The following is a 144,179-nucleotide window of genomic DNA, read 5'->3' as shown; positions in this document are numbered from 1 at the left end:
TCATCTGCAGAGAGGGAGGAGGGAGGGGGGAGGATTCAGGAGGGAGGAGAAGGTGGCAAAGAGCTTCCTAGGGTTAGAGGCAGATGCTTGGAATTTAGAATGGTAGAAAGTGGCTTTAGCAGCAGAGACAGAGGAGGAAAATGTAGAGAGGAGGGAGTGAAAGGATGCCAGGTCCGCAGGGAGGCGAGTTTTCCTCCATTTCCGCTCGGCTGCCCGGAGCCCTTATATGTCTGAGCTTGGGGAAAACAGGACGTTGATGTCCTTCATTCCACTGCAAAGAGAGATAAAACATAGTTTATCTGTATATACTACCCAATACTTGTTTTTTTTCTTCATTGTTGATAAAGTATGCACATTTCTTCTCAGTACTACAGTCAGTTAACTGGAGGTTCTATTTGTGAACACACAAAGTCTCTACCCACTGGGCATACACTTGTTGAATCAATGTTGTTTCCACGTCAATGATATCACGTTTAACCAATGTGGAATGAACATTGAATTGACGTCTGTGCCCAGTGGGTATTGTCAAGTCTAAAAACATACTCAGTATAGACTTCCTGGATGGAGGGGCAGGAAGTCATCTAGAAGGGTGTAGATAATCTCCAGAGAGCAGCCATTCTTCCCCAGCCTGGAAACATACAACACACACAGGCTTCTTAACAGAAATGCAAGCTTGCTCAAATATAGAAATAAGCTACACTTAATAAACATGAAGGGCTGGTGGTGCGTGCTTATGTATCCCCCCCTTGCTATGAAGCCCCTAAATAAGATCTGGTGCAACCAATTAGCTTCAGAAGTCACATAATTAGTTCAATAAAGTCCACCTGTGTGCAATCTGTGTCACATGATCTGTCACATGATCTCAGTATATATACACCTGTTCTGAAAGGCTCCAGAGTCTGCAACACCACGAAGCAAGCGGCACCACCAAGCGGCACCATGAAGACCAAGGAGCTCTCCAAACAAGTCAGGGACAAAGTTGTGGAGAAGTACAGATCAGGTTTGGGTTACAAAAAATATCTGAAACTTTGAACATCCCACGGAGCACCATTATATAAAATGGAAAGAATATGGCACCACAACAAACCTGCCAAGAGAGGGCCGCCCACCAAAAGCAAGGAGGGAATTAATAAGAGAGTATCTGTCCATAGGACCACTTTAAGCCCGTACACTCCCCAGAGCTGGGCTTTATGGAAGAGTGGCTAGACAAAAGCCATTGCTTAAAGAAAAAAATAAGCAAACACGTTTGGTGTTTGCCAAAAGGCATGTGGGAGACTCCCCAAACATATGGAAGAAGGTACTCTGGTCAGATGAGACTAAAATGTAGCTTTTTGACCATCAAGGAAAACGCTATGTCTGGCGCAAACCCAACACCTCTCATCACCCCGAAAACTTCATCCCGCATCATGCTGTGGGGATGTTTTTCATCGGCAGGGACTGGGAAACTGGTCCGAATTAAAGGAATGATGGATGGTGCTAAATACGGGGAAATTCTTGAGGGAAACCTGTTTCAGTCTTCCAGAGATTTGAGACTGGGATGGAGGTTCACCTACCAGCAGGACAACGACCCTAACAATACTGCTAAAGCAACACTCGAGTGGTTTAAGGGGAAACATTGAAATTTATTGGAATGCCCTAGTCAAAGCCCAGACCTCAATCCAATTGAGAATCTGTGGTATGACTTAAAGATTGCTGTACACCAGCGGAACCCATCCAACTTTAAGGAGCTGTAGCAGATTTGCCTTGAAGAATGAATGGGCAAAAATCCCAGTGGCTAAATGTGCCAAATTTATAGAGACATAACCCAAGAGATTTGCAGCTGTAATTGCTGCAAAAGGTGGCTCTACAAAGTATTAACTTTGGGGGAGTGAATAGTTATGCACGCTCAAGTTTGTCTTATTTCTTGTTTGTCTCACAATTAAAAACTATTTTGCATCTTCAAATTGGTAGGCATGTTGTGTAAATCAAATGATATAAAATATATATATTTTATTTCCAGGTTGTAAGGCAACAAAATAGGAAAAATGCCAAGGGGGGTGAATACTTTCGCAAGCCACTGTAACTATTCCCCAGGTCGTTGCTGTGAATGAGAATGTGTTCTCAGTCAACTTACCTGGTTAAATAAAATTAAAAAATCTATTATGAACAGGAATTACAACAATAACTATCTGAAAGCTGCGCCTCCAATCTGATCGGCTGCCAGCTCTTCATTATTAAAAAGGTTCAAAATTGAACCCCTCCCATCACAGAAAGGTCCCGGTTCAAACCTTTACACATAGGTGGTGGGTGTTACGAATCCCTTTTGGCCCGACGGTCTAGGGGGATGGTAATGAGACCCGTAACATAACTCATGCAAATTATTATTGTGACAAAGTAAAAGTGTGAACGAAATAACCACGACAACAGAAATCTACCGTCAAACTCTAGGTTTATTTATAAACACACGGTAATGGTGGGGAGCAGGAAAAGGGGCTGAGCTGGACCCAAGGAAAGAAACAACAAGTATACAAAAACACACCCCTAAGCTAGACTAGCCTACTTTAACAACAGCTAACTAACTAACCAAAAATACAGTGGGTGGTCCGCCCAGTTCTAACTAGTGTATTTAACAAAGTTCACCTACGGGTAGTGTATGCCCATGGGCGACTTGTCTTGGTTTCCCCCTTTTCCCACCAGCAACAAACAAATACCATTACCAAAAATAATACTCACAGGTGATGACAAAGTGCTATGAAGTGCTTTAAACAAAGGAGAGGTTAAGACACAAAGCGAGAGTGAAACACAGAGACCTACAGACATGGCATTACAGAGAGATTGAGCTGAGCTGAGCTCTAGAACAAACAAATGATGGGGTTTTTAAACCATGGGGAAGGAACTGTGATAGGTCAGGAAATAGGAGGAGGTGTGTCTTCTGATTGATGATTTATTGTTGACTGATTGGGGAGTGATGGTTTTCACCTGTGAGGGGAGAAGGAGAGAAAAGAAACACACACACAGGATACACACAGACACAGGATAACTGTATCCGTAACAGTGGGCCATAGCAAGCTATCTGCTTTAGTTTTTGAGCTGATCGATCTCTGTTGAGGGAGGAGCTGGTTTTTACATTTTACGTATATTTATTTATTCTGAACAAATTTCTGTTTGTTATCAATGTCAATTCTTGCAATTTATTTTGCTGGCTGGTCAGGCAAACGCCACTGAGCACTAAACTGTAAACCGATCAAAACTTGAGTACCATGGATAGTACTATCTTTGCTGATCACGTCTGCCAAACGCATTATCCGTATCTAAGGTAATAGACAGCTGGTGACATCTTGAGAGAGATATCCTTCTGACAAACTGCTAACAGGGAGTCTTTATTATTTATTTGTAATCTAACTATTTAGTTGTAAAAACATGATACCCTCAATGCAATCTGTAATATGACTCCTAACATTGAACACAACAAACATTAGTAATGTAGCTAGCTTGCTCGTTAGCTAGCTAGTTACAACAAGTAGATATGTTGCAAGCTAGCAGGAGCAGATAGCTTTATCACAATCTAACATGACATTCCGGGACCAGGAGCGTTATAACTATATCATTTAATTTCATGTAATAATTTAAGACTACAAAAAAATCTATAGGACTAGTAGTGTATATCTAATACAGTCATCAAAGCAGGACCAAATCATTTCATTCATACTGACAAATAAGATATGCCACATTATCCCTGTCAATAGTTGGAGTAGGATGATTGGAGAGCACCTTGCCTCAGACTGTCAGGATGTTAATTTTCTAGCTCACAAACGACATTCCTTTGCTGTGATGATTTATTGAATTATTGTCTCTCACTTTTGTCTCACATGATCTATTCATCTCTCCTGTGTCCTGCTTCCAGAGATCAACCTAATGCTATTCACCAAGCATGGTCTGATTTACTCACCTGTGAGGAGAAACATCCTACTGCAGTTTGAACTAGCCCTGCCATCACTATTTAGACATTGAGAACACATATGGATATGCCTGTTGTATTTTCTTTGTGGGTTTTGTCTTACACAAACACATGCGAGTTTGAGCATCTCGAAGACTAAATTCAATGTTGAATCAGTTTAACAGGTGACAAACCGATGATTTTACTATTGTAACATGCAGTGGGGAGAATTATATTGTCCCCTTCGGGAGCCCAGGCTTTTGCCATAGTTGGTAGAGTTCTCCTCTCTGGACCACAGCTACATTGGTTGGTGACCAGGGTGGGATCCTTTCGATATTATGCCTATGGGGCCTGGGCACACAAATGCTCCCAGAGAGAAGGGGGAATACTGAAGTATGCGTTGATGACAGTTCTACAATCTCCATCATAGACCCAGGCTTTTGCCATAGATGGTAAAGCTCTCATTTCTGGACTGATAAAGCCCTGGGAAGTTGTTTAATTCAAATAAAACCAGAGAGGAAGAGGTTAACTTTAGGCTACTTGGTGAATTTGCAAAGCATGCAAGACAAGACATTGTGAGATGCCGATTACCAAAACATATGAGCACGCTTCTGCCTTCTATTGCCCCTCTCTTCCTGGAGCTGGCCTGCCTGCTCTGTCTCTTTGCTAAGTGTGTGTTCAGTCTTCGGTCTGTTGCATGTAGAATAATCTAGCCCAGGGTTCCCCAACCGGTGGCCTGCTGGCAAAATTTGGTTCATTTCCCCATCGCAATTTTCTGAGTCCCCCCGAAAAATCTAAATATGTATATATACACACGTATTTTTGGGGGGTACATAATAGACTAAAAACAACAGAAAATCAGGTCCACATGATTTTTATTTAAGAAATATGTTTGCAAGTATTCCCTCGCATAATAAAGCGAAACACATAAATATTGTAGCGACCCGCACAGACAGCTGTGTGTTATGTGTTAGGCTAGGAGGTGGTTGTGTTGTACGGACCAGTACCCGGTGTTCGCGGGGTCCGACCTGTCAATCAACCTGCTATCTGCCAATCACGGGAATGCCTGGAATGTTCTGATGCCGGGCATCCTGGTGGTTGGCGGAGTGGCGTGGAGGGGGGTTGGGCAGGGGGGTGGAGCATTGGAAGTTAAGACCAGGTTCAGCCTTTGTTCTCTCTCTCTTACGTCTGGGTTTCACAAGAGAAGGTCACGATTGGCTTGTGGGTTATCTGTCATCTATTTGGCGTGTGCTACGGCCCAAACAGTAGCCTGTGTAAAGTTGGTGTAATAAACCGTCAATTCGTAAACTCAAGCCTCTGTCTGGACAATTGTTCATTTATGATCTAGTCAGGTCATTACATTGGTGTCAGAAGTAAAAACGTTGATACAAGTTAGCCAGCTAGCTAGCTGACTTATGTGGCTAGCTACCATAGGTGAGAACGGGGATTGAAAATGCTTAGAGGGAATCCGAAAGTGAAGGTGGAGGTAGGGGACGATTATGGCCAAGGAGGTGCGTGTGAATGGACGTCGGGGGCTCTGTCTGAGGAGATCACCAGGGCGTCGGAGCGCAGAGGCCGCTTGAGGGAGGACGTTAGAGCGATGGCGGCTGAAGCGGGCATGAGTGCTTCGTCGAATGTATTTCGCGCGGATTCTGGTGGGCGGACCGAAGTGGTGACGTCGGCGTGACGAGGAATCTGGGGCTCAGGATGTAAACAAACATGGCGGTGCCCAGTTCCCGGCTGCGTCCGTATCTGTTAAAACCCCGAAGTATTCCGGTAAGGCGGATTGGGAAGCTTTTCATGCTCAGTTTGAACTGTTAGCTCATTTTAGGGGGTGGTCGGATGAAGAAAGGGCACTGCAGTTGGATTTATGCCTCACGGATGAAGCTCTGGCCTGTTTGATATTGATTAGCCCCGAGGACAGGCATGATTATGGGGCTTTAGTGGGAGCACTGAGGAGGCGCTATGGACAGTGTGTACAGCCCGGGCTACTGCGCTCCGAACTGAGTAATAGACGCAGGCAGCCTGGAGAGCCTCTACGGGTGCTAGCTAATGACATTGAGAGCCTCTCTCGGCGGGCATATGCTCACATGCCCCCCTCCGTGCAGAGCAAGCTAGCACGGGACCAGTTCATACAGGCGCTCTCTCCTACGGAGCTGCGCATACAGCTGGCTCATCCTGAGTCATTGCAGACAGCCTTGGAGATGGCTTTGGAGAGGGAGCTGGTGTGGGCTGGGGCTTCAGCTGGGGCTTTGGTGGGGGTGCAGGGAGACACACCCTCTGTGCGAGCTGGGGGGCAGAGCAGCCCGGAGCCGGAAAAGCCTGCTTGGGTGGCCGAAATGACAAAACTCATTCGTGCTGTGTCGCTACAGGCGGAACGAAACACACGCCCTGGTCCCAGGGTCTGCTGGGGTTGTGGCCAGCCAGGCCATCTGCGCCGAGATTGCCCCATGTCCCCCAGAGCTCAGGGAAACGGCTCGGGGTCCGCATAGACCGGGTAGTGCGGACCCCTGGCTTTCTATCCCAACCACCATCATCTTCAGGAGGAGCCCACCGGCACAGACGGGGAAGCAAGGCTCCACTTCCCCCAGAAGCAGACGAGGGCAAGCCGATGGAGCCTGTTGTTGTGGTGGGCCGGACCTGTGTTGGGGACTTTTGTCATGTCCCTGTCACTGTGGAGGGGGTGCCCTGCTCCGCCCTGGTGGACACTGGGTCCACAGTAACCCTGGTGAGGCCAGATATTGTGCCAGGTTGGACTCAGTGTGAGCCTACAACTGTGCAGCTCCGCACAGTCACAGGTGAGCTGGCACCCATGAAAGGGAAGGGAATAATGACTCTGACAGTAGGGGGCAGGACTGTGCGTCATCCTGTGTGGGTGGCGGCTGTGCAGGACCCTTGTATCCTGGGGTTGGACTTTCTTAGGAGCACAGGCTGCCAGTTAGACCTAAATAGGGGCACACTGAGCTTCCAGGGAGGGACGGAAGTCACCATGGCCCCCCCTAATGTCACATTCACTCAACCCAACAAACCCTTTACTCCAACAGTTAAAGCAGCAGAGACTCATGGCTGCGCCCCTCCCCCACAGCTGTGTGTGACTTTTCCCCAGTCCCCCTGTCACCTACGGCGGTGTGTTACATTCCCCCAGCTACCTCCATGACACAGCCCTCTGTGAGCCCGGGCCGCACCCCCAGCCCAGCTACCCCAGATGGGAGAGGAGAGGACACTGTCTGCAGTGAGGGAGATATGGGGGAGGAACTGTGTTGGTCTTGACCCTGAGCAGCAGGAACGGTTGTGGCAGTTGCTGTTTGAATTCAGAGACAGCTTTGCGTTGAGTGAGGAAGAGGTGGGTCAGACTCATCTGGTGCAGCATGAGATCGACACAGGTGATGCTCGACCCATCAAGATGCGTCCCCGCCGTATCCCGCTGGCACGTCAGGAGGCGGCAGACAAGGCTGTGTTGGAGATGCAGCGGGCAGACTTCATTGAGCCCTCAGACAGCCCCTGGGCGGCGCCAGTCGTCATGGTTCCAAAGAAGGGGGGCAAGCTGAGGTTCTGTGCGGACTACAGGCGGCTGAATGAGGTAACCAGGAAGGACTCATACCCCATACCACGTATCGATGAGTCGCTGGACCTGGTTCGGGGGTCCTCCTGGTTCTCCTCACTAGACCTCCGCAGTGGCTACTGGCAGGTGCCCCTCTCCCCAGAGGCCAGAGCCAAAACTGCGTTCTCCACTAACAGAGGACACTGGCAGTTCAAGGTCCTGTGCTTTGGCCTGTGCAACGCTCCAGCTACTTTTGAGCGTTTGATGGACAGGGTGCTGGATGGCATCCCCCGACAGCAGTGTCTGGTATACCTCGATGACATCCTGGCCCATGGCAGCTCCTTCCAGTCAGCCCTGGGGGCGCTACGGCGTGTGCTGGAGAGGGTGGCTGCCGCAGGTCTGAAGCTCCACCCCGAGAAGTGCCACTTCATGAGGAGAGAGGTGTCCTTCTTGGGCCACCGAGTGGGGAAGGAGGGGATCAGCACCATGGAGGACAAGGTAGGGGCTGTCAGAGACTGGCCCACCCCCACCGACCAGCGTCAGCTGAAGAGCATCCTGGGCCTCGTACTACAGGAGGTTTGTACGGGGCTTCTCAAGCGTTGCTGCTCCACTGAACCGCCTGCTGCCGAAGGACAAGGCTTTCACTTGGACAGTGGAGTGTGAGGAGGCGTTCAACACCCTCAAACGTGCACTGATCGAGGCCCCCGTGCTCGCCCCCCCTGACCTCACCTTGCCCTTTATCCTGGACACAGACGCGAGCAATGTGGGCATGGGTGGGGTGCTGGCCCAGGTGGGGCCAGAGGGGGAGAGAGTGGTGGCGTACTTCAGCAAAACATTTGACAAACATGAGCGCCGCTACTGTGTCACCCGGCGGGAGCTCTTGGCTGTTGTGGCTTCCGTCAAACACTTCAAGTACTACCTGGGTGGTCTGCCCTTTACTGTAAGGACTGACCACTCTGCTCTCCAGTGGCTCATGTCTTTCAGAGAGCCAGAGGGGCAGGTGGTACGCTGGTTGGAGGAGCTTCAGCCGTATGACTTCACGGTGGTGCACAGGGCAGGGGCACGCCACTCCAACGCCGACGCCATGTCCCGTCGGCCCTGTACTGCAGACGGCTGCCGCCACTGTGAACGGAGAGAGGGACGGGAGATAGAGCTGCGGGCAGAGGAGGGTTTCTGTGCCACAGTGTGTCGGGCGAGCGGGCCTGTCTGCTGTGAGCTGCAGACTGTCGACGTGGCTGAATGGCGGCAGCAGCAGGGACGGGACACAGACCTACAGCCAGTGCTACAGTGGGTAGAGGCGCAGGTGAGGCCACCATGGGAAGAGGTGACAGCGCTCTCACTCGCGACCAAAGGGTTGTGGTCGAAGTTTGAGAGACTGCGGCTGGCTGATGGCGTGCTACAGCGGGCATGGAAGGAGTCAGCTACGGGAGAGGAGAGGTGGCAGGTGGTGGTCCCAAAAGCATTGCGGGAGGCTGTGCTCCAGAGTACTCATGGGGGTGGGGACTGGACACTTTGGGGTCACAAAAACACTGCGCCGTCTCCGTCAGGGCTTCTACTGGGGTCAGCACAAGAGGGATGTGGAGGACTTTTGTCGCCGCTGTGACAACTGCACAGCGAGAAAGGGCCCCCCAGGCCGCTCTCATGCTCAGCTCCAACAGTTCCCAGTGGGGGCTCCCATGGAGAGGGTGGGAGTGGATGTAGTTGGGCCGTTCCCCACCACAGACAGTGGAAACCGCTGGGTGCTCACGGCCATGGACTATTTCACAAAATGGCCCGAGGCCTATGCTCTGCCTGACCAGGAGGCAGAGACCATCGTCGACGCCCTGACAGCGGGGATGTTCAGCAGGTTTGGAGCTGCAGAGTCCATCCACAGCGACCAAGGCAGAAACTTTGAGTCCCGTGTGTTCGCCACCATGTGTGAGAGGCTGGGTATGCACAAGACCCGCACTACTCCTCTCCATCCTCAAAGTGATGGCCTTGTGGAGCGCTTCAACAAAACGCTTGGACAGCAGCTGGCCATCGTCTCTTCCAAACACCAGCGTGACTGGGACAAGCACCTGCCTATGGTCCTCATGGCATGCCGCTCCGCTGTCCAAGACTCCACTTCCTGCACGCCTGCCCTCCTCATGCTGGGGAGAGAGATCCGCACCCCTGCGGAGATGGCGTTTGGTCGGCCCCTGGATAGCCCTCATGTTCCTCCGGGGCCGGAGTATGCCCGGAGACTCCAGGACCGCCTGGAGACAGCCCACACCTTCGCCAGAGAGCAGCTGGTGAATGCAGGTGTGAGGCAGAAAAGGAATTATGACGTGCACACCCGGGGAAGGCACTTTGTGGCTGGGGAGCTGGTCTGGGTCTACAGCCCCTAAGGAAAAAAAAGGCAGATGCCCCAAGTTGGACAGTCACTGGGTGGGTCCCTGCAGTGTCCTGGAGAGGGTAGGGGAGGTTGTGTACCGGGTGCAGCTTCCTCCCAGGGGAGAAAGGTGGCACTGCACCGGGACAGGTTAGCCCCATACAGAGGGGCCTCTTCTCCCCAAACCCCAGGAACCCCCACAATTCCCCTCTCTGGCAATGACATTCTCCAGGCACCCACCCTCAGGTGCCGCAGACAAGGCTCCAGACAGCCCACTCCCCCTGTCTCCCCCCCTGTGTCACCGCGTGGTTCCCCAGAGCCACGGACTGTATTACCCGTTCCCGCTTCCTTGTCACCCATATCCCTGCCTTCATCCCCTGGGTCCCAGAGGGGCACTCTGCGACAATCACGGCCACGCAGGCAAAGGAGACCTCCGGGTCGCTTCAGAGACTTTGTTTGTTCCCTCGGGGACGAGGGACTTTGTGGTGGGGGGGCTGTGTAGCGACCCGCACAGACAGCTGTGTGTTATGTGTTAGGCTAGGAGGTGGTTGTGTTGTACGGACCAGTACCCGGTGTTCGCGGGGTCCAACCTGTCAATCAACCTGCTATCTGCCAATCACGGGAATGCCTGGAATGTTCTGATGCCGGGCATCCTGGTGGTTGGCGGAGTGGCGTGGAGGGGGTTGGGCAGGGGGTGGAGCATTGGAAGTTAAGACCAGGTTCAGCCTTTGTTCTCTCTCTCTCTTACGTCTGGGTTTCACAAGAGAAGGTCACGATTGGCTTGTGGGTTATCTGTCATCTATTTGGCGTGTGCTACGGCCCAAACAGTAGCCTGTGTAAAGTTGGTGTAATAAACCGTCAATTCGTAAACTCAAGCCTCTGTCTGGACAATTGTTCATTTATGATCTAGTCAGGTCATTACAATATGTAAGCAAGACTTGAAATGATTATGTTTTAGTGGACATCTTGCAGTCAATTTGCCGTCTACAAATTATTTGAAATTATGTTCTGCCCCCCGACCATCTGCTCAAAAAAAGAATAATGTAAATGACTTATTTCAGTTTTTTAATAACTTTGCAAGCATTTCTATAACCCAGATTGTTTTTTTTTTGGGGGGGGTTAAGGCTGTAACGTAACAAAATGTGGAAAAAGTCAAGGGGTCTGACTACTTTCTGAATGCACTGTGTGTCTATATGTGTGTGTGTATTAATATATATATGTATATAGAACCAGTCAAAAGTTTGGACACACCTACTCAAAGGGTTTTTTCTTTATTTTGACAATTTTCCACATTGTACATAAAATAATAGTGAATACATTAAAACTATGAAATAACACATATGGAATCATGTAGTAACCAAAAAAGTGTTCAACAAATCAAAATATATTTTAGTTTTGAGATTCTTCAAAGTAGCCACCCTTTGCCTTGATGACAGCTTTGCACACTCTTGGCATTCTCTCAACCAGCTTCATGAGGTTGTTATGTGGAATGCATTTCAATTAACAGGTGTACCTTGTTAGAAGTTAATTTGTGGAATTTCTTTCCTTCTTAATGTGTTTGAGCCAATCAGTTGTGTTGTGACAAGGTATGGGGTATACAGAAGACAGCCCTATTTGGTAAAATACCAATTCAATATAATGGCAAGAACAGCTCAAATAAGCAAAGAGAAACGACAGTCCATCATTACCTCAAGACATGAAGGTCAGTCAATCCGGAAAAATAAAGAAAAACCCTTGAATGACTAGGTGTGTCCAAACTTTTGACTGGTACTGTATATATACACATACAGCGCATCCTGAACATATTCAGACCCCTTGACTTTTTCCACATTTGTTACAGCCTTATTCTATTTTTTTATCCTCATCATCTACACACAATACCCCATAATGACAAAGCAAAAACAGTTTTTTAAAAACATTTTTGCAAACCTATTAAAAATAAAAACATAAATATCTATTTACATAAGTATTGAGACCCTTTGCTATGAGACTCGAAATTTAGCTCAGGTGCATCCTGTTTCCTTTGATCATCCTTGAGATGTTAACTACAACTTTATTTGAGTCCACCTGTGGTACATTTAATTGACTGTGCATGATTTGGAAAGGCACATCCCTGTCTATATAAGGTCCCACAGTTGACAATGCATGTCATTGAAAAAACTAAGCCATGAGGTTGAAAGAATGGTCCGTGGAGCTCCAAGACAGGATTGTGTCGAGGCACAGATCTGGGGAAGGGTGCCAAAGAATGTCTGCAGCATTGAAGGTTTCCAAAGAACACAGCGGCCTCCATCATTCTTAAACAGAAGAAGTTTGGAACCACCAAGACTCTTTCTAGAGCTGGGGGGGTGACCTTGGTCAAGGAGGTGACCAAGAACCTAATGGACTCTCAGACCATGAGAAACAGGATTCCCTGGTTTGATGAAACCAAGACTGAACTCTTTGGCCTGAATGCCAAGCGTCATGTTTGGAGAAAACCTGGCACCATCCCTATGGTGACGCATGGTGGTGGCAGCATCATGCTGTGGGGATGTTTTTCAGCGGCAGGGACTGGGAGATTAGTCAGGATCGAGGCAAAGATCAACGGAGCAAAGCACAGAGAGATCCTTGATGAAAACCTGGTCCGTAACGCGCTGGACCTCAGACTGGGTTGAAGGTTCACCTTCCAACATGACAGCGACCCTAAGCACACAGCCAAGATAATGCAGGACTGGCTTCGGGACATGTCTCTGAATGTCCTTGAGTGGCTCAGCCAGATCCCGGACTTGAACCCGATTGAACATCTCTGGGGAGACCTGAAAATAGATGTGCAGCGACATTCCCCGTCCAACCTGACAGAGCTTGAGATTATCTGCATAGAAGAATGGAATAAAATACAGATGTGCCAAGCTTGTAGCGTCATACCTAAGACGACTGTAATCGCTGCCAAAGGTGCTACAACAAAGTACTGAGTAAAGGGTCTGAATACTTATGTGAATGTGATATCAGTTTTTATTTGTTTATTTTATTTGCCAACATTTCTAAAAAAATGTTTTTGCTTTGTCATTATTGTCACACCCTGACCGTAGAGATCTTTTTATTCTCCATGTTTGCTTGGTCAGGGTGTGACTCAGGTGGGAAACTCTATGTTCTTAATTTCTTGGCCGGGTATGGTTCTCAATCAGGGACAGCTGTCTATCGTTGTTTCTGATTGGGAATCATACTTAGGCAGCCTGTTTTGCCACCTTAGTTTTGTGGGATGTTTTTTGTTAGCTCTGTGAAGCCTACAGAACGGGACTTTCGTTATTCTTTTGTTGTTTTGTTTGGTGTTCTGAGAAATAAAGAATCATGAACACGTACCACGCTGCACCTTGGTCCACTTCTTCTGACGGGCGTTACAGAACATCCCACCACCAAAGGACCAAGCAGCGTGGAGAAAGGGACTCATGGACATGGGAGGAGATCCTGGACGGTAAGGGACCCTGGAGGAAGGCAGGGGAATATCGCCGTCCAAAGGAGGAGATAAAGGCAGCGAAGGAGGAGTGGCGACGATATCAGGAGGCAAGTCATTGACGGAAGCCCAAGAAGCCACCCCAAAAAATTGAAGCCACCCCCAAATTTCTTGGGGGTCACACGAGGAGGTTGGCGGAGCTAACTGATGGACATCCACTTACGAAGCGTAACACATCATACTAAATGGAGTGTCTTTATGTACGAAATCAAACTAAATGCTCTCCCTTACGAAAAAAAAGACAGCAGTTAGAGTGCAGCATAACGGCAGTGAATTTATTAGGGGTTATAACTGCAGTTTGAGTGAGGTATAACTGCAGTGAATTTATTAGGGGTTATAACTGCAGTTTGAGTGAGGTATAACTGCAGTGAATTTATTAGGGGTTATAACTGCAGTTTGAGTGAGGTATAACTGCAGTGAATTTATTAGGGGTTATAACTGCAGTTTGAGTGAGGTATAACTGCAGTGAATTTATTAGGGGTTATAACTGCAGTTTGAGTGAGGTATAACTGCAGTATGCAGCAAATACTCCGTCCCCAAAATATAAATAATTGCAGCAGTAATTTTGCAGTGTAACTGCAGTTAGAGTGCAGTATATCTATTCTGCAATTACTGCGTCCATACCACAGTCGACTACAGTTACGGGACTTTAACTGCAGTTTTAAACCTGCAATATTTTTTGTAAGGGCTGAGACTACTTTGTAATAAGTGATCCAGTACTGAAATGCATCCCAAAAGGTTTCTTCCAGGCAGCTTTACATAAAGAGTGTAGAATTAGATTACAATACTATCTAAAACTATTTCACATGGCCCGGCAAAGCTAAAAAGTTATAAAAAACATTTGAAACTGCCCAGTTACTGCAAGTTCCCAAATGTATAGGCTTGCTTCACACGGAAAGCTCATGCAAGATAAGGTGGGGAGGACCTGTGGTCTTGTGTCGCGCGTTAGTCTGCTGCGTCAAGTATAGCCTAGACTTATTTTAAAATGACGAATGTAAGTGTTAGAAAATGCATAGCAAAATAATAACTTGCCAAATTTCGCTGCTTGTCGCATCCCTGCAGAGCAGCCTACAATAAAGTGAAACTCAAATCATGTGAATGGGGCATAGGGTAGATGCTTTTACTTTTGTTTAGTTTTTGAAGAGTGTTAATTAGGCTATGGTATTATGACCCTTATACGAATAAACTATACATTTTTAAAACAGACGTTATAAAGAGTTAAGAAGAAACACAGTGTACAAAACAGTGTGACATCAGCCAACTTGACACAACTGTGGAAAGCACTGGAGTCAACATTGGCCAGCATCCCTGTGGAACGCTTTCGACACCTTGTAGAGTCGATGGCCGACGAATTAAGACTGTTTTGGGGGCAAATGGGGTGCCACTCAATATTAGGAAGGTGTTCCTAATGTTTTGTAAACTCAGTGTACCTTATGTAGACTGAATATAGCCCAAAGTTGTGAGCGTATTGCACGAAAAGGGGTTGGGCCCGTGGGAGGGGCAGGTGAAAACACAATACATTATTTTTTCTTCTTTCCTGTTGTACAAACAGTGGGCTATTCATAAAATTCCATTTGGGGCCGATATGGTAGGCTACACCTCAGTACGCACGGAACAACGTATTTTGGGGGTTCTGTCCTGAACACAGTCTTTTTGGGGGTGTTTTACAAACGGTAGGCTGGCCACATAGAAGGGCATTCCTCAAATAACATTTCAGGTAACACTGTAGGCCAGGTGTGTCAAACTCATTTCATGAAGGGCCTAGTGTCTGCAGGTTTTTCTTTTCAATTAAGCCCTAGACAACCAGGTGTTGGGAGTTCCTTACTAATTAGTGACCTTCATTCATCAATCCAGTACAAGGGAGAAGCGAAAACCTGCAGACATCCTGCCCTCTTTGGAATGAGTTTGACAACCTGTGCTATAGGCTATTCTGCACAGACCGACGCTGACACCTTTTTGTGGTCCTGTCTGAAGGTCTTTTTTTGGTGCAGACTGGCCTTGATTTCCACGGACATTGATTTTTAGTCCGGACCAGTCTTCGCGGTTAGTCTTCGGGCTCAGGGACCGAGTCTAACTCCTCAAGATCGGAAATCTGTGTATGTTTTGCTCAGGCGGGCTATCGGTTCTCCCTGGAGAGTGAGTCACATGTCGCTAGGCACACCACACTTATCTCTTGCAGGGTGCAGCCATCTTGCCTAGACTCTTGTGTGTTCCACGGTGAGTGAGCTATGCAGTAGCTATCTTAACGAGAGCACACCACTGAAAGACTAAGCACACTCCTTACATCCTGCCAACACCCCCACGTATGGTAGAATAAACTATAACGTGGCGTGAGTTACAGCCAACCCACACGTATAAACTAAGATTATAATAATATATAATAATATATGCCATTTAGCAGACGCTTTTATCCAAAGCACATTGTGTGCATACATTCTACGTATGGGTGGTACTCGAACCCACTACCCTGGCGTTACAAGCGCCATGCTCTACCAACTGTGCCACAGAAGGACAGATTGAGCTAACATATGTGAGTTTGTGTGCTCTGCCCCTTCCCCCACGATCAGGCAGTTCACACCCAGTTCACGCCTGCTCTCCGTCAGATAGTGTATAAGACTAATGCGGTTACTGTAGGTCTGTAGTAGCTGAATATAGACACATATTAATATCACAGTGTTGGCTTCACTTTCACAGAGAAACAACATTATTATGGTGTTTCATTGTGAGAGATGTGGCATACTCCTGATTACGGGGGATGCACACTCTGCCTGCATGACCTGTCTTGAGATAGATCACGGACGGAGAGTGGTTAGAGAACCCAATAGTTGTTTGGCCTGCGCTGTCTTTAGAGAACGCATGCGCTTAGCACGCCTGGAGGGGATGAGGGCCACCATACAGTCCTCCTTATCTGATGGCCATATTCCCACTACTGGGGGGATGCGTCGTCGCGGCAGCACCCATTCGTCCGCTTTGGGCATCCCCCCAAACTCAGTATGGCTGAGGAGTTGATCCACCTCGAACGTCAGGCAGAAAGCCTGTGGGAGGAAGTGGATGCTTTACGGGGGGATGATGACGGCGACGACGCCTTATCTCTCTATGCTGGAGACGAAACTCCAGTTCTGATACCGACCGCAGTTCTACAGGGGTATCTGGGTCACCTCGGGGGCAGATGTGATGAAGGAGGTGCTCCGGTTGGAGATAGCCTTGCTCCTGAGCAAGGACGCAATCAGGAAGGTAGAGCCGCTAGACCGGCTAAGTGGGTTCTACTCCACGTATTTCATAGTTTCAAAAAAGGACGGAGCTCAAATTCAAGATGCTCTCGCCCGCGGGGGTGTTTCAGGCAGTCTCGAGTGACCAATGGTTCACCACGCTCGACTTGAAGGATGCATACTTCCACGTTCCTCTTCATTGAGATCACTGGAAGTACCTCCGATTTGCCTTCGAAGGAGTGGCTGAATGTTTCCGAATGGGTGCTGACAAGGGAAGTGTTATCCTCTGGCCTAATCCCTCTTTCTTTCCGAAGGTCCTGTCTGACAAACATGGGAACCAGCCCTTACATTTGTCCGCTTACGCACCTCCCATGGCTGAGAGTGGGATGGGTTTTTCCCCAAGTTACATTTGACAGATTAAGAGAATATGATAATTGGATCAGCTGTTCGTGTGTTATGGTCAGAGAGTTCTGGAAAAGAGCCTCTCGAAACAGAGACTCTTACATTGGATTGTGGACACTATTACTTCAGCATATCAGCTGGTCGGCCGGCCTTTGCCATGTGCTGTGGTGGCACATTCTACTAGAGGAGAAGCTACATCGTGGGCCCTGCTCCGAGGAGTTCCCCTTGATGAAATTTGCACCTCTGGGAGTTGGGCATCGTTGAGTACTTTTGCACTTTTGACACTATCGAGTCAATGTTGCTGCCGCCAACCAGGTCGGGATGGCCGTGTTGGGTGTTGTCTCCACTTCCCTGGAAGGGGATGGAAGGACAAGCATGACTGCCCTTTGCTCATCTGGCCATTCCTAGATCACCGATTAATCTGGTATTGTGATACCATATTGGAGTGATCCAATATAGTGCTACATAACAAAGGTTATGTACGTAACCACGGTTATGTGAGCTATTGGATCACTCCAATCCTCTTGTCTGATCTACAGCTCCTCAAAAAGGACATGAGGTGGGAGTAGTGCGGTATATGGGACTAATCTGAAATTCTTACTCGGAATGTATCCTGCAGACAAAAACAACTTTTATATTGAAGGAGAGCCTTTGATTTGACGGCCTGCGCTAGGTGACTGTTAGACCCAAGGACGTGTTGCTACATACGAACTCAGCTAGCTAACCTCGCCATGACATCGCCTACAAGTGTGATTGGGGATCTCTATTGTAAAATCAGTTTATCTTCATACTGAGCCTTCTTTAAGAGGCTCCTCTGTCCTCCACTTGTTACCTGTATTAATGGCGCCTGTTTGAACTTGTTATCAGTATAAAAGACACCTGTCCACAACCTCAAACAGTCACACTCCAAACTCCACTATGGCCAAGACCAAAGAGCTGTCAAAGGACACCAGAAACAAAATTGTAGGCCTGCACCAGGCTGGGAAGACTGAATCTGCAATAGGTAAGCAGCTTGGTTTGAAGAAATCAACTGTGGGAGCAATTATTAGGAAATGGAAGACATACAAGACCACTGATAATCTCCCTCGATCTGGGGCTCCACGCAAGATCTCACCCCGTGGGGTCAAAATGATCACAAGAACGGTGAGCAAAAATCCCAGAACCACACGAGGGGACCTAGTGAATGACCTGCAGAGAGCTGGGACCAAAGTAACAAAGCTTACCATCAGTAACACACTACGCCGCCAGGGACTCAAATCATGCAGTGCCAGACATGCATTTGGATGATCCAGAAGAAGATTGGGAGAATGTCATATGGTCAGATGAAACCAAAATAGACATTTTTGGTAAAAACGCAACTTAGCATTCTTTGTCCTCCAAACATGACGAGTTGCATCCAAAGAACACCATACCTACTGTGAAGCATGGGGGTGGAAACATCATGCTTTGGGGCTGTTTTTCTGCAAAGGGACCAGGACGACTGATCCGTGTAAAGGAAAGAATGAATGGGGCCATATATTGTGAGATTTTGAGTGAAAACCTCCTTCCATCAGCAAGGGCATTGCAGATGAAACGTGGCTGGGTCTTTCAGCATAACAATGATCCCAAACACACACCCCGGGCAACGAAGGAGTGGCTTCGTAAGAAGCATTTCAAGGTCCTGGAGTGTCCTAGCCAGTCTCCAGATCTCAACCCCATAGAAAATCTTTGGAGGGAGTTGAAAGTCCGTGTTGCCCAGCAACAGCCCCAAACATCATGCTCTAGAGGAGATCTGCATGGAGCAATGGGCCAAAATACCAGCAACAGTGTGTGAAAACCTTGTGAAGACTTACAGAAAACGTTGGACCTCTGTCATTGCCAACAAAGGGTATATAACAAAGTATTGATATAAACTTTTGTTATTGGCCAAATACTTATTTTCAACCATAATTTGCCAATAAATTAATTAAAAATCCTACAATGTGATTTACTGGATTTTTTTTTCTAATTTTGTCTGTCATAGTTGAAGTGTACCTATGATGAAAATTACAGGCCTCTCTCATCTTTTTAAGTTGGAGAACTTGCACAATTGGTGGCTGACTAAATACTTTTTTGCCCCACTGTATATAACAAGGTAATTCAAAAAAGTACATTTTGTTTGTATCTCCTGAATCTCCTCCTCGCTCCTATCCCCACCATCTTCTTCAAAACGGTTTTTAATTGCAAATCTGAAGAAGTGAAAGTTATTGTTAATCACTCCCAGGCACTTTCCCCACCGAACTAAAAACTGCTATGGTGAAACCCCTTCTGAAGAAAAGTCTAGATTCTTCAGCTTTAAGAAATTTTCGGTCAATATCCAACCTTCCATTCTTAGGCAAAAAATCTGGAGAAATTGATTTTCAAACAGCTAATTTATTTTTTAAGTGCCATCTGTGAAGTTCCACTTCATGATTGTGTCCCACTTGTTGTTGATTCTTCAACAAAAAATACAGTTTTATATCTTTATGTTTGAAGCCTGAAATGTGGTAAAAGGTCGCAAAGTTCAAGGGGGCCGAATACTTTCACAAGGCAATGTATATAGCCTGATTATACCAGTGATGGTGTAGATCTGCATCTGCATTTTTTGTGCAACAATACAGTATCTTCTAAATCAAAGAGGAATACGTGAAGCAAGAACATGTTAACTATGAAGTAGCTAAGATAAAATATTAAATGTAGCTAAAGATTGTAGGGTCCCCTAGTCAACATTTTGGTTCCTACCCTGTCACAATAAATCCTCCCTGGCATTTTTATTTGATGTCATGTCAAACACTGGATGTCATGGCAGCGTTATCAGAAAGCAAAACATTGATTTTCACTGCTACACAGACGACACACAACTTTACATTTCTGGATAAATTATTAGACTGTATAACACACCTTTTTAGCTTTGCTTTTCCTTAGGGTGCTTTTTAGTCCTTCAGTTTTTTATTGTTTTTTTATACACTTATGTTTGTTGTGTAGTACATATGTTATTTTCATTGTTTGTTTTATCCTGTGAAGCACATTGTGTTGCATTCCATGTCTGAAATGTGCTGTATAAATAAAGCTTGATTTGATAACTAAAGTATCTTATTAGGAAGTTTGCTACGAATGGTTTGTACTGAATGACACGTTTCTCCAAAACATTCTTGTAAGTTCTTGCACAGACTGAGTTATGTTTGCTCCCATTTGGTGGGTGCGGCTTGAGGCAAAGAGTGACGTGACCATGCTGATAGCGTTCCCCAACCCACAACCTCCTCATTTTACAACTGGTCATTCAGTACAGCACCGTTTCTGTTCAATTGAATGTTCCAGAACATAAAAACATACTAAATATAGCCCAGAACACTGGCCCCTTGCATTCAGCCCTATTCAGCAATATGGCATACTTCAAATTCAAAAATATATCTTGCTTCATGTGCCATTGGGAATTTTCCATAGGAATACGTGGATGACGTCAATGCTATCACTGGTTTTAATGTCTTTGGAGCCAAACAACAACTAAAAAAAATATATACAAGAAAAAATATTTTGGGGGAAATTATACCACCACGCAAAAGGGCACTTTGGGGACTGGAAGGGCAAAGGGGCATGTGCTCTGCAAAGGTAGAGTCCTATCTGTGCACGTGCCTGGTTAGGAGGATATCAACATCCTCCTCTCATTACGTAAATCCTCACCACCTACACATAACTAGGAGACTAACCATCAACCATTTATTACTTTATTTCCAAAAATGCTAAATTCACTGGGACATTACAGAGACAAAACAAGTTGGTAATGTTTCCATTCTGAAGCCATCTTCTATCGCCAAATGGCTGTCTTCCCAGAGGGCAGAGGGACACCTGGTAGACCAGGAAAGTTGGCAGAGGAACCAGTTCTACTTGCTCTGCGCCAATCAGTTGTGTAAAGTAACCAAGAGTAAATACGTTGAAGTACTAGTATCGGTACTTTACTATTTAGATTTTTTACAACTTTTACATTCCTAAAGAAAGAAAATGTACTTTTTACTCCATACAATTTCCCTGACACCCAGAAGCACTTGTTATATTTTGAATGCTTAGCAGGACAGGAAAAGGGTCCACGATTGAGAACATCCCTGGTCATCCCTACTGCTTCTGACCTGGCGGACTCACTAAACACATGCTTTGTTGTAAATTATGTGTTGGAGTGTGCTCCTGGCTATCCCCAAAAAATTATTTACAAAAAAGCTAATTGTGCCATCTGGTTTGCTTAATAAGGAATTCCTATTTATACTTTTACTTTTGACACTTGAGTACATTTTAGAAATTACATTTACTTTTAATACTTATCTATTTAAAAACAGGTATTTTACTGGGTGACTTTTACTTGAGTATTTTTTTATTGAGTTGAGTTCTTTACTTTTACTCAAATATGACAAATGGATACTTTTGCCACCACTGGTGCCAGATTAACCAATCCAATCATAAGACATAAGCGGAAATACCCTACTGCCATGGTCCCTTTGGTTACAGTATGCAAAGTCATCATGTTATAATTGAACCAAGTCTAATGTCTATTTCAGCTTTAGCGACTAGTTTAAGAGACAGAATCAACCATGTCAATGTAAAAGTTCATAATGAGTGTACAAAGACAATGCCATTTCAAATTAGGTGAAAAATAAGTTACATTTTTACAAACACACATACCTTATACACGGTGCCTGATTTGCTATGTGCACCTGGTCCAGGTGCAATTACAATTAGTAATTGTACTCCCAAGTCTAAAGTTTATCAACATTTCTGCTAATAGAGTCATTCAAAACATTGCACATCAGAGCACATTATAACTGTATGTGTCTCAAAAGAGGGAGGAGCTTTGACCCTACAGACAGAAAATAATGCATTTATTTAGTCCTATAGTTTGTGTATACATTATATTTGGAGTTTATGATAAGTAAGAGTGAAGTACAGGTGTATGAGTACTCACATCCTGCGAAACAACCTGGGGCTTGATGATATCAAAGATTTGCTCCCTGTTTGTCCATGAGTGCAGTTAAACCTGGTTCTAGTTCTAAGATAACAAGACGAGAAGAAAAACATATTGTTCAAAGCAACACACACACATCCCCCAGGTCACAAACTGGTTAACTGAACATTGTTTCAATGTAATTTGTCAATGTATTGTGACGTGGAAAATTCATTTGATTTTTTTTTTTTTAAGTAATCAACTGTTGTTGAGGGTAACATTTCAACCACAGGATTACGTCATGGTAATCCATTTTCAACAACACAAACCTTGATATAAAATGGGTTGAATTTGTACCTTTGAAAAAAATGTCGGGTCTTCAATGTAATATCCACTACAAGAAAAAAAAACATCTGGGCAGCACCTCCTACTGGAGATTTGATATATCTACAGGTATCCATTTGTCTCCCATCCAGGGTTTTAACCAAGCCCAGCGTTGCTTAGCTTTGATGTTTGTCACTGACTACTACCAATGTGCTATTGTGAGAATGATTGTTATGAAATCTCCACTTACAGTAATAGATTCACTGTTGCTATTGAAGTCATTCCAACAGATACATTCAACATAGCTAATTAAATGTAACCATATCTGTTCAGTCATATCATCAATGATTATTTAGGCCTATACACACAATATGGCCAAACGTATGTGGCCACCCCTTCATATTAGTAGATGTGGCTATTTCAGCCACAACTGTTGCTGACAGTTGTATAAAATCGAGCACGCAGTCATGCAATCTCCATAGACAAACATTGGCAATACAATGGCCCATACTGAAGAGCTCAGTGACTTTCAACATGGCACCGTCAAAGGATGCCACCTTTTCATAAAGTCAGTTCGTAAAATTTCTGCCCTGCTAGAGTTGCCCCGGTCAAATGTAAGCGCTGTTATTATGAAGTGGAAACGTCTAGGAGCAACAACGGCTCAGCTGCGAAGTGGATGCAACACTGACTACAGAGTTCCAAATTGCCGCTGGAAGCACCGTCAGCATAAAAACTGTTAGTCGGGAACTTCATGAAATGGGTTTTCGTGGCCGAGCAGCCACACACAAGCCTGAGATCACCATCCGCAATGCCGAGCGTCGGCTGGGGTGGTGTAAAGCTCACCACCATTGGACTCTGGAGCAGTGGACACGCTTTCACTGGAGTGATGAATCACGCTTCACCATCTGGCAGTCTGAAGGCTAAATCTGGGTTTGGCAGATGCCAGGAGAACGCTACCTGCCTGAATGCATAGTGCCATCTGTAAAGTTTGGTAGAGGAGGAATAATGGTCTGGGGCTGTTATCTATGGTTTGGGGCAAAGCCCCTTAGTTCGAGTGAAGGGAAATCTTGACGCTACAGCACACAATTACATTCTAGATAATTCTGTGCATCCAATTTTGTGGCAACAGTTTGGCGAAGGCCCTTTCCTGTTTCAGCATGACAATGCCCCCTGCACAAAGAGAGGTCCATACAGAAATGGTTTGTTGATATCGGTGTGTAGGAAGAACTTGACTGGCCTGCACAGAGCCCTGACCTCGCCCCAATGAACACCTTTGGGATGAATTGTAACGCCGACTGCGACCCCAGGTCTAATGGCCCAACATCAGTGCCCGACCTCACTAATGCTTGTGGCTGAATGGAAGCAAGTCCCTGCAGCAATGTTCCAACATCTAGTGGATAACCTTCCCAAAAGAGTGGAAGCTGTTATAGCTGCAAATGGGGGAGACCAATTCATGCCCATGATTTTGGAATGAGATGTTTGACAAGCAGGTGTCCACATACTTTTGGCCAGGAAATGTAGCACTTGGGAAGTCATCAACAGCTATTGTTTAAATTCAGCCCAGGATTCAACAATAAACAGACAATACATGTAGGCCTAGGGTTTCAAGCTTCCGTTGATTTCAAATGGAATCTACAAGTTAATAATAAATGTTGGATTCACTTCTCCATCTTAACCCAAAATCAGTTAAAGAATAGGATTTTAAAAAATCTAACTGTATTTAAAGTTAGTGCATTTAAAGTTAGATTTGATTTGATTTAGTCCTAGATTTGATTTGATTTAGTCCTAGATTTGATTTAGTCCTAGATTTGATTTAGTCCTAGATTTGATTTAGTCCTAGGTTTTTTTGTTTTAGTCCTAGAATGTTTTGTTAAAATGAAGATGTGAATACAACATATCAATCATTAATTAGTAGATAAACTGGAATTAAAGCCAGACTCAGTGGCACAGATGGAGCTATCCAAGCAGAAGATGCATCTCCTTCAAAAAGTTGATATTTGGTTGCGTTGACAACTAAACAAGTCAATAGCACTTTTGCAAAATGGCAAATAGCCTATTAAGTTGTTAATAAATTAGATGTTGGATTCACATCTCCATCTCAACCAAAAATAAAAGAATAAGACTAAGCCAGTGGCTCAGATGGAACTATACAAGCAGTAGATACATCTCCTTTAAAATGTTGATATTTGGTTGTGTTGTCAACCAAACAAAATTCAATATTACTTTTGTGTAGATGTAATGTAAAAGTATTTATTCAACCTTAAAATGAGTAACTCATCCATGGACACATTGAGATTACTGTAACAATAAATGTCTTATGTAAATCATAGAAAGTGTGCATGTTCAGGGTCCCAGGTGTGTGGAAATCTTCACAATTACTATAATAATCTGCACATAATCTCAAACGACATTGATCAATTGCACCGTATACTTTCATGTAATCTCAACTGCAAACCAGGTCATTTGGTTGTGGTATTAGATGAAGTAGAGTAATAACATATTAAGTTTGTATTGCCTTTCATTGGTTGAAGGAAGAGTGGTCCAAAGCGCAGTGTGGAAAGTGTTCATGATATTTATTTTCAAGAAACACTCAAACAAAAACAACAACTCAAAAACGAACAGTTCCGTCAGGCAGACACTAAACAGAAAATAACACCCCACACAACATAAATGGAAAATACCAATTTATATATGATCCCCAATCAGAGCCAACGATAGACAGCTGCCTCTGAGAACCACACTCTGCAAAAACAACAAAGAAATAGAAAACATAGATTTTCCCACCCGAGTCACACCCTGACCTAACCAAACATAGACAATAAATAAGGATCTCTAAGGTCAGGGTGTGACAAAGTTGTTGTATAAATAAACCAAATATCTGACATTGCATTCCAATTTGAACTTTGTTGTGTGTTTAAATGTTCTAAAGCACAGTGATAACACATTTACGTGACAACTAAACCACAAACAAGACATTGATTTTCAATTGGAATCTGGTTGTGCTTTTAGATGGTTGAAAGCATAGTGATAACATTGGGAATTCAACAAACTTTTGGCTGTCTTTTTGAGTGGGTTAAAATAGTTTGGAATCTCCTTGATCAATGTATCTGCTCAATATTACCCAATTCTCCCTTGTTGAAAATGCATGGTATGCCCAGTGGGATATCTCAATTCACTAAACGGGACAGGATGAAACAGAACTCACCAGATATTACTTTTGGGACACCTATTTTTTCCACTGCTCCTTTTAAATATTCAATGTGAGCTTCAACCATCTGGAGAGCAAAATAAAATAAGAAGGAAGCAATCTACCAACCAACGTTAAATGTCACTTAGATAGTGATTCAATGAGTCTACTTAATTCTCACCTGCAGTGTGTGTTTGGACAGTGATTCCTTCATTATGGAAATTATTTTGTGGAAAGAAGCAGTCTTCTTTTTTTTACTTGCACAGATGTCGACAGCAGTGGTACTTGTTAGTGAACATGAACTTGTTAGTGAACATGAACTTGTTAGTGAACATGAACTTGTTAGTGAACATGAACTTGTTAGTGAACATTAACTTGTTAGTGAACATTAACTTGTTAGTGAACATTAACTTGTTAGTGAACATTAACTTGTTAGTGAACATTAACTTGTTAGTGAACATTAACTTGTTAGTGAACATTAACTTGTTAGTGAACATGCAACCAGGAAGGTTGCAATCAAGAACTGAACCGTTAGTCACTGTAACCATTGTGGAGTCACAGTGAATTCATCACAATAACAGTTACAGACATGTAGGCCTATGTACATGCTCACAGAATAGGCATGAAAATAGAATAAGACTCACTGTGGCGCTGTAGCGTTTAGGATGAATTACTTCTCAGAGTATGAAGTTCTCACAACAACCTCGACAAACTTAATTTAGCTACTAATCTGGGAGAAAAGGTTGTCTGGTGCTATGTTATTTAAATCATGAAAATTACATATGTTTGGTTGGCTGACCGTCTCAAAGTAAAGTCCTGGGATGTCCTCAGCTCCGCTGGTCAGCTTCACTGCAGCCAAAGCTCTAACAGAGATGCCCAGTGGGGTCGTCCACAGTTGAGGCACTGACACACTCAGAAATGGCTCCTCAGAGGACAGTAGCTGACAGGGGATAACAAACACACATTTACCTGTATACACACATATGTATACACATTGCATTAATCTGCTAGGATTATTTATAACAAAATGTAAGATAAAGACACCACAAAATGTACATTGATCCATAGTCATAGTAGCGCAGATGCCAAGATAGGTCACATGGTCTGTGGAGCTAATAGGGGTCTGAGGATTGTACTGACTGGGTTTGTCACATTACCTGGTTTAGGAACTCTGGCATTTCGGTTGACAAATACACTTTTAAAAGTTCCTGTAATTAAGTTGACCATGTTAATAGCACAAATTAAATACACAAATCAGCTCGAAGTCACCATGTAAGATAGTGTTTACTTGCCACATCATAATTGTAGACATCTGATGGAAACATTGCTTTTGCAGCTTCATCACGCCATTACAGTGAGTTGCCCTGTCTCTAACATATAACATAACCCCCAACAACAACATTTACATTTACATTTAAGAACTCCTGATTACTTAAAGGATGCCTTTCTACATGAAAGTCAGTAGCAGTCGCTCTTATCCAGAACAACTTACAGTTGTGAGTATATACATTTTCATAACGGTCCCCCGTGGGAATCAAACCCACAACCCTGGCGTGGCAAGTGCCATGTTCTACCAACTGCGCCACACAGGATCATGTTAGAGTGACTTCCAGTAGTCAGGTCGACACCTACTGTGAGCTCCAGGCCAGAGATGTTGAGGACAAAACATCCATCTTGATGGGAAGCTGTAATTAAGGGGTTGAAGACCTCATCAGAGATCCAAAAGTAAAGCATACGGTCCTCTGTCAGCTGGCTGGGGTGGAATACAGAGGCATTGATGACAGCTGTCACATTGTTGTATTTGGCCAGACCCAGGACATTGAGAAGTCAGAACAGCAGGTAGAACTCTGCACATAGATACCCTAACATATACAATAACAGTTGATATTGTGCATCATCATCTACCATATAGACAGATGCTAAACAAAAATAATGAAGGGGTATACAATGCACCTTGTGATATGATTCAATGTACTGTGATGTGATGACAGGGGCAGAAGTTACACAAATATTCATGCTGATGTCACCATCACTAAGGAATTGCTCTGTGGGAATCAAAGGGGAAATGTAAACATATGTATATAGATGACAGACATAAATAACATAACGTTTTGTTGTAGGCTTCATAAGTCATCATCTACCCAAACTCCACAAACGTGACCATACCTGCTCGTTCCTGTATGTAGTCAGCCAGTATGTTTGCCACATTATTGATCTCCTTGCAGATGTGCAATTAGGCAAATACGTTCCCTATGAATAACATTGTTTCATTATTTGTTGCAGCTGATGAGATCATGTGTCAGCAGGGTCGCATTAACCAAACAATAGAGGGCAGAGTTGAGCTGTCAGTTAGTCCTCTTTCCAACACATTGGCCTTTTTTGTCGTTTTGGCAAAAGTGTGTTTTCCGTCCTCTCTCTGTCAAAGACAGTACAGTATGAAGATAGGCATTAATTCTCCAATAGAAATCCGCGACCACACTTGTAAGTGATGTCATGGCGATGTTGGCTAGCTAAGCAAATGATAATCTGTCAATAGGCAAATGGAGACGGTCAGATGAGACAGATATTTCACCGAATATGTAAATGTAAAGCATCCGCTTGGCATTTCAACTCACTACCAAATATGGAAGACCACTGGCCGGCAGTGAGAGAAGATAAAGCGATATCGATTTTGGCCGACATTCTGCTAATTTTCTCATCGATTAAACATTTGATCTCAATATACATTTTCTGTTCCCAAAACTAGAATATGTTACGAACATAGTGGACTAAGTTTAGTAGAATTTACCCTTTGCCAAAGTAAAAAATAATGGGGTTGTTTAGAAGGAGTGCAAAAGCGAATTGAGTTATTGCACACTCGCACTTCACAGAGTAGGCCTTCTCTAACAGAAATATGCTTTGCTAGAACGCGGTAATGCTAGCTCGTACTTGGCTCTGCCCACTTCCTTGCTTCTTCTGACAACTGACTCATTTGTTCATGTTTGAAACAACGGGCTGTGGTCTATCTTGGTTTAGTTATAAAAATCTTTGGTTCTCCCCTCCTCGATAGCCTCCTTTTGGTGTATCCTTTTCCTTCTTCTTCTTCGGAGTTTAACAGCGGTTGGCATCCAAAATGTTGCTTTACCGCCCCCAACTGGACTATCATATAAATCCATTATTCTTTGTAATACGAAATACAATTCAAATAATAATAATAATAATAATATATATATATAGATATATACAAAAAACACCCTTAAAACTAACCTTATACCCATTAAAATCATTACACCATTCCACTACTTGATCCTATCTACTCTTGCACCATGCCAATGGCCTGGGACACCACCACTCAACACACCCTGTAACTCTTCTGAAGTCAAATCTCGTATACCCAAATACTTCTCTGTAGCTGCCACCACAACATCTATTTTCTGTGATTTACGTTCCATTTCTGCAGTACAGTTGATAACCATTGCTATGAACGCTAAGAAGTCAACATTACTGAAGCTTAAATCACTTGCTTGCTATTTGGGGTTTTAGGCTGGGTTTCTGTACAGTACGTTGTGCCCCAGCTGATGTAAGAAGGGATTTATAAATACATTTGTTTGATTGATCGATCACTCGTTGGCCTATCCCTCTGTGCTGGCACAGATGTACTACTCACAGGGATCCTGACCCATCCTCTTCTACTTTCTTCACTGCCTCAGCATACAACACCTTCTGCACTACTCTGACTCTAGCCACCTCAACCTGCCTCTCTCGCATCGGACACTTCCGATCCCCAGCAACATGGGCACCCCTACAGTTGTGTGTGTCAACACCCCTACAGTTGACACACACAACTTTTCAAACTACACAATCCTCTATCCCATGCCCTCCTGCACACTTCCCACATCTTTGAATCTCCCTCCTACAAACTGCTGCAACATGATCATAAACATAACACCTGAAACACCACAGTGGGTTCGGCACAAAAGCTCTAACAGCATAACTGATATATCCTAACATGACTTTGTCAGGTAAAGACTCAAAACTCAAAAGGACTGACAGTGACTGCTCTGTTTCACCACGCTCACCACCGGGTCTGCATCTCACCAAACAGCGGGCATCACAAATACCAGGAATCTTTAACTTCAATTGCTCCACCTCCACACTTAATGCTTACCTAGAAATCACTCCTTTCAATTGTGCCCTGTTCCGAAGAGCAAAGCAAGAAACAGATCTCGACCCAAGTTGCGTGACACGAAGCTCCCGCTCCCTTTGATCGGAAGAAACACACACAAATATCACTACAGGTTACCTTCACTAATTCCACTGTACCCAACTCCTTTCTCACCAACCCTGAAACCACAAATGGATCTGCCAAAAGGCAAGGATCCATTTTCTTCAAAAATGTCACCCCTACTGGACCAGATTCCTCTTCATCATGTCCATTGATGCACTACACTTTCCATCTCACTTAACTTGCTCTCCTTCACTTTCATTTCACCTCCAGAACTTGATCTGGAGCACAGGTCACTTTGTTTGCACTTGACTCTTCTTCAACACCCAATCTCCATTTTTATCACCATTTCCTCAAATTCAGTTCCAACCTCAGTTTTCCTCATTTTCTTTAACCTCTTCTTCCTCTTTTTTTCCCCCTACATTCCTCCTCAGAAATCCACCTTCCTGTGTCCCTGTCCCAATATTCCTCTTCTCCGGACTTTGCTTGCGGCCGGGTGAAATCCCTACATAACATCTCATAATGGTCATTCTCTCCTTGGAAACTTGTCTTCTCTGGGCGCTGTCACTTTGAGAGAATGAGCAGTGGCCACACACCTTTTGGTGTATCCTACCGCAGAAGAGTTTTGGTATCTGTAGCTGTTGTATTGTCGGAGGAGAAAATCATACACACATTTTTAAAAAATATGCTACTTATCCTTTATCTATAAAATGTCTTACACAATAAACTTCCCACTCAACCTGAAGGAATAAGCTACTAAAACCTTTTGGAATGCATTTCAGTACTGGATCACATATAACAATGTGGTCTCAGAGTATTTTGTATTTTTCCAAGTCCAAGACACTCTTTTATGGTCACTTAAGTGGGGTGGTTGGTCAGATAACGTGAATGTCTAGCAACCCAAAGGTTGTGATTTCAAATCTCATCATGGACAACTTTAGATTATTGGCAACTTTTCAACTCCTTGCTACTTTTTAGCTACTTTGAAACTACTAAGCATGTTAGCTAACCCTTCCCTAACACTAACCTTAACCCTTTTAGCTAACCTTTCCCTAACCTTAACCCTTTAACCTAACTCCTAAACTTAACCTTAACCCTAACCCCTAACCCTAAAGGCATCAGCATGCTTCAGTTCGGCTGCTCGCATACTCCCTTAAAAGACCTTTACTTGAAAAAAGAGAAAATGTCAGCAATAATACTGTTTGTCCATCTTGAGACGCCGTAGCCAGTATACACTTCCTCAAAATAGTCTGAATTAATCTAAGATACTCAAGAAATCTGTCATTAATTTAGAAGTTTTTGCAGAGGAGATCTTAGTTGCGCAATTTTGCATTTAACTAAGATGTTTGGTGCAGTATTTCTCAATAAAAAAATTACATGAAAACGAGTTTTGAAGAATGCCTACTGTTGAAGAATGCCTACTGTTGAGCAATCACCGACAAAGGGGTTTAGACTTCAGCTCCAAACTTCGGCTTGCCTCCTGAAAAAAAATTGTGCTCCCGAAAAGCCAAAAAAAAAACTCTGTGAAGTCCAAAATGAACCAAAAGGTCACCAAATGTTGTCATAATATATGCACAAACTCTTCTGAACTGTTTCGGCTGGGAAGCATATGGACTCCTTAACCCCTGGCTTAGCTAACATTAGCGAGCTAGCTAACATTAGCCAACTAGCTAAAATTCGTAGCATATCATATACGTTTTGCAAATTCGTAACATATTGTACATTTTGCAAATTCATAACATATTGTACATTTTGCAAATTCTTAATATATAATAGGAACTGTAATTCGTAAAATGTACATACAGAATAACACAAAATGCTCTGATACCAGGTTGTCCCACTGGGTACACCATGTCATTTCAGTTGCAAATAAGAACTTGTTCTCAACTAGCCTACCTAGTTAAAATAAAGGTGATATAAAAAATAAATATAAAACTTTCAACATGGAGAATTGGTTAATATTTGGTAGATCAATGAGATTCCAACTTATTTTCACCCACTCAAAAAGACAGCCAAAAGTTTGTTGAATTCCGAATGTGTTATCACTGCTTCAACCATCTAAAAGCTCAACCAAATTCCAAAGATAAATCAATGTCTGATTTTTCGTTTAGTTGTCCCCTAAATATGTTATCAGTGCACTTTCAACCATTTCAAAGCACACCAAAGTTCAAATGGGAATACAATGTCAGATATTTTGTTTAGTTATACAACAACTTAATGAGCCATCAATTTGCTTGATCTAATATCACAACTAAATTACCTGGGTTGCAATTTGTAGAGATTACATTAAAGCACATGGTGCAAGTGATCAATACTGTTTGAGATTATGTGCAGATTATTATAGTAATTGTGAAGATTTCCACACACCTGGGACCCTGAACATGCTCACTTTCTATGATTACATAAGACATTTATTGTTACAGTAACATTAAATGTGTCCATGGATGAGTTACTAATTTTAATGTTGAATAAATACTGTTACATTAGTTTGTAAGATAACCTTAATATTAGGTTACTTACTGTCTTACAAAATAAATATTGAATTGTGTTTGGTTGACAACTACAACATGAACATTTAAAGGAGATGTATCTACTGCTTGTATAGTTCCATCTGAGCCACTGGCTTAATTCCATTCTTTAACTTTTATTTTGGTTGAGATGGAGATGAGAATCCAACATATCATTTATTAACTTATCGAGAAGTTAATAGGCTATTTATCGTATTGCAAAAGTGATATAGAATTGTGTTTGGTTGTTAAGTCATCCAAATATCAACTTTTTAAGGAGATATATCTTCTGCTTGGATAGCTCCATCTGTGCCACTGAGTCTGGCTTTAATTGCAGTTTGTCTACAAATGAATCATTGATATGTTGTATTCACATCTCAATTTCAACCAAAAGTTAAAGAAAGGGACTTAAATCAAATCAAACTTTAAATTCACTTTAAATACAGTTTGATTTGATTTAATCCTATTCTTTAACTTAACATTTTTGGTTGAGATGGAGATGTGAATCCAACATATTTATTATTAAAATTCCATTTAAAATCAACCTAAGCTTGAATCCCTAAGCCTTTTCATTTCATACAAGCACATCTTTGCCCACATTCACTCTCCTCGATGCCTCTCCTCGATTACCTTTGACCTTTTTCAAAAGGAGGTGAGAGAGGGCGGAGCAGAGAGGATGCAGGAGTTGAGCAAATCTAATTGAGTAAAGGCCAATGAGACATATAGCACAGATAGAACAATGAGACAGATATTTCACTGGATTTATAAATGTGAAGCATCCGCTTGGTGTTTCCACTCACTACCAAATATGGTAGTGAGAGGAAGCCCAGTGGACGGCAGTGGGAGAAGATGGAAGGAGTTGGATTTTTGACAGACATTCTGCAAATGTTCTCATCGATTAAACATTTGATCTCAATACAGTTTTATGTTCCCAAAACTAGTCTGTTGTGAGCAGAGTGGACTATGTTTTGTAGACTTTATCCTTTGCCAAAGTCTTAAAAAATTGTTTTGTTTAGAAGGAGTGCAAAGGTTAATAGAGTTATTGCACACGCGCACTTCCCAAGTAAGTGTTCCCTAACGGAAATATGCAGATGTGTGCTATAGGCCCAATAGGATCTCGCTAGCTCGTGCTTGGCTCTGCCCACCTCCTTGCTTGTTCTTCCCATTATTTGTTCCCATTCCAAACAACACGGTGTGGTCTATCTTGGTTTAGCTATAAAAAATATTTGCATATACTATTATTGCAACTGTAAATTGTTCTTATCCTAAACTTCCCTCTTATGTCACTCACCTGGCTTTTAATAACCAACTTCACTGTGAAGGTGTTAAAGTCTGTAAACGGCCTCTTCAGCCAGCCAGATCTACAGACAGAATGTAAAGCAGAGGTTTTGTATTTTATGCAGCAGTTTTACTTTACTTGTCGAAAAACAGAGAGCAGTTGACAAGTGTAATATATTGCACAATTTTCTCTAGGTTTCATGTTCACGTTCACTCACTCTGTCTCCCAGCAGCAGGAGATTGAGCTTGTGGATGGTAAGGTAACAGACTGAGGTGTCTGCGACAACATTCTCTTTTCCACAATCTGAGACATAGAAAGACTGGTCAGTGCCAAGAAATACATTACAACACATCACAATAAAACTCTTGAGGAGAATGAGAATGAGCGTGAACATTGAAAACTACAAAAACAATGGACAGAAAAATCTACTTACAAAGTTTGGGGTTAATGCCAAGATCAATATGTGACTCAATTTCAAAATCTACTGAATGTCCCACATTGACACTGCAAACAGTGACACATGGCAGTGTCACCAGCACACAGTTATCTAAGGTCAACATACAAGCCTTAGTAGTAGCCTACATACCAGGATATTTGGTTAAAATACAACATAACATTAAAACTCACAGAAATGTATATTAAAAATCTGAACATAAACTGATTTCCTGCTCAGTGTCATCCTCCCCGGTTACAGTGATTGATGGAAGGACTCACAGCCAACCTTTTCATACTGGATGGTTCCTTGGAAACAGCAGACACTTTGGCGATAGCAATCTCAATGCCTTTACCTGGCTTCAGCTCAAACTCACTCCGCCGAATCGACAGGTTATGGATCTCCAGACTGAGAGGGCAAAGATCAGGAGAGGACAATATTATTGGTTGTTCCTTAAAAGAGCCAACCAAGAAAGCACTGGCAACAACGTTCAATCTGTTTGTGATTTAAAAATAAGTGCTTATGCATTCATCCAAACATGTGCCATATACTTCACCTATCTATGATTAGCGAATGTAGGACTAAATGATTGCAAGTGAGGAAATGGAGGAGAATGAAAAGAAATGCACATACATGTGGTGCTGGTGTGCTGACTGTGGAAGGAGAGAGGTCCACTCACTTGGTATTTAACCTTTCCAACAAAGAGAATAGACTTCTCGCTGTTCATGCTTGAACAGCCTGGATCAGCCTGGATCACCTTGGTGGTCTTCTCATTTACTGAAGACAAAATAAGTCATTAAAATCAAATGTTTTTATTCAAACAAAAACAACGCAATAAGGAAGCTATAAAGCACTTTCAGCATCAGCTTAGAGTGATTCTAGAGAACACCATAGAGAGAGAGAGAGAGAGAGAGAGAGAGAGAGAGAGAGAGAGAGAGAGAGAGAGAGAGAAAGAGACGGGAATAGAGTAGTCATACTCACAGACCACTGCTGCAGAGTAGGTCAGCCTACAGACAGCCCCAGTGAATCTGTATGCAGAGACAGGATTCAGACAGGAGCGGGATAACCCAACTAGGCCCAGGAACAGCAGCAGGACTGGGAGTGTCATCAAACACTTATCCATCACACAAGAAGCTAAATTAATACTGACTTCAAACTGGATCCCAGAGCTGTGTAGTGTCTCCTCAGAAACCTGCCACTGATCCAGGCTGTGTTGAGCCGAACAGACAAGCGGAGGAAGAGGGAGGGAACAGAAGACACCTCCAGGGAGAATGGGGATGGATTGAGGCTAACTTTTGATAAATTTAACATCACAAAACTGCCCCAGTAGGCTATAATTGGGCCTCAACCAGGCCAGAGTTGAAGTCCGAGGATTTGGGGGTGTTTTTTGTTGCGTGATCTTTCTGTCCCCAGGCAGCTACTTTTGGACATGTGAGGTAGGGTTATTATAGGACAGTACATAACAGAGATGTACCCCCATAGTGGACTGGGTCAGAGGGAGCAGGATTCTATGGACCAGAAGTACTAGCTGAATTCTTTAGCCTGCCTGGACAACTCAGAGGAAGCAATGGGGAAAAAGAGTGAAATGTACTACAACCCCACACAGTAAACACAGAATGCAGTTTGCAAACCCCACATTTCTCCAACAGGTCAATGAACTTTGTATTGCAAAAGCTGTAGAGTTGGAGTGGAGGAGGGTTACCCCTTTGAACTTAAAACATTTTCATGAGATATGCTATGAAAATTAAAAACATATTCATCTGAAACAAGCTTGTGTTATTGAGTACTGTAGATGTGATATAGTATTTGTTCTGTTAGTTGACTCGTAAATTATTGTTTCTTAAGAGGCAATCCTTTTAAATAAGTACATTAATTGCATCTATTAATGCAAGTCTCCACAAAATATTTATGATACAGTAGCATCCCCTAAACAGCTGTTTTACCAAAATAAAAACAAAAAGACAAATCAAATTGGAAACTTACTAGAGGGAAATTACAATTAGTGTATACAGTGCATTAGGAAATTATTCAGACCCCCTGCCTTTTTCCACATTTTGATATGTTACAGCCTTATTGGGAACTGGGAGACTAGTCAAGATCGAGGGAAAGATGAACGGTGCAAAGTACAGAGATTACCTTGATGAAAATCTGCTCCAGAGCACTCAGGACCTCAGACTGGGGCGAAGGTTCACCTTCCAACAGGACAAAGACCCTAAGCACACAGCCAAGACAATGCAGGAGCAGCTTCGGGACAAGTCTCTGAATGTCTTTAAGTGCCCCAGCAAGAGACCCAACTTGAACCAGATCAAACATCTCTGGAGACTCCTGAAAATAGCTATGCAGCAACGCTCCCCATCCAAGCTGACAGAGCTTGAGAGGATCTGCAGAGCAGAATGTGAGAAAGTCCCCAAATACAGGTGTGCCAAGCTTGTAGCGTCATACCCAAGAAGACTCGAGGCTGTACTGACAAAGGTGCTTCAACAAAGTACTGAGTAAAGGGTCTAAATACTTACGTTAATGTAATCAGTTTTTATTCTTAATAAATTAGCAAACATTTCTAAACCTGTTTTTGCTTTGTCATTATTTGGTATTGTGTGTAGATTGATGCGGGAGGGGGGGGGCGACAATTTAATCCATTTTAGAATAAGGCTGTAACAAAATGTGGAAAAAGTCAAAGGGTCTGAATACATATTTTTGTCATCTGTATAACAAGGGAGCAAGTTCGCTATGCATGATTCAATTTAGTTTTTAGACGAATACAGCAGTCTGGCCTAAGCCCCACACAACTGTATCTTCCTGTGTTTACCATAATTCAGTTTTCAGTTATTTCACCTTTCTAATGAATTAAAACCACACTATGTTGACATTGCTTTCTATTTCACATCTGAGATAACAAGAAAAGCATGCGATACTCAAACACAACCCTGTATAGCACATCCATCTCTGAGCAAGAGCAATACAAACTTGTTAGTCATATAGCACTATGGGCATCCCAGAATTAAACCCAGATGAAAGCAAGCTTGCATAATAAGATATGTTTTGTAAAGTGTGCAGATGTGATCGTACTTGGTAACTCTTGCATTGTTATATTTTTAAAAAGAAAGGAATGGCCAGCCAGCGGTCCCAGTTGATTGGTGTTTATTCTGACAATAGACACAAGGAAGCACATTCGACGTGCAGGACCACTATAGGTTGATGGCTGCAGATTTGTGATTGATCGCTTGCATTTTAATATCAGACTGGGTATTTTTTTTAATCAAACATCTTTACAATGACAAAAATAGTACAAAATACAATAAATGTGACGGTACCTGACGATAGAAACAAGGAAGCACGTTAGATGTGTAAGACTGTCAGTATGTTGATGGCTGTAGATTCGTGACTCGTCTGAAAATAGCAGGGAGCTAAAGCGACCATTAAAATTAGAGCATGCCAGCTAACTCGCTCTTACAGCAATAACATGACCAATATCTAACAGGTAGCGTACACATACAGTACCAGTCAAGTTTGGGTTTTCCTTTATTTTTACTATGTTCTACATTGTAAAATAATAGTGAAGACATCAAAACTATGAAATAACACATATGGAATCATGTAACCAAAAAAGTGTAAAACAATTCTACATTTATTTTATATTTGAAATTATTCGAAGTAGCCACCCTTTGCCTTTGACAGCTTTGCACATTCTTGGCCTTCTATCAACCAGCTTCACCTGAAATGCTTTTCCAACAGTCTTGAAGGAGTTCCCACATATGCTGAGCACTTGTGGCTGCTTTTCCTGCACTCTGCAGTCCAAATCATCCCAAACCATCTCAATTGGGTTGAGGTCTGGTGATTGTGGAGGACAGGTCTTCTGATACAGCACTGCATCACTTTCCTTCTTGGTCAAATAGCCCTTACACAGCCTGGAGGTGTGTTTAGGGTCATTGTCCCACTGATAGTCCCACTAAACGCAAACCAGATGAGAGGGTGTATTCCTGCAGAATGCTGTGGTAGCCATGCTGGTTGAGCGTGCCTTGAATTCTAAATAAATCACTGACAGTGTCACCAGCAAAGCACCACCACAACATCACACATCCCCCTCCATGCTTCATGGTGGGAACCACACATGCGGAGATCATCTGTTCACCTACTCCATGTCTCACAAAGACACTGCAGTTGTAATCAAAAAACTCAAATTTGGACTATTCAGACAGATTTCCACCAGTCTAATGTCCATTGCTCATGTTTCTTGGCCCAAGCAAGTCTCTTATTATTGGTATTCTTTAGTAGTGGTTCTTTGCAGCAATTCGACCGTGAAGGCCTGATTCACGCAGTCTCCTCTCAACAATGTTGAGATGTCTGTTACTTAGACTCTGTGAGGTGCAATCTGAGGGGCCGTTAATTGCCCATTTCTGAGGCTGGTAACTCTATATGAACTTATACTCTGCAGCAGAGGTAACTCTGGGTCTTCTCTTCCTGTGGCGGTCCTCATGAGAGCTAGTTTCATCATAGTGCTTGCTGGTTTTTCAGCTGCACTTGAAAAACTTTCAAAGTTCTTAAATTTCTAGATTGACTGACCTTCATGTCTTAAAGTAATGATGGACTGTCATTTCTCTTTGCTTATTTGAGCTGTTCTTGCCCTAATATGGACTTGTTCTTTTACCAAATAGGGCTATCTTCTGTATACCAACCCTACCTTGTCACAACACAACTGCTTGGCTCAAACACATTAAAATAAGAAATTCCAGAAATTAACAAGGCAAATTAATTGAAATGCATTCCCAGTGACTACCTCATGAAGATGGTTGAAAGAATGCCAAGAGCATGCAAAGCTATCATCAAGGCAAAGGGTGGCTACTTTGAAGTCTCACATGAAATATATTTTGATTTGTTTTACACTTTTTTGGTCACTAAATGTTTCCATGTGTGTTATTTCATCATTTTGATGTCTTCACTATTATTCTACAATGTAGAAAATATAAAAAATAAAAAACCCTTGTATGAGTAGGTGTGCTTCACCTTTTGACAGGTACTGTACATAGTGAACTCCTAAACATTGTAAATATGAATACAGTAATTTCAGAACGTGGCCTAACACCTGAATGTCAATAACAGACTGGAAAGAATTGAAGTTTGCGATCTAATATATGCCATTTCTCCCTATCTGCAAGCATGACCAATGGCATAACAACTTACTGATATGTAAATTTAACCAACTAATAGGAATACACAATCAAAATACAGGTTTCTGCAGTGTCAAGTGGAAACATAACCAACACTGTTACACAGACAATAGAATAATATTTACATTTTTTGTTCCAATACTCATTTACAGTATATACAACCATTTGGCAGCGAGAAGTGTATGTACTATACTGCATATACAACCATTTGGTCACTATCATAAGGCAGGAAGTGCCGAATGAACCACCATATCCCTAAACACACACAACACACTACAGGCAGGGATTTGTATGCATTGAAGCCCTAAATCATTCAGGATTTCTCACAAATAGTCCAGGCATCTACTATCCAGAGGTCCAAAGAAGGAGGACTTCCCGTGACAGAGGCAAGTCTAACACTCTGGGTAAATTCAGCACCAGTGTGCCCCCTGCTGGAAAAGTTGATCATTCAGTTAGCCACTGCTAGGGCCTCTGGGACGAGGGAGGCAAAGAAGGCTTTGAAAAAGATCCAGGCAGTCCAAACGATGGACACCCTGTGTGGAGGCACCAGCACTGCAGTTAGGGGGTGTGGTTCATCAACCTCAGCCTCCGCCCCGGCCCCCTCTTCTCCTGCAGGGTCCTCCATCTGAGAGAAGAGGAGAAACTGTTAGTTGAGATATAAACAGACTGTATTTATTCAACACTGTTACTGAAACGCTACATGCTGTGTGAGGAATGTTACTACATAAGGGCAGTAGCTAAATGCCTTGTTATAAAGCCATCTCTGTTTTCCACCGCCAGAGAGAACGTGTCTTACAGGTGGAACTGGGTTCCTGTCCTGGTGGTTCTGGATGACCTCGGGGACCTGGTTGTTGGGACCTCTGACCAGGGGCCTTCTCCTGAAGGGGAACCAGCCTGCTGTGTGCCTGAGAGGAAGACAACAGAGATTAATAAAGTAGATCTGCATGATTTTTCTTAAACTGTGTTTATTACAGAGTCATAGCATACAGTCAAAGTACACAGGATACATGTTATTTGTGAGTACATCTTATTCACGTGGTGGTGAATTTCATGTTATTAATGGTTAAGAACAGGAAGTGCAAAAAAAGAGGCAGTACCAACTCACTGATATGATAATAATGGAAACTCTGTTTACATTCCCAGGACCAGTACAACTAACAGATAATGAAAATGTTCTTCTCATCCTTTTTTCTATTCTGGTTAGAGCCAGTTTGCACTGATCTGTGAAGGTAGTAGTACACAGCGTTGTACAAGATCTTCAGTTTCTTGGCAATTTGTCGCATGGAATAGCCATATTTTCTCAAAACAAGAATAGACTGACAAGTTTCAGAATAAAGTTCTTTGTTTCTGGCCATTTTGAGCCTGTAATCGAACACACAAATGCTGATGCTCCAGATACTCAACTAGTCTAAAGAAGGACAGTTTTATTGCTTCTTTAAATCAGAACAACAGTTTTCAGCTGTACTAACATTATTGCAAAAGGGTTTTCTAATGATCAATTAGCCTTTTAAAATGATAAACTTGGATTAGCTAACAACTTGCCGCTGGAACACAGGAGAGATGGTTGCTGATAATGGGCCTCTATGCCTATGTAGATTTTCCATAAAAATCTGCCGTTTCCAGCTACAATAGTAATTTACAACATTGACAATGTCTACACTGTATTTCTGATCAATTTGATGTTATTTTAAATGGACAAAAAAATAATATTTTTCTTTCAAAAACAAGGACATTTCTACGTGACCCCAAACTTTTGAACGGTAGTGTAAGAACAAACTGCCACAAAAACAGCGAACTCACAGGTACATAAGGAGGAGGCTGCTCATGACCAGGACGAAGCGGCTCAGACTGGAGTAGAAGTAGACGATGCTGAGGAAGACACCCAGACGTGCAGCCGTGTACACCCAGTCAAGCCAATCCCGATTGATATCCTCCTCATCCTCCATCACAGGTCCGCCCTGGGCGTTCATCCGCAGGTTCTGATTGGCTGCTCCCGGGTTGATGAAGGCGGCATCCTGTGCATTCTGATTGGCTGGCAGGGCTGCTGGGATAGCGGCTTGGTGGGGTGCGACAGGCAGGGATGGGCCGGCTGCTGGGGCAAAGGGGGCAGAGGCTGCTGCTGCTGCGTAGGCTGCATGGCTTTGGGACAAAAGACAGACACAGTCTAAGCAAAACACACTTCAAGTATTTTCCCTGCTTAACCCTTGCCTTGCAATTTCCGTGCCCCCGCAAAAATCTAATTAAAATCCCCAAGAAAATGTGTCTAAGCTAGAGATGTTTTTTTTTTTGCATGGGCTGCTTCTCAATCCACCCCATCTGCCAATATCACCCTAGACTGGTATTTGTCAGACCATGACACATCCCGAAAATCGTTCTTCTCAAGAAAATGTCCGTAGCGTCAGCACAGTTAGGCCTACATACTATTCTATTGAAAGATGATACCCTCACGAAAACGACAGTTCTAAAGACACCCACAAGCTTCACAAGACTCATCTGAAGTTGGTACAGCCTCTTCTGCCAACTTCTGTCTGTAGCCTCCAAACGGTTTGGGCTACACACGAATATGACGTCTCAGTGGAAAGCTGACTCCTACAAACACGATGGTGTTCTGCGTTTTGCTCTAGGACGCCCACAAGTATCACAACACTCGCCTGAAGGTCCCCGGTACCAGTTTTAAAAATGCATAGAAGTATCAGTCAAAAGTTTGGACACCTACTCATTCAAGGGTTTTTCTTGATTTTTAATATGTTCTACATTGTAGAATAATAGTGAAGGTATCAAAACCATGAACACATATGGAATCAGATGTTCAACAAATCTAAATATATGTTATATATTCTTCAAAGCAGCCATCCTTTGCCTTGATGACAGCTTTGCACACTCTTGGCATTCTCTCAGCCAGCTTCATGATGAATGATTTCCCAACAGTCTTGAAGGAGTTCCCACATATACTGAGCACTTGTTGGCTTTTCCTTCACTCTGTGGTCTAACTCATACAAAACCATCTCAATTGGGTTGAGGTTGGGTGATTGTGGAGGCCAGGTCATCTGATGCAGTACTCCATCACTCTCCTTCTTGGTCAAATAGCCCTTACACAGCCTAGAGGTGTGTGGGGTCATTGTTCTGTCGAAAAACAAATGGTAGTCCCACTAAGCGCAAACCAGATGGGAGTGCATATCGCTGCAGAATGCTGTGGTAGCCATGCCGGTTAAGTCTGCCTTGAGTTCTAAATAAATCACAGACAGTGTCACAAAGCACCCCCACACCATCACACATCCTCCTACATGCTTCATGGTGGGAACCACACATGCAGAGATTCCACGTTCACCTACTCTGCATCTCACAAAGACACGGCAGTTGGAACCAAAAATCTAAAATTTGGACTCATCAGACCAAAGGACAGATTTCCACTGGTCTAATGTCCATTGCTCGTGTTTCTTGGCCAAGCAAGGCTCTTCATATTATTGGTGTTCTTTAGAGTGGTTTCATTGCAGCGATTTGACCATTATGGCCTGATTCACACAGTCTCCTCTGAACAGTTGATGTTGAGATGTGTCTGTTATTTGAACTCTGAAGCAGAATGGCTGCAATCTGAGGTGCAGTTAATTCTAATGAACTTATCCTCTGCAGCAGAGGTAACTCTGGGTCATTCTTTCCCGTGGGGTTCCTCATGAGAGCTAGTTTCATCATAGCGCTTGATGGTTTTTGCAACTGCACTTGAAAAAACTTTCAATATTCTGGAATTTTTTCCAGATTACTGACCATCATGTTTTAAAGTAATGATGGACTGTCGTTTCTCTTTGCTTATTTGAGCTGTTCTTGCCATAATATGGACTAATTTGACCAAATAGGGCTATGTTCCAGGTGACTACATCATGAAGCTGGTTGAGATAACGTCAAGAGTGTGCAAAGCTGTAATTTTTTTACATTTTACCTTTATTTTACTAGGCAAGTCAGTTAAGAACAAATTCTTATTTTCAATGACGGCCTAGGAACAGTGGGTTAACTGCCTTGTTCAGGGGCAGAATGACAGATTATTACCTTGTCAGCTCGGGGATTCGATCTTCGATAAGCTCGGGGATTCGATATTTCGGTTACTAGTCCAATGCTCTAACCAGTAGGCTACCTACCTGCCGTAATCAAGGCAAAGGGTAGCTACTTTGAAGAATCTCAAATATATTTAGATTTGTTTAACACTTTAGATTACTACATGATTCCATATATGTTATTTCATAGTTTTGATGTCTTCACTATTATTCTAAAATGTAGAAAATTGTTAATAATAAAGAAAAACCCTGGAATGTGTAGGTGTGTCCAAACTTTTGACTGGTGCTGTACATAGTTTGGTGCCTAAAATATGGGGATAAATCTTTCTTATATCTCTCAGATATAGGACAGACAGTTCAAAACAAACTTCCTTTTACATTTTTTGGGGGACTGTTATTCCATGTAGTGAATCTGTTTTTCAATGCATTTCTATTGGCTAATAGCAGTAATGCCAAATTCAATGTTCTATCGAATCATTTTTGTATATATGTTTTGATAACTTAATGAGTCTTAAAATTCAAAATCAAACAGCTAAATAATCCTTGGTATGACCATCTTAAAACACTTTCATATGTTAGCTTATTATTTATTTATTTTTGTATCAGAAAACTTGTGGGACCAAATAAAACCACCCACAAGTTTGGAGAACCCTGCTCTAGAGGGTTAATAATATGCTATGGCAGAACAGTAGGAAGTCACATAACTAAATGTGATAAAATGCTTATGATTGAATACTTACTACTGCATGTAGTACTGGCGAGCATACATGTGCTGCAGCCAGAGAAGCTGTTGAGGGCTGTAGAGGGAGTAAGTGGGGAAGGTTGGGTTTGTCATCTCTGCTGCCACTAGACTAGAAACACAGGATAATAGCAGTGTGAATTACATGTCATGTCCGACTGAAGGATAGACCAATGTATTACAAATAATCTCTCCAAGCAATATAACTCTTCATAAAGCAACACAAGTAATATATACAGTACTAATACCACCAGCCTTATGCAAAGAATGCACCAGTCTTGTTAACTCACGTTGTAGTGCCAGGCCATGCAGCTGCTGGTGGGGTGTGAGAGGGGGCAGGGGGCCTGCGCTGTCTCAGTTCTAATTCAGTGGGCACAGATGGGGCTCGGGAGGCACCCTCTGTGTTCTGACCGGTAGGCATGGCCGATGTTTGTGCCTCTTGCTGCTCTGATTCCCTGACCTGAATCAAAAGTGAGAAATGGTGTTACACCACAGGTGTGGACATCAGTGGATGCTCCTCAGAGGAGGACCATCCTCTGTGAATTTCTGAAAAATAAAAAGTATTAATTAAAAAAAAAAATTGGCAAGGAAAGATTTTTTCCTCTGTTCACAGACAGCTGATGTGTTGTGCACTTAAGTCCACAAGCGAAGGGAAAAGGTGAGAGGAGGAGAGTGTGTTGATGCGAGAAGGAATATAACGAGCAAAGTCATCATGCTGTTGGTATGTGGCAACTATGAAAGTGAACTGTGTTTGCGTGTGATCAGGGGTGTTTTCTTTCCACCAATTCTGATGAAAACCTTAAACGGAAGCAAACGGAACGGTGATAAACATATCTGAATTTGTCCAAAATAAACTCTCGTTTGCAACTGTTGGACTAATGATTACACCCTAGAAAAGCTAGATGAAGGCAAGTGTGTGCAAGTTGGTATTAAATGTGTCACTGTGTGTCACCTTGACTACTCAAACACCTACATTCTTAACCTTCATTCATAGGATAGGTTGTAGCAACTTCATGATGGGTGTAGGGAAAATTTAAGTATGATGTAGTAGTCTAAAGCTATCGATATTACATTAAGCTTGGTGAATGGAATATGAATGACAGAAAATGAATGACAGTCATCCAATATACTGAAATAAGGCCATGCTCATTAAAAAAAATACCGTCTTCCCTCATCTTAAACGATACGGACAAAGTGACAACAGAAACCATCACAGTAGACTAGAGGATTCAAAATAACATGTTTGGACAGTATCTTGCTTGTCCTTTGTTTTCAATTGTTCTAATGTGAAAGGTACTTGGTCCTGGTTCCTTAAACTGCACTTGAATATGTATTGTATGATTGTTTGCATACCATTCCCAATCTGAAAAAAAAAAGCTAGACATGTCTAGACCCATTTGGCACTAAAATACAGGAATATACTCTCACACATTTTTTGTTTTAAAGTTATGTGAAACCCCCAACCTAGCTATCTTTAGATCTAGCTGCATAGCTATAAGCTGCAGTAAAGTTTCAGAGATGCAAAGTTATGGTCTCCAGAGAATCCTAATGAGAGCATTTGTGCACCTGTCTCCTGCTACCCACTGAGCTGGGACTCCAGAGAACAGAACAGACTCCGCTGACACGTTCTCAACCACTGAATGGGGGTATAATTGAGACGATTTTGGCTGATAAGGAGTCATTTGATAAGCCAAAACGCCCTATCAACTGTGTGAGGTGGCTTTTTCCTAAGCTGCATTTCTGGCTTTGACTGTCCTTTGTCAGCTCCGGGAGCTCCCAATTATTGCTACTAGTTAATATTCATGAGGTGTGCATGGTTTCTAAAGCAGAACATGAGGGAATCACTGGCACAGCAGAACTAAAAAGTTTCATCATGGTTTGGCACAATATCTTGGGGAGCAACAACCGAGACATTGTTGACTGATGCTATTTAATGAGTAGATTTAAAATAGCTTCACCTAGGACGACATCATAACCTTCACATAGAATCCAGTGTCACAGTTTCAGATAGGGTTCCATATGGGGTACTTTACCTTTGGTCTTGCTCCTAGTGGACCTATAGGCTGAGTCCTTACTGCACACACCAGGTGCACAGTGGGTGTTAGGTCTGTCTGTGAAGGCATATACATACATGATAAGATACACCAGACAACATAAACCACAGTAATATACATGACATCCATTCTTGGCACTGGACGTAATGAATCCCTGATCTAGACACATTATGTTGAATCAGTAACATTATATTTTTGACAGATGATGCCTGCAATCTGACCAGATGCTTGAAACATAACTCAGTATATAGATAGAGTTCTGAGAATATGTCTAATTGTTAGATAGGTGAACAAGCACACACACCTACCTTTCTGAAAATATCTCTTACATGCAGGTGGTCTGGGAGCAGCTTGCCAGAGTAAATTAGTCTCTGATCACTTTCAGCCTGTGGGGGAAAGTGGGACAGATGTCAACACAAGACACACACTGACAGCAACCACGATTAATACACACAACTATGCATAGCCTAGCTAGCTAACTTAGCTGTTTGGCTTGAATGATTGTTATTGACAGTAGCTAGCGTCACATTCGCTGACAAGCTTCCTTGACCTATATAACTTGACAAGGACTTGCTAGCTTGCTCTGGTAACGTTAGCTAGCTAAGTTAACTATTACATTCACTCACCGGGTTGTTTGGGTACATTCTCGACAAATGTGTCTTCAACTCTTTCACTGACCAGTCCATGTCAACTCCTTCAATCGTTTGATCCCCGTGGGCTTGATTAGGTGTTTTTATCACAAGCTTGATTGTTTTTTGCCTAGGAAAACCAGTATTGTCCATGTTTATTTTCTTGTTACCTCTTCCAACGCGATTAAGTAGTAGCTACAATGTAGCCTCTTAGCTATCAAGTAATAATATCAACGGAGTGAGTAACTACAGTATCTGATCATTTGAAATGTCAGAGATACAAAGTAGCAATCAATTTCTTCACCCGAAAACTTTTTAGTTGAAATGAGGAATTGGTTGACGCAGCCTGTCGAGTGAAAAGGAGTGTTGTTTGGAAACACATTGTGGCTTGACGTGATTGGCTAACCAGGCTCGTGATCAAACGTGGAGGCTCGTGGAGCATGCTGTACTGCGCATGCTGTGCAAAGATTATGATACCAGCTTCGAAGTTACAGTTCACCAAGTTACATCAGTCATATTTTAAGATTTTTCCTTGGCCTGTCCAAATTATTTTCCACATGCAAAAGACAGAACCATTTCATTATATAATTGTGCTCTATACTAATCAAACAAACATTTTGTGGGTTCTGGTTGAACCAAAAATAACTTTATTTTGAAAGTTAGGCTTCTTAGAATGAACATTGAAACGAGCATTATGGGTACATTCTCGACAAATGTGTGTCTTCAACTCGTTCAAGGGGTTACACAATACAAGAAGGGTTCCATATAAAAGCACAGGATTTATTTTTACTGACAATCACAAATACACACCTGTGTTACACTTCAAAACAGTCTATCGTCAAGCATACCATCAACAAAATGTTATATTCTACTATATAGTGATGATAATGACAATAATGCTTCTGCAACTGATGATGACGTTAAATGTTATCACATATTTCACAGATGGCGAAGGAGTCTGCTGATGATAATGAAATAAGTGAATTGTCATGACCAGAGCACTTCTAGCAGAGAAAATCTGATTTATTATCACCAGGGCTATAACAATACTATTTTCCTTGGTTATTGGGTGATTTCATAAAGCATAGTTAGAACAGGGATCACTGACATTAGAAGGTGAGCATATGCTCTTGGTTTCCCCTCACCATTAAGTGGGGGGCAAGTCACAGGTCTCCAGCCAAGCCATGCACAGATATTGGGATATTGCCCTCTCCTGCCCACGCGCATGGTTCTGTCAATAAGCCCACTCTTGACACCCATTCCAAATGGAAACTACAAATGTGGCTCATGCGCACAGTACAACAGCATTATAAAAACACCCTTCTTCAAACACCTGCATACAGGTTGAAAAATCCCAGTTAGGGGTATCATCTCATGCAAGACCAAGAGAATAATCAATCTCATCACCTGTTCATGTGGGAAAGTATACGTAGGACAAACAAAAAGATAATTAAAACAACGCAGAGCTGAACACCGCGGCTCAATCACATGTAAGAACATTGATTATCCATTAGCAGCTCACTTTGTTGAAGCTAACCATCCTATCTCCTCCCTCAAATATACAGGCATTGAGCATGTTGCTCTATCAAGGAGAGGCAACATGGAGATCCTACTACTACAAAGGGAGGCTTACTGGATATCCTGTCTAAAAACATTGTCCCCTAGTGGACTGAATATTGACTTTTGATCTCAGGTCCTTCTTGTGAAAAATTCTCTCTTTAATGAACCAGTCTTATAAATGTATATATTCTTTCTACAGTTTATCAGCATACACCTAATATGTTCCCCCTGTTGATGACGCTTATTATGCATTATTGTTGAACCAAAAGATGACATGTAACAAAATGTTTTAATGAAATAGGAAACAATTAAATATTATGTCAAATTTAATTAAACAATAATGTATGTTGATGCTAATATTATGTACAATATTTAATTATGTTTCCATATGATAACAATAGCCTAATATATTCAATATGCTATAAACACATTTTTTAAACAGTTTCACTCAATTCATTATTATTAACTTAATCATTATGACACACCACTCATTATTGTCATTGGTTGCACTAATTGCACTGTTTGTCAACATAACCTGGTTCAAGCACTCATGACTTTACCTTGAAGAAGACACCTTGAAGAAGACACACCGAAACGTTGGTGTTTTACCCAATAAATTACTGGGAGTTTATATATGGAGTGTGCGACTCTATTTTTATAACTCTGTCAATAAGAAAACATAGCTCAGTTATCAATTCAATTCAATTCAAGTTATCACTCCATTATCCTATTATCATAAATTGTAAATAGATGTAGATTTACAATTTAAATCGATGAAGATGAAATTCATAGGGTTTAATCACTGTGCAACTCAATCAAATTTATTTATAAAGCCCTTCTTACATCAGATGATATCTCAAAGTGCTGTACAGAAACCCAGCCTAAAACCCCAAACAGCAAGCAATGCAGGTGTAGAAGCACATGGCTAGGAAAAACTCCCTAGAAAGGCCAGAACCTAGGAAGAAACCTATAGAGGAACCAGGTTATGAGGGGTAGCCAGTCCTCTTCTGGATGTGCTGGGTGGAGATGAACAGAACATGGCCAAGATGTTCAAATGTTATCAACTGAACCCTTACATAAGAACGAGACAATACACTGCTGAATAAGACACAATCATAGAGTGAGTGACAGGGAACCATACTGTTCATGTTGTGGTCGTCCATCGATATCAGGCAGCACTTTGACGTCATGGAAACCAAGGCAGAACTTGGCAATGAGGACCATGACTATAAATGGGACACAAAGGACATGCTCAGTTTAACTATTCAAAGGAGGGGAAAGGCAAGGGGCTTTTCTGACAACATTACATAATGTCTCTACCGCCCAGTATGGCCCTAAACATGCTACACTCACTCTTTCCTTTGCTCCTCCCTTCGCTAGGATGTCTCCGCCCACAAAGACGAGTACCTTGCACCTTACCCAGCGCTTCTTACGTGTGAGCAGGTAGGGAATTAGCAACGTCTCAAAAGCCTTCACTTACCTTTCACACATAACATTGACCCTTTGCCTGATATGGCCGTGACATAATTCTCTCCTATGTTATCTCTCTGACTTGTGGTACTTGACATTTAACAACATTGTATGATTTATGACCCCACATTATCAGTCTGATTATGTTGTACATTTTGAGATTTGTGCATGGACATAATCCGATTCACAACAATAAACTCACCTCCATCATCGAACAGCCAGTACACATCAATGGTATTTTGATTGTCATACTGTGCTTGGACTGAAACACAGTATGAGGCATCAGGGTCTACTGTAACCAAGACAACATCCCTCTGTCAATACAATTAAAAAAATAATGAACGTCATAGACCACAAACTGTATACTCTGAATGGTATCATACATACATCATAAAACATTTGCAGGTGTGCACACAGGTGTTGACACCCCTTTATGGGCCTCAAACCCAGGGTTAACTCCCTCATCCGCAGCCCACACACTTCATACTGCAGGTCAAATGAGTCACTGAAAAACAGCCACAAAGACACATTAAACTTCATTCTCACTAACACATCCATAAGGAACTCATCTTTCTGATTTGACAGTGATTCACTCACTGTAGAATGCCAATGTAGTTGTCAATGCAGGATGGTCTGCTCTGTCCTCCAACTCAATCATCAAGTTTGCAGACGACACTACAGTGGTAGGCTTGATTACCAACAACGACGAGACAGCCTACAGGGAGGAGGTGAGGGCCCTTGGAGTGTGGTGTCAGGAAAATAACCTCACACTCAACGTCAACAAAACAAAGGAGATGATCGTGGACTTCAGGAAACAGCAGAGGAAGCACCCCTCTATCCACATGGAAGGGACAGTAGTGGAGAAGGTGTGAAGCTTTAAGTTCCTCGGCGTACACATCACGGACAAACTGAAATGGACAACAACCACCCGAGCCACTGCCTGTTCACCCCGCTATCATCTAGAAGGCGAGGTCAACACAGGTGCATCAAACCTGGGACCGAGAGACTGAAAAACAGCTTCTATCTCAAGGTCATCAGACTGTTAAACAGCCATCACTAACATTGAGTGGCTGCTGTCAACATACTGACTCAAATCTCTAGCCACTTTAATAATTAAAATGTTTATGTAATAAATGTATCACTAGTCACTTTATATAATGTTTACATACCCTACATTACGCATCTCATATGTATATACTGTACCATCTACTGCATCTTGCCTCTGCCGTTCGGCCATCGCTCATCCATTTATTTATATGTACATATTCTTATTCATTCCTTTACGCTTGTGTATATAAGGTCGTTGTTGTGAAATTGTTAGATTACTTGTTAGATATTACTGCATGGTCGGAACTAGAAGTACAATCATTTCACTACACTCGCATTAACATCTGCTAACCACGTGTATGTGATTGATCAATAAGATTTGATTTTTGATTTGATTTTATGCCAGTTCCTTTTGAACCCCATCAGGAGGACATCTGACCAAACCTGCACCCTGGGGGAATAAATTATAACACATTAATTCAATCCTGCAGTATGGAACCACATGATTAATTGGATCTAGACCATTGTTCTACTAGATCTCACTACTAAACCCAGGCCCTGCATGTCCCCAGGCACCCTCATTTGTTGACTTCTGTGATCGAAAAAGCCTTGGTTTCATGCATGTCAACATCAGAAGCCTCCTCCCTAAGTTTGTTTTACTCACTGCTTTAGCACACTCTGCTAACCCTGATGTCCTTGCCGTGTCTGAATCCTGGCTCAGGAAGGCCACCAAAAATTCAGAGATTTCCATACCCAACTATAACATCTTCCGTCAAGATAGAACTGCCAAAGGGGGAGGAGTTGCAGTCTACTGCAGAGATAGCCTGCAAAGTAATGTCATACTTTCCAGGTCCATACCCAAACAGTTCGAACTACTAATTCTGAAAATTACTCTCTCCAGAAATACGTCTCTCACTGTTGCCGCCTGCTACCGACCCCCCTCAGCTCCCAGATGTGCCCTGGACACCATTTGTGAATTGATTGCCCCCCATCTAGCTTCAGAGTTTGTTCTGTTAGGTGACCTTAAACTGGGATATGCTTAACACCCCGGCAGTCCTACAATCTAAGCTAGATGCCCTCAATCTCACACAAATCATCAAGGAACCCACCAGGTACAACCCTAACTCTGTAAGCAAGGGCACCCTCATAGACGTCATCCTGACCACCTGGCCCTACAAATACACCTCCGCTGTCTTCAACCAGGATCTCAGCGACCACTGCCTCATTGCCTGTATCCGCTACGGTGCCGCAGTCAAACGACCACCCCTCATCACTGTCAAACACTCCCTAAAACACTTCTGTGAGCAGGCCTTTCTAATCGACCTGGCCCGGGTATCCTGGAAGGACATTGACCTCATCCCGTCAGTTGAGGATGCCTGGTCATTCTTTAAGAGTAACTTCCTCACCATTTTAGATAAGCATGCTCCGTTCAAAAAATGCAGAACTAAGAACAGATACAGCCCTTGGTTCACTCCAGACCTGACTGCCCTCGACCAGCACAAAAACATCCTGTGGCGGACTGCAATAGCATCGAACAGTCCCCGCAATATGCAACTATTCAGGGAAGTCAGGAACCAATACACGCAGTCAGTCAGGAAAGCTAAGGCCAGCTTCTTCAGGCAGAAGTTTGCATCCTGTAGCTCCAACTCCAAAAAGTTCATGGGGAACAAGAGCACCTCCTCCCAGCTGCCCACTGCACTGAGGCTAGGGAACACGGTCACCACCGACAAATCCATGATTATCGAAAACTTCAACAAGCATTTCTCAACGGCTGGCCATGCCTTCCGCCTGGCTACTCCTACCTCGGCCAACAGCTCCGACCCCCCCGCAGCTCCTCGCCCAAGCCTCTCCAGGTTCTCCTTTACCCAAATCCAGATAGCAGATGTTCTGAAAGAGCTGCAAAACCTGTACCCGTATAAATCAGCTGGGCTTGACAATCTGGACCCTCTATTTCTGAAACTATCCGCCGCCATTGTCGCAACCCCTATTACCAGCCTGTTCAACCTCTCTTTCAAATAGTCTGAGATCCCCAAGGATTGGAAAGCTGCCGCAGTCATCCCCCTCTTCAAAGGGGGAGACACCCTGGACCCAAACTGTTACAGACCTATATCCATTCTGCCCTGCCTATCTAAGGTCTTCGAAAGCCAAGTCAACAAACAGGTCACTGACCATCTCGAGTCCCACCGTACCTTCTCCGCTATGCAATCTGGTTTCCGAGCCGGTCACGGGTGCACCTCAGCCACACTCAAGGTACTAAACGACATCATAACGCCATTGATAAAAGACAGTACTGTGCAGCCGTCTTCATCGACCTTGCCAAGGCTTTCGACTCTGTCAATCACCATATTCTTATCGGCAGACTCAGTAGCCTCGGTTTTTCGGATGACTGCCTTGCCTGGTTCACCAATTACTTTGCAGACAGAGTTCAGTGTGTCAAATCGGAGGGCATGCTGTCCGGTCCTCTGGCAGTCTCTATGGGGGTGCCACAGGGTTCAATTCTCGGGCCGACTCTTTTCTCTGTATATATCAATGATGTTGGTCTTGCTGCGGGCGATTCCCTGATCCACCTCTACGCAGACGACACCATTCTATATACTTTCGGCCCGTCATTGGACACTGTGCTATCTAACCTCCAAACGAGCTTCAATGCCATACAACACTCCTTCCGTGGCCTCCAACTGCTCTTAAGCGCTAGTAAAACCAAATGCATGCTTTTCAACCGATCGCTGCCTGCACCCTCATGCCCGACTAGCATCACCACACTGGATGGTTCCGACCTTGAATATGTGGACACCTATAAGTATCTAGGTGTCTGGCTCGACTGCAAACTCTCCTTCCAGACCCATATCAAACATCTCCAATCGAAAATCAAATCAAGAGTCGGCTTTCTATTCCGCAACAAAGCCTCCTTCACTCACGCTGCCAAGCTTACCCTAGTAAAACTGACTATCCTACCGATCCTCGACTTCGACGATGTCATCTACAAAATCGCTTCCAACACTCTACTCAGCAAACTGGATGCAGTTTATCACAGTGCCAGCCGTTTTGTCACTAAAGCACCTTATACTACCCACCACTGTGACTTGTATGCTCTAGTCGGCTGGCCCTCGCTACATATTCGTCGCCAGACCCACTGGCTCCAGGTCATCTACAAGGCCATGCTTATCTCAGTTCACTGGTCACGATGGCAACACCCATCCGTAGCACGCGCTCCAGCAGGTGTATCTCACTGATCATCCCTAAAGCCAACACCTCATTCGGCCGCCTTTCGTTCCAGTACTCTGCTGCCTGTGACTGGAACGAATTGCAAAAATCGCTGAAGTTGGAGACTTTTATCTCCCTCACCAACTTCAAACATCAGCTATCTGAGCAGCTAACCGATCGCTGCTGCTGTACATAATCTATTGGTAAATAGCCCACCCATTTTCACCTACCTCATCCCCACAGTTTTTATTTATTTACTTTTCTTCTCTTTTGCACACCAATATCTCTACCTGTACATGATCATCTGATCATTTATCACTCCAGCGTTAATCTGCAATATTGTAATTATTCGCCTACCTCCTCATGCCTTTTGCACACATTGTATATAGACTCCCCTTTTTTTCTACTGTGTTATTGACTTGTTAATTGTTTACTCCATGTGTAACTCTGTGTTGTCTGTTCACACTGCTATGCTTTATCTTGGCCAGGTCGCAGTTGCAAATGAGAACTTGTTCTCAACTAGCCTACCTGGTTAAATAAAGGTGAAATAAAAAATGAAATAAAATAAAAACTGCAGCGATGGAGATGAGGCACATACATGACTGTTGCTACTGGCAGCGTCCACAGCTGAGGGAGAAGGCCCTCCCTTTTGGCACAGCAGGGTAACAGAGAGAGTGAGAGGTTAACGGCATAGAATACAAAAAATACAGCTAATGCACAATCAGGGATTGACATGTGTGGCTCAGCTACTTCGCTACTATGGCCTATTTATTGCCTTACCTCCTCACGCCATTTGCACACACTGTATATTGACTTTCTTTTTTTCCCTATTGTGTTATTGACTGTACACTTGTTTATTCCATGTGTTGTTGTTGTTTGTGTCGCACTGCTTTGCGTTATCTTGGCCAGCTCGCAGTTGTAAATGAGAACTTTTTCTCAACTAGCTTACCTGGTTAAATAAAGGTTAAATAAAAAAATAAAAAAAGATTTCATGGGTTTTGAGGAGACAAGGTAGAGAGGACGCAATTGAAATCTTCCCGCAGACTACGAGAAGTCAGGAAATAGGTTCCACATGTAAGAGAGCCAGAAGGCCTTTTAGATCTTTTGAATAAAGATTCTATAATAGTCTCGCCCGTTACCTCTCATCCTGAACTCTCAGCATTTACGTTTTTTTAAATCAACGCTGTCCAGGATCCTGAACCTGTCAGAATACAGGTAAAACAGCTGTGTCAATCAGAGGCCAGTGCCTGAGATGATAAACAAATTGGTTATTAAGCAAGCCTATTGTGCACACTTTTGTTCAGGCAACGTCTCCACATATAAGCAGCAGCTGTCATCACGTGCGGACATATAGGAGCTTAGTATATGCCTAAATATATGAGCCGAGGCTGTTCCGATTTAACAAGGGATATCAGTGGGGAATTTTTTTTTTGTCACATAGCACAATGCCACAAATATCTCAAATTTTGAGGGAGCGTGCAATTGGCATGCTAACTGCAGGAGTGTTCACCAGAGCTGTTGCCAGAGAACTGAATGTTAATTTCCCTACCAAAAGCCACCTCCAACATAATTTTAGAAAATTTGGCAGTATGTCCAACCGGCATCACAACCGCAGACCACGTGTATGACATTGTGTGGGCAAGCTGTTTGCTGATGTCAACGTTGTGAACAGAGTGCCTCATGGTGGTGGTGGGGTTATGGTATGGACAGGCATAAGCTACGGACAACAAACACAATTGCATTTGCTCAATGACAATTTGAATGTATAGAGATACCGTGACGAGATCCTGAGCTCCATTGTCATGCCATTCATCCGCAGCCATCGCCTCATATTTCAGCCTGATAATGCACTGCCCATGTTGCAAGTATCTGTACACAATTCCTGGAAGCTGAAAATGTCTCAGTTCTTCCATGGCCTGTATTCTCACCAGACATGTCACCCATTGAGCATGTTTGGGAAGCTCTGGATTGACGTGTACGACAGTGTGTTCTAGTTCCGCCAATATTCAGCAACTTCTCACAGCCATTGAAGTGGGACAACATTCCACAGGCCACAATCAACAGCCTCATCAACTCTATGGGAAGGGCATGCAAATGGTGGTCACACCAGATACTGACCTTTTCTGATCCATGCCCCTACCTTTTTTTAATGTATCTGTGACCAAAAGATGCATATCTGCATTCCCAGTTATATTAACTGTATTAAAGAATGTTGCGTTTATATTTTTGTTCAGTATATATACAGTAACTAAACCTCTATTGCACACAGCTTGTTTATTTTATTTTTTTAAACGTTATGATGACGTGTCCATCACAAAGGACCTGGAGAAAACTCTACCTGTTTGATGGAGAAACAAGGTCGAGCAGTCTAAGTATCTCGTCTCGTGGGACCCTGTATTTCTGCCCCATCATTGAGGCGGCAATGGGCTCAGTTTGTTGAGAATACGCGCATTTAAATACACCAACAATCTGATGAATAGCAGCCATATGCTGTATTATTGTTGTTCGTCTGACAATGGCTTGGCGTTTATAGTGTTCCAGGTGTTTCCAATTTGTACCGACAAGATAAAGCCTAACCGTGCACTTTGGCTGCTCTATAAGTGGTCGTAGAGGTGTGCAAGGGTTTTAAGAGCCACGTTACTAACGAAGGCTCAGGGAAACACCTCGACTGCAAAATATACATCGTAAAATGGTTCTAACGAAGATTTTTAACGCTATACGATGGCTCTGGAAAACGGGGCACGGGGCTTGGTTAATCGTTAGAACCAACCATTCTAACGATGAACCAAGATTATTTTGTGAAACCGGGCCCTGGTCGTTCCGCACGGTTGCCCATCGGAGTTTCAAAGCACTATAGGTCCGTGGTCAGAGTTGATATCATACCGTATTATTGATGTCGTTAATAGGCTCATCACAAATGGCCAGATCCTGACATAGGCAAAACTAAAAACTGTTCTCCATGGGTCATGACCACTGTATAGATCATTGGTCAAGACGCCCGAATTTCACAGCATGGTGGCTGACTGCGCTTGCGGTCATGTTGTCTAAATTCGTAGGCACCGAAGCTTGTGGTGATCGGTGGCTTGTTATAGCGCCTATCCACAATTATGTAGGTTACATGTTAGTCGTTTGGGTTGTAAAAGTTGTGGAAGTAACTGTCTCACTGACCTAGGCCAATTTTGGACTCAGGACTGGTCACATGACCCACTTCAGTGACAGTCAATAATCAAATTATTGGAATGAGAAACATGTATATATATATATATATTATAACCATTATAGCTGCAAAAAACAAAGACCCATTTATAATGTTCTGTGTTGTCAGGAAGACACCAATTTGCCAAAACATACAGTGCATGGGTTGAACCAGAACCGACCATTAAAAACACATTTGAATAATCAAACCATTATTCCGGTTATCTTTATTTAACATTTCCGTTAGACAATAAAAAACACAAAATAAACCGTTTATGTGTTGTTTGAATTCGGATTCAAATAAAATAAATGAGGAACAACCCTTTACTCGTTTTTTATCTTGTCATCTAATAGAAAATATTAATTGGCCAAAAACTACTCGGACTGTTCACCCAATACACATGTACTTTTTTCAAATCCAATGTATTTTCCACGTTGTTTTCACGTCAAATGTAACAACGTCGATTCAACAAAGGTGTGCACAGTGGGATGTTGTGCCAGCAGTCCTTTCATCGAGTCTCTCATTAACTTGCACAGTTGAGCATACTACAATACAGCTGACACTGCAGACAAGCCCTGGTACAGAAACCTCGCTATTCTAAACTCTTGATCCCCCTGACTGCATTTGCTCCAAAATATAACTTTTTAAACATGAATTATATCCTGAAAACATATATTTTTAACAAATGATCAAATACCTCCTGGAATCTCCCAAAGTATAGTGTTTCTGCCTCATTGGGGAATAATTGTATTAAATCTGACACAAAATTAAGTAAAAACACATGTAATCAAATGCTTGTACATGTAATTGAAATCAAAATCACAGCAGACATTTCATCAAATGAACTGTAGGTACTCTAGTAGGTCATTTAATCTTCGGCTCCTCGAAGCTGCTTGTTGCTTGCCCTTGGCGTCTCGTTGGCAGTGGTGCAGTGCCACCCTGGTGTTGTGAAATAGCCGGGTTATAGCAGGTGTGTGGCATCGGCCTGATTCACAACACCAGCTGCAGCACACACACCTTAGAATGGATCCACCTTGGCAGAGGGAGCTCCCAGCCCACTAGAGCAGGTTGTGATGTGGTGCAAAGTAAAAACACCGTCTCAATAACAAAGGAAAGAGGATCATAGTCCTAGGAGGTAACAAACTCCAGCACAGATCCAATGATGACGGGAAGGGCTGTGAGTGAAAAGTTAAAGCACTACAGTAAAAGAGCAGTAAAAGAGCACAGTCAAGTTTGATTCTCTCCATAATGAACACAAGTCCCCTGTGGTGACAATGGGTTAAGTTTGAGAGGGAACAGCTTCAACAATCTAGTGCAGCCAAGTGAAGCAAAGACTCCCTTCTGTGTTCTCTCAGGGCATTTCCTTCCCTTCTAACCATCTGTCAATAAGTGCAGCAGTGTCACACATGACAAGACCCATCACAATGTTCTTTCAATTCAGTTATTACCTACTCGGTGTCATTTCTTCAGCTCCTGTGATATTATCATAGTTATAAAAAATAATGTTATCCAAAGAAACATATTGGCCTTTCTAAGGCAATCAATCCAGTATGACTAGTAGCAAAGAGACATATCATTATCATTTAATTCCTAATAGAAAGCCACCAGCCGGGATACATTTTGTGTCTGTGTGCCGTTCCATCAACGAAGAGTATACAGTGGATGTTGAATTTTCGTTCTAGCACCCACAAAATCTCATTATCAATGATTTCTCAAAATATATATTTTTAAATCGCCAGTTGAGGTGGATTTTAATGTAGAACACACATCTTGTGAATACTTTAAAATGTTTTGCAAGCTTTTGTTCTTCGTGGACCACTGGATTATAGCTTGTGCAATGAATCCCAATTCCCTGTTGCTTCTTGACTATAGGCTATAGACTGTGTCTCAAGGATAGTTTGAGATTTTGGCAACCAAGCCCTTTTTTCTACTTACCCAGTCAGATTTGACATTTTAGTCATTCAGCAGATACTCTTATCCAGAACCATTTACAGTGAGTGCATACATTTCCTATACTGATGGATATGATTTTTATGTCTCTGCCTGCAGTTTGAGCACCATGAGTTCATCTGACTCTGGGGGGGAGGCTTCATTGCCAAAAATGTTAACTATCCCTTTTTACCATAAAATAATATCAAAAGCCACAATTAATTTTTTAAATTAAGAATCCCAAATTCATCTAAGAGTAAAAATATTTCTTTCAGTGTTTTCTTTAAGTCCAGGAGGTACTCATACCACTAATCATTTAATAATGACCATCCATGATGCATAACAATGGAAAAAAACAATAAGCAAACTGCCAAACTAAATTCAAATTAATCAAATAGTGGGGTTTATAATGAAATGAATGCATAAGAAATTAAATTGAACTGACATTTTATTTCGACTTGTGAAAAAATACAAATATGGAACAACATAAGGACAAAGAAATGGGAAAAATGCTGAAAAGAATCAAATAAATCAGACAGTTGATGAGAAGGGTGGGTATGGCTGGGGCTTTGGGGTATTCTGGAGTCAGTTCATTAGGACCTCCATCTGCACCAGCCGGGCATTGGTGTCGCCTGCCATGCGGTATGGGATAATCCCAGCAAACGTGATCAGTGCTCGAGCCTGGCTGCGCAGTTGCTGTTAACAAACACAGAAAATGCCAAAAGGGCATGTTAACATCTTAGAGTTGACAGTGAAATCAACCCTGTGTCAAAACAAGACGGTGCGGTACTCATTATTCAATGAAATAACACATAATAGAGCAGAGGCATGTCTCTACTGCCCAGTCCATCACAACACACAGCCCCCAAAAGTCCCTCAAAGACTTAACAAAGTCCCTCCATTTTTATCCCATGGAAAGTATTGCCCTGAGAGGTCACCATCTCCTCACCGAGTCTCTGTCCTCCATGGATCTCTGTGGTCGACCAGGGGCTCCTGCTGTGGCGCCCTTCAGACGTTTGTACTGCATGAACAGGATGTTCATGGTGGCCAGGAGAACCTCCGACAAATTATGCCTGACCTGGAACAACATGCAAAGGACAATGCAGGTAAGACAGGGACCTTTGCCACCCAGAGCCCTGCTCACCTTGGCCAGCTCATTTAGTTTCACTGCTTCCTCAAACAGGCCGTTGTCCTCAAAAGATTCTACATCTGCACCATTGAGTGCATCTTGACTGGCTGCATTACCGCTTGGTATGGCAACTGCTTGGCATCCAAGGCGCTACAGAGGGCAGTGCTTACAGCCCAGTACATCACATAGTTAAATAGCTACCTGGACTATCTGCATTGACGCTTTTGTACTAACTTTGACTTATCACATACGCTGATACTACCATTTACTATCTGTCAATTTTATTCCTTATTATATGTACATATCTATGCCAGTTACCTCATACCCCTGCACAATGACTCGGTACTGTATATAGCATTTGTATCTATTATTTGTTTTACTTTTGTTGGGAAGGGTCAATAAATAACCATTTCATTGCTACTCCACACCTGTTGTTTACTCAGCATGTAATCAATCAAATTAAAATAAAAGGATAAAAGATTACATGTACACTTTGGATGTGTGGTGCTGCATACCGAGTGTAATTAGAGTGCAGTATCTCACCTCATCACTGAAATTACGGAATGCAGCGACCCTCTCCTCCACACTGTCCTGACTCAGAGGGACCAGCTTCAGTCTCTCCATAACCTGACACAAATAGAGAGAGAGATACAGGGGAGAAGTTAGGGACAGTTAAAGAAGAGGTCATCATAACTACTATCAGTTCCATCTGAATAAACAGCATTGTAAGCCATCAGGCAGGAAGAACTGGGTGTCAGACTTACATCGTAGGCTTGGTCTATGTGACCAACATGGTACTCATCAAAGAAGGTCATGAGGTCCAGCAGCAGGTAGAAGGTGCTGTCCACAGACTTCTCTCCAGCAACACCCTGGGTCCGGTACCTGAAACAGAGAACAAGACCACACACTGAAGTTAGAGAACTTAGCCTCAATGGTCCACTCATCTTTTCGAACACAATTGCTTTCAGTAAGCCTATAAGATGCAATGTCAAACAAGTTCTAATTTCAGTGGTAATGCAGAATTTAGATGATGCCAGGATGTTACCGCTCAGCGATGGCAACAGCGGTGTTCTTCAGTCTCTCCTTATTGGACTGGGTGGAGCCCACTTGGGCAATAACAGGACTCAGCAGCTTGTTCATCAGCTCTAGGACCCTGTCTGGATTCTACAGATCAGAGGAGGAAAATAGAGAAATGTGAGGAGACATTTGATTTTTTCTACTCTTCGTCTCTATCAACTCGGCCCATTCCTTCACCTAGAGTAAACCCACTGACACTGCTTGACCCCAACGTTTGCCACCCAAAGCCCTGCTCACCTTGGTCAGCTCATACAGTTTGACTGCTTCCTCAAACAGGCCCTTGTTCTCTGCCTCCAGCGCCACTTTTGTGATAATGGCTCGCGTGTCTCCGGCAAATTTATCAATCACTCCAGGCTGGGGGAGAAGCACAAGGCACAATCACCTCTTTGAACAGCCCGAATACACATTCCCGGGTGCCGCGAGCACAATGGAAAAATCAGCAGCACCATGATAGCTTTCACAAAATGGATCATTATGCACAATGAAGTGAATAACATTTAAAGAGGGGTTTGAACCGAGTCTCTTCTCTTAAAACATACATTTATCATGAGTGAGAACAAAAGTGTGACCATTACCTTCCTGCTGCCATCTTTTTCCAGTCTTCCCAGAAGCATGTCAAACTCTCGACTCTCAATCACCAGCTCGCTAACACAGCACATAAACATGTTTTCTCCTTGGCTGTTTTTTTCATTCCTGTACCCAAAAGGAGGAGAGGATAGACAATCACATATTTGATATAAAAATAAAAAAACGATTATTTGATACACATTACAGCTTTTAATTAACAATAGAGGTCTGAAATCTCTAATCAAAACTCTTTATTCTCTTAATCCCAATAGAAAGAGTAAATGACCCAACCAAGGGCATGTGTGAAAGCCTCTGTATTATTCATGGGGAACTGGATTCATGGCCCACTGGCTTATTCATGAGGCCTCATCTCTTCAATCACCCAGAAATCCCCTCACAAAGACTTTCCCTTTATACCGCCGTGCCTCAAAGTGTTATTGACACACAGTGGAGTGGTGGAGAGGTCTCCCCAACTGAGAGCAGCATCTCTTAGGAGGATGGCTGCAATGTAACTTAACGAACCGTAGGAAGTAGAAGTACTGTAGAGCTTCCCGGGGGTCTGTGGACTCAAACTTGCGTGTGTAGAGCATGAGGAGACGGATGAAGTTGAGCCGTCGGACCATAGGAGGGTCCCCAGCCTCCTGACTCACTGAAACATAGAAAAACATTCACTTATCAGTAGCCATCAGCTTCAAAAGGTGTGTGACTAGAAATTAAGCAAATGTAGAGGAAGACAAACACGTGGGCCTGACATACACAGTTGTGCGCTCTGTCCAGATGACTTGAGCAGCAGCCCTAGTTCGTAGAGAACCAGAGCCACGTGAACAGCATGACTGCGTAGACGCTCCACCCGGAACAGGAAGGCCACAGCAGCCTCAAACTGGGCCGTGAGGAACAGCACCTGGAAGTACAGGAACGGCTGCTGGATGGCTGAGAAGTGGGACTCTCCTGCAGATAAACTCTAAATTATTAGGATCACATTATGGGAAAGGGAATAGAACATGCTAATTGAATATATATTAATAAAGTCAGAAATGTATTTGCTCCGCATTACAAAGATTCTAAACAATTACAAACAAACCAAAACTATTCAACTTCTACTACTTCGTCATCAACTTGCATTAATCCCTCTCAGTAAAGTTAATGTTCAACTAAGTAGGAAGTAAACATGAATACATCAGCCATTTTGAAAGGCAGCAAGCTTATCTATGAGTCACAGTCACCTTTTATTGCACTGTGTTGAAATGAGCGAGATAACAGGCCATGATTCATCCTTCAGGTGGCAGAGCTTTGCCTCCTTATGTCTGATAAAACTTAAGAAAAGTTTAAGTCTTAAGAGTGAACAGTGAAGCACTTCTTTATCTGAGCAGAGCAGTTCCCAGGGGGGACTGAGAAGTGGTGATATTACACAACTCTACTTTAATAGAGTCCTCCAGTCCTAGACAGTATTCTCTCTTAGAACAGAATTAGTATTGAAGGTCTATTTTTGTTCAAATTAGTAGTCTGGCTGTCATGTACCCAGAAGTGTTCTGAACTCACCATAGTCCTCTAGAAGCTGTTTCTGTAGCTGGGCCAGTGTCAGTCTGTCCTGAGGAGCACTGCTACCGTCGTCATCGAAGCACACCTGGTTGAGCTGTGGGCATGGAGGAAGGGACAGGTCTACGTTAATGTGAGGGCTCATTTACAATAGGCAAACCTATTTGACCTGACGCTCCCCAACTAGCGCTACGTATCATGTACAGTGGTAAAATATTAATATCCTGACTCTACAGACTGGTCATCAGGCAAGTACCTTGAGCCACAGGTAGTCCTCGGTTTTGTCGGCCACCTCTCCATGGTTGTCTGCAATGTCACATTTCCCAATGAGGCAGTAGACGGCCCTCTTGTAGGGGTCAGCGCTGTTCCTCAGCACTCTGCGGTAGTGGAGACGCAGCTTGTTCTCTGTGGCAGGGGCCAAGCTGAGGAGAGGACACAGCACAGGTCAGACAGAAAGCAGTAGACAGAAAGAGATGGAGAGAAAATGAGTACTAAAGAGATTGAATTTGATTCATATGAGCAAAGAAATCACACTGGTGCTTTGGTGTTCTGAGCCATAGAGTTACAGCACGTCAAATTCCAGGAGAAAGTGAAACGGAAAGCTAATCAGCCTTGACCAGTTTACTAACACAGCGGAGGTACATTATGTGTGAGGTTTCTACCGTCTGTCAGGGCTGTTCATATATTCCTGGAACCAGGTCTTGAAGTCTCCCAGCTGGTGCTGAGCCCGGTTCACCACCTGCATGGCAGCGCCCAGGTCCCCACAGCGAAGGCAGTAGTAGATCAGAGCCCAGACTGGGTGACCCTCCACCTCACCATCCTATTATAAAACACACACACAGCGGAGTTAACCTGCATGTCTCTACACTACACTTAGTAAAAGCGCCAACTGGAATAGTCCAGGGCTATGTAAGGCTGGGCACAGTGCTAATGTCGTTTCTAGCATAATGTGCTGCAGTGCGGAGGGGCAATAGTACCTGCATGCCTGGCAGAGGCCCTGGTAGCTTGATGTTGAGGAAGCTGCACACCAGCTGATAGGTGCCAGGGACTCCGCCCAGCTGGGCCTGGAGCAGGTTCCCAAACACCGTTACCATGGTGTAGTTCTTGTAGCTGCCGTAGAGGGAACACAAAGAGAAACGTTAGTGGAGGGGTAACTACATGAGTGTATTTTGCAATACATTTAGGGAGTGTTTTCATCCTAATTCTACGGCTCTCCCTTCTGACCTGTTCTCCAGGAACTGCAGGGCCTGCGTGACAAAAGCCATCTGCATGTCCACGGACGTGCGGCTCTTCAGCGTGTCTTTGGCTGGGACCAGCAGCACGTCTGTCATCTGCTTCACCATCAGCCACATATCTGACACGTTCTATAGAGACAAACATTTATACTCGTTCAGATATACACACTCGTTATCCAAAATGTCCACAACTGGCCATTGGAGAATTTACCAACCCCGCGGAAGACAAACATAGACAGAGACAAAGGAATATGGAATGGTTCCGTGAAGCTAACCTTGTCATCCAGGCTGTCTACCACTGAGGCACAGAGGTCTCCCAGGTTGGGCTGGACGTGTCCGTTCACTATCTTCTCATTGAAGACGTAGATCTGAGGCGGAACAAAAGCAGAGAAACAGTTACAGATGGGTCGGAGGACAGAGAGGTACTGACAGACTGAATGCTGTCCGTTTCAGCACTAAGACCAGGTGGCTCTGATCCACACCTCGGTCCCAGTCGTCCCCAGGGAACACTACGACCGCATAGAGAAGTGATGGATGATGAAAAACAGGACAAAAAGGATGAAAACGTTCAGCAGGTCATCAAAGAAGATCACAAAGAGCAGCATGATGACACCGCAGGCGATATGGCGACACATTCCGTCCTCTTTAACCAGTGGACTAAAACTCCAGTGTTCATCGAGTGACTGGGGAGGACGATACAGAGACAGGCTGACCCCTGTGAAATGGGGCAGAGAAATTACCCAACATGCCCTGGCTCTGCTAGCTAATCAATTCTTTGATCTATTGCTGCCTTGTTTAGCAGGACCCCATAACTATGAAGTAAAGTGCACTACAGTGCAGCTGCATCCTGACTGAGGCTGTGCATCCATTTCAGCCCACGAGGTTCCAGGGCACTTAGCCCCAGGCTGACTGGATGTATTACAGCCTATTAAAGTCTAATATCGTCACATAGGGAAATTTATAAAATACACGAGAGAGAACGGGTTTGGTGATTCACATCTTTGAACATTTTAAGTGAGACTAATTGCAGACTGCACTTCCCTTTTTTTGCTATGTACTGTAGGTATCTCACGTTAAGTGGTGCTGCACTGCAATCAGCGTCAGGCCAAATTACTAACCTGTCGTCCATAGGCTACCTCCACGCTGTCAAGAGCACTCCGCCCAGGAGTCCCTGCGTCACTCACAAAGCTGGGCTGCAACACAAACAGACAGGGAGACGATACAAGTCATTTCACTGAACGTTAAATAGAAAGCTGCCCTGAGAGGACAGGGTAAACCTAAAAAAGAGTGAATAAAAGTGTGTAGTTATGTGATGGCGAGAGAAACGAAGGGCTATCGCCTCAATCTTTGTTCCTCATAATTGTAGTCGTGACCAACGTAGCGTGAAAGCCATTGTGAACAAAGCTCACGGTTGAATGCACTCGCATTATAAAATGCATGCACGTACACACATAAACATTTATCCAGATCAACCATGTATTCTTGAGAACAAAAAGGGACACACCCATACAATGTACATTCCATGTATAGGGCAGTATAAATGTATATTTCATGTATAGGGCAGTATAAATGCTGTATGAGACATGGCATTATAAGAGAAGAGAGTATAGACAGCAACAACTGAACACAGAAGATAGTGCGTTTCTGGCATAGAGAGTGAACAGCAGGTCACAAATTTAAAATGTAACTGTTGGTTAATAATTCAATAAGCACAGGAAAAGACTAATCCAAATCAACTCTAACAAAAACTCCACAGGACAATGTGTAAGAACTACAGTTAGGGAATTGTGATTACCACAGCAGTTTTCCTACTGTGCTAAATATCTGGAGCCCTGAAGGTTATCTAAACAGTTACATAAAACAAACATAGCTTTGGTAAAGACTGGTAACATTGTGGGAGAACCAAACTGAATGTGCTGGATCATTATCCATTATTAAAAACAGGAGTGCTAATTTATGAAAAATAAAATATTTAAGGAAAAATCTTGCAAATTGGAGGGGCCTATTGAATTCTGCAATATCCATCTGGGTTAGTAAACATTTTTGATTAGTGCGTATTTATCTCAATGTTGTCAAGTCATATATTATATGTATATAGATTATATCTGGATGTGTGCTTTAAGCACTGGAGTTCATAGGGTTTATAGGACAATGATAAACATCAGATGGAGACACTGACCTCTACATCTTGGCTGAAGTCCAGAGCATCTTCCCCTGCTCCCAGCAAGGTGTGCAGTACTCTCTGCTTCACCTGCTCCCACTGAACCAGCATGGACTCACGGTGGTACTCCTCTGCCAGGAGGAACGTCTGACAGAGAACAAGAAAAGAGAACACGTAAGTACAAAGAGAGAGAGAACCAATTTAATTTGGACAGACCAATTTGAAAATAATTGAGAGAACCAGGCTAGGCTGCATAAATGGGTTAGAAACCACATGATTTGTTTAAAATAGCCAACGCTGCAAAAACTCTCGCCATGGGAGATATACTTTCTGAAGAAAGTATTCACACCCCTCGATTTCTTCCACATTTTGAATTGGTTAAATTGAGATTGTGTGTGACTGGCCTACACACAATACCCCAATCCATAATATCAAAGTGGAATTATGTTTTTAGATATCATTGCAAATGAAAAAAAAAATGAAAAGCTGAAATGTCTTGAGTCAATAAGTAAGTATTCAACCCTTTTGTTATGACAAGCTTAAATACGTTCAGGAGTAAAAACTTGCCTAACAAGTCACATAATAAAGTTGCATGGACTCACTGTGTGCAATTGTGTTTAACAACATTTTTTTAAATGACTACCTCATCTCTGTACCCCACACATACGTAAAATTCTAAGGTCCCTTGGTCAAGCAGTGAATTTCAAACCCAGATTCAACCAAAGGCCAGGGAGGTTTTCCAATGCCTCGCAAAGGGTGGCACATATTGGCAGATGGATAAAAAAAAGCAGACATTGTATATGAGCATTTCAAAGTTATTAATTACACTTTGGATGGTGTATCAATATACACTGTCACTACAAAGATACAGGCGTCCTAACTCAGTTGCCGGAGAGGAAGGAAACCGCTCAGCGATGTCACCAAGAGGCCAATGGTGACTTAAAACAGTTAGTTTTCTCCAATCACAGCCATTCACAGCCATTTGACTTGATTTGATTTAAACTCTGAGGATGGATCAACAAGGAAGCCTGTACAGAATAAAAATATTCCAAAACACGCATCCTGTTTGCAATAAGACACTAAAGTAAAACTACAAAAATATGGCAAAGAAATTCACTTTATGTCCTGAATACAAAGCGTTATGTTTGGGGAAAATCCAACAACATACCACTGAGTACCACTTAATATTTTCAAGCATGGTGGTGGCTGCATCATGTTATGGATATGCCTGTCATCGGCAAGGACTTGGGAGTTTTTTAGGATAAAATTAATTGGAAGATTAGATTAGAGCTAAGCACAGGCAAAATCCTAGAGGAAAACCTGGTTCTGTTTTTCAAGTTCACCTTTCAGCAGGTCATTAACCTACAACAAGGAAAAATATACACTTGAGTTGCTTTCCAAGAGAATTGTTCTTGAGTGGCCAAGTCACAGTTTTGACTTAAATCAGCATGTAAATCTATGAAAAGACTTTCTGTCTAGCAATGATCAACAACCAACTTGACAGAGCTTGAATAATTTTTTAAATATTGTCCAATCCAGGTGTGAAACGCTTTAGAGACTTAACCAAAAAAAAAAAAAAAAAAAAAAAAAAAACTCAGCTGTAATCGCTGACAAATGTGATTCTAACATGTAATTGATGTATTGACTCAGGAGTGTGAATACTTATGTAAATGAGATATTTCTGTATTTCATTTGCAGTAAATGTACAAACATTTCTAAAAACATGTTTTCACTTTGTCATTATGGGGTATTGGGTATAGATGAATTAGAAAAAATAAAAACAAGTTTCTATTCAGGCTGTAACACAAAATGTGCAATAAGTCAAGGGGTATGAATACTTTCTGAAGGCACTTTATCTGTGCACAATAAACACCTCCAATCACCCATGCAGGCATCCTGGGGCCCCACACAGTAAAAGTGAGATCTGGGACTGTGGGCTCTTCAAATTGGCTCACGCCCTGTGATGCCTGGGTGTGTGGAGGGATGGGATTGTGACGCTAAAGTGGGTCTGCATTTATGGCTGGTCCAGATTTAGCCAAGAACCGATTAGAATCCAGAGACCTTATCTATCTCAATCCCACCGGGACAGTGGATGCTAATTAGAACTGTTCCTAATTAAACCTGGTCTGAACTCATGCAGAGGAAACCGTTTTAGAAAGATAATAGGCAAAGGGTTTATATTGGTACAAGGTGAACAAGTCATGATTGACAACACAGGGTACGGGTTTATTCTTTTTATTAAAAAGTGTGAGACAGATTGCAACTATAGCCTATTCAGGAGAACATTTGGTATGTCAAGATGTATAGCCAAAGGTTTCCCTCCATGACAAGAGCAGAGTGTGAGATTTATCAATATGAACGTTTGCTTGAGCCGGTGCGTAGATTTACGCATAGCCATGACCAGTGATGGAATAAAGGAACTGCTTGTCAAGCGTAGGATGCGGAAAATATATAATATATAATATATAATAATAATAATATAATAATATGTGAGAGTTAATTGTATTTTCATTGTGACCATATCAGTACATTTGTTACAATAATAATCCCTATAAAGTACAGTCATTTGTTAAATTAGTGACACATATGAAAGTTAAACTTTATGGAATACTATAAAAGACTGAGATAATGGGAAATGGAATAAGAGATGGCTGATTTTGCTCAGTTGGAAGATTTAGCACACCCTGCATTTCGCAGAGTGAGCGTTTTTAGAAACAGGTAGGACTATTTTTGCAGAAACGACAGATTGGCTCATCAGATATCGTTTCCCAAAACCAATCTTAAAGGATCCTTGCGAGGATTTAAAACCCATTTAGAAAGGCCAGTCTGGTAAACATCAAAGTGTTATCTACCCTCAGGTTTTTGGCAACGGGTACTTTTCAGCGGGAGCTTGCCCAATCGGCATCTCACATCCCTTGATGAACCAATGTTTTGTATGCAATAACATACAAACCGCAACATACAATTTCCATAAACCACAGCACAACAGGGGTTTCTTTGCCACCAATGGGTTCCCAAATACGAACGGCGCAATAGACGGGACCCATAATCGCCATAAAAGCGCCATCCCAAAACGAGTTAAAACTATGTGAACAGAAAGGGCTTCCACTCAATGTGCAGGTGACGTGATACGTAATAAAACGTTGCCGAATGTGTCAGCCATGTGGAACGCACAACTCGTTCATTTTGCAAAACAGCCATGCTGGTCTACACGCCTACAGGAGGGTGCTGTTGAGGATGAATGGCTTATTGGCGAGTGTTGCCTACTCATTTGAAGTATATTGCCATTGGTAAAGCAACTTAGAACTGTCCTAATGGTCCTCTCTTTGTAGCTTTATTACATTTTACTGGTCAAACCACAACTGGGCGAGTGAAATAAAACCTTTCTGTTGTATTCAATCTCTGACACTAGCACCTCTATTTCAGTCTCGGAAAAGTTATTTTTTTAATAGCTTTTTTGGGTTGTGCCGTTGTAGGCTATTTCATGGTACAGCGTTGTATATTCCCACAGGTTTAAAGGGATGATTGTCTATATGGTTCATTTGGGGTGTTTCGAAATGCTAATAGCCTAGGCCCTAGGTTGTGCAAACAATTGGTATTTATCAACATATCTCCTACCAGTGTATGTATGATGCTCATAGGATTGTTTGACAAATCACACCTTTTCTGTGTACGAACAATCTAATTTCCTTCCGTAACTAGTATTTTAGAATAGTTTCAACACAATATTGATAAATGAAGCCCCAGGTATGTTGAAGGCAAATGGGATTATTAGATGTGAACATGGGGTGCAGAGAGGGTGTGGTCATGGCAAACCAGTCAGCCAAGAGAGTGCCACTTACCCTGCGACGTGACTCCTCGATTGCAGAGAGCAGCGCATTGTCCCTCTCATTCTTCAGAAAGCCCTGGAAAGACAGAAATGCCGGAGGTTAGAATGGCTTTAACCAATATTCCTCTTGACCACCGTCAGGTCTCCTGCAAAATGCTAGCTGCAAGGGCTAACTAAGGAGAAGAACTATCATCATGAACGCTGTGCTAAATATGAGGCCAGCAATCAGGGCATAGCAACTTCATGTTCTTAGTAGCCGTAGAAGCCTCCTTCTGACCTGACATTCTAACCACTCAAAAATAACTCCTGTTACGTATCTTGTCAAGCGTTAAGCCATTTTCATGCTCCATCCCATCCCCACAAACCCAGATCCCATCAAGGCATTTTACAGCTAATTCAACGAAGCCTGACTGATGATGAGCACCAGTCGATTAGACGCACCGCACCTGGCCCTTTGTCCTCGTATCATCCCATCTTCAATTTCCTACCTTAGGGAACAAACTCCACAGTGGGCCGAGATTCATCAGCATCTACATTCAACTGACTAACATGATATAAAAGAGACGGATGGATGCATCTTGAAGAGACTAAAATGTTTGTCTGTCTGCTGTCTCACTTCTTTAAGGGGTCAAAATGGTGATATAACAAGCCTACCTTTCAGTACCAAAATAAAATTAAATGCCATTACTATTGCAATACCTACACACAAGGAACTCAAATTGACATCTTATTTTGTCATGTTAGTCATGGGTTTAATTCATGAGCAAATTTGCACACAGCTGTGTAGGTGCACGTAGACTGTGCTCACCATCTCACATAGAGTAAGCAAATTAATGTACACTTTGGCACGCACAGAGAAACATCAGCCTCCACTCCTTCCGATGTCCGAAGAGAAAGAGAAAACATTTTGTACCCAGAAGAGGCAGAACCGCCCTCGTAGTGGACGTTGCCACAAGGCAGCCAGCCAGCCCGAGAGGTGAGGGAGGGGTGGGGGGAATAAAACTCACCCACCCAGACACACAGCAATGTAAGAGGGCGGTGGTTGAGGGGTCAATGCATCTAAACCAGGGTGGGGTTAGAAGCTAAGAATAAGATATAGCCTACTATATGAAAAATGGTGGTGCTGAATCGTCCATAGAGCCATCGCGGATCGTTAGGAAACCAAATTCCAGCCCATGAATGAATGGTACCACAGTGGTGACCAGCTTGCCACAATGACACAGATACCCTGATAGTCAGCACAATGGATGTCACTCTCACTACGCCCATTCTCTGTGATCGTGGACACTGGCTTTAACAACTAGGCTAAATGCCAGCCACACCCTTTTACAATGTGAGGACATTTATATGCCTTAAAAATCTGATCATTTAGCCTATCGTTGCCTTCCATATTCCATAAGTCTGCTACAGAGGAATAACCAACAGACAAATCTCATGCCTTTTAGAGTGGAATTTCCTTTTATGCAGACAAGACATTTTTAAAGCTGAAAAGGGTAATGTCATACTTTAGTCTGCGATTAAGGCCTGCAATTCACAATGGCACACATTTACACTTACTCGCACAGCAATAGGAGATACTATTGAAATATGTAAAACATTTAAATAAACAGTAGAACTGGCGAAAAAAAGAAAAGAGCAAATGGAAGCCTAATGGATTTCGTATTTTCCAGGTGTCAGTATGATATATATAGTAGTCTATCCCCTTCTCTCAGATAATGGGCCTTTTCCTGCAGACTGTCTCGGCACCTGTCATCTCTAGGACGGACCACGCAGCATCCCGTCCAGCCCTCGCCACCTCACCTCACCTCTCCCTGCCTCAGCCCCTCCCCCTTCGCCACAGGCTCAAACCTTCCCCACAGGCTCAAACCCTCGCCCCAGTCTGTCCAATCCATCACATCACCAGACATCAGTGGCAGCAGTCCGCATCTTGACTGACAGCTATAAATTATCATTGAATTATTACTTCAGCAGCCGACCGTCAAATGACAAGTGTAAATGAACAGTGCGGAGAGTGCGGGAGGAGGGGGAGGCTGAGGCTTTTCAGTATCGCAAGCAATAAGAGCAGTACCTATCCTCTATTCAAAAGATAAATCAAAGGAAGATTTCCTGCTATATCTTGCCAATTACATTTCTTGCTCAGTCATTGTGCTCGGTCCTCCCATCGTCTGTGGCAGAGAAAGGAGCGCCCCCCTCAGGAGATTCTGCTCTCCAAACGAAACAGGTTCTACCCAGTTTGCACCCTAAGAGCTGACAATGGAGCTATTTATATACTAGGAGAGCTCAGGTCAAGTCTCCAAACACAGCAAGACACACAGAGAATACATCTGAATAAATGTATACATTTCCTAGTGAACTGGCATTATGTGGAAGAATATAACAGAGTACCAAGATTAGGCTATGCGTTTCATTCTATGGTTTCCAGAAAGTGAAGGGTCAAAAGGGAGGGGGAACATATCCGCATTTCTTTAATTTAAAAACCGTACACTTTAGGCTATCATTTCATATTTAGGTTCTAAACTCCCTGAGTAACGGACAAAGAAGCTGTAAAGTCCCTAGATCTTTTATTCATGGCATATATCCAGCCAAATACACATGTGCCGTATGTAACATATATAGCCAGCTGGTCTGACTCGAGAACCTTCTCCTACATAATTGTATTGTCCCTCAAAATTTGTGTGGTGTATATACTGCATAAGATTTCACAAGAACAGAAAACATTCACTATAGTTCACTAAAGTAGAACTCAAGAAAAAAAAAGGACAGCATAGGAATAAATGTACATGTAACACATGGGCCATATCACGGTGCTGATTCGTGTCACATACATGCAATTCTTCCCAGGGCTCAGTCAAACGAGCAGCCTAAAGGTTCACAAATCATAGTGATTTTACTGTGTCCGTACATAGTTACAACGTCACACGCAGAATGCATTCTAGAACATCTTAAAATCAATTCTCTATCATCTGGATTTACATGTTGAATTCTATGTTTCATCCTTTTCCCTTAGATCTGCATGTAATGTACTGATGCTCAGCAGCTCCACAGAGATACAAAGAAAAAAGTGTGATGGGTCAGTAGCTGAAAACCTGCATCTTCATTTACTCTGTGACAATGAGCGGAGCAGGGGAGGTGAAACCCCACCCTTATTCCACCACTTCCTGTGTGGAGAATAAGCATTCATATAACTGACCATCACCATCTTCATAGTCACAGACAGAGATGGTGACAGAGTGCGATAGAGGAAAGAGAAGGTGACAGACAGATCGTGACAGAGACAGAGCAGATGTACAAACGCAGAGTGTCTGTGTGTGGAGGCAATACTCACTCATGCTGTGGCTCAGCCTGCCAGGCAGGGAAAGAGGGAGAGAGAGAGGAGAGGTGCAGGTAACCAGGTGTAGACAGACCTATGCCTGACACTAAACACACAGCCCCGTCTCCATCTGAAGAACTGAGCAGGCGCCATTCTGGGGCGTTTTCGGACCATCCTCTGACAGGCCTGCATCGCAGACGCTGCACCTTCCTCACCCAATGTGGGCCACCGGTGTGAACCCAGAGATGTGCCACATGAAGGGTTACTGTAGGCTGTTTTATTGTTGGAGGACGATACCAAGTCAGCCCTCAGACGCAGGGGGGAGATCAAGGAGGAGTAATTGCTCAACCTCACAGGCCTTCCTCTCTCTATCAGCAGATCCTCCCCCGCCGCCTGCTTCTTTCCAGCATCCCTGCCGTCCTCTTCTCTCAGTGCCACTCATTTCTTCCCTTTTTTTTAATACATCTATGCATCCTTCCCCTTTTCCTCCTCCCCTAGCGCAATGCAATTATGGTAATGGTTTTTCTCCCCTCTGCTGATGGCTTCCGACATCCTGTCCAGAAATTGGGCTAATAATCCTCTTAAGGAGTCATGTTTAGTTAATGAGAAGGGTGCAGTGGCTTTCTCAGGGGGGCATACAGAGTACACAGCTGCACAGACCAGACATGCTGCACATGTGAAGCTATTTAACCAAAGTCTGCTGTAGCAGCAGCTGCGCTTATCAGACTGTCCAGAGAATACATGCCATCACTATAGCTGCTCTCAGAGAAAGATGGGGGAGGGAGAGAAAGAGGGGGAGGGAGAGAAAGCAAGAACAGAAAAAGATGGAATTGAAAAACTGGGTTAAGAGAGAAAGACACTTCTCCTTTTCTCCATTTTATCATTGGACTGTGATCCAGCGCTCTTTCCATGCCTTTCTCGCCTCTATTCGATCTTCATTTCAGTTACATTGTCCATTTTCTCTTCTTTCTCTGTATCTTTCCCTTGGATATGTCTATCACCCCTTTCTCACTCTAATTCCTTCTTCATCTCCATCCTCACCGATGTGAGCCATGCCTCAACACATACAAATATAACAAATGTAAAAAAGGTGGGCTATATACATACCTTCAACTTAAATGTGGGAAATCATATGCATTACCACCCAAATATACTACAGACATCATTCACACCCCAATTCCTCTGTGAGCCACCCACAGAGATAAGAGCGGCTACGCCTCATCAACATCCAGCATTTCCTTTGTCTTCTTAAGCTTCCCTTTGAGCACTTGAACATACAGTACTACACAGTGAAATCACACTCAATGTAAAGAATACCACACAATATTATTACCAGTGCCTAGGCTACTGAAAAGACTAAGCTATGAATGCAGTGCAGACAATAGGGAAAATACCATTCAGTTTCACTGACTGCACATAGGCTACAACATACAAATATCATCTCCTGGACTAGCCTAATTGTCATGAAAAGGGTGGCAATCCATAGACTAGTTATAAAATATTACTTAGCAATCAAGGCACACAGTTTGTAACATAGGATATTTGAAGAAAAGTGAATTTTATTGTCCAACAGTTTGATGATAAATCTTCAATAGCTTTTTATTGTGGCTTGACTTAACTCTACAGAGGCTCCCTGCCCGTAAGGTTAACACGAGACACCAGTAATGTGAGAGTAATACTAGCTTTATACAGCAAGGTCACACAGTTTTTCTAAATAAATGTTCCATTAATTGCCCATGAAAACTGTCATGTGAAAAAATGGACAGGAATGCAAAGGTATGCACAGTGGAGGGGGAGGATAAAAAGTACAGAACAGTAGAAGGCCAGCCACTTCCCACTGTGTCTGGCCCACGCACTCAACTGAGTCCAGCTAAAAAGGCCTTGTTAAATCCTGCAACAGGGCTAAGTGCACTTCCAGTAAAACCAAGGCTCCATCCGGCCGGCCCACCACATGTAAGGTTGGGGATTATGAGTGGGAGAGGTAGCACTGGGTTCATCAGAAAAATGAGGCGATCAATACAGAAATATAACACCCCAATCATTCACTGACTATCTCCTGCCTTCCCATCCCCCACAACCCTGTCATAGGCCTAATTTCTATGATCATTTCCTGATGTGGGGACAACACCCTCTTCTAGAATAGGCTAATCAATGCATTTGATACAGCAACAATATTATTAAACACTGCTAAAATTAATACTGTAGGGTCAAACCAGTTAAGAGCAAAAGAGAACATTGTGTGTTAACGTTTGACAGTCTGGGTGTGGCCAGAGGATGGAACTCGGTCTTCAAGCCTCATTTTCTCATGTGCTTTTACATGTGACTACTAACACAATGGAATAACAGTATAGACTAGTGGTAATCTTCTTTTTCAACATACTGCACATTGACTGGAGGTCCTTCCCGTTTCCCTTCATCTGAGACAGTTCAGACTGTTCCCACTAAATGGCTTCAGATTTGCAGAAACATCATCCATTGATGTAACAATTGGCAGAAAGTAAGAGCTACCATTAACTGATTAGCAGGCATTTCACATTTCATTGACTTGCATAAAAACCCAGGGAACATCATCCCAGCTGCAATTCATCAGCACACATGGAGAAAAGCCAGTGTGTAGACACAAAAGAAAAACAAATAAAATTCCTCCATATTGACTTTTGTAAAACAGCCACAGCTCGCAGGTGGGACACTGGACAGAGTTTGGAATAGTGATGGGGAAGAAATCTAATCCATACAGTTACATGTTGGGATATCATTTTTGATGATACATCATATTGTTTTGACAATATTGTAATATTATTTTTGCGCTAGTAACTGCATCAAAACTTCATAGCTAGTGATGAGCAATTAGTGCTTTTTCAGTGGGGTGGTTCAGTTTCGGTTAGATTTGTTATCACGGTTTTCGATTCCGGTTTCGATTATTTGCACTATGCATTATGTGGGTTGAATTCTGTAACACAGAATAAAACTATGAATTAAAAAAAGTCCCATGATGGTTGTAACTGCCAATTACTGCTTAGTAGTGACTTGCCTAGTTGAAATAAAAAAGGTTAACTAACAATTTATTCACCTTACTTTAATAAAAAATGTCAGGTGTATATTATTTGATTACTCTAACATTTAATTCCAAGTCTTCTCATCTCTGCAGAGCTGCTGCCTGACAAAAATCACTATTTTGAAGTAAATAAGGAATACTTTTATGACTGCTGAATACCAACTATCAATCACTTAGATCATGTATTTTCAGATAGAGATACCTCGGGAAGAAACAGCTGCTCTCTGTATCCCCTCTCTTCCATAGCAGATGTAAAAGAAACAGACCGGACAAGTAGATGTGCACGGGATTATGGTCATTGTAGTTAATTACCATGTTTTATGAGCTAAACTATCTAGAATATTGTCCTGTTGGAAACTAACTCCCTGCTACATCGCACAGTTTCGGCTGGATATGATTTATCTCTAGAGAAACTCATGAGCTCACACAAAAGAAAACTCCAAAATGGAATTCAAATAATTGAACAGATGTTGGTCAATGAGTTCTTTAAAAAAGTAAAATAACCAACGTTTCAGTAAACCGCTCAGCACTATTCATAGCTTGTTCTCCAACATCTTTTGAAATAGGGTACCAATTTGTTTTCAGCACTTTAATTTCCATGACTGATCAAAACAAAATGTTCTCAAGGCTCTCTCGTCCCTCTGCAGCAGACATATGGTGAGCAATATGTTTGGAACATTACAATAAATTCACAGCATCGAATCGCAACATGAATCGTATCAGCGTCAAAGTATTTTGGTAATATTGTATTGGGAGATCCTCGGCAATTCCCAGCCCTAGTTTGAAACCCACTATAATATGGCATGTATCCATTAGGTTCTGAACAGATTACAGCACCACTTGATCATCAATTGGTTATTCCATAGCTAGTAAAAATACAAGTATACCAAACATTAGGAACACATTCCTAATTTTGAGTTGCAATATTCTTCGGGACATGGACTCTACAGTTGTGGCCAAAGGTTTTGAGAATGACACAAATATTAATTTCCACAAAAAGTTTGCTGCTTCAGTATCTTTAGATATTTTTGTCAGATGTTACTATGGAATACTGAAGTATAATTACAAGCATTTCATAAGTGTCAAAGATTTTATTGACAATTACATGTAGTTGATGCAAAGAGTCAACATTTGCAGTGTTGACCCTTCTTTTTCAAGACCTCTGCAATCCGCCCTGGCATGCTGTCAATTAACTTCTGGGCCACTTCCTGACTGATGGCAGCCCATTCTTGCATAATCAATGCTTGGAGTTTGTTAGAATTTGTGGATTTATGTTTGTCCACCCGCCTCCTGAGGATTGACCACAAGTTCTCAATGGGATTAAGGTCTGGGGAGTTTCCTGGCCATGGACCCAAAATATTGCTGTTTTGTTCCCTGAGCCACTTAGTTATCACTTTTGCCTTATGGCAAGGTGCTCTATCATGCGGGAAAAGGAATTGTTTGTCACCAAACTGTTCCTGGATGGTTGGGAGAAGTTGCTCTCGGAGGATGTGTTGGTACCATTCTTTATTCATGGCTGTGTTCTTGAGCAAAATTGTGCATGAGCCCACTCCCTTGGCTGAGAAGCAACCCCACACATGAATGGGCTCAGGATGCTTTACTGTTGGCATGACAAAGGACTGATGGTAGCACTCACCTTGTCTTCTCTGGACAAGCTTTTAGCCAGATGTCCCAAACAATCAGAAAGGGAATTCATCAGAGAAAATGACTTTACCCCAGTCCTCAGCAGTCCAATCCCTGTACCTTTTTCAGAATATCAGTCTGTCCCTGATGTTTTTCCTGGAGAGAAGTGGCTTCTTTGCTGCCCTTCTTGACACCAGGCCACCCTCCAAAAGTCTTTACCTCACTGTGCGTGCAGATGCACTCACACCTGCCTGCTGCCATTCCTGAGCAAGCTCTGTACTGGTGGTGCCCTGATCCCGCAGCTGAATCAACTTTAGGAGACGGTCCTAGCGCTTGTTGGACTTTCTTGGGCGCCCCGAAGCCTTCTTCACAACAATTTAACCTCTCTCCTTGAAGTTCTTAATGATCCGATAAATGGTTGATTTAGGTGCAATCTTACTGGCAGCAATATCCTTGCCTGTGAAGCCCTTTTTGTGCAAAGCAATGATGATGGCACGTGTTTCCTTGCAGGTAACCATGGTTGACAGAGGAAGAACAATGATTCCAAGCACCACCCACCTGTTTAAGCTTCCAGTCTGTTATTTGAACTCAATCAGCATGACAGAGTGATCTCCAGCCTTGTCCTCGTCAACACTCACACCGGTGTTAACCTCTTGAAGCTATGGGGGTGCTATTTCATTCTTGGATTAAAAAAACATGCCCGTTTTAAGCGCAATATTTTGTCACGAAAAGATGCTCGACTATGCATATAATTGCCAGCGTTGGAAAGAAAAAAACACTGACGTTTTCAAAACTGCAAAGATATTATCTGTGAGTGCCCCAGAACTGATCTTACAGGCGAAACCAAGATGAAACTTCAAACAGGAAATGATCAGGATTTTTGACGCTCTGTTCTACTAACGTCTCCTTATATGGCTGTGAATATGCTGTGAACGAGCTTATGCGCTCTGCCGTTCGTCCAAGATGTCTGCAGCATTGTGACGTATTTGTAGGCATATCATTGGAAGATTGGCCATAAGAGACTACATTTGCCAGGGGGCCGTCCGGTGTCCTTTGTCTAAGTCGGTGCGTAATTCCCAGTGGCAATCCTTGTACCATGCGATACAGAAGGAGACTCATACTTCCAGGAACGATACATCATTGAAGAGATATGTGAAAAACACCTTGAGGATTGGTTCTAAACAACGTTTGCCATGTTTCAGTCGATATTATGAAGTTCATTTGGAAAAAAGTTTGGCGTTTGGATAACTGAATTTTCGTTTATTTTTTGGTAGCCAAACGTGACGCGCCAAACGGACAGATTTCTCCTGCACAAAAAATCTCAGGAAAAACTGAACATTTGCTATCTAATGATGTCAGCGGTTCCTTTATGTCAGGGCTGAAATGCAGTGGAAATGTTTTTTGGGGATTCAGTTCATTTGCATGGCAAAGAGGGACTTTGCAATTAATTGCAATTCATCTGATCACTCTTCATAACATTCTGAAGTATATGCAAATTGCCATCATACAAACTGAGGCAGCAGACTTTGTGAAAATTAACATTTGTGTCATTCTCAAAACTTTTGGCCACGACTGTACAGGGTGTCTATAGCGTTCTACAGGGATGCAGGTTTCCAAATGTATTCATGATACAGACAGGAAACTGTTGAGCGTGAAAAAAACAGCAGCGTTGCAGTTCTTGACACAAAACTTGTGCAAACCAGTGCGCCTGTCATACGCCGTTCAAAGGCACTTCAATCTTTTGTGTTGCCCATTCACCCTCTGAATAGCACACATACACAATCCATGTCTCAATGCTTCAAAATCCTTATTTTACACTGATTGGGGTGGATTTAACAGATGGCATCAATAAAGAATCATAGACTGACCAGGTGAAAGCTAAGTCAGGAAAAGAGGTTAATATGTTAATATGTTGTATACTCAGCGTATGGTTGTTTCTGATCCCTGATTATTATGAAAATATCCACAAATTTGTCCATGTAACTTTTTTTAAATTATTAGGAGTCAGGGCTAAGAGCAGAAGTTCAGAAAGCAATAACTATCTTGATCTGCAATTTTTAATACCATCATTCCTACTGGAAATGCTCTGAGAAATTAGGCAAATGTATATTTTACCCATTTTAAATTACACAGATATTTATCATGTGATACTCCTGTCTCTTATTTAGGATATATTTAATGAAGGGCTATTTTTCATTGGTTAAGGCAGAGGAATTAGGCTAATTCTGATTTGAGGGGTATTGTAATGCAATACCCCCCAAATGTAAATCACATAGACATCTAACTAGGCATGTCAGTTAAAGAACAAATTCTTACTTTCAATGACGGCCTAGGAACAGTGGGTTCAGGGGCAGAACGACAGATTTGTACCTTGTCAGCTCGGGGATTCGAACTTGCAACCTTTCGGTTACTAGTCCAACGCTCTAACCACTAGGCTACCCTGCCGCCCCATGTTTACATACACATAGGTTGGAGTCATTAAAACTTGTTTTTCAACAATAACAAATGTCTTGTTAAATAAGAATCGGCATTCCGTCAACGGGACAGTTGTAAATCATGCACGAGTTAAGTCAAGATAGCAGATTTTAGAGAAACAACAAACGTCAGCACATAAGTGTCTTATATCGGCTGAAAGCTTAAATTCTTGTTAATATAACTGCACTTTCTAATTTACAGTAGCTATTACTACAAAAAAATGCCATGATATTGTTTGAGGAGAGCTCCTAACATCAAAACACTTTCTTCAACGCAATAGGTTTGATAAATTCACCTCTGAAGGTGAAATGTGTACTTACATTCTGAAATTTTGCTCCGAGTTATCATCCAAAGGGTTCCAGAGATAACATGAAGTGTCGTTTTGTTAGATAAAATCATTTTTATTTCCTAAAAAGGTCCATATAGCGCACACGATCGATTCTGTATTTCCACTCTTTCAATTTGCAAAGAAAATAATCTTTGAAAACCTAAATGTTGTTTGAACGAGTCAAATCACATTCGTACCTATTCCTCAAAGGTCCTAGAAGGTAACAAGACTTCACCATTTCATTAGGGGTGTAGTATATCCTATAGGGCACCATATTTGGTCAGAGAGTGACACCTTCATGGCACACCGATGACGCAGGCGGCCATCACTTGAACGAATGTATCTTTGTCAAATAGGCACCAAGCCGGGTCAAACAAAGCAAACTAGATAGCCAATGAGCTGGGCTTCCCGGGAGTATCCGGAAACCATGTATATGTCGTAAAATTTAGGTACTAACCTTGTACGACAGCATGCCTTTTCATTTTGGACAAAAATAAGGATATTCATAGTTATGAAGTTATGAAAACTGGTTGTTTTGCAAATGTTGAACTTATAATATGGCTACTAATACTTGAAAAGCTAAGCAAAGTCCAAGTAAACAGATTTGACGATATTCTTGCAGAAAAATGGAATAGGAATGTCTTTTTCACAATTTGCCCAAATGAACCTGGGGACTTCACACTAAAAGTATTGAGGATCACTCATACTCCAAGTTATCCATCTGAAACTTTGCACACACACTGCTGCCGTCTTGTGGACACCGTCGGAATTACAAGAGTGATGGCTATAACAGTGGCCTTTCCCTTGCATTTCAAAGATGGTGGTAAAATAAACTAGTTGGTTAATTCTTTGTATTTTCTTCTATCAGATCTAGTGTGTTATATTCTTCTACATTCAATTGACAAACTTCCATGTGTTTCCTTTTAAATGGTAACAAGAATATGCATATCCTTGCTTCGGGGCCTGAGCTACAGGCAGTTAGATTTGGGTATGTCCTTTAGGGGGAAAAAAGGGGCTCTCTCTCGAAGAAGTTTTAAAAAACTATAGTTTTGGCAAGTCAGTTAGGACATCTACTTTTTGCATGACTCAAGTAACTTTTCCAACAGTTGTTCAGACAGATTATTTAACTGAATCACAATTCCAGTGGGTCAGAAGTTTACATACGCTAAATTGACTGTACCTTTAAAGAGCTTGGAAAAATTCAGAAAATGATGTTATGGCTATAGAAGCTTCTGATAGGCTAATTGACATCATTTGACTCAATTGGAGGTGTACCTGTGGATGTATTTCAAGGCCTACCTTCAAACTCAGTGCCTCTTTGCTTGACAGCATGGGAAAATCAAAATAAATCAGCCAAGACCTCAGAAAAAAAGACCTCCACAAGTCTGGTTCATCCTTGGGAGCAATTTCCAAAATGTCTGAAGATACCACGTTCATCTGTACAAATAATAGTATGCAAGTATAAACACCATGGGACCACGCAGCCGTCATACCGCTCAGGAAGGAGATGTGTTGTCTCCTAGAGATGAACGTACTTTGGTGCAAAAAAGTGCAAATCAATCCCAGAACAGCAAAGGACCTTGTGAAGATGCTGGAGGAAACAGGTACAAAAGTATCTATATCCACAGTAAAACGAGTCCTATATCGACATAACCTGAAAGGCCGCTCGGCAAGGAAGAAGCCACTGCTCCAAAACCACCATAAAAAAAGCCAGACTACAGTCTGCAACTGCACGTGGGGACAGGACAAAGGTCGTACTTTTTGGAGAAATGTCCTCTGGTCTGATGAAACAAAAATAGAACTGTTTGGCCATAATGACCATTGTTAGGTTTGGAAGAAAAAGGGGGTGGCTTGCAAGCTGAAGAACACCATCCCAACCGTGAAGCACAGGGTTGGCAGCATCATGTTATGGGGGTGCTTTGCTGCAGGAGGGACTGGTGCACTTCACAAAATAGATGGCAGCATGAGGTAAGAAAATTATGTGGATATTTTGAAGCAACATCAAGACATCAGTTACGAAGTTAAATTATTAAATGTGGGATTAAATGCCAGGAATTGTGAAAAACTGAATTTAAATCTATTTGGCTAAGGTGTATATAAACTTCAGACTTCAACTGTACCAGAGACAGTTCAATACCCCCACATGTAAATCACATAGACATCTACCAAAGACGATTCAAATCCAATCAAAGGACGTTGGGTTAACTTTTGTGCATGCGTTTGAATTGCAAACTCTCAGCACTTCAGGCAGTGGGTTTGATATACAGAATGATGAGTAAAGATTTGGACACAATCCACGTCAGACATCTTTTCCTAGACACACATTTCTAATACTTCCAAAAATAAGAAACTGCAATGATCCTCCAACAGAATCCGTCAGCTTGTTTCCTATTAGCATAAAAAAATCATTACGCAGTAAACCTCAGCTGTGACATTAACAGAACCAGATATGAAACTGCCAGTTTGACTAAAGCATCATTACCAACTCAAAAACATTCATTACCATCACTTGCCCGGCTGCCCTTGCCTCTGAAAAACGCAGAAGAGAAGGTTGTGACATACCAGAGAACAGGTGTGGATGTAAAAGTAGCCCCACACTCGTAGAGAAAGTCTGAAATAAATACCTGGATGTCAGTGTCTTTCACTGGCTCCAGAGGTTCAAAGGTGGTGGCAGCACTCAAGCTCTCCAGACGCTGGGAGATGTGGAATATGTCCAGGCCTCTGGAACCTAGGAGGATAGAGCTACAGGGAACAGAGGAAGAGTAGATTGTGTTTGTTTAGTATAGTATCCTCTAGAGCAGGTATTCCCAAACTGGGGTACGCCTGATAAAAATGTGATTCACATTTTACTAATTCATTTTCTTCTTCACATTTTAAAACAGTTCATTTATATTTTCCAACAGGGCTATAGATGTGGGTGAGTTTTTTTCTTTGCCTGGGTAGCCTAGTTTCACTGTCAAAAATAAAATTAAACCATCTAGATGTTCAGCAAAATAACAACACAATGTCAAATACAGGTAGCCTAGTCAAATGATTAACATCCAATCACATTAACCATTACTCTCTCGTGGGAATTCCACTCACGGTCCGTGTGTAGCCAAACATAGCTGCTACTCATGTTTGTATCTGTACTGATGGTGCAAAAGCCATGACAGCGAGACATAGTGGAGTGGTAACGTGCGTGCAAGCAGTTGCTCCCGACATGGGTACACTGCAGCATCCACCAAGAGGCTCTTGCTGCCAAAGGAATGCCTGACAGCTTGAAATAATTTTTGGACACTACAGTGAAAATGGCTAAAGCAAGGCCCCTGAACTCATGTATTTTCTGCATTATGCAATGATATGGGCAGCGACCATGTAACACTTTTATAACATACAGAAGTGCGCTGGTTATCAAGGGGCAGAGTATTGACAGGTTTGTTAAATTGAGAGACAAGCTTAAAGTGTTCTTTAATTTTAACTAGTCTAACCGCTTGCATGATGACAAGTTTCTCACATGACTGGCCTATCTGGGTGATGTTTTTTCCTCACCTGAATGATCTGAATCTAGGATTACAGGGACTCTCCACAACTAGATTCAATGTGCGGGACAAAATTGAGGCTATGATTAAGAAGTTGGAGCTCTTTTCTGTCTGCATTATCAAGGAAAACACACAGGTATTTCCATCATTGTATGATTTTTTTGTGTGCAACTTAACTCAAGCTTACAGACAATGTCAAATGTGATATAGCGAAGCACATGAGTGAGTTGGGTGAGCAATTACACAGGTACTTTCCCAAAACAGATGACACAAACAACTGGATTCGTTATCCCTTTCATGCCTTGCCTCCAGTCCACTTACCGATATCTGAACAAGAGAGACGGTTCTGTGAAAATTGTATTTAATCAGGATAGGGCTGCTCTCAAGAGTATCCTGCCTTGGCAAATTGTGCTGTTAAGACACTGATGCCCTTTGCAAACACGTACCTATGTGAGAGTGGATTCTCAGCCCTCACTAGCATGAAAACTAAATACAAGCACAGACTGTTTGTGGATATGGATTTAAGACAGAGCCTCTCCAATACAACCCATTGCAGAGTTATGTGCATCCTTTCAAGCACACCCTTCTCATTAACCTGTGTTGAGTTAACAATTTTTGATGAACAATTACGTTTTTATATGTAAGATGGCTAAATAAAAGGGCTAAATTATTGATTATTATTACTCGTGCCCTGGTCCTAGAAGAGCTATTTGTCACTTACCACAAGCCGGGTTGTGACAAAAACTCAAACTCATTCTTATGTTGAATAAATGTATCGTATAGTGTGTGTGTGTGTGTGACAGGCTTACAATGATGGCGAAAAAAGAACATTTGAGAGTGAGCCAACTCTGGTGCTAGAGGGGGTACGCAGCTGGAGTTTCAATGTTTAAAGGGGGTACAGGACTATAAAAAGTTTGGAAACCACTGCTCGAGGGCATGAGGAGCATGAAGTAAGTTCACTGCAATGCAGAACATAACAAAGTTACACTGCGTTTCATATGCCAGTGAAATGTGGGGAGCAGCATTAACCTGCCATCATAAATAAGTTCTTAAAGACATCTCCCATAACAGAATAGCTCCAATAAACTGGGTGTCCAAGAGTACAAATACTGATGAAACATATCTATCCTCTATTTCACACACTATAGTGACAAGATCACATAATTGCAAGTAGTCCAAACGCAGTCAGATGTATTGACATCTGAAAAATAACCAATCATAATGATAAGCTTTTGTGCAGATGACTTCAGCATCTTACTACCATCAGCCTCATTCATTACAGGGGAAATAATGAGATATTACTAGAAAAAGGGAACTGGCCTACACGTCACATGTGATTTCAATGTGTGGGTCATCTCTAAAATAAAATAAATATCTGTGACTGACTGATACACAAGAGAGAACATACGCTTTTACGTCAGCAGCGTCTTGCGACGTTCGGGTTAAGGTGCGGGAACGTAGCCTCTCTCCAGCCTGCTGGATCTCCTGAAGGTTCCTCTCAACATGGGGAAGCTCAGACACAGCCTCTGTTTCCGCTGCAAGCTGCTCCGCCTGCTGCAGGAGCTCTCCAAAGCCCTCCGCTTCCATGGCAACCACTAGAAGTTAAGGGACAGAATGGCTGAGTTAAAAACCAATGACTATTCTGGATTAAATTACATGCAGTCTTTATGGCTTTAACAGATTGAATCACATGATAGTGTGTTAGAGTGTAGTCGGAAAGTATTCAGACTCCTAGACCTTTTCCACATTATGTTACGTTACAGCCTTATTCTAATGCACTAAATAGAAAATGTTCCTAAACAATCTACACACAATTCCCCATGACGACAAATTGAAAACAGGTTCTTAGACATTTTTGCAAATGTTTTCAAAATAAAAAAACAGAAATACCTTATTTACATAAGTATTCAGACACTTTGCTATGAGACTAAAAATTGAGATTAGGTGCATCGGTTTTACAGTGTTCATCCTTTAGATGTTTCTACAACTTAATTTGAGTCCACCTGTGGTAAATTCAATTGATGGGACATGATTTGGAAAGGCAAACAGCTGTCTATTTAAGGTCCCACAATTGAAAGTGCATGTCAGAGCAAAAAAAAAGCCATGAGGTGGAAGGAATTGTCCGTAGAGCGCCAAGACAGGATTGTGTTGAGGCACAGATCTGGGGAAGGGTAACAAACCATTTCCTGCAGGATTGAAGGTCCCCAAAAACAGTGGCCTTCATCATTCTTAAATGGAATAAGTTCGGAACCACCAAGACTCTTTCTAGAGCTTGCTCCCCCGGCCAAACTGAGCAAAAAAAGAACCCAATGGTCACTCTGACAGAGCTCAGATTTCCTCTGTAGAGGTGGGAAAACCTTTCAGAAGGACAACCATCTCTTCAGTACTCCACCAATCAAGCATTTATGGTAGAGTGGCCAGACGGAAGCCACTCCTCAGTAAAAGGCACATGACAGCCTGCTTGAAGTTTGCCAAAAGGCACCTAAAGGACTCACAGACCATGACAAACAAGATTCGCTGGTCTGATGAAACCAAGATTGAACTCTTTGGCCTGAATGCCAAGCGTCATGTCTGGAGGAAACCTAACACAATCACTACGGTGAAGCATATTGGTGGCAGCATCATGCTGTGGGGATGTTTTCAGCGCTAGGGACTGGGAGTCAGAATTGAGGGAAAAATGAACAGAGCAAAGTACAGAGAGATCCTTGATGAAAACCTGCTCCAGAGCGCTCAGGACTTCAGACTGGGGCTAAGGTTCACCTTCCAACACGTGTCACTTGCGGTACAGTTTTGGAAGCATAAGGACCTTATCTTTCATATCACGAGAAATTATTTATAAAAATAAAAGTAAAATTGATATACCCCTTGATAGGTTAGTGTTCCCACACAGACTTATCTCCATGTTACAAGAGGCAACCATCTGTGATAATTAGCCATCTTGTATGCTCCGAACACCTGTGTGTAAGCGGAACTCGGGAAGTGTAGTTTCGTCAGATGGATGCTCCATAGCTGTATGGATTGGTGCAAAACTGCTACAGTAAGTGTATTTTTTATTTATTTGAAGGATTCTTTCTCTCATTGATAAAAGGGCCATACACAACAAAGCATGCTTCACTCATGCTGCCAAACATACCCTAGTAAAACTGAACATCCTATCGATCCTTGACTTTGGCGATGTCATTTACAAAATAGCCTCCAACACTCTACTCAGCAAATAGGATGTAGTCTATCACAGTGCCATCCGTTTTGTCACCAAAGCCCCATATACTACCCACCACTGCGACCTGTATGCTCTCGTTGGCTGGACCATGCTTCATATTCGTCGCCAAATCCACTGGCTCCAGGTAATCTATAGGTCTTTGCTAGACAAAGTCCCGCCTTATCTCAGCTCACTGGTCACCATAGCAGCACCCACCCGTAGCACGCGCTCCAGCGGTATATTTCACTGGTCACCCCCAAAACCTATTCCCCCTTTGGCCGCCTTTCCTTCCAGTTCTCTGCTGCCAATGACTAGAACGAATTGCAAAAATCACTGAAGCTTGAGTCCTATATCTCCCTCACTAACTTTAAGCATCAGCTGTCAGAGCAGTTTACCGATCATTGCACCTGTACACAGCCCATCTGTAAATAGTCCACCTAACTACCTCATCCCCATATTGTTATTTATTTTTTTGCACCACAGTATCTCTCCTTCTGCACATCTATCACGCCAGTGTTAATGCTAAATTATAATTATTTCGCCACTGTGGCATATTTAATCAATCTACACTCCAAGACTGCTTCCATCACGTGGACTGGGATATGTTCCGTATTGCGTCAGACAACAACATTGACGAATACGCTGATTCGGTGAGCGAGTTCATTAGAACGTGCGTTGAAGATGTCGTTCCAATAGCAACGATTAAAACATTCCCAAACCAGACACCGTGGATTGATGGCAGCATTCGCGTGAAACTGAAAGTGCGAACCACTGCTTTTAATCAGGGCAAGGTGACTGGAAACATGACCGAATACAAACAGTGTAACTATTCCCTCCGCAAGGCAATCAAACAAGCTAAGCGTCAGTATAGAGACAAAGTAAAATCTCAATTCAACGGCTCAGACACAAGAGGTATGTGGCAGGGTCTACAGTCAATCACGGATTACAAAAAGAAAACCAGCACCGTCACAGACCAGGATGTCTTGCTCCCAGGCAGACTAAATAACTTTTTTGCCCGCTTTGAGGACAATACAGTGCCAATGACACTGCCCGCAACTAAAACATGCGGACTCTCCTTCACTGCAGCTGACGTGAGGAAAACATTTAAACGTGTCAACCCTCGCAAGGCTGCAGGCCCAGACGGCATCCCCAGCCGCGCCCTCAGAGCATGCGCACACCAGCTGGCTGGTGTGTTTACGGACATATTCAATCAATCCCTATCCCAGTCTGTTGTTCCCACATTCTTCAAGAGGGCCACCATTGTTCCTGTTCACAAGAAAGCTAAGGTAACTGAGCTAAACGACTACCGCCCCGTAGCACTCACTTCCGTCATCATGAAGTGCTTTGAGAGACTAGTCAAGGACCATATCACCTCCACCCTACCTGACACCCTAGACCCACTCCAATCTGCTTACCGCCCAAATAGGTCCACAGACGATGCAATCTCAACCACACTGCACACTGCCCTAACCCACCTGGACAAGAGGAATACCTGTGTGAGAATGCTGTTCATCGACTACAGCTCGGCATTCAACACCATAGTACCCTCCAAGCTCGTCATCAAGCTCGAGACCCTGGGTCTCGACCCCGCCCTGTGCAACTGGGTACTGGACTTCCTGACGGGCCGCCCCCAGGTGGTGAGGGTAGGCAACAACATCTCCACCCCGCTGATCCTCAACACTGGGGCCCCACAAGGGTGCGTTCTGAGCCCTCTCCTGTACTCCCTGTTCACCCACGACTGCGTGGCCACGCACGCCTCCAACTCAATCATCAAGTTTGCGGACGACACAACAGTGGTAGGCTTGATTACCAACAACGATGAGACGGCCTACAGGGAGGAGGTGAGGGCCCTCGGAGTGTGGTGTCAGGAAAATAACCTCACACTCAACGTCAACAAAACTAAGGAGATGATTGTGGACTTCAGGAAACAGCAGAGGGAACACCCCCCTATCCACATCGATGGAACAGTAGTGGAGAGGGTAGTAAGTTTTAAGTTCCTCGGCGTACACATAGACAGCATCGTGAAGAAGGCGCAGCAGCGCCTCTTCAACCTCAGGAGGCTGAAGAAATTTGGCTTGTCACCAAAAGCACTCACAAACTTCTACAGATGCACAATCGAGAGCATCCTGTCGGGCTGTATCACCGCATGGTACGGCAACTGCTCCGCCCACAACCGTAAGGCTCTCCAGAGGGTAGTGAGGTCTGCACAACGCATCACCGGGGGCAAACTACCTGCCCTCCAGGACACCTACACCACCAGATGTCACAGGAAGGCCATAAAGATCATCAAGGACAACAACCACCCGAGCCACTGCCTGTTCACCCCACTATCATCCAGAAGGCGAGGTCAGTACAGGTGCATCAAAGCTGGGACCGAGAGACTGAAAAACAGCTTCTATCGCAAGGCCATCAAACTGTTAAACAGCCACCACTAACATTGAGTGGCTGCTGCCAACACACTGACTCAACTCCAGCCACTTTAATAATGGGAATTGATGTAAAATATATCACTAGCCACTTTAAACAATGCTACCTAATATAATGTTTACATACCCTACATTATTCATCTCATATGTATACGTATATACTGTACTCTATATCATCTACTGCATCCTTATGTAATACATGTATCACTAGCCACTTTAACTACTCCACTTTGTTTACATACTCACCTCATATACCATCTACTGTATCTTGCCTATGCCGCTCGGTACCATCACTCATTCATATATCTTTATGTACATATTCTTCATCCCTTACACTTGTGTCTATAAGGTAGTAGTTTTGGAATTGTTAGCTAGATTACTTGTTGGTTATTACTGCATTGTCGGAACAAGAAGCACAAGCATTTCGCTACACTCGCACTAACATCTGCTAACCATGTGTATGTGATAAATAAAATTTGATTTGATTTATTGCCTTACACTTCTAATGTTACTACATTTGTAAACACTGTATATAGATTTTTCTATTGTGTTATTGTACGTTTGTTTATCCCATGTGTAACTGCTTGTGTCGCACTGCTTTGCTTGATCTTGGCCAGGTCGCAGTTGTAAATGAGAACTTGTTCTCAACTGGCTGATCTGGTTAATTAAAAAAAATATATTTTTAAATGTTACGAAAGCTGTATCGCAAGTGATGATTATTGATGTTTTGTAAATGTTAAAACACAGCGTCGGGATTGTAGTTCACATGAGGTGATCGTGGGCTAAGCTAATGGTTGAAAACTGTAGGAAGAAGGCAGAATGCCGCCGGCAAAATCATGTAAATGTTCCTTACAACACAATGTTCCTTACAACATTAAATTACACTTGAACTTACTCTACCGCTTGTCTGTGCGGTTTGTCCTTCACCTGCTTTTAATTTGAGACTAATAATCCACAGGAAAGTATTGTTAATCCAACTTTTTAGAGCGCCTGTACCAGAGTTTCCATTAGGAAGATGTGGCGCTGGACAATGTGACCAGGAAGATTTGAATTTACTGGCCCTTTGAGAAATGTAAGCATATGCATTGGGTGCATAACCCATTAGGGCGTCCATCCAAGGTGCTCAGAATGACATGAATCCCATTTGGACTATTTTCAAACACTTACCAAAATGCAATTCGCAGGAAAACACCATTCTAAACCTGCGCACCTGATAGTGATTTCATACATGACACAGATGAAAATCTGTTTGAAACTTAGAAAGAGGGGGATTCTAAAGATGCAACAACCAAGATTGTGCCTTTGGGTTCTGGACAACGAAAGAAAGTTGATATGAGCACCAATAGAACAGGAGATAAATGGCATAATGGTGGGTCCAATAAGGAAGTAAATGGAAATTAATGTCAAAATTATATAATATCCTGCCTATACAGCAATAAATAAAATAATTCACCAGAAAGCATGACTGAGCCACAGAGGAATCGAGGATCATTAATTTCTATAAAAAATGTATGTGGATTGTTTCAAATCACAAGATCCTAAGCCTATGCTCATTTGGGAAGCCCGCAATTTGGGCAGGGCGGGTGGCAAAAGGCCTATCTGATTGAGTTGCAAATGTCAGTGAAAGGCATCTAACGTGTGAAGATGTGTCTTGAGTAAAATGTTGAGACATGGGCAGGTGTGGCAAAATAAGTGAGTCTCTCAGCTGTCTCCCGCCAATTCTTACGCATTCCTTGTTTCATTGTTTCTCTGTCCTGATAATGGCGAGCGAGTTCTGATAATGTTGAGGGAGTGCACGCGCCTGAGCAAGCATAGAAGTACCTTGGCCTGCCGTGCAGAAATGTAGGAAAGTGTTTATTTTTAACATCCATTGTGAATGACAATATATTAAAACTAAAGTTTCTCACAACTATTTGAAAAACTTTCCAACAATCCCCCTCTATAATAACCAATCCACTGTGTGACAGAACAACGTTATAGGCCCCTACTACTGCATTGGTCTATAGGCTGAGTTCCATGAGCTTATTTCTTTAGCCGCCAATGGATCACGGTGTATCAATGTGTCCGAATGGCAGAGGCTGGTGATCTCGCATTAGTTGACTAACTTTTAGATTTTCATGTTATGAAAACATATTTTTATCATTAACCATGTGAAAATGATTGAGAAACAAAAGCAATATGAAACTGTTCCACAAAAATGTGCATATGAAAATCAACTGGCACGCAGAATGGTAGGATAAATTGTATTCCTCCCCAAACTTGAAACTCATGTACCTCCTTTGAAGTTTCCATGGTCAGATTTAGCCAAAAGGCTACTTTGAAGCAAGGTAAGACATGGCTCATAATATGAAAGAAAACATTCAGGTTTCGGAATACATAATGCCTCCAGCTCGCATTGTATAGTGGTGGGTGACGCACTGATAGCTTGTTGCCTATGCACTTGAATGTTGAATGGGATGTGCAGTTCAATTACCAGTTGATAAATAAAAATGACTATTTTACAAAACTGTTTAACACACGATTGCATTTAGAGTTGTTGTGCAAAATCTTTTGCCAAGATAACCCATCCACCTGACAGGTGTGGCATATCAAGAAGCTGATTAAACAGCATCATTAAACAGGTGCACCTTGTGCTGGGGACAATAAAAGGCCAGAAAGGCCACCCTAAAATGTGCAGTTTTGTCACATAACAATGCCACAGGTGTCAAGTTGAGATAGCATGCAATTGACAAGCTGACTGCAGGAATGTCCACCAGAGCTGTTGCCAGAGAATTTAATGTTTATTTTTCTACCATAAGCCACCACCAGTCATTTAAGAAAATTTGGCAGTATTTCGAACCAGTTTCACAACCGCAGACCACGTGGAGCCACACCAGCCCAGGACCTCCACACATCCGGCTTCTTCACCTGCGGGATCGTCTGAGGCCAGACACCCGATGAAACTGAGGAGTATTTCTGTCTGTAATAAAGCCCTTTTGATGGCTGCAAACTTTCTACTATTAAACTCGGACAAAACAGAGATGCTTGTTCTAGGTCCCAAGAAACAAAGAGATCTTCTGTTGAATCTGACAATTAATCTTAATGGTTGTACAGTCGTCTCAAATAAAACTGTGAAGGACCTCGGCGTTACTCTGGACCCTGATCTCTCTTTTGAAGAACATATCAAGACCATTTCGAGGACAGCTTTTTCCATCTACGTAACATTGCAAAAATCAGAAACTTTCTGTCCAAAAATGATGCAGAAAAATTAATCCATGCTTTTGTCACTTCTAGGTTAGACTACTGCAATGCTCTATTTTCCGGCTACCCGGATAAAGCACTAAATAAACTTCAGTTAGTGCTAAATACGGCTGCTAGAATCCTGACTAGAACCAAAAAATTTGATCATATTACTCCAGTGCTAGCCTCTCTACACTGGCTTCCTGTCAAAGCAAGGGCTGATTTCAAGGTTTTACTGCTAACCTACAAAGCATTACATGGGCTTGCTCCTACCTACCTCTCTGATTTGGTCCTGCCGTACATACCTACACGTACGCTACGGTCACAAGACGCAGGCCTCCTAATTGTCCCTAGAATTTCTAGGCAAACAGCTGGAGGCAGGGCTTTCTCCTATAGAGCTCCATTTTTATGGAACGGTCTGCCTACCCATGTCAGAGACGCAAACTCGGTCTCAACCTTTAAGTCTTTACTGAAGACTCATCTCTTCAGTGGGTCATATGATTGAGTGTAGTCTGGCCCAGGAGTGGGAAGGTGAACGGAAAGGCTCTGGAGCAACGAACCGCCCTTGCTGTCTCTGCCTGGCCGGTTCCCCTCTTTCCACTGGGATTCTCTGCCTCTAACCCTGTTACGGGGCTGAGTCACTGGCTTGCTGGGGCTCTCTCGTGCCGTCCCTGGGGGGGTGCGTCACCTGGGTGGGTTGATTCACTGTTGTGGTCGGCCTGTCTGGGTTGCCCCCCCCTTGGGTTGTACCGTGGCGGAGATCTTTGTGGGCTATACTCGGCCTTGTCTCAGGATGGTAAGTTGGTGGTTGAAGATATCCCTCTAGTGGTGTGGGGGATGTGCTTTGGCAAAGTGGGTGGGGTTATATCCTTCCTGTTTGGCCCTGTCCGGGGTGTCCTCGGATGGGGCCACAGTGTCTCCTGACCCCTCCTGTCTCAGCCTCCAGTATTTATGCTGCAGTAGTTTATGTGTCAGGGGGCTAGGGTCAGTTTGTTATATCTGGAGTACTTCTCCTGTCCTATTCGGTGTCCTGTGTGAATCTAAGTGTGCGTTCTCTAATTCTCTCCTTCTCTCTTTCTTTCTCTCTCTCGGAGGACCTGAGCCCTAGGACCATGTCCCAGGACTACCTGACATGAGGACTCCTTGCTGTCCCCAGTCCACCTGGCCATGCTCCTGCTCCAGTTTCAACTGACCTGAGCCCTAGGACCGTGCCCCAGGACTACCTGACATGAAGGCTCCTTGCTGTCCCCAGTCCACCTGACTGTGCTGCTGCTCCAGTTTCAACTGTTCTGCCTTATTATTATTCGACCATGCTGGTCATTTATGAACATTTGAACATCTTGGTCATGTTCTGTTATAATCTCTACCCGGCACAGCCAGAAGAGGACTGGCCACCCCACATAGCCCGGTTCCTCTCTAGGTTTCTTCCTAGGTTTTGGCCTTTCTAGGGAGTTTTTCCTAGCCACCGTGCTTTTACACCTGCATTGTTTGCTGTTTGGGGTTTTAGGCTGGGTTTCTGTACAGCACTTTGAGATATCAGCTGATGTACGAAGGGCTATATAAATAAATTTGATTTGATTTGATTTGATTTTGTGGGGAAAATCTCATTCTGATTGGCTGGGCCTAGCTCCCCAGTGTGTGGGCCTATGCCCTCCCAGGCCCACCCATGGCTGTGCCCCTGCCCAGTCATGTGAAATTTATAGATTAAGGCCTAATGAGTTTTAGACAATTTACTGATTTCCTTATTAGGAACTGGAACACAGTAAAATCGTTGAAATAGTTGCGTTCATATATTGGTTTAGTATAAATACCTGCAGACTTCAGACATGAGTTTGCTCATGACCGAAGGCATGTGCACAAGACTGAAGTGCATGCAAATTAACTGAAGTATGTAAGCATTTGATTTTGCACAGAACGCTGTAGTGGGAAGATGGCGGAAGTGGATACTGAGTTCGAATTAAGCAGCGCGTCGAGTAAATTTGGTGAAGACGAATGTTCTGAATGGACAACAGTAATATTGCAAACTGGAACAAAAAGGAAATTGCCTAAAATTGGAGTGGAGGATACGTATGTAAATTATAATGAATCGCTTCTTTTTGGGATGTGTTTGTTGAGTAAGAATGCATATGTGGGAAACCTGTTTGAGGTGTTAAATGGTGAAGTATGTGCTTGGAAAAGAGTCTTTCAGAGTGGCCAGGAGTGGTCTTATTTTGATTATTTGTATTTCTGAAGAGCAGAGGAAGATTGCAGTGGGCCTCAAAAGAATCCAGAAAACATTTGGAACGTTTGGAACTTTGCAGTAGAGCACCCGTTGAATACCTGAAGAGAATTCCTGCCGTGGTTTGTGCCCAGCGTCTGACCTGCTGGGTGAATGGAGAAAAGAAGAAAGCCTTTCGGTCCTGTTGTTTTTTGATAAAGAGCAAATACCTACGCATGTGAAGCTTGGATATGTAAGATATGCCGTAAGAGCATTCACCCCAAACCACTGCAGTGTAAGAATTGTAAAGGATTTGGCCATGTTTCAAGTGTGTGTAGACAAACAGAGTATACTGAAGAATGGAGTGTAGAAGGACAACGTTGTTGCAATTGTGGTGGGGATCATGATCCGGAGTGCCTTGCAAGGGTGAAGGAAATTGAGGTGGCAAAAGTTAGAGCGCTCAATCAAATATCCTATGTGGAGGTGAAAAATTGAGAAAACAAGTGATGCTAGTGGATACACAACAGCCGGTAGTAAATGTTTACTGCCAGACAAAAGGTGTGTTAAAGGGGTGTATTTTGGGGGATTACGTGATGCAGCAAAGCTAGAATGAAGTGACCGAGAACTCCAGATAAATCTTTAAACAAACTTATCCTAAAACTTGATAACTTTATCCATACTGATTACTACATTGTAGCCATGAGTGGTGATATGCCTACGAGATAGAAAGGAAAGGGAAGCACCAAAACAGACCAAGAAACAACGGAAAAAGAACCTCTGACCATGGCCTCCTCGGAAACCCAAGATATCACCATGACACCTCAGGAAGAAGTTAGACTAGCTCACATCCTCAAAGTGATCAAAGAAGGCAATGACAGGGGCAGAACATAAAAGGTTAAAGAGGGAATGGGTAGGACAGGTCTTTGCCTCTTCATAAAACACAGACACCGGGAGTAGCTGTGTTGATTAATAAGAATTTACTCTTCTGTGTTACGAAAACAATTGTTGATCCACTGGGATGTTATGTAGGGGTCCATGGCAGAATGCATTCTGCATATTAGACCTTGCTTAATGCATATGCACCTAATTATGATTGTACTTTTATTCAAGATATATTCCTCAAGGTAGCGGAATTTCAGGGAACACTTAGTTTGGGGCGACTTTCATTTTTGTCTGGACACGATTCTGGATAGATCCTCAACTAAAGCAACCTCATTGACTAAGTCCGCCAAATGCACTATCATTTATGAAAGACATAGGGAGACAGCTCCACCCACAAGATAGGGATTACTCATTCTACTCTTGCCCACCTAACTCTTATACCTGGATTGATTATTTTCTCCTATCAGCACAGGTAACCCATAGTTGTGGAAACGGAGTATTTATCCAGAACTATCTCAGATCATTCTCCCCTCACACTTTCTGTTTGGATGCCAGGCGGAGTTCAAGGGACTTATAGATGGTGCCTAAACACAACTCTTTTGAAACTGGCAGAATTTTGTCAATTTATCAGAGACCAAATTATGTTTGTCTGTGAAACAAACTGTCCTCTCCCAATAGTTTTGTACTCTGGGATACACAAAAGGCCTTTCTTAGGGGTCAAATCATTTCCTATACCAAAGGTCTTAAAAGGAAATGCACTGCTGAATTGGATGAATTAGAGAATGAAATCTTATTAATACAAAAAGAACACCAAAAATGTGTCTCTAAAGAAACATACCGCTCGCTCATTGGTGAATAAAAAACTAAAATATAATAACAAAACTGAAAAGGCTATTCTTAGAACTAGCGAAAGACATTATTGTCATGCCTTGGTCTTAGTATTTTGTGTTTTCTTTAATTATTTGGTCAGGCCAGGGTGTGACATGGGTTTATGTTGTTGTATTTCGTATTGGTTTTTTTTTTATTATTGGGATTGCGGCTGAGTAGGGGTGTTGTATGGGCTTGGCTGCCTGAGGCGGTTCTCAATCAGAGTCAGGTGATTCTCGTTGTCTCTGATTGGGAACCGTATTTAGGTAGCCTGGTTTCGCTGTGTATTTCGTGGGTGATTGTTCCTGTCTCTGTAGTTTCACCAGATAGGCTGTAATTAGGTTTCACGTTCCGTTTGTTGTTTTGTATTGTATAGTTATTTCATGTATCGTCATTTCATTCATTAAAGAACATGAGTAACAACCACGCTGCATTTCGGTCCGACTCTCTCTTGACAAACGAAGAACGCCGTTACAATTATGAATTGGGGGAGAACACACACAAAAAGCTGAGAATTTGAGAACCATCAACTCTATTGAAATAGAGAACGGTCAAGTGTCTCACAACCCGGAAGATAATGATTCATTTAAACAATAGTATTCTAAGTTATACACTTCTGATGGAACAGAACCAGCAATGAGACACATTTCTGTCTACTATTGATCTACCGTACCTCACACAGGAAGACCAAAACTAACTAGATTGCCCCTTCACAGAACTCGAAAAGGCAATTTTTTCACTACAATCCAGCAAATCACCAGGAGACGATGGCTTTAAGGAGTTAAGGATTTGCTTATTTCACTCGATGGATGTTCTAACTTTAGCAGCTGAGACGCAGAGCCTACCGGACTCCTTTTCCACGGCTATTATAACAGTTACACATACAAAATTAAGATACTCTACAATGCTCTTCCTATAGGCCGATCTCGCTCCTCAATGATGACTATAAATCGATTTCTAAGGCGATGGCTAATAGATTAGGACCATATTTGGCCAACCTGATTAATACCGATCAAACAGGCTTCATACAGAAAAGATCCTCCACCAATAATTTCGAAGGTTATTCAATGTAATTCACATGGCCAGTGTGAGGAGCGATCCTAGTATAGCAGTATCTCTAGACCCTGAAAAGGCCTTTGATAGGCTGGAGTGGCCATACCTATTCAAGGTACTTGCTAAATTTAACTTTGGTCCTCTGTTTGTCAACTGGGCTAAGACTTTATACTATAAACCACAAGCCAAGATCAAAACTAATGGCATGATGTCAGCCACATTCCCAATCTTTAGAGGTAGTAGACAGGGCTGTTCACTTTCCCCACTCCTTTTGGTGCTAGCCATTGAACCTCTGGCGGAGGCCATAAGAACGGATCCTGGCATAAAGGGCTTTCAGGTGGGCCAGATAACGCATAGGATCACATTGTTCGCAAACTACATGATTTTGTTCCTCTCTGACCCGACCCATCAAAACTACAGACGCTTTGGGGTACATACAGCTAGCTCTATATCAGGTTACAAAGTCAACATGGACAAAAGTGAAATGCTTCCACTGACTCGCTTTGACTATAGCATCTGTGAACAAATGGATCCCTTCAGATGGTTGCCACAGGGGTTCAAATGTCTAGGAATTAAAGTAGATAATGACTTAAGAAATTTGTACAAGCTTAACTACTCTGTCTTGGTTCAGAAGGTGGTGGATGAGTTGAATAGATTGACAGATCTGACTCTCACATTATTTGGGATAATTAGCTGTAGTAAGACGAACGTTCTACCTATTTCAATCTTTACCCATATCCCTACCCAAGAGTTTCTTTAACGAGACCATAAGACAATTTGTATGGAAGAGCAAAACCCCAAGGGTGAGCCTGGACAAATTAACGTGGGATTATAGTCTAGGAGGTCTACGCCTAACAATTTTTAAGATGTATTATTGGGGAGCGCAAATTAGATTAATTTCATTACTATTTGAAAATGAACCAGCCCCATCTTCGACTGAGATGGAAATGTTTGCTCTTAATGTAGAGGTTGGGAGTAGAGGTGGACTGATGATTTTTCAAATTTTTCAAAGCTGATACCGATTATTGGAGGACCAAATAAAATCTGATACCAATTATTTATATATATAAGCTTTCAATTCGGATTTTAGCTGTAGATTTGAATACAACATTCTAGGTATTGGGAGGCACAGTAACTGTACACTAGTGGAAAGGTTTTAATTATATATCCAATAATCGGTATCATATATATATATATATATATATATATATATATATATATATATAATTGGTATCAGATTTTATTTGGTCCTTTATTTGGATTTTATAATAAATGACAATTACAACAATACTGAATGAACAATTAACTTTTTTTAAACTTAATATAATACATAAATAAAAACCATTTAGTCTCAAATAAATAATGAAACATGTTCAATTTGGTTTAAATAATGCAAAAACACAGTGTTGGAGAAGAAAGTAAAAGTGCAATATGTGCCATGTAAAAAAGCTCAAGTTTAAGTGCCTTGCTCAGACCATGAGAACATATGAAAGCTGGTGGTTCCTTTTAACATGAGTCTTTAATATTCCCAGTTAAGAAGTTTTAGGTTGTAGTTATTATAGGAATTATAGGACTATTTCTCTATAACATTTGTATTTCATATACCTTTGACTATTGGATGTTCTTATAGGCACTTTAGTATTGCCAGCCTAATCTCGGGAGTTGATAGGCTTGAAGTCATAAACAGCGCTGTGCATCCCAGCATTGCTAAGAGCTGCTGTTTGAATGAATGCTTACGAGCCTGCTGCTGCCTACCACTGCTCAGTCAGACTGCGTTACAACTAGTTATGAACCTGCCGTTGCATGCCACTAGCTTAGCTATAGTTAGCTTGCTAAAGTGCTAGCTTGCTTTGTACCTGTAAACAAACTGATTCTTAAATGTGTAATTCGTATTAGTGTTGTTAGCCTGGGACACAATATCGGGATTCTAATACACAGACTCCCGATGTTGTTGTGGGCAGTCATCAAAATCAGTTATTCTAGGCTTTCCACACTAGTTAGCTAGCCAGCCTAGTTGCTCATCGTGCCAAGGGGGCATGTGCGCGCTGGGTTAGATTCAGCGGTCATTGCGTAGTTGCATGCATCTTGATGCAGGAAGTTCGCAAATGCGTTTTTGTTAAATCATCAAGTTAAAGTAGGCTATGATTCGATGATAAATTAACAGGCACCACATTGATTATATGCAACGCAGAACAAGCTAGTTAACTTAGTAATATCATCAACCATGTGTAGTTAACTAGTAATTATGTGAAGATTGATTGCTTTTTTACAAGGTAAGTTTAATGCTAGCTAGCAACTTACCTTGGCTCCTTGCAGCCACAAGGTAATTTTGATGCTGCACTTGCGTAACAGGTGGTCAGCCTGCCACAGTCTCCTCGTGGATTGCAATGTAATCGGCCATAATCGGTGCGTACAAAAAGGCTGATTACCGATTGTTATGAAAACTTAAAATCGGCCCTAATTTAACAGCCATGCCGATTAATCGGTTGACCTCTAGTTGGGAGTAATATTATGTACAAGTGGAACCCCAATACTATATAAACAAAAACTATCAATCCCTGTACCATCAATTTAGTAAGATATTGGTATGAAACGAGACTTGTCACCCAAAACACCCCGGTGGCAAAACAGACTCCTGCCAATGATCTTGGATAACAACATGTTTCAACAGCGGCATGAGAAGGGAATAACAGATTTAGAACATTGTTATATAAATGGGGTACTTATGTCATTTGAGCAACTATAAAAGAAATGCCAGTTGTCCAATAATCATTTATTTTGTTATTTACAGTTAAAAAAAACTCAGATGACTTTACCAAACCTATCAAAAATAGAACTACTCCATGATAACAATGACACATATATTTAAATCCAGAGAGTACTCATTGCTATTGCAACAATGCCCAAAACTAGATGTACATAACGAGAGAGCGATGGGAATCTGATTTGAATACTACAATTCATGAGGGGCTATGGTCAGACTTATGCCAAGATAGTGTGTGAGCGACCATCAAATCTAGACTTATACAGTGGGGCAAAAAAGTATTTAGTCAGCCACCAATTGTGCAAGTTCTCCCACTTAAAAAGATGAGATTTGCCTGTAATTTTCATCATAGGTGCACTTCAAATATGTCAGACAAAATGAGAAAAAGAAATCCGGAATATCACATTGTAGGATTTTTAATGAATTTATTAGCAAATTATGGTGGAAAATTAGTATTTGGTCACCTGCAAACAAGCAAGATTTCTGGCTCTCACAGACCTGTAACTTCTTCTTTAAGAGGCTCCTCTGTCCTCCACTCATTCATTACCTGTATGTATTAATGGCACCTGTTTGAAATTTTTATCAGTATAAAAGACACATGTCCACAACCTCAAACAGTCACACTTCAAAACTCCACTATGGCCAAGACCAAAGAGCTGTCAAAGGACACCAGAAACAAAATTGTAGACCTGCACCAGGCTGGGAAGACAATCTGCAATAAGTAAGCAGCTTGGTTTGAAGAAATCAACTGTGGGAGCAATTATTAAGAAATGGAAGACATACAAGACCACTGATAATCTCCCTCGATCTGGGGATCCACGCAAGATCTCACCCCGTGGGGTCAAAATGATCACAAGAACAGTGAGCAAAAATCCCAGAACCACACGGGGGGGACCTAGTGAATGACCTGCAGAGAGCTGGGACCAAAGTAACAAAGCCTACCATCAGTAACACACTACGCCACCAGGGACTCAAATCTTGCAGTGCCAGACGTGTCCCCCTGCTTAAGCCAGTACATGTCCAGGCCCGTCTGAAGTTGGCTAGAGAGCATTTGGATGATCCAGAAGAAGGTTGGGAGAATGTCATATAGTCAGATGAAACCAAAATATACCTTTTTGGTAAAAACTCAACTCGTCGTGTTTGGAAGACAAAGAATGCCGAGTTGCATCCAAAGAACACCATACTTACTGTGAAGCATGGGGGTGGAAACATCATGCTTTGGGTTTTTCTGCAAAGGGACCAGGATGACTGATCCGTGTAAAGGAAAGAATGAATGGGGCCATGTATCGTGAGATTTTGAGTGAAAACCTCCTTCCATCAGCAAGGGCATTGAAGATGAAACGTGGTTGGGTCTTTCAGCATGACAATGATCCCAAACACACCGCCCGGGCAACGAAGGAGTGGCTTCGTAAGAAGCATTTCAAGGTCCTGGAGTGGCCTAGCCAGTCTACAGATCTCAACCCCATAGAAAATCTTTGGAGGGAGTTGAAAGTCCGTGTTGCCCAACAACAGCCCCAAAACAGCACTGCTCTAAAGGAGATCTGCATGGAGGAATGGGCCAAAATACCAGCAACAGTGTGTGAAAACTTACAGAAAACGTTTGACCTGTCATTGCCAACAAAGGGTATATAACAAAGTATTGAGAAACTTTTGTTATTGACCAAATACTTACTTTCCACCATAATATAGAAATAAATAAATTTAAAATCCTACAATGTGATTTTCTGGATTTTTTTCTCTCATTTTGTCTGTCATAGTTGAACTGTACCTATGATGAAAATTACAGGCCTCATCTTTTTAAGTGGGAGAACTTGCACAATTGGTGGCTGACTAAACATTTTTTTTGCCTCACTGTAGATATAAACTTGAAATTTCAGAAATGTGTTTTAGATGTGGAAAAACAGAAGGCGCTTTTTTGCATTCTACTTGGCAGTGTACTAAATGACAAGCCTTCTGGCATGATGTTTGTGACACCCTGGTCTTTATTATAGAGGTCCCTGTCCCACTTGACCCTGAAATATGCATTCTGGGTAACTTCAAATGTAATTTTGAGGAATAATTTCAAAATCAAATTTACAGAAAAATCGCCCTTGCCAGAAAATGTGTTGCATTGACATGGAAATCGGATTCCCCTCTCCTAATTACAAGATGTCTCTCTGAAATGAGTAAGTGTATTCCTATGGAGACGATTACCTATGCTTTAAGAAATCAATTCAACTACTTTCTGAAAATATGGCAACCCTTCCTGGACTATATGGAAACACTTCCATTGAGGTTGGTGGATGTGAGCTTGTAGATCAATGTAGCTATTGTCTCTCTGTAATGTACTGTTTATATTGCTTTGTGCATATGTTGGTATCTCTTGTCATTTGTCTTATTTAGTCATTATTATTACTATTCCAATTTAACTAATTTGTATTTTGCCATTGTTTTAATGTATTTTTTTTAGGGGGGGGGGTGATTTACCTTTTCTCGTAGTACTTACTCTTGCCGTGTTGTATTGTTGTGGAATAATTTAAAAAATATATTTTTTTTAAAGTGTATTTTGTTGCGTTCATTTCCAGTCAAACTGTACAGCACAAGTCTCAAAGAAGCCGAACAAACGGCACATTATTGTGGCTGCAGCAGAAAGGTTTTTGGGACTCAAGGATTTTACATCGGAAGACATGCAAGAAGTACTGGCGGCGGAAGACCCGCCCTCCCAGGTTCCGCTGGAGTCTGTGTAGGATTCAGATCTGTTTTATTGATTTTTAACAGAAAGTTGTTGGATTTCTTTTTTGGGAGTTCAGTTTTGGGGGACTCATATTTCCATCCCGCATAGTAGGTTGTGGGATGCACATTAAATTGTGGGGATCGCCAAAATCATAGAAGACTATGATTTTGCATGTGCCAGAAATTTCTACTGCAGGACCCGTGCTTGAAAAAGTCTGGTAAACACCACCGGACAACCGGTAGAGTAAGTTCAAATGTAATTTTATTAAACATTCTGGCTTGTAAGTAACATTTAGACGATTTTGCTGTCATTAGTTTCACCCTGTATATAACGTAAATGTACAAATATGCGTAACCGCGACATTCAAACAAGGATACAAAGAAAACTAATGGGACTGTAGCGACTGTGTTGACTTCAAAATCGGGGGTGTGAACTAGGTTTCTATTCAAGAGTTGATCGACATGGTAATGGCTCTATAGTATTGGAGAAAAGTTGAAAAAAACGGACCCTCCGTTACATCGTGACGTGTCATATCGTAATGTACAGCACGCATAAAGCAACTATTTCTGTCTTACAATCTCTCCACCAGGTGTAGCACTTCTCTCATCGTTTAAAAACAAGAACTGGACAATGACTGTGTAAGGGGGATACCTAGTCATTTTTTGGTCATCATTGCATGTGATCATCATTCTCAAAGCCGCCGCTTACGTCTAAGATCACTTTAGCACCGCCCTAAAATTCTGATTCAAATTCGACACAAACCTTCAAATAGGTATGTAATGACACATTATATAAAAACACTTTATAGTGTTTTACTTACATTTTAGAGGCGATAAAGTTGGACAGATCGAGTAAAAAAAGCAATTTTCCCACTCAACATCACTCCTTCTCACCATCAAGCATTAGTTTCACTTCCCCACCCGCCATTTTTAAAAAGACCCGACGGGGCTCATTGCCTGCTTGAATTATGCAGAAACGGGCAGCGTTTAGGACATGTAATTGATTATGTTGGAAAGGGGAGAAATTGTGCTTTGCGATGGTATTGACATTACAGTTGATCTGGAAGTATTACGTTTTGGGGGCGCTAAAATAAGGGCAATTGTACGGACCAAGGCGATGTACGAGTTTACGTTACAAATTAATTGCGTATTACACAAAATGTAACCTGATTGTTCGGTTGAGCGTCGTATATATCTTTCGAAACGTACATTTTGTAAATAACATGATAATTGTGTTGTCGAGATGGACTGGTCAGTGTTTATTATTCTGCCATAGCATGTGAATTGTCATTTTTCTGTTTGGAGCCTTTTGCTCTGTTATCCACAATGTCGGCGTAAATAACTGACATAGCGTTTCACCTAGTTGTGACTTTTCTGCGAACTACTTGCATCAAGATGCATGCAGCCACGCAATGACAGCTGAATCGAAACCAGCGCGCGCATGCCCCCTTGGCACGATGAGCAACTAGGCTGGCTAGCTAGCTAACTAGCGTGGAAAGCCTAGAATAATTGACTTTGATGACTGCCCACAACATCGGGAGTCGGTGTATTAGACTCCCGATATTGTGTCCCAAAGCTAACAACACTAATACGAATTACACATTTAAGAATCAGTTCGTTTACAGGTACAAAGCAAGCTAGCACTTTAGCAAGTTAACTATAGCTAAGCTAGTGACATGCAACGGCAGGTTCATAACTAGTTGTAACGCGTATTAGCTGGGTAACTTACATGAATCCTAGATAGCAAATGATCCTTTCCTGTTCCACAAATAGTAGTTTTGACAGTTGTTTTCACTCTTTTGTGCTCATCTCATTTGTTTTCCAGTCGGACATACATTTTACCCCGGCACTTCTGAGGTCTAGTCTGATTGGATGAGGCCTCGTATTATTCTTCTTCGATGAGGTTTAATAGCGGTTGGCATCCAATACATGTTGTAATACCGCCACCTACTAGACTGGAGTATAAACCCCGTATACATTGCTTGAAATAAATACATGACAAATAAACAAATACCCTACGATCTAACAGTAAACTCACTAAAAAATCTATTTAAAAAACCCCATCCCGCTATTAATCTATGTAGTCCTAGTTCAGGCCAACACCCTGCAACTCTGCAGTATTTTGTTTGTTTTAGTACTATTTTTTACGTTATTGGCTCAGGAATTGTTTTGTGTCATTACATACAGCCAGGAAGATAACCGACCAGAACTTCCAGCATTTCGACCAGGATTACGACTTCCCTGGAGTGGATCCTTTGTTTGCTCTCCCCAGAACAATATAACTTATTCCAGAGGCTGACCCAAAAACAACACCGGCGGAGAAGAGGTACTCGAGTCGTTCTTCTGGTACGATTTAGTAAGCGTGCACACCACCCACCGCTCCCGAGTATTTTACTCACTAATGTCAAATCTCTGGATAATAAAATTGATGAGCTCAAGGCCAGAGTTGCTTTTCAGAGAGACACCAGTGATTGTAACATACTCTCCTTCGCCAAAACATGGCTCTCTCGAGATACACTGTCTGACTCTGTAAAGCCAGTTGGGTTCTCAGTACATTGCGCCAACAGGAACAAATATATCTCTGGGAAGAAGAAGGGTGGAGGTATATATTTTATGATTAACGACTTATGGTGTAACTGTAATAATATACAGAAACTTAAGTCTCCTCCCAGCGGATACCATGACTGCCCTCAAAGAATTTCACTGTACTTTATGCAAACTGGAAACCACATATCCCGAGGCTGCATTTATTGTAGCTGGGGATTTTAACAAAGCAAATTTGAGGAAAAGGCTCCCGAAATTCTATCAACATATTGATTATTGTACTCACGCTGCGAGAACCCTCAACCATTGCTATACTACCTTCCAGAATACATATACGGCCCTCCATTCAGCAAATCGGACCACGATTCCATCTTGCTCCTCCCCTCCTATAGGTAGACACTCAAACAGGAAGCACCCGTGGTAAGGACTATTTCAACACTGGTCTGACCAATCGGAAACCATGCTTCAAGAATGTTTTTATCACGTGAACTGGGATATGTTCAGAGTAGCTTGAGGAAATAATATTGACACATATACCGATACGGTGAATGAGTTTATCAGGAAGTGCATGCATAGGAGATGTTGTACCCATTGTGACTATTAAAACCTACCCCAACCAGAAACCGTGGATAGATGGGAGCATTCGTGCAAAACTGAAAGCGCGAACCACCACATTTAAGCAGGGCAAGAAGACTGGGGCGGCAGGTAGCCTAGTGGTTAGCGCGTTGGGCCAGCAACCAAAAGGTTGGTAGATTGAATCCCCGAGCTGACAAGGTCAAGATTTGTCGTTCTGCCCCTGAACAAGGCAGTTAACCCACTGTTCCTAGGCTGTCATTGTAAGTAAGAATTTGTTCTTAACTGACTTGCGTAGTTCATGTTAAATAAAATAAGTCTTAATCCATTCCTTCGATGTACGTGTATTTTGGGTATATGTTGCGAAACTGTTAGATCTTACTTTTTAGATATTACTGCACTGTCGGAGCTTGAGGCTTTTGTGGAGCGATGGATAACGATGATTTGTGGGTGTCAGTTGTTGTGTGCGGAGGGTCCCTGGTTCGAGCCCAGGTAGGGGTGAGGAGAGGGACGGAAGCTATGCTGTTACATATGTATATAGTGTATTCTATCCTAAACCACTGACTATTAAACAGCCATCTCCAGCACATCAGAGGCTGCTGCCTATAGACATAGATTAGGAATCACTAGTCACTTTAAGGAAATTAAACACTTGGCACTTTAATAATGTCTCCCATCTTGCATTACTTATCTCATGTGTAAACTGTACTCTATACTATTCTATGGTATCTTAGTCACTTTACTTGTTTGTAAATATTGCATCACCCATCTCATATGTATATACTGTACTCTATACACTGAGTCTTAGTCCAATGCCGCTCTGACATATACATTGCTGTGAAAAAGTATTTGCCCCCTTCCTGATGTCGTATTTTTTTGCACGTCACACTTAAAATGTTTCAGATCATCAAACATTTTAATATTACACAAGTAAACACAAAATGCAGTTAAGTGATCATTTTATTTGAGGGAAAAAAAGCTATCCGAACCTTCATGGCCCTATGTGACAAAGTAATTTCCCCCCCTTGTTAAATCATGAATTTACTGTGGTTAATCACATTTTTTGGTAAGCCGAGTTCAATTTCACTAGCCACACCCAGGCCTGATTACTGCCAGACCTGTGGAATCAAGAAATCACTTAAATAGAACCTGTCAGACGAAGTGAAGTAGGCCAAAATATCTCAAAAAGAAAGACATGCCGCAATCCAAAGAAATTCAGGAACAGATTAAACAAAGTAATTGACATCTATCAGTCTGGAAAGGGTTACAAAGCCATTTCTAAAGCGTTGGGACTCCAGCGAACCACGGTGAGAGCCATTATCCACAAATGGAGAAACTTTGGAACAGTGGTGAACCTTCCCAGGAGTGGCCGGCCTACCAAAATTACCCCAAGAGCGCAGCGACGACTCATCTAAGAGGTCACAAAAGAACCCACAACATCTAAAGAACGGCAGGCCTCACTTGCCTCAGTTATGGTCAGTGTTCATGACTCAACCATAAGACACTGGGCAAAAATGGCATCCATGGCAGAGTTCCAAGACGAAAACCACTGCTGACCAAAAAGAACAAAGGCTCATCTCACTTTTGGCAGAAAACATCTTGATGATCCCCAAGACTTTTGGGAAAATATTCTGTGGACTGACGAGACAAAAGCTGAACTCTTTGGAAGGTGTGCGTCCCGTTACATCTGGTGTAAAAGTAACACAGCATTACAGAAAAAGAACATACCAACAGTCAAATATGGTGGGGCGGCAGGGTAGCTTAGTGGTTAGAGCGTTGGACTAGTAACCGGAAGGTTCAAACAAGTTCAAACCCCTGAGCTGACAAGGTACAAATCTGTCGTTCTGCCCCTGAACAGGCAGTTAACCCACTGTTCCTAGGCCGTCATTGAAAATAAGAATTTGTTCTTAACTGACTTGCCTAGTTAAATAAAGGTAAAATAAAATAAAATGGTGGTGTTAGTGTGATGGTCTGGTTTACTGCTTCAGGACCTGGACGACTTGCTGTGATTGATGGAACCATGAATTCTGCTCTCCAAAAAATCCCAAAGGCCATCTGTTCGTGACCTCAAGCTGAAGCGCACTTGGGTTCTGCAGCAGAACAATGATCCAAAACACACCAGCTAGTCCAACTCGGAATGGCTTTAAAAAACTAAATTAAGGTTTAAGAGGCCTAGTCAAAGTCCAGACTTGAATCTGATTGAGATGCTGTGGCGTGACCTTAAAGGCGGTTCATGCTCAAACCCTCCAATGTGGCTGAATTAAAACAATTCTGCAAAGATTGGGCTAAAATTCCTCTATAGCGATGTGAAAGACTCATTGCCAGTAATCGCAAATACTTGATTGCAGTTTTTGCTGCTGAGGGTGGCACAATCAGTTTAGGTTTAGGGGACAATTTTTCCACATAGGGCCATGAAGGTTCAGATAGCTTTTTTCCCCTTAATAAATTAACTTAAACTGCATTTTGTGTTTACTTGGGTTCTCTGTGTAATATTTACATTTGTTTGATCTGAAACATTTAAGTGTGACAAAAGTGCAAACAAAAAAAAAATCAGGAAGGGGGTTAAGTACTTTTTCATTGCACTGTATGCATATATGTATAGGGGCGGCAGCCTAGCTGACGAGGTAAAAATCTGTCGTTCTGCCCCAGAACAAGACATTTAACCCACTGTTCCTAGGCCGTCATTGTAAATAAGAATTTGTTCTTAACTGACTTGCTTAGTTCATGTTAAATAAAATAAGTCTTAATCCATTCCTTCGATGTACGTGTATTTTGGGTATATGTTACGAAACTGTTAGATCTTACTTTTTAGATATTACTGCACTGTCGGAGCTTGAAGCACAAGCATTTCGTTACACCCGCAATAACATCTGCTAAACACATGTGACCAATAAAATTTGAAAGGGTGGGACCCTACCACTCAACACATCCTGTAATTCTGTCGTCAAGAGCTTGCACACCAAAATACCTCTGCAGCTGCCACCACAACCTCAATTTTCTGCACCTTGATGTTCCATTCCTGCAATACAATTGATAACCATTGCTATAAATCTAATCTTACTGAAACATCACTTGTCCTATCGATCTGTACTGGTACAGATCTACTACACGCCACTCCTCTCAGGATCCCTCCCCCTTGACCTATCTTCCTCAGCATGACAACTTCTGCACTATAACCCTGGAAACCTCAACCTGCCTCTCACCGGACATTTCAGATCCCCATTTCCCCACCCCAACAATTAACACATACCACTACTCTCCCCAATGCTACACATTTGTCTCATGCCCATAAGCTTGACACCTGAAACGTAATGTATTCGGCACAAAGGTTCTAACGGGATAACATTCTATCACTTTGTCGGGCAAAGACTATATCAAAACACAAAAGAACTGAACTCGTTTCACCACTCACTCCACGTCGCACCAAACACCAGGAATCTTCCCCCTTCAGTTGGTTAACTTTCACTGCTACCCCAGTAATCACTCCTTTCAATGGCGCACCTTTCTTGAAATTCATATCTTTTGTCCCCATTTGGAGAGCCTGCTCCTTCTGACCAGCAGAAACGCTCTCAAGACCACTTCTGGTTACCCACACCGAATCCACAGCACCAAAACGCTTTACACCCACACTGAAACCACAAATAGATCAGCCGAAAGGCAAGGGTCCACTTATTCATCCTGACCTGAAAACGTCACCTCCAATTCACACTTTAACAAACCCTCCATTTGACTCATGCTCACCCTCTTCCAACCTACCTCACCCTCCATATTTTAGGTATACATCTCCTTATATGCCACTTGACATACATCTTGTTCATGCAGTCAAGGATGCCATTTACCTGGTGGTCACAGTCAGCACGAACCCATCAGTGCATCCCACTTGGAATAGCGCTGCGGCATCTTTAGATTCTTTAGCAATAGCTTCCACAACGCTTTTTCATGTTAAAGAGTTCTGGTTCCACCAAGGACTATAACACTCAGCAATCATGCCTCATTTTCCAACAAGACCTTACGCTTTGTAGTAGTCAGCTGTCACGCCATCTGCTGTGCTGGCTGGTTAAGGTGATCAAGCTTGCAATTGTGCCTCAACTTAACCATTTTAGTAATATGAAAAACTGGTTTCCTAGGAGTGTGCAATCGCTCTTTTTGGAGCACAGAAAACATGATTGACCTCTTATGTCCCAAAGCCCAACAACTCCAGTAACCCAAGTTAATCAAAGAAACTTGAATAAGTTACATGCAATTTATTTCCTTACATTTGACAAAGTACAAAAGCTATGCTCAAGATGGTACAACTTCATAGTCATAGGGAATGGACTGCATTGTGATGTCATACACAGGCCTCACTGACAACAGCTGGTATCACAAGTCCTGCCCTTGCACACGCAGCCTGAGGCACACTTGCTGCAGCCGGAGGGACAGCAGTCGCAGCAACCTGATGGGTCGAAAAATAATCGATTAGTGATGACCAAAGACTATTTAGTTGCCACCTAATGAGGCAATTGAGGTTAATTAGGCTTACCAAGGGGCTTTAAAGTGCCACCAGCGATAAGAAAAATACCATTGGCCTCATAACACTAGTTGGATTTAGAATAGAACCACTTACTTGCTTTCTTACAACTGGTGCATGCGCAGTTGGAGCACTTGCAGGATCCACCGCAGTTGCAAGATCCAGCTATAAATAAACAGTTGAGTTAGCTAATTGGTAATTAGCCTGTTAAGATTTTAGAAATACGTTTAAGGCGTATCCATAGCCTATAGTCTTGATAAATGTATCAATATACATAACTTACTTTTGGAGCATTCACAAGGATCCATTTTCCAGTTTTTGAGCTCCCTTCTTTATCCGAATGGATTGTAGTAGTTTGGCTGGGTGTCAGTGGTGTGTTGTCAGCTTTTAATTTCTAACTAGCGAGACTTCGACTTTATATCGTCCGGGGCAGACAGGTGCCGTGTGCAGAACAGAGTCGCGCGTTCACGCAGACAGATCATTAATAGGCTTGCTTGCACACGGTTTATTATCTAGCGCGAAAACATGCCAATCAAGGGAATAGTAGCCTATTGTTTCAATAGCCTACATAGCCTAATTACCATGTTGACAATTGATTCATTCAATTATGGCTATTTATTTATGAATGCCTTCAAATAACCCACTGGGTCTGGACTTTCGTTAAACGTTTAGTTACCAGATATTGTTATTTTACAGACACACTAACTGTATTGTTCAAATTCATGATGATTTAAAGTGTTATAGCCTATAGGCATATCTAATCTAGGACTAGTAGGCTATAGATTAGAATGAGAGAAATGTATGTAATTATAGATGTAAACTTGTCGTGAATCATTTGAATGTATAGTGTTTATGACAAATAGATTTAAACGGCGATTTAGGCTATAAATCACTACATTGTTGACTGGTTTTCGACTGGACAGTCATCGTTATTGTGCGCAGTGCACACGGTACACAACAGTTGGGCAATTGTTCTTTTGTCACTTTTCCGGGGGAATTTGCTGTCATTGGTGCTGTGTTGAGAGCTTCCATGTCCATGCTCCCCTTATTTGCACACGGGCAGCACTCGTGAGCAACATTCGAATGAGAATGAATCACTTTGCGCTCGTCGACTGAGTGTTAGTATTTTTGCGCTCGTCGACTGAGTGTTAGTATTTTTGCGCTCGTCGACTGAGTGTTAGTATTTTTCCAGAATCTCCTGCCTGAGTAATTGAGCTGTGTCATACCACAAACATTGTGAAATGTTATACAAATAGTCACTGACAGTACCAGCTACAATTAATTACACTGAAAACAGTGATGCTACCAGAACTGTCATTGGCCTACAACAAGGATAGTCTATCATGAAAATATATATATTTCATCATATAAAATAAAGATATATTAACTTTTGTTAAAGTTAAGCATGTACTTTACCATAATATGAATCATGGTCAATACAGAAACATATAGTATAATGGAATATAATGCATGTTTTCCCGGTGAGGAACTTGTTTTTTGGAGTAAAAATAATTTAAACCTTTTTTTACTTATTGTTGAAGAATTTAACGAAGCCTGTTTATTCAACGATTACTTCACAGCACTTTGTACTGTAGTGTTGTGCTCGCGATAAAGTGAGGGAGTTATTTTATGCTGACCAAGGTTGAACCGGGCAAAACCCCACACGTCATCAGGCGAAAGCGGGGAGGGAGGAACGCCTTTCTCAAATCTGCTCCTTGCTCTGTCATTTTGTCAACAAGGCATCATGGTGTATCGTTCAGAAGCCTACAACATCGTTTTGTCCATGAAATACATGTTTGAATTTTCTAACTCGTTTTAATTGGGAATAAAGCTCAAAAGCAATCACTTTTGCATGTGAAACAGAATCCTACTCATTACTCCACGTGCTCCTAAATCACTTTGTTTTGAGCTGATTTCGCGTTCACATCACTGCGTTCACATCCTAATCGGAATTAGAAAACGCGGAAAATTCCGATTATCTGATTCGTTGAACGCGGCACGGTTTCAAAACGAACGCAATCAACTTTCATCCGGTGCAGAACACGCATACACGGACTCCCCGGGTGAGATTCATCGAACCCCCTCAGTAACTTCAGAAGATTTGAGTGACAAGTTACGTCATTTGCAAGAGGGAAAGCATCTTGTTGCCTTGTATTCGGACGTTAGCATAGCATGCTTGTAGCTAGCTAACCCATAAACGTTGACAGTTAAAGACAGCTAAACATCGAGGACTTCGGTAAGATATCATCTCACTTTATCACATGTTCCATTCATATGCGTAAAATGCAATGCTTTTTATGTTGTTGAAAAATATCGTGTCTTGTTGCAGCTGGAAATGGTGGCTAGCATGCTAGCTAGTTACAATCAATCTGACTGTTTTGTGCCAGTCGTGGATGTCTTCATGATTGGGAAAGTGAACTACTGAAATTTTGCACTCGAGTACTAACATTATTTTAATTGGTCATAGCTATGCTATCTTTGTAGTTATCTGTTTATCTAATGTTGCCAATTTTTTAAGATAATGAGGAGCCAATGAACATAGCTAACTAGAGAGCAGCAAACTACAGGGATTAGGTAGATGAAAAGCTTTGACAAGCTGCCCAGTGTTGCTAGGTAACGGGACACCCAGCGGGCGACGAGTAAGCTGTTTATAACATTAGGGTAGTTTGCAAGTATCTGCTAGATTGAAAGAATGATACAACATCCTTGTTTCTCCAGCAGTAATGATTCGATTTCATACTCATCTCAAAACAAGCAACCAGCAGAACACATACACACACACACCATATGTACCATGATTGGTTATTATTGTTGTAGGATTGTGCCACCATGTTGGTGCCTATATTCACCCTCAAGCTGAACCATAAAATCAACCCTCGCATGGTTACAATGGGCAAGTTTGATGGGATCCACCCATGCCTCACTGCAGCTACACAAGCAGGGAAGGTATGGCCTCACTCAGTTCTCTTTCATAGTTTCTCCATTTACATGTATGCATGAAGTATGCATTGAAGCATAGCACTCCAGTGAAGTTATTCAATCTTCTCTCTTCCATCAGGTGTTCATCCATAACCCTCATACACGTGGCCAGCGGCAGGCAGCCCACCGTCTGAGTCAGAGTGCCCAGGATTCGGACATCTCTCTGCTCAATATCAACCAGGCTGTGAGCTGCCTGACAGCTGGCACACTAGGACCCAACACCACTGGAGACACGCTCCTCGTGGGCACCCAGACAAACCTGCTGGCTTATGACGTACACGACAATGCTGACATCTTCTACAGAGAGGTGAACCAAGGACAATACAAAGGACTGGACACAATGTTATAACATATCAATACAGCCTCATGATTATGTTGTAGCAGCAGTATTACATAAGCCATCTGCCTGCTGAATCATTAACTGAATACAAAGTTGCAAATTAAGATGTAATGTCATTTTTCACATCATATTCTCTGTAGGTGACAGATGGGGCCAATGCCATTGTTTTAGGGAAATTGGGGAACATTGAGTCGCCCCTCGCCATCATCGGAGGAAACTGCGCTTTGCAAGGATTTGACTATGAGGGAAATGACCAGTTCTGGACGGTATGGCTCGCGTTCCTCTTACTCTCTTGATTATGTGAACTGTTGTGCAAAAATGAAATTGAAATAAAAATAATTTTATGCAATAGAAAAGTGATAACTGTTGATGTCTGTTTCTATGGGTTCATTTTCAGGTCACGGGGGATAATGTGCGATCATTGGTGCTCTGTGATTTTACTGGTGATGGAAAAAATGAGGTGTTGCATTTAAATTTTTATCCAAAGATGAAAGCAAATACTTTGCAATATAAAGCTCAACAATTTCAGATGTTGTTTTATTAAATAGATAGGCATATACTAGATCCTAAAATGGGTAATATATTGTGGTTTTTTTTGTCTGGTGTTTACAGCTTCTTGTCGGATCAGAGGACTTTGACATTAGGGTATTCAAAGAAGACGAACTTGTGTCTGAGATTGCTGAAAATGAGGTATTGCTCATCTTACATGAGGCCATGTTGTTTCTAATGCTATTTGATTATGTTTTATGATCTTGATGTTTATAGTACATTGTGTGTCAGCAAAGAGACAATGTATGCTGATTGCTCTCTCTTTGTGTCATTCAGACGGTTACCTCCCTCTGTCATATGCATGGCAGCAGGTTTGGTTATGCTCTGGCCAACGGCACTGTGGGTGTATATGACCGCACTGCCCGCTACTGGAGAATCAAGGTACTGCAAGTTTTGAATTGGCTGAATATTAGGTAGTTTTCTGTCTAAATGCATCCCTGTCACTTTACACAAAGCATATTAAACTTGCACCAGCTTTATGTTTAAAGATGTGCCAGTAAAGGTTACCCCTTCTCCCTGCAGTCTAAGAACCATGCAATGAGCATCCATGCATTTGACCTTAACGCTGACGGTGTTGTAGAACTCATCACAGGCTGGTCCAATGGAAAGGTAAACCACCTTGATGTGTCAGTCGATAATCAATTTAGCACCTATTTGTTCAAATGAGTACGGCGCAAATCAAGGAGAGTCTTCCAAAGTTCTCTAATCCTTCACTTTGTCACATTGTCTGGAACTGGTTGGCACTTGGCACCAGCCTTTCCTCCAAGTGTAAGGAATGTTGTAAGTCCCCTTGACTTCACCATCATTTACAGATTGATGCACGGAGCGATCGAACAGGTGAAGTCATCTTCAAAGACAACTTCTCGTCCTCTGTGGCTGGAGTGGTGGAAGGGGACTATCGCATGGATGGACAGATACAGCTAATCTGTACCTCTGTGGAGGGAGAAGGTAAAGACCATGGCTATTGAATATTGTTTATTTGTGTGTATGTTTTCAGTAAGTGACATCCAATATGTTGTGTACTGGTTGTCAGTGCGTGGCTACCTGCCTGCCAGTAAGGAGATGAAGGGGAATCTGATGGACTCCAGTGTGGAGCAGGATCTGATCCGAGAGCTGAGTCAGCGCAGGCAGAACCTGCTACTGGAACTACGCAACTATGAGGAGAATGCCAAGGTTTCTAAGAACACACACTGACAAACACTTTCACAGAAAGAACTTTGAGGATAAAGCTACAACCAAACACACTTTTACATTCATTGATGTGCTGAAACTCTCTGAAGTTAATATTATAAGAATATAATGCTAAAGCCCGTACAAGCATACACCCACACCCCAGACCAACATTCAAAGACAAACTTTCTCAGTTACTGTGAGGAGAACACTACTATCCTCCCACCTCTTAACTCTTTACAGACTACACACCCATGGTGATTGTGTCATAGTGTAAAATACCTCTGTGTGACTGTGTCTCTGTAGCAGGCTGTCCCAGGAGCTTCAGAACGGGACACCCAGATGGGGGTGATACCAGCCAATACCCAGCTCCAGACTGTCCTCTCTGTCAGAGCTGCCACGGAGTCCCAGAGGTCACACATAGAGCTCAGCATCTCCACGCCCAATGGTAAACACCATCACCCCACACAGATACCCTCCTTACCATCTTCACGGACCACTAACACACTCATGTCCTAGATTTACATTGTCATCAATTCCCAGTAAGCAGCTCACTTACACAGAGCTAAAACCACACAGAAACTCACCAAGCTGACCAAACCTCAGCCTGTCCCACATTGAAACCAATGACTCTCACCATCCTATAATTCCAGAATTCTCAGCATCGTGTATTTATTACTGCACTGTTGGAGCTAGGAACACAAGCATTTCGCTACACCTGCAATAACATCTGCTAAATATGTGTATGCGACCAGTAACGTGATGTTATTTGATTTTGATTTGATGTGACTTACTGTGGTAAGTGGGCTGGGTACTGACCTCTTGGCATTCCTTCTACAGAGACCATAATTCGAGCCGTGCTGATTTTCGCAGAGGGAATTTTTGAGGGTGAAAGTCATGTGGTACATCCCAGTGCCCAGAATCTATGTGGTTCTATCTGTGTTCCCATCATTCCCCCCAAAGATATCCCTGTGGATCTACACATCAAAGCTTTTGTTGGCGGCAAGTGCAGGTACACATATTTCAATGATGAAAGAGACATAGATGTGTTCTCTGCATAGATGTATTGATTTGCCAAATGAAATTCACTCTTATTATCCAAACGTTGTAGTTTCAGTGGAACTTTAGCTCTGTCCAATAAAAAACAACAACATTATTTTGTCATTTGATTGTGCTTCTTCTGTTTCCTGCAGCAGTCAGTTCCACGTCTTTGAGATCACACGTCAGCTGCCTCGCTTCTCCATGTATGATCTTAATGTTGAGCCTGAGGCCCCCCAACCTACTGGGAAAGTTACCTTCACCATCAACGACAGGCCACAGAGAGTGAGCACAAACTCTATCGCTTTCTCTCACTTACTCTTATACACACACACACTTTCATGTGCTGTCACCTGTGGCAACTTCCGAGCCCTTCTGGCGTTTTGCTCCATAGTAATGTTACTGTCACTATCAAATGGCTATATTCTCTCTTTAGGTGGTCATGTGGTTGAACCAGAACTTCCTTCTACTAGAGGGCATTGATACCCCAGATGTGACGTTCACCTCTCTACGTGGCGGAGGACTACTCACCATCAGCATGCTAAGCACTAGTGGAGAGGTATGTCTACATGTCCTAACACGTATCGCTGTGCACAGGATATGTCTAGTATTTCGAAATGGACCCTTCACCTGCCCTTTTCTTTACGATCAGATCACACTAAACACAGATGACATAGACCTGGCAGGGGATCTAGTCCAATCACTGGCCTCCTTCCTGGCCATAGAGGACCTACAGGCAGAGGCAGACTTCCCCACATACTTTGGGGAGCTGCGAACGACCCTAACTGAGGTAAACTCCCCACCTCAGCCTCCACACCAATAGTATTTATCTCATTACCAACCATTTCTCTCATTATTGTGTGTGGTAGGACTAACATATTTTTGTAATCAATTGTTTTAACAGGTAGATGACTATCACTCTGTCCACCAAAAGCTGACGGCGGCCATAGCAGATCATTCTAATCACATCCGTAACATGCTGGTGCAGGCAGAGGACGCACGGCTCATGGGTGACATGTGAGTGACAACACACCAACCACCAGCTCCATGATTTTTCTGTAGGATTCATTTGCATGGGTCGATAAGGTGATAATGACCTGTTTTTCTTTTTAATCCCTTCATCTTTCTTTGTGCCTGACAGAAGGAACATGAAGAAGCGCTACATTGAGCTCTATGACCTGAACAGAGACCTGATCAATGAGTACAAGATCCGATCCAACAATCACAATGCTCTCCTCGCTTGCCTTAAATCTGTCAACCAGGCCATTCAGAGGGCAGGGAGACTGAGAGGTGAGTAGGGGTTGGCGGAGATTAGTGAAGCATCAGGTTTGAAGAGAATTTAATATGTGTTTTAAAGGTTTCAGATCTCTGCTAACCTCTCTTCCTCTTTGTTTCTCTCAGTGGGAAAGCCAAAGAATCAGGTTATCACAGCCTGCCGAGACGCTATCAAAAACAACAATGTCAACGTCCTGTTCAAGATCATGAAAGCAGGCACAGCCTCTTCCTGAGGGCACCGCACTCAGGTTGCCTGAAATCCTGAAGGGATTGGAATCCCTGAGAGGCCAGTCTGGGGGAGCAATGGGGGGAGGCTTTACATGAGAGAAGAAAGACTAGTTCTCTAGTGGCTTGGCCAGAAGAAGAAACAGGCCTCACCTGGACCCCCAGGTGCCATTGGGCAGCAGTGATGTTTTAGAGGAGTCAGTGGTTGGGAGTAACTGTCAACTTGTATATGTTGTTTTGTAGCCAAAGAACTATACTCCTTGAATGGTAAATGGGACCAGCAGAGTGAGATACATGTTTACTTTTTGTAGATTGTAAATAGACAGGGAACTGTATTATGTGTGTGCAGAAAGAAATGTAACTAAATTAAATGACTGTCTTATAACTTAATTTGTCTGTGTTTTGAGTTTTTCTTTGTAGTATTTGTATTCAAGTCTTCTCGGTTAAATAAATGTATTTCATGTCTGTCTCACCATGTGAAGTGAGTCATGCTCCTAATTTGCAGCCATTTTAGACCGCTAAGGGCTAAAAGAACAGATTGTCCCATATTGCAACGATCACCATAAAAGTACACTGTCGGACAAATAAGTATGCTAGGTCTTCATCATTATGCCCCCTTCCCCTTCCTCCAAATTCGTGGGAGTCTGTCTCCAGTTGCTTAGCTGTTAGCTGAACCTGCGACTCCCACACGTGTCACGTGGCCAGTGTAAAAAACACGGTTAAAACGGTGTCGTGCCAGTTTTGCACATTTCTCCAAAAGTTAACTCCTTACAGAGCCTCCAAACCAAGTACGTCTGTATTCATGTAATGTGTTTTCTCTCAATTTTAAACCTCGTTTATGTTGGACCCAGGTTGGACCCCAGCTTTCCTACAGTCTGAGACTGCAGATTTCATACAGAAACCAGATGTTCCCGGGTTTGGCAGTGGCGCTATATAATTGCTTTGGTGACTTTAATCTGTCGTGGTAAGAATGATGACTGATGTGCAGGATACTTTGTACACATACTGTATACTGATTACAATACAAACGCGGTTATTCAATATAGGGCTCCCTGTGATATGCAAATATGCAACAGTCTGGCAATTACATGTAAATGTAATGCGTCATGGTAGGATATATAATATATGCAACACAATTATTCCTTTGAGGGTAAAGGCATGTGCAAAATGCGTAAAATACGTTTAGTTGTTTTGTTCAAAGATGCATTTTTTCAAGCTATAAACTGCATGGTAGTTACATTTATGAAGGATATTAATATGAGCATTACGTTAGGAACACTATGTTCTAATGAACACAGGATATGCTTTTCTATTTAGGAATCTTATGTACAGTTTAACCTGAGATCCGATTTGGGGCTACGTCCTATAAGAGGGAATGTCAATGTAGTCATTCTTCGAAATGTTTTGGAACATTTTATTTTAAAAACACCCCACTTCGATGGAGCACAGCTACAGAAGTGACTTTTTGTAGCAGGTTAGGAGAGCGTTTTATCTAACCCTAACCTTACCCAAGTTCCTAACCTTAACCTAATTATCCTAAACTGCTACGTTATTTCTCCTAACCAGCTTCATAAATTCTCCCAACCTGCTACGAAAACGTCATTTCCGGTGGTAGCTGTATTGAAAGTGGCGTGTTTTTGGGGAATCACGTTTTTCCATTGCTTCTTCTGTGGTGTCATTTGAATGCTAGACAACTGGGAGATGGTCTGGGTCCGTTTTCCCAAACGTATTTTAAGGCTAAATTCATCGTTCGAACTTTCGTAGGAACATCGTCAAATCCGTTTCCCAAAACCATCCATCAGTAAAGTTACTCTTGAAAACGCTCGTTATTTAACGACTGTCTCAGAACAGTCGTAGAACAGCTAAGTGGGTCGTCCATTAGATGTTTTTTTGTCCTTCCGCCTCACTTTATACACAGATCTCCGCTAAACAAAAGCCAGATGTTTATTTGTCTTTCTGTGACTACAGATAACTTTAAAGAGACTGTGACTACAAATATAAGGTTTCCAATTTCTTTGCAATTGTTACTAAATGCGAAGGATACAAATATGATTAAATGAAAACCGCGGTGTTTATTCGAATACAGATTGGCTACGTATACCAATATGCTGTTTTTCAATGATATTAAAACAAATGTCATGTTTATTCAATTTATTTTTATTTAGCTATTTGTACGTTACTGTCTGTAATTTTTGCCTCAATATATTTAATGATGTGGAACCTCTTGATTTAGTGCACTATTTTAGGGTGAGTATTAGAATAAGCTGCCGCAATATTTGTAGCCATAGGTGATATCTCTCTAGGAGCTGATTTGTAGGTAAATATTTGAAAGGGAGAATACTGATCCGAGTGCAGCGCTGCCTTTCTTGCGAGCGTATCAGAATCGACATATGCCTCAGACGCAATTAGTGAATGTTCTATCTGCATGTTGTTTTGGTAAACACATGTTACAGCTTCGGCTGTTGTACCAAATATGCATAATTAAAACACTCCTAAACCTAAATTCAATCGTAATCGGGAAACCGTAGGGGGCGTGTCTGTTTATAGGAAGATTTATTCTTGCAAATAGTTCTGGGAATTTGGGGAAATTAGTTTGAACGATTGCAACTGCAGAGATCATTTATTAATAATAACTTAAATGAAAAACAGAAAATAAATTATACTATGTAAATAACTGTAAATATAAAAGTAAAATATAAAATGTACTTTTGTTCCTCCCCTTTTATGTTTAATACTCATGTGATATATCTTCATGTCAAGGAGCAGAGCCTGCTGATGAGATGGGATGGAATGAGTGTCATTGACTAAAGGGAAAACCCCTCACATACTGCAGGAGAAACATCAAGACTGCAGAGTGTTGGGTTACGGAGAATAAATTGTCAGGACCTCAGGGTCATAACTGTTCCCTGTCATTATGTTCACTCAATGAATGGAAACAATCCGGTTGGAAAACATCCAGAAAACCTTTGCATGGATGATCAGTATTATGAAATCCTCCCAGGATGCTGTGTGGCACTTTCTGATCTCAGATCCTGAGGGAGAGGAAAATAAAGATAAATGGGAAAAGAGTGGTAAATAAAATCAGAGGGAAATAGGTTCAGTCGGACACAATGAGGAGAATTCATATAAAAGATGTTCTGTGCACCCTGCTCATGTTGGGGCTACTCTGTCTGATGTTGTATGCCCATCAAGGCTTCACTTCCACCTGGGACACCTGGCAGTTAGAGCAGGGCTGTACCAGCTCACGCGCTCTTTTAGGGCCCCCACCAGAGAGCCATGTAACTAAACGGGTCCCTTCTACGCCCCCAGACAAGACAAAGTGCCAGTCTCCGCATCAGTCCCATTCTAAGTCTCAGACATACCCCAAGTCTAAACTTCAGTCTAAATCCAAATCTAAGTCAAAGAAAGATGAGGGGACAAAGGCTGTTCCGGTTTTACCCACACGACCACCTTTTGACTTTGAGGGTTACCTGAGGGATAAGGACAACCGGGACTTCAGACTGCTGATGGACCAGCTAGGGAAGTGCTCAGGCGAGCCCTACATGCTCATTGCTATCAAGTCAGTAGTGGCAGACTTTGAAAGGAGACAGGTAGTGCGGCGCACCTGGGGAAGAGAGGGTGTTCTCCAGGATGGGCAGACAGTAAAGACTGTATTCCTCCTTGGGGTGCCCAGGAACAAGACCGCCCTGCCTTTCTGGGACCGGCTCCTTGCCTACGAGAGCCACACCTTTGGGGACATTCTCCTCTGGGACTTTGATGACACATTTTTCAACTTGACACTTAAAGAGACCCACTTCCTCCAGTGGGTGAATGACAGCTGCTCCAATGTCCAGTTCATCTTCAAAGGTGACGCTGATGTCTATGTGAATATTGAGAACATTCTGGAGATGATGAAGGGTCAGAAGCCTGATAAGGACCTCTTTGTGGGTGATATAATCCATCATGCCCGCCCCATCCGCCGGCGCAGCAGCAAGTACTTTGTGCCTGAGTTTGTGTACGGCCAGACAATGTATCCGTCATATGCTGGAGGGGGGGGCTTTGTGATGTCTGGTCACACCGCCAGGCGGCTGAGTGAAGCGTGTCAGCAGGTAGAACTATTCCCTATCGACGATGTGTTCTTAGGCATGTGCTTACAGAGAATTGGAGTGAAACCGTCACACCATGAGGGTTTTCGTACATTTGGCATTGTGCGCCCCTCTGCTGCTCCCCACCTCCAGGTGTTTGACCCTTGTTTCTACAGGGAGCTGATGGTGGTACACAGCCTGACAGTGCCACAGATCTGGCTCATGTGGAACCTGCTGCATGACCCCCAACTGAGCTGTCACAGTAACCCGACCCCCACCCAGTGGCCCTTCAAGTGGAGGGGCAAGGTACTCGGGACAACAGGACAAAAGGACTCAGAGACAACAGTGGAACAGGACTATGATGTTACAGTGTTTGTAAAGCATTGAGGGGTTTGGTTTAAGTTGATCAGAGGGACTACACTGTGAAAGCCATTGGGATATGGAAGCTGTGATTGAATGTTTGCTAGTTATTTTGAGGTTTTTGCTTAAAAGTTTACAGCCAATGTAAATGTACTCATTTTCTAAGAAAAAAAACATGTTATCTTGTTCATTAACATCCTGGATGTAAAACCAGTCTGTATACTGGTGGTAATGTTTAAAATATCCCTGCTCCATTTAGGTACAGTATGACTGAATTCATTTTTGTATTTTATTGCACAGAGCCTCAATAAGGTCAATATTGACGGAAGCATGTGCCAGGTTGATTTTGTGAAATTGAATGTACATTACAGTGTTGTCAATTATGAATCGTTGTGTGTGATAACACATCATATTACACCTGTACGTAGACTTGAAAGGGAAGTTAGGGGAGGCAAAGCTCAATGCATCAACTGTATAGGACACATTACTGCACTTTATACTCCTCTGTAAACTGGTCATCTCTGTACACCTGTCGCAATACCCACTGGTTGATGCTTATTTATAAAACCCTCTTAGGCCTCACTCCCCCCTCCACATACAACACCCGTTCTGCCAGTCACATTCTGTTAAAGGTCACCAAAGCAAATACATCCCTGGTTCGCTCCTCTTTTCAGTTCGCTGCAGCTAGCGACAAGAACGAGCTGCAACAAACACTCAAACTGGACAGTTTTATCTCAATCTATTCATTCAACGACTCAATCATGGACACCCTTGCTGACAGTTGTGGCTGCTTTACGTGATGTATTCTTGACCTTCTTGCCCTTTGTGCTGTTATCTGTACCCAATAATGTTTGTACCATGTTGTTATGTTGCTACCATGCTGTGTTGTCATGTGTTGCTGCCTTGCTATGTTGTTGTCTTAGGTCTCTATGTAATGTTGTGTGTTTTGTCCTATATTTATATAGTATTTTTTATATATTTTTTAAAATACCAGGCCCCCGTCCCCGCAGGAGGCCTTTTGCCTTTTGGTAGGCCGTCTTTGTAAATAAGAATTTGTTCTTAACTGACTTGCCTAGTTAAATAAAGGTTCAATCAAAAAATAACTGTAGCTGTGGTAGGAAGTCCCCAAGGGACCTCGTTATATAGTTCCACACTCTGGGGGAACTTTCCTAGAAATGTTCCAGCAGAGGTATGAACACAAAGAAACAGTTCACACCTTATGTGCATCTTTTTTTTAGTTCATAATTAGACACTGAAGATGACAATCACCAAGCAACAAACCAAAGCTCAGATTCCAAGAACACAGGATGAGATGTTACTATCCTTTGTGCAAGCACTTCCAAGAGTTAATGAACAGTGAGCGTGGTGAAATTTGGGGAGCGCATCGTCAGTAGTGTACCTTTGGTTCCTAGGGTGTTTCGGCCTTTCACACTATACACCCTCCCCAAAGGCGGCCAGCGACAGGGTGATCAGAGTAAAGCCTGAACATGAGTGGGTGGGTGGTGTGCTATCATTTACAATACTTCTGATAATCAGACATCATACATGGTGTTCCTTTTCAAACCTGTATGTTCAGCTACACCTTCAACTGTCGTCCAAATGCTTTCTTTACATTTACATTTAAGTCATTTAGCAGACGCTCTTATCCAGAGTGACTTACAAATTGGTGCATTCACCTTATGACATCCAGTGGAACAGTCACTTTACAATAGTGCATCTAGATCTTAAAAGGGGGGGGGGGTGAGAAGGATTACTTATCCTATCCTAGGTATTCCTTAAAGAGGTGGGGTTTCAGGTGTCTCCGGAAGGTGGTGATTGACTCCGCTGTCCTGGCGTCGTGAGGGAGTTTGTTCCACCATTGGGGGCCAGAGCAGCGAACAGTTTTGACTGGGCTGAGCGGGAACTGTACTTCCTCAGTGGTAGGGAGGCGAGCAGGCCAGAGGTGGATGAACGCAGTGCCCTTGTTTGGGTGTAGGGCCTGATCAGAGCCTGGAGGTACTGAGGTGCCGTTCCCCTCACAGCTCCGTAGGCAAGCACCATGGTCTTGTAGCGGATGCGAGCTTCAACTGGAAGCCAGTGGAGAGAGCGGAGGAGCGGGGTGACGTGAGAGAACTTGGGAAGGTTGAACACCAGACGGGCTGCGGCGTTCTGGATGAGTTGTAGGGGTTTAATGGCACAGGCAGGGAGCCCAGCCAACAGCGAGTTGCAGTAATCCAGACGGGAGATGACAAGTGCCTGGATTAGGACCTGCGCCGCTTCCTGTGTGAGGCAGGGTCGTACTCTGCGGATGTTGTAGAGCATGAACCTACAGGAACGGGCCACCGCCTTGATGTTAGTTGAGAACGACAGGGTGTTGTCCAGGATCACGCCAAGGTACTTAGCGCTCTGGGAGGAGGACACAATGGAGTTGTCAACCGTGATGGCGAGATCATGGAACGGGCAGTCCTTCCCCGGGAGGAAGAGCAGCTCCGTCTTGCCGAGGTTCAGCTTGAGGTGGTGATCCGTCATCCACACTGATATGTCTGCCAGACATGCAGAGATGCGATTCGCGACCTGGTCATCAGAAGGGGGAAAGGAGAAGATTAATTGTGTGTCGTCTGCATAGCAATGATAGGAGAGACCATGTGAGGTTATGACAGAGCCAAGTGACTTGGTGTATAGCGAGAATAGGAGAGGGCCTAGAACAGAGCCCTGGGGGACACCAGTGGTGAGAGCGCGTGGTGAGGAGACAGATTCTCGCCACGCCACCTGGTAGGAGCGACCTGTCAGGTAGGACGCAATCCAAGCGTGGGCCGCGCCGGAGATGCCCAACTCGGAGAGGGTGGAGAGGAGGATCTGATGGTTCACAGTATCGAAGGCAGCCGATAGGTCTAGAAGGATGAGAGCAGAGGAGAGAGAGTTAGCTTTAGCGGTGCGGAGCGCCTCCGTGATACAGAGAAGAGCAGTCTCAGTTGAATGACTAGTCTTGAAACCTGACTGATTTGGATCAAGAAGGTCATTCTGAGAGAGATAGCGGGAGAGCTGGCCAAGGACGGCACGCTCAAGAGTTTTGGAGAGAAAAGAAAGAAGGGATACTGGTCTGTAGTTGTTGACATCGGAGGGATCGAGTGTAGGTTTTTTCAGAAGGGGTGCAACTCTCGCTCTCTTGAAGACGGAAGGGACGTAGCCAGCGGTCAGGGATGAGTTGATGAGCGAGGTGAGGTAAGGGAGAAGGTCTCCGAAAATGGTCTGGAGAAGAGAGGAGGGGATAGGGTCAAGCGGGCAGGTTGTTGGGCGGCCGGCCGTCACAAGACGCGAGATTTCATCTGGAGAGAGAGGGGAGAAAGAGGTCAGAGCACAGGGTAGGGCAGTGTGAGCAAAACCAGCGGTGTCGTTTGGCTTAGCAAACGAGGATCGGATGTCGTCGACCTTCTTTTCAAAATGGTTGACAAAGTCATCTGCAGAGAGGGAGGAGGGGGGGGGGATTCAGGAGGGAGGAGATTCAGGAGGGAGGAGAAGGTGGCAAAGAGCTTCCTAGGGTTAGAGGCAGAAGCTTGGAATTTAGAGTGGTAGAAAGTGGCTTTAGCAGCAGAGACAGAAGAGGAAAATGTAGAGAGGAGGGAGCGAAAGGATGCCAGGTCCGCAGGGAGGCGAGTTTTCCTCCATTTCCGCTCGGCTGCCCGGAGCCCTGTCTTTACACGACATGCTGTTGATATGAAAATAGAAAGCAATCTGTTAACACTGAAATTGTCCCTGGTGGAAAAACTGCATGTACTGCTTTTTCTTGCTCTTAGTAAATAAATAAAACAATACTTTTTGTGTCATATTTATTACATCCATTTGTTCATATCATTTTTGTACACACAGTAACAGGATTATTTTTAATTAACAGAATTCATAATGAGCAGTGTTATAAAATTATAAATGTTGAGTTTCAGTAGATTTAATGAGCTCATCTAAATTTATCATAGCAATCTTGCATCGTTTCAGTCGGAAGCATTGTGCAAGCTTTAAGCAGACCGTTCTGATTCACCGCAGTAATGGTTATTGCTTTCTATGACATGCTTGATAATGTTGATCTATACATGTTCTTTATTGTACAGAAGTAAAGGTATCCAAAATATAAAACACCACATTCCAATGAATTTGATTCACAAGTTTAATTAAGGATAATTCCCATTTCCAGAAATGGGTTAACTGTACTGAATCCACCAAAAATAATTACTTTGGGGGAGGAGGATAACACACAATATAAAGGGAGACAATACATAGAATTAATATGAGTATTACACTAAACTGAAGTTGTCCATTTCTAATCTTAAGGACAACCATTCATTCATTCCAATGGAAAAATAGGATTACCTCAGAGGAAATAAAATAGCTAAAACCAACTGATGAAAATTAAGCATTCACTTGCTCCTGGCATTAAAAAAATATCTGATATGTCCACCTGAGATTGGGCAAGCACAGCCCAGCACACTAGCTACTCACTCTCAGCAGTAACATTCCGGAAACATCACTGCAACATTGGTGGTGTTGCATTTGTTTTCTCGCTCAAAGCTGAGTGTGCATTGTATTTGAATTCCAACACAACCAGTCTGTGTATCCATCTCAGGTCATGAAGGGCTGGCCAGTGAGTGCTCAAACTGATGTTCTAACCATTGTCTTGCTGTGAGATGTTCAGAGTGATGTTTCTGTGTCCTGCAACAATAACATAAGACCAGACAAAACAATGTATTGTGTACTGTGCAAATCTTACAATCAGAATACCAGGGGGATATGTGATGAGGATGACAGCGATGCCCTTCATGACTGAGCTCAGGACCTCTACATCAAGGGCTCTATTCAATCCATATCGAGAAAGTTGAGTTACAGAGTAATTGAAAATGAATTACCTTTACATTTATCGTGCTAGCTGTAATACTTCAGCGATACAGATTGAATAGTGACCCAAGTCTTTAATCTACTCTTTACTGTTATGTTTTCTGGAGCAAGAGGACAATGATGACTATGGGTGACAGTCAGCCAACCATGTTAACTTTTCATGCTCAAGTCATACACAATGCAGTTCTATAGCCTAGTTTAATTTACAGAGAGAAGTCAAGACAGGCTTGGTGGGAGATGAGGCACAACTTTAACAAGCCATTCTACCCTTTTCTTTTATTCAACTTGCACAAAGCAAGGGATAAAATTTAAACCCCCCATCGCAACTCATGAAACAAGTCAATGTAACAGAATGAACAATGCCCATGTAATAAGCCTGCATCACACGCTGTAAAGCTGAGGCCTGGAGGCCTGGTCTGACAGGGGCTGACATGATGGCAGATAGATACACAAGATGGGAGGAGGACACACACGTATAAGCCTCAGTCACACCTCTGATCTAGCACCAGAACACGATCAACCCACTGTAACACTGATCACACACACATCCAGGGGTTCTAAACATCATAGACTGTACAGGGCTCCCTTCCCTATCCAACAGTAACCCCTCCTTGTCTCGGCTTTAGCCCATCTTCAGCATCTGTCTCTAGTACTAAGTGGTTAAAGCTGAACTAGAGAGATGAATGAACCCTCCAGGCCCAGGGCTTAGGAGCGCCACTGTTCTCTCCACTAGGGAGAGAGACATCAAACAGAATTCCTAAGTAATACAAGTGTCACGTCTGGTGTGTGCTCTGACCTTAAAACAATTCAGACCCACATTGTACCATTAGCTTAAAATGACAAAAAAAAGAGCACACTATTTACAAATCTGTACAAAACACCAGAAGAGACTGCTGCTGAACATAGTCCCAAATCTACCTGCTACACATAGGGAGGAGTCTCAGGAGACTAAAAACTGAATGATAAAATATCTGCATTAAAAAGCACAAATAATAAAGATGATATACTCAAGAAGTATTTAGGAGAGATTAAGATTATGGGTCAGGGGCCTACAATTTAAAAAAAAATATTGTTTAGGAGGGAATGTCTGCTCTTAGAAAAAGGTCAAATTTTGACACTAAAATGTCTGGATAACTTAAAACATGCTGAACCATCTTTGGCAAAACTTTTGGCAATTTAACACTTTAAAAAAAATTAAGAATGATAGCAATGATGAAGTACATCTGAGGGATTCATTTGGGTATCTCCTGTGAAGAGAGAGAGATGGAGGGGGAAAGAGAGAAATCATGAGATAGCATGGGGAGGAAGGCTGTAAAGACAGGGGTAGCAGTGGACAGTGGAGGGGATAGTGTACATGTGGAAGGAAAGGAAGTCAGTCATGGGATAGAGGAGCTGGAGCCTTTCCTCTGCCATCACTAATAGAAATAAAATGCACAATACTCCTCACTGGATAGGAAACAACAAGAAAGTAAATAGGGTGTATCTTAGTGCAAATGTTCAAATGTTTCCATCGGGCCTGGCAAATAAACACAAAACAAACTAACTAACTACAAATGCAGTTAGTGATTTACGGCCTTGCAATAGGAGGTGGCTTATGCTGAGGACTTGTTCATGACACGAGTGTATGAATGTGTGTGTGTGGTGTATGTGGACCAGTATATGTGTGTCTGTGTTTGATCATGTGCCAAGACAGTTCCCCCTCAAAGCATGCAGAGCACTAGGACCCTCCATGGGGAGGCCAGTTTGTGCTAGTCATCTTTTACCACTCTCCTTTTAAAAACAACAACTTCTCTATTCATGCAATTGTCTGTGTGCATGCATGTTTGTTTCTGTAACTGTCTGTGTATGTAATGGTGTACTTGTTATGCTAGTGCTGCAGATATGAGATGAGCCTGCATCCATATGCATGTGTATTAACAGGTAACATGAACATACAGTGGAGAAAGGATTGAAATGATTTTGGTATCAGTTTCTGATATATGTGTGTATGTAAAGCAGGTATTAAGTCATTTTAAAAACTGTAACATGCACGCAGGTGCTCATTTGTGTATGCAGGTGAGCATGTGTTTGTGCATGCCAGCATACAAATGTGCATTGATGAAACACATCTAATGAGTGTTTTGACGATGAAGACCATTGGGACAGGGTAAGTCAGAGGTGGGAGGGGGGTGGGATGAAGACTGACGTAAGGCTCCTAGCAGGCCTCTGGATGAGGTGCCTGTCAGAGTGGGGCAGATGGGTCCAGAGGAGCTCCTCTCTGGTGTGAACATGGCAGTGGGTGAGAGATTGGGTGAGACAGAGTACACTGCTCTGATCAGCCTAGGGGTGCTGTGGTGTGGCCTGGAGGAGGGGAGAGACAGCCCTCAGGCCAAGCCTGGGTTGGCAGTAGGATGCTGTTCAGTGGGCGCTGGCCTCGGCTCGGACCCGGCTGCTGGGTCTGGGGGCACCGTACAGAGTCACTGAAGCTATGTGGTTGTTCTGCATCACCTGGGACGACAAGTTTGCACAGTTAGGACAGTTTACATACAGGCCTTTGTACTACTCAACCTAATGCCATCATCCCTCACGACTCAGGAAACACACCAAGTTCTTACCTCAAAGATCATTCGCTGTAGTCCAAAACAGAAAGTAGAGCCGAAGGGATTGGTATTATTTGCAGAGGATGACCTGTGAGACAGAAAAAATGAACACCTTTTTGGTAACTGCAGAGCCAGCAGTCAGTGAAAACACTTAATCAGAAAGTAGCCATGTATATTCTAACCCAGACATCTCTTACCTGTGGAGCACGACAGGCTTCTCCATGGGGTGTCCAAGAAGCTCCTGAATCTGATCCCACTATGGGAGACACAACCATAGTCAGTCAGGAGAACACAAACCTTCTCTGAAGTCACAGATACCTATAAAGTTTAAACATAGTTGCTTGTGTGGTGTTTTTCACAACTCTTTATCAAAAATATACAGTATGTTGTAGGAAAACATTCAGTTAGGCAAAGACTGAGCAGGTCAGGCATATCTGACCTTGCTGTAGGTAGTGAGAATGCAGTCCTCCCACTGAGCATCAGCAGCTTCTGAAAGACACAGTCAAGATTACATGAAGAGACTTGACATAGGTCAGAGAGGAGACAGGCAGAGTACAAAAGGAGCACCAAAAAACTCAGGAAATACAATACAAAAGCTGATTAGAAACTCACCTTTCTTAATGACAAGTGGAATCTTGAAATCACATCGATGATATCTAGTATTGAGAGATTTTACATGTTACTGAGTGGGGAGCCGTTCAGTCCTGCGACTACATTACTTCAACCACTAAAGAGTTAATAGCCTCTTATGGCTCTACTGCAAATCATTAATTCAAATGAATCATATGTCTGAACATTGCATATTTGAGCCAAGGGCCAATAAAGTGCCAGTCTTAACTGAGGCAGAGAGACTTACATGTTGAAATTGTAATGACCAGGGAAGTTGGTATGAAGGACAAACTTCTTCACCAGGTGTGTGGTGGAATCAAAGAGTATGTCCTGGAACGACAGGAAGAGGGAACAATCAGAGGTCAAAACTGCACATTGAGATTTAATGTCAACATAAAAAAGACAAGCCCTCTTTTTACCCCCCCCCCCCATATAACACCAAGACCTACCACCCCCAGGGTGAAGTAGTTGAAGAAGTAGTCATTGCATTTGGACGGGACCTGCTTGTGAGGCGACGGAGAGTGGATCTTCATCTGAAACAGGAAACCAAAACATGAAGAGAGCTTGTTTATAAACAGAGAGCAGCAAGTCAAGTCTGAGAAAAGGGGGTCAGGGTAAAAGAGGGAGACAGGGAAGAGCGTTAAGGGCCATACCTTGTCCTCTGACTTGTAGAAGACCTTGTGTGGCGAGCCCAGAGCACTCAGCACATCTTGACAGGAGTCTCCAAAGTAGATGTTCCTCTCCACAGCACGCACCTTGGCATCAGCCATCACCCCCGGCCCGCAGCCTGACAACAGGACACAAGTACACTCATTATCCAAGCTGAATATGACCTGATGTTGCAAAACTGTTGGGAGCACATCATTTCATTACGAATGCATATAATACATCAAACCAGAGACAACAAAAACAGCTGGTTAAAAGACACACGTCTAAACACTGGATGAGGGATTCCAAGAGACTTTCAGATGACTTAACATATTTTGACAGCCCTCTTCCCATCTACTAAAGGGTGTAGAGTACAAGTATATAGTGTACATGGCTCCTCCTGTAGGTTATTTTTTTAGTTCAGCCTCTCCAGGGGAGGGGCCTGTCAGAGGTGATATCTGGTGATGAGATCAGCAGGGCTTTACATATGGACTGGAGAGGGCATGGAACTGAGGGACTTGCAGGAAAGCACTATTCTGTAGCTCCAGCAGGAGGCCCTATAACAGTCCTAACAACAGAGCTGGAGGAAGGAATTAATTAAAGGAAGGGAGAAAAGACTAGCCTGATCCAATTAGAATTGTGGATGGATTGAGCTACGGAAAAAGAACACCTATGTCCTCCAGTCCCGTCAGTGGCATGTGTTCAGAGAGCCTCAAAATGAATATCAACCCGAACAGAATTAGCTTCAATTACACAGTTCTGATGGTGTTGTACTCATAGACATGAGTGGGTTGAGATGTCCCTTTGCTATGTACCTGCAGTGAGGATGCGAAGTCTCAGACCAAGTGGTCCCGCACCATTCTTCAGCACGTCCACACACTCTGCATACACGTTGCCAAGGAAACAGGCAAGGGGCATCACTGGAGCCCTGAGGAGCGACAGAGTGAGTCACAGTCATGTTTTTTTCTGCAATCCAAGATCACACATCTCACAATACTTTTAAACCTAACCATATTCAAAGGAGAATATGGTGTTAGTTGAAGCATTTCCATTGGAGTAAACAAGCTCACCAAACACACAGTATCTTCCCCTTCACCTTATACTCCACCTGCTTCCTCAATCTCCCCATAAACTTGCCATGCTCATACATTATTCCAGGTGTGCTTGTGAATACATTATGTTCTTACTTGGTGTCCTGTAGGTTGTTCCCAGTATAGATGTACATCCGTTTCACTGTGGCCCCGTGCGGAATCTGCAGGGAGGCCAAGCCATGGGCAAAGTTAGGCTGTCAAAGCAAAACAACTTGGAGTAGATTGGCGTGTGCATTTCAACAGCTCACATTCAACATAGAGACACAAGCACTCACATCAACAGCTTTATACTGTAGCAATGCACTTTCACAAAAAAATACATACTAAGCAATTTTTTGGCAGATTTATTTTGTATTTCCAGCATTATCAAATGCTTCAAAACCAAATACTCATGCATCATATTGGTGATGTAGCAATTAGTTTGTTAATTCCCATGGGGTCAAAATGAGACAGGGGTTTTCATTATATAACAAATAATCCAAGCCAAAAAGACTAGTACTTTATCTGGTTAACAAGGTCTATTACGGGTTGTCAGCCAGGTAAAGTCCATTTGAAAAAATAGATGAGGGAAACTCTTAAGGGTACAGCAAGAAGAGCAAGTTACGGAATACATTTGCAGTGTGGCAGATACTGTACGTCAAACAGGGTTTATAAGGAAATTATAAAGCCAGTCAGATAAAAACAGCATACTAGGGATAAATACAACAGGAACAGGTAATAGTCTCACCTCATACTTGGGAGCTTCATTCCATGAGTCAAGCTGGAAGGAGAAGGAGAGTCCCCGAAAGTTCAAGTGGAACAGTTGCTCTGCAGCATTGTATACTGTGGAGTGAGGAAAACATGGTGAAACACAAGCCTACCTTGCAGCATTCTACAGTACTATCAATAAGAAACCAAGTTGTATCTGCTGATTGGTGAATGTCTTTCCCTTACCTCCAGGGTGTGTGGCACCAAAGGACTGGTCAATCTGCTCTATAGTGGGTGCTATAGCCTGAGTGTTGAAATGTACTCCACTGCAAGACAATGACACCATTTAGACTTAGATACTATTGCAATATATTACCAAAAGTATGTGGACACCTGCTCATCGAACATCTCATTCCAAAATCATGGACATTAATATGGAGTTGGTCACCAGTTTGCTGCTATAGAAGCCTCCACTCTTCTGGGAAGGCTTTCCCCTAAATATTGGAACATTGCTGCGGGGACTTTCTTCCATTTAGCCACAAGAGCATTAGTGAGGTCGGCACTGATGTTGGGTGATTAGACCTGGCTCGAAGTTGGCGTTCCAATTCATCCCAAAGGTGTTCGATGGAGTTAAGGGCTCTGTGCAGGCCAGTCAAGTTCTTCCACACTGATCTCAACAAACCATTTCTCTATGGACCTCGCTTTGTGCACAGGGGCATTGTCATGCTGAAACAGGAAAGGGCCTTCCCCAAACTGTTGCCACAAAGTTGGAAGCACAGAATTGTCACTGTATGCTGTAGCATTCAGATTTCCCTTCACTGGAAGTAAGTGGCCTAGCCCGAACCAGGTAGGGCAGGTAGCGTTCTTCTGGCATCCGCCAAATACAGATTAATCTGTCGGACTGCCAGTTGGTGAAGCGTAATTCATCACGCCAAAGAACGCGGTTCCACTGCTCCAAAGTCCAATGGCGGCGAGTTTTACACCACTCCAGCCGACGCTTAGCATTGTGATCTGAGGCTTGCGTGCTTCAGGAGGTGGTTTGGAACTCGATAGTGAGTGTTGCAACCGAGGACCGACGATTTTTATGCACTAAGCGCTTCAGCACTCGGCGGTCCCACTCTGTGAGCTTGTGTGGCCTACCACTTCGCAGCTGAGCCGTTGTGGCTCCTATTTCCACTTCACAATAACAGCACTTACAGTTGACCGGGGCAGCTCTAGCATGGCAGAAATCTGACAGACTGACTTGTTGGAAAGGTGGCATCCTATGGCAGTGCCACATTAAAAGACACTGAGCTCTTCCATTCTACTGACAAAGTGTTTCATTGGAGATTGCATGGCTGTGTGCTAGATTTAATATACCTGTCAACAACGGGTGTGGCTGAAATAGCAGAGTCCACTCATTTGAAGTGCCACTAATTTGAAGGGGTGTCCACATACTTTTGTATTAGCACAAAGTCCCACATAAGATGAACAATGTGCAAAACAAACTATTCTCACTAAGTAAAATAAACAATTCCAGTTGGACAAATTCCCACCTCGCTCACATATACATTTGTTAATACTCACACAGCTAGGAACAGATGATCACTCACCAGTATTTCAATTTCACTTTGCTCAAGTCGTATACTTCAATCACCTAAACATTACAGCAACAAGAGACGTGATTAGTGTTCAACATACAGTATTTACTGAATGAAGTCTAAAGTCACGAGAGCACCCCTCCCTCACCTTCAGTCTCTGGTTACAGGCATCAAACAGCAGTTTCATTCCATCCTGAGTCAAGTTGAGTATGAGGTCATGACTGAGTGGCATCTAGAAACAGGAAGATAACATGTAATTACAGGGTACAGTCAATCAAGAATCTGTGACATTAATCTGACAGCCCACACCCTACATCATATCAAAGAGCAGTCATCTCATCTCTTACTTGTTCACTGTAGAGAACCTGGACATTCTTGATGATGCGGCAGTGTTTCTGTAAAATGGAAATGGCCTGGGCCAATGGCATCCCTGTGACAAAAAGATGGAGAAGATACGAGATAGATTTAGTCCGCATTTACAAATTACAAACAAATATGTCAAATAACGGACAGGGAAAACATTTAGGGTGTGTGGTCGGATGAAGAAATACCAAATAACCTATTATCTTCTGAGTCGCTTACCTAATGCGAATTCCCATTGCTCATGTCCTAAAGATCTTTCAGGAACAACTTCCAGATCCAGCATTGGCAAGTAGGGAGAAGGATTTTCAAGGAGGTTCTGTGCCTGTGCCAGAACTGGACCGTTCTTTAATATTAGACTGCCTGATCCTTCTCTTCTTAAATCACTCCTTTTCAATTGCACAGTTTCTACACAACATGAAGCTATTAACACAATAAAATAATACTTAATTCATAGGCATACACAATACACCTTGAAATATATTGACAGTGGGACAAATTACACCTTCTCAGAGGCCAAGACACTCCAACACTTAGTTACGACACATTGCTGTTACCATACTTTTGGACCAGCGATCCTTGCTGACAACGTTGGCATTCAGGAATTGCGCAACAAACTTGCTAAATTGCACACAAAGCTAACTGATAATTACAGGTTGGTGGCTGACATATAACTCTACCAACAGGTCGCAGTTGAGATAACTGAGTGATGTGCAAATGACGGTCACACCACAACAACTAGCTAGCTAGCTAGTCTGAAATCTTTCCACACTCGTCAATATCTAAACAGCTCTATTGTCTCGCTTCTGATTAGACAACTCAGGAGCTTGACAACAATTATCGGCGACTTGTAACTATGCTAGCTAGCTCTCCTGTATAGTTATTGTTATCAAAATCCACGCACAATTATAAATAAATATAAAACGATGTTCAAAAAGAAGAAACCAAATACTGCAATTCTGTCTGACAAAACAAAAACAAAGAACGTCTCAAACCCGTTGACTGACGTTACGTTGCTGTTTTCTTTCTTCCCGAGGATTCAACAGCAATCTAGCTAGCTATGAATTGAAATTGTAACAGTGAGTCACTTAGCTAATTTTCATAACATCACTAATAATTAAATGTCAATCGAATTCCTTTTTTCGTTTGTTGTGTCTTTATCGTGAATTGAAGAGAAAGGAATATAAACACTTCACAAACAACGGCAACTTCCAACAAAACACCACCACTATCAGCTGATTATTCAACTTCCTGTGTATCGTGAAGAAACAGCCACTTCCTGGTCAGCTGACCAACATATTTCTTCAAAATATGTTTTTCTCGCTTATCATGTTTAAATTATAGGCTATAATATCTATGTGAACATGTCTATGTTTGCACATTTCTATAATTAGTGCAATTAACACGAATCAAACTCATCAAACTGTATGCTAATCAAAAAATAGTCTATGGCCAGGCTATATCCATTGTGCAATTTAAGTACTATTCATTAATATTCAGATACAGTATAAAACTAAACTATTCGACATAAATGCTTATTATGCTGACTTCAATGAGCATACAGGTGTAGCCTATTCATGGTGCACTGGTATCATGTTTGCTGGTAGTTCACGGTTGTAATGGCCTGTTATGAGTGTCTGACTCGGGTGATGAGTTCTGTTTACCATCTCACGTGTTTACAAACTTCAGAGTCTTGTGACTGAACAATGCCACACTTGAAAGATTATCTGAGATCAAGTTCGGAGCACACATTGACCTGGCTAGACCTGAGACCAGCAACTTGTGGAGCATAGTAATTATTCATAGGACAAAATAACCTCAAAGAGAGGCAGACAGCCTTTAAAGTATAGACAGTCATAAAGTCAGTGATAAATTAGTGTTTCTGGCAATGGTGATTCTTAAAAAATGCACAAGACCTAGTAAATCGTTTGTTACAAGTTTATTATGAAACACATCAAATTCAACACTTCAGATTTAAATTGCCCCTTAACAAAACAAGCTAAACAAGCTAAACCATAAAACAGAAAGAAAGAAAACTAAATTCTTCAGTAAAATCTTAAAAGGTAGGCCATTAAACACAGAAATACACAGTTCTTCATAGCATAACCTGAACACAACAAAGGTCAACCTGTATCAATAACTTAAAACAAATAAGAAAATAAACCTTTTTTTTTTAAGTGAGCAAACTAGGAAATAGTCTCTGGTGTGTAACTTGCCTTAATGCCAGCATTAAGTGAAGGGTGAAGCTCAGACAGGGCTACAGCTAACTGGGACTTAGGGGAGTAGGCCAACACATGAAGGGAAAGATGAATTATATTGGAAATCAAGGCTGGGATTTGTCATAACTGCAGTGTTTTTTGGACATTCCTGACCTCATGCAAACATATCGTACTATCTAACCAACATTTCAATCAAATAAAGGTTCACAAAATCGAGAAGTAATAAATACCCAATATTTCTATTTGTTTTTGGTTGTAGCTGGAGGTAGGCCAGTTAGTTTCTGAGTGTCCAATACATTTTGTAATTCTATTCAAGAGCACTGATACTTTAATCGGGTACCCTATACACTGGAGTAGATATCAAACAAACCATTTGAAATAGAGCTCTCAGAAAATGGTGAAATACTGTACACATTGCATAAACATCACTGTGGAAGGTAGCATATACCTGTTCGTTCCTGCTACCTACATTGGTATGCTAACTTGAGGTGACACACCGTGCTTCTACACCTGCATTGCTTGCTGTTTGGGGTTTTAGGCTGGGTTTCTGTACAGCACTTTGAGATATCAGATGAGCTAAGAAGGGCTTTATAAATACATTTGATTTGATTTACTAAAGCAACAGGCTAAGACCATACACATTGTTTTAATGAGCTAGAAATGCAAAAGAACTGCATCATTAGTGGGATGTAAAACATTATGCAAGTATGTGATATGAAAGTATTTAGGATAAAAACCTAAGAACATAATCCAAGGAAATACAATCACATGCCGTATGAAATTAGAACTTGATTCCCCAGCAAAGTGTGACAAACTCATGCCTCTCCCACTGTCCACCTAAACCCCATTATTTCTGATCTGCACATCCACATCTTACAACTTGATGTCTACCATTCATCCCTTTACAAAACATAGGCTACTTCCTCCACCTTTCATCTTTATTCAAATTAAAGCAAATGAACTTTGAATAAAATACTGAGCTGATACATTACAAATGACTGGTGGAAAACCACCAGTACATTACTGCTGCTAGACTTGACCTTAACTTTCTCCTTTCATTTCAAATATTGAGCCTCAGACTGTACAATCCATCACTGTTCAAACTGAATAACATACACACCTGTATTTCTGTGATTTATCTTACTTATTTGATCTCCTCACTGACTCTTTACATATTTCATCCCAATATTTCATGACTGGTTGAAACAGAGTTGGATTGCAAGCCTTCTATCTCTTATAAAGATTTTGCTCTCTCTTATCTCTAGTACAAACAACTTGGTAACACTTTATTTGGGTAGTCCTAAGTAGATGGTCCGTAGATGTTCAATAACTGTCAACAACATTTCAACTAACTATCCCCAACCCTAGCCCTAACCTTAACGCTAACCCTTATTTTAAATTCTTAACCTAAACCTAACTTTAACCATAACTTTAGTAAGCAGTTGCTCATCATCAGATAGCTTGTTGAACATATGACCATCTGTATATCATCTATACGGGACTATCCAAATAAAGTGTGACCGACAACTTTATTTGAATAAACCGTTACAACTATTCCGCTAGGGGAAGAGAAGGAAACACTGACAACAGCTAAATAATTGATCAAACTCAAGGATATTCAGATAACCTGAAACATATGAAACAAAACTGTTGGGTATGTTAGTGAGACAATGTTGCTGTGCCTTTGCATCATTTTCTGGGAGAAATGTACTGCTTAGACGTTATAAACCCTGATCTGGATGAAACGTGAAATAAAGAGAATAATACAAATAAAAAAACAATGCAGAGGAGAAAATCTATTTGCCTCAATTTATAGAGAGCGAGCTCAGCACTGACCTCATTGTGTGCTCTGTGCTGCTAGTCTCATGTTCAAAGACTGTTACAATAACATTAAAGAGGAGACAGGAAGACAGAAAGTGCCTCTTTGTAAAAGTAACTTTTCTAGAACACAACTTTCTATATTTTACTAACATCCCATACGAACGCAGAAAGACTGACAAATACAGTATGTATATAGAGAAAAGAAATACAAAAAGTAAACATCATGACCTTCAAACGAAACATGAATAAAATAATAACAAATACAATTTCATTAAAATAGTGCTATAATAGGATAAGAGATAGCTTTTAGGCAACCGTGTACAGTCCTTTATTAATAGAAAATAAATAGGTGATTGAATAGTAACTATTTGAACTTAATGGTAGAGGCCAACTTCCAAACTACCTGATGGAAGTTGATAATAAATAATCATCTAAACATGAAAAACTAAAACTAATGTATGTTCAGTGCTCCTCAGGTGCTCCTTGAAGACAACATTTCTGGGAAATAATAAGGGAGATGGAAACAGACATTTGGATTCATTAGAAATACAGTATATCAATTTAGAAAATAAGTTATTATTTAAGAACAAAATGTTCCATTTAATAATCACCCAGTCATTTCCTATTTATAAAGCATTGTAAATGAAAGTGCCTCTGAAATATTTTGCATAGGGGAACAAAAGAAAACATAGATAGGCGCTCCATGCATACAGAAGGCAAAGTGGGGACTAAACTGAATGTATCACATAGTGCAAAACCCCGCAGAAGACAACGAGGTTTGGGTCGATCCCCTTAACCCACACTTTAAAACTAAAAGGAATCCCACCCCACCCCACCCCCAAATCCCCAGCAATGTGGACTTTGGTCTCTCCAGTTAACAGCTTGATGTCAGGGTGTGAGACTGGCATAGTATGATGGACAGATCACCCTGACCCACTCCCTGTGTCTCGCTGGCCTCTAGCGCATCTTGTGATCATCAGCGTTGTTACCCATGTTGGTGCCAGGGCTGGGGTCCTGCTGTCGCCTGGGCTGTGTCGGAGGGGAGGGGGAGGGGGGGGGGGGAGAGAACATATTTAATACAGCCAAATATACCATAATGAGTGTGTGTGTGTGTGTGTGTAATGTGTTGAAAGTGGCCTCAGATGGGGCATCAATAAGTGCAGTACATTCAGCAGAGGGCACCAGAGAGTTTCCAGCTGAGGCTAAGGGGGGGAGTCATCAACATTACACGCTTTAAAAATAAAAAATGACTTGTCTGCCTGTCACAGATACATATGTTTATGCGTCTACTTCTAAATCTCTCCCAACATAGATATATGTAAGACAGACAGACAGGCAGACAGACAGAGGGAGAAAGCAGACGCTGCTACAAGTCTCTGAGCTGAAATGGCATGTAGTCGTCATCCAAATGACTCACCATAATAGCTTCTTTTAAACCTGGTCTGGTTTAGTCTACTACTCTAATCCTAAATGCGACACTAACGCTCATCCATTCTTCCTCTTCAGAATCATTAACGGAAATAGTGTCTTCAAAACAATTAATAATATATATTATACCGTAGTTATTTATTACTGCAATATTGTCAATTTAGGACATTTTATGAACTGGCCGATCACAGTGTTACTAGGTTGTTGGAGAGTGATTTTGAAAACAACCACACACACACGCACACACACGCATACACATGTGTGCTGCTCCCTTAGTTAAAAAATGAAGGAAAATAAATATTTGAAGTGTCCTTGAGTCAGAGGAAAGAACTTTTATGTAAAGGTTCCCCCTTTCAGCCAAAACGCACCAGTTACAGTTGGGCGATGAAAAGATCCTTTCTCATACCACACACAATGTAACGTGAACTGGACCAACCTCCAAAACGAAAACATCTATCAATCAGGAAGGGTCACACTTCTTTTTACAATGATCTGAAACATGGACTCAATACATAATAATATACTGTATAAAGTGTAACTACAGACAAAGGAATATTATTTTGATGATACACATTACAGTAAGCCTCAACCCTGAGTGGAGTGCTACCGTAATTACAGGGGGAGGGAGAGTATTAAATCCTCTAATTCCACCTGCAGAATGGGGCTCCAGGCTGATAAAAAATGTACTATTTATTCTTCATCCATCTCATCTTACTCAATCATCTAGATGGCCATCACTGTCCTGTCCTGTATCGCTCCTACACACATGCACAGACACCAAGAAAAACACAATATCTGAACAAAGAACATGAACAAAACATGCAAAGGCCACACAACATGGGAATTACCCATATATGCTTTACTTAGACACACATACCCAAAGCTGACACTGACAACCTTGCTAGAAAAGAGCTGTGATTCTGGAACTAAATGACAGGTTTCTAAACCCTTTAGAGGCCTCCTAGCTCCCACTTTATGGCATACTGTCATTGTGCTGCTGGCCTTTATTGAGTTATGGTGGACTGAGTACAGGATCACAAGTTCAGACCACAGAAATGTAATGGTTGAATGTCCTCTAGAGCCAGGCGCCCACATCACATAAAAACAGGGTCCTGTGCTGTCCAAATGCAAATATTATCTTTTATCTAAAATAAAAACAACAATATCAGCTTCCTCCCTCCTTGAGAGGACTCCAGAGCAGGGGGATTCAACAATTAGAGAATTTTCTAAATGCTACAGTCCAATCAGAAAATTCTGAATCAGAGCAGTTCAGGAGACGACTTTCTGCTATTTCAACATAACTTGGATGGAAAAAAACGTGAAGAAAATGATTATGGGGTTTCATTTTTCCACCACAGTCAGTATTTGAGAATGAAAGGCATGGAAAGGGTTTAGTTGGAAGATGTGTCATACATTGACTACATGCACACCTTCCACACAATCCTGTTTGAGACTATCTCCTCCAGGCTCCATGTCAGAGACGTCCATTTTCCTTTTTCTTTGACCAATAATACCTCCATAGCTTATTGATTTTCAGAAGAAAGGAGTCCATTCTTCCTGAGGGAGCTTGAGGGTATGTTACTGAGGGAGGAAATACTAGACGTGAACATGAAAGCACTCCTTCAGATCCTCTCCCCCTCCCTCCCTCTCTCCCTCTCTCTCCCTCTCTTCAGAATCATGTGCTGCCAAGCTGTGGCAGATATGTCCCAGCAGGCCTTGCAGCGGACTCCTCCGGCAGCAGGGTGAGGGTGGGTGGTGTGTGTGTGAGGAGGTCTGTTCTCCATTAGGCACTGGGGGGAGAGTGTGTGTGGGGGGTCTGTCTTCCAGCTTATACCCTGGTAGGATTTCCTGGCCTGCACACATCAAACTATCATAAAATCACAAAATGCATTTTTTAAAATCCAGAAACCATATTCATATGACTGACCATGAGATTTTGGGGAATGAGAGAGAAGGAACCCACATTATCACTAAGCATTCATTACACAGTGTGTTAACTCAACAAATACTGTTGACATGTAACTTTCTTTCTCTCTCTCTTCACTCATTCACATGCAGGCACTAAAACAAGCAGACTCAGATACTTTAAATTGTTCAAATACATGCACATGCTCTCGTGTTGATTCACAAACACACAGACACCTCACTACGCACACAAACACACTCACGCATCCAACACACACATACCACACACAGGGTTTAGTGCATGACAGAGTGATATTGAAAAGCAAAGAAGACAGACCCTAGTCCTTGAATGCCATCAGTCCCAGATTTTTGATGCCACAGGGTCCTAAAAAAACACAATTTGGTTTTCATCTTAGGGAGGATGCATTTAGGATCAATCTGAGAATAAATGAATACGTTTCTTTGTGTTCTTATTATGAATAGACTCTTCATGCACTAAACCTACTGTAGATACCATAACAAGTCATTTTGAATAAAATACACACACACACACCCGATAACTCAGACAAATACACAATAAGTTCAAGATTTGTGTTCGAGAGTTAAATATCTAAAACAAACCGGGTTATTCACACAACTGTCATGGTAATTTACAGCTACCTTAGGGGAAACTTACAAGGGTTCTCATGGTAACAATCTCTCAGCACACAGGGGACACAAACAATCACAACCTTCCAACATCACCATTTTTCGTTAGCACTAATCATGTGACCATGGGGACATTCAGAATCT

General features: G+C 42.4%; 6 protein-coding genes and 1 long non-coding RNA gene across 14 annotated transcripts in view; 2 read left to right on the top strand and 5 right to left on the bottom strand.

Annotated features, from left to right (window-relative positions):
* Positions 1–24,705: 24,705 nt before the first annotated feature.
* LOC118401285 (uncharacterized) lies at positions 24,706–31,544 on the bottom strand. 2 transcript variants are annotated; one of them, XR_004829222.2, is made up of 3 exons: positions 27,510–31,544; positions 27,297–27,388; positions 24,706–27,096 (listed from the first exon to the last, which is right to left on the bottom strand). It is a non-coding gene; the product is annotated as an uncharacterized LOC118401285 (long non-coding RNA). The 2 variants fall into 2 exon arrangements; XR_008075469.1 differs by having other exon boundaries at positions 27,297–31,544.
* Positions 31,545–36,887: 5,343 nt separating this feature from the next.
* LOC118401284 (homocysteine-responsive endoplasmic reticulum-resident ubiquitin-like domain member 1 protein) lies at positions 36,888–46,810 on the bottom strand. Its single transcript, XM_035798667.2, has 8 exons — positions 46,397–46,810; positions 46,079–46,156; positions 45,750–45,827; positions 44,007–44,176; positions 43,718–43,828; positions 40,732–41,070; positions 39,728–39,836; positions 36,888–39,556 (listed from the first exon to the last, which is right to left on the bottom strand). Exons 1-8 carry the CDS (start codon positions 46,550–46,552, stop codon positions 39,380–39,382), a joined length of 1,218 nt encoding a protein of 405 aa, XP_035654560.1. The 5' UTR covers positions 46,553–46,810; the 3' UTR covers positions 36,888–39,379.
* Positions 46,811–59,235: 12,425 nt separating this feature from the next.
* LOC118401283 (nuclear pore complex protein Nup93-like) lies at positions 59,236–105,868 on the bottom strand. Its single transcript, XM_035798666.2, has 21 exons — positions 105,700–105,868; positions 86,060–86,246; positions 83,755–83,872; positions 70,353–70,415; positions 66,529–66,657; positions 65,468–65,542; positions 64,625–64,717; positions 64,339–64,478; positions 64,092–64,224; positions 63,777–63,934; positions 63,371–63,536; positions 63,118–63,211; positions 62,335–62,526; positions 62,101–62,227; positions 61,587–61,704; positions 61,249–61,365; positions 60,980–61,098; positions 60,699–60,816; positions 60,478–60,561; positions 59,755–59,883; positions 59,236–59,501 (listed from the first exon to the last, which is right to left on the bottom strand). The coding sequence occupies exons 2-21, from the start codon at positions 86,236–86,238 to the stop codon at positions 59,391–59,393; spliced, it is 2,463 nt and encodes an 820-aa protein (XP_035654559.1). The 5' UTR covers positions 86,239–86,246; positions 105,700–105,868; the 3' UTR covers positions 59,236–59,390.
* Positions 105,869–113,313: 7,445 nt separating this feature from the next.
* On the top strand, positions 113,314–119,563 carry LOC118401280 (Bardet-Biedl syndrome 2 protein homolog). 2 transcript variants are annotated; one of them, XM_035798664.2, is made up of 18 exons: positions 113,314–113,833; positions 114,415–114,543; positions 114,656–114,883; positions 115,057–115,182; positions 115,314–115,376; positions 115,529–115,606; positions 115,742–115,846; positions 115,988–116,074; positions 116,278–116,413; positions 116,499–116,638; positions 116,942–117,083; positions 117,476–117,647; positions 117,832–117,958; positions 118,110–118,232; positions 118,326–118,463; positions 118,578–118,690; positions 118,815–118,963; positions 119,075–119,563. In XM_035798664.2, the coding sequence occupies exons 2-18, from the start codon at positions 114,427–114,429 to the stop codon at positions 119,179–119,181; spliced, it is 2,151 nt and encodes a 716-aa protein (XP_035654557.1). In that variant the 5' UTR covers positions 113,314–113,833; positions 114,415–114,426; the 3' UTR covers positions 119,182–119,563. The 2 variants fall into 2 exon arrangements, with proteins under 2 accessions (XP_035654557.1, XP_035654556.1); XM_035798663.2 differs by having other exon boundaries at positions 113,317–113,833; positions 117,829–117,958.
* A 362-nt stretch (positions 119,564–119,925) lies between these two features.
* Positions 119,926–125,299, top strand: LOC118401279 (UDP-GlcNAc:betaGal beta-1,3-N-acetylglucosaminyltransferase 9-like). Its single transcript, XM_035798662.2, has one exon. The coding sequence runs from the start codon at positions 122,284–122,286 to the stop codon at positions 123,622–123,624; it is 1,341 nt and encodes a 446-aa protein (XP_035654555.1). The 5' UTR covers positions 119,926–122,283; the 3' UTR covers positions 123,625–125,299.
* Positions 125,300–127,721: 2,422 nt separating this feature from the next.
* On the bottom strand, positions 127,722–137,261 carry LOC118401278 (phagosome assembly factor 1-like). 2 transcript variants are annotated; one of them, XM_035798660.2, is made up of 16 exons: positions 136,237–137,261; positions 136,002–136,084; positions 135,803–135,886; positions 135,667–135,710; positions 134,321–134,400; positions 134,115–134,209; positions 133,484–133,581; positions 133,112–133,224; positions 132,302–132,435; positions 132,098–132,181; positions 131,896–131,978; positions 131,652–131,695; positions 131,479–131,528; positions 131,237–131,295; positions 131,055–131,127; positions 127,722–130,947 (listed from the first exon to the last, which is right to left on the bottom strand). In XM_035798660.2, exons 1-16 carry the CDS (start codon positions 136,298–136,300, stop codon positions 130,858–130,860), a joined length of 1,278 nt encoding a protein of 425 aa, XP_035654553.1. In that variant the 5' UTR covers positions 136,301–137,261; the 3' UTR covers positions 127,722–130,857. The 2 variants fall into 2 exon arrangements, with proteins under 2 accessions (XP_035654553.1, XP_035654554.1); XM_035798661.2 differs by having other exon boundaries at positions 133,484–133,548.
* Positions 137,262–137,938: 677 nt separating this feature from the next.
* The window catches only part of LOC118401277 (core-binding factor subunit beta), a 33,397-nt gene continuing 27,156 nt past the window's right edge, over positions 137,939–144,179 (bottom strand). For 2 of the 5 annotated variants that reach the window (XM_035798656.2, XM_035798657.1), the window contains exon 7: positions 137,939–141,083. In XM_035798656.2, the coding sequence (XP_035654549.1) occupies positions 141,012–141,083 (72 nt within the window). In that variant the 3' untranslated portion in view covers positions 137,939–141,011. Of the gene's footprint in view, positions 141,084–143,724; positions 143,773–144,179 lie in introns of all 5 variants that reach the window. The other 3 variants (XM_035798659.2, XM_035798658.2, XM_052474986.1) reach the window with 3 other exon arrangements.

The sequence above is a fragment of the Oncorhynchus keta genome, chromosome 22 (assembly GCF_023373465.1).
Source record: "Oncorhynchus keta strain PuntledgeMale-10-30-2019 chromosome 22, Oket_V2, whole genome shotgun sequence".
Lineage (NCBI taxonomy): Eukaryota > Metazoa > Chordata > Actinopteri > Salmoniformes > Salmonidae > Oncorhynchus > Oncorhynchus keta.
Note: the sequence above shows the minus strand (reverse complement) of the source record. Positions and strands in the feature narration are given on the sequence as shown.

Bases quoted from the DNA above. Each gene is read 5' to 3' on its own strand.
- LOC118401284 (XM_035798667.2), bottom strand. From the start codon at position 46,552: ATGGACAATACTGGTTTTCCTAGGCAAAAAACAATCAAGCTTGTGATA. The intron at 44,177-45,749 runs GTAAAGTACCCC...CTTTTGATTCAG, and splicing joins CACTAGGAGCAAGACCAAAG to GTCAGGGAATCAGAGCAGCA. The intron at 39,557-39,727 runs GTAAGACACGTT...CTCTTCTCTCAG, and splicing joins ACAGGAACCCAGTTCCACCT to ATGGAGGACCCTGCAGGAGA.
- LOC118401283 (XM_035798666.2), bottom strand. From the start codon at position 86,238: ATGGAAGCGGAGGGCTTTGGAGAGCTCCTGCAGCAGGCGGAGCAGCTT. The intron at 70,416-83,754 runs GTATTTATTTCA...CTGTCTTTCCAG, and splicing joins TGAAAGACACTGACATCCAG to GGCTTTCTGAAGAATGAGAG. The intron at 60,817-60,979 runs GTAACATCCTGG...TCTCTGTTTCAG, and splicing joins GCTGTTGCCATCGCTGAGCG to GTACCGGACCCAGGGTGTTG.
- LOC118401280 (XM_035798663.2), top strand. From the start codon at position 114,427: ATGTTGGTGCCTATATTCACCCTCAAGCTGAACCATAAAATCAACCCT. The intron at 116,414-116,498 runs GTAAAGACCATG...ACTGGTTGTCAG, and splicing joins TACCTCTGTGGAGGGAGAAG to TGCGTGGCTACCTGCCTGCC. The intron at 117,648-117,828 runs GTACACATATTT...TGTTTCCTGCAG, and splicing joins TTTGTTGGCGGCAAGTGCAG to CAGTCAGTTCCACGTCTTTG.
- LOC118401279 (XM_035798662.2), top strand. From the start codon at position 122,284: ATGAGGAGAATTCATATAAAAGATGTTCTGTGCACCCTGCTCATGTTG.
- LOC118401278 (XM_035798660.2), bottom strand. From the start codon at position 136,300: ATGCTGGATCTGGAAGTTGTTCCTGAAAGATCTTTAGGACATGAGCAA. The intron at 133,225-133,483 runs GTAAGAACATAA...GTCGCTCCTCAG, and splicing joins AACAACCTACAGGACACCAA to GGCTCCAGTGATGCCCCTTG. The intron at 131,296-131,478 runs GTCAGATATGCC...TGTCTCCCATAG, and splicing joins TTCTCACTACCTACAGCAAG to TGGGATCAGATTCAGGAGCT.